The 117,705-nt window shown below is 37.7% G+C and overlaps 3 protein-coding genes across 9 annotated transcripts; 1 reads left to right on the forward strand and 2 right to left on the reverse strand.

Annotated features, from left to right (window-relative positions):
• Positions 1-555: 555 nt before the first annotated feature.
• PEX1 (peroxisomal biogenesis factor 1) lies at positions 556-52,963 on the reverse strand. 5 transcript variants are annotated; one of them, XR_011502980.1, is made up of 24 exons: positions 52,830-52,963; positions 47,087-47,230; positions 44,378-44,461; positions 44,072-44,186; positions 43,207-43,973; positions 41,707-41,826; positions 38,608-38,731; positions 38,271-38,374; positions 37,291-37,373; positions 35,757-35,889; positions 24,970-25,066; positions 23,506-23,676; positions 21,599-21,753; positions 19,078-19,267; positions 18,696-18,862; positions 16,745-16,879; positions 14,045-14,109; positions 10,967-11,109; positions 10,782-10,885; positions 9,786-9,962; positions 5,284-5,452; positions 3,694-3,852; positions 3,227-3,357; positions 556-1,067 (listed from the first exon to the last, which is right to left on the reverse strand). XR_011502980.1 is itself a non-coding variant. In XM_014842949.3 (24 exons), exons 1-24 carry the CDS (start codon positions 52,956-52,958, stop codon positions 983-985), a joined length of 3,813 nt encoding a protein of 1,270 aa, XP_014698435.1. In that variant the 5' UTR covers positions 52,959-52,963; the 3' UTR covers positions 556-982. The 5 variants fall into 5 exon arrangements, 2 of the variants coding, with proteins under 2 accessions (XP_014698435.1, XP_014698434.1); XR_011502979.1 differs by having other exon boundaries at positions 3,655-3,852; XR_011502976.1 differs by having other exon boundaries at positions 3,660-3,852; positions 5,284-5,514.
• Positions 52,964-53,252: 289 nt separating this feature from the next.
• RBM48 (RNA binding motif protein 48) lies at positions 53,253-61,391 on the forward strand. 2 transcript variants are annotated; one of them, XM_014842951.3, is made up of 5 exons: positions 53,253-53,400; positions 53,883-54,073; positions 55,632-55,777; positions 57,253-57,821; positions 60,381-61,391. In XM_014842951.3, the coding sequence occupies exons 1-5, from the start codon at positions 53,290-53,292 to the stop codon at positions 60,465-60,467; spliced, it is 1,104 nt and encodes a 367-aa protein (XP_014698437.2). In that variant the 5' UTR covers positions 53,253-53,289; the 3' UTR covers positions 60,468-61,391. The 2 variants fall into 2 exon arrangements, with proteins under 2 accessions (XP_014698437.2, XP_070364496.1); XM_070508395.1 differs by having other exon boundaries at positions 55,637-55,777.
• Positions 61,392-82,333: 20,942 nt separating this feature from the next.
• On the reverse strand, positions 82,334-105,408 carry FAM133B (family with sequence similarity 133 member B). 2 transcript variants are annotated; one of them, XM_014842954.3, is made up of 11 exons: positions 105,256-105,408; positions 98,508-98,605; positions 96,146-96,224; positions 95,393-95,467; positions 95,220-95,252; positions 94,729-94,791; positions 92,839-92,931; positions 91,475-91,525; positions 87,784-87,876; positions 85,845-85,892; positions 82,334-83,923 (listed from the first exon to the last, which is right to left on the reverse strand). In XM_014842954.3, exons 1-11 carry the CDS (start codon positions 105,277-105,279, stop codon positions 83,837-83,839), a joined length of 744 nt encoding a protein of 247 aa, XP_014698440.1. In that variant the 5' UTR covers positions 105,280-105,408; the 3' UTR covers positions 82,334-83,836. The 2 variants fall into 2 exon arrangements, with proteins under 2 accessions (XP_014698440.1, XP_044623257.1); XM_044767322.2 differs by lacking the exon at positions 95,220-95,252.
• Between the last annotated feature and the right edge of the window lie 12,297 nt (positions 105,409-117,705).

Consider the following 117,705-nt stretch of genomic DNA (forward strand, 5'->3'; position numbering starts at 1 on the left):
GACCAGTATTTCGTTAGTTCGAATCCTGGGCGCGGACATGGCACTGCTCATCAAACCACGCTGAGGCAGCGTCCCACATGCCACAACTAGAAGAACCCACAACGAAGAATACACAACTATGTACCGGGGGGCTTTGGGGAGAAAAAGGAAAAAAATTTAAAAAAAATCTTAAAAAAAAAAAAAAAAAAAAAATACTGGCCATGCCCTCATGATTAGCTGCGGAAAGGGCAGTGGCTGCTGCCTGTACGTTTTTCTTTGTTTTCTCTTTATTTATTTGTATATTTACCTTTCTCCTTTTTCCTTTCCTCTTACTGCATTACTACACATTGTTTGTGTTGATGGTGGCTGACTTTACAATTTTGCTTATAGGTTAGAGACTATGAAGAGAAAGTCATGCTGGAGCTGACGGAGGAATGGACATCCTTCAAGATTCTGACCTTGGAGCTGGATGCAGTATATTAGGGGAATGTGGTCTCATTTCTGGTTGAGGGAATAATTAAGCTTATTTGAATTGTGTTTAAATTCCACATTTTCTGACATAAGAAGAACAGCTAATTGCATCAGTAAACAATAGGATATTTTATTTCCAAAACAGTGAAGAAATTGCTAAGCATAAAATATGTCAAATGCAAGAAAGATGCTGAAAAGCAACTGTCAGCGAGTTTTAAGAAATGGGACTTAATTACATTCTCTATTGTCTTTTCTTCAAAGGAGGAAAAAAATTAGTTACACCATTTGGCCGATATTATTTCATTAAGATTTAACATAGATTTACAGGAAATAAAAGATAATCTGTTAAAAATATCCCAGTTTATTCTACCGTATTAATCTCAAGTAATCCTGATTATTACATAACTACAGGTTTACCAATCTGTGATTTTATAGATTAACTTAATTTGTTAAATTAAAAATAAATTTACAGACATCATTTTTACTGTTACAACATGAGGACAAACCACCAAAAGAAAATCAAAAGCATATTTTATGCTAGAGTTACTTTCTGTCCAGGTCGAAACATTGTTCCACTTTGATTTTTTCTCTTCTTTGGATTCTGAAAGCTTTCATACCTTAAAAAAAGTAAGAGATAATATTTAATACATGTAAAGGCTTAAATTACAAAAGACAATGGATTGTTTGCAAACAGAATGTCTTTTAAGAAACAAAAATAAAATAATAAACTGGAAACAAATTTGTAAAAGAAATTAAAGTTCTTACAAATAATTTTTTTTTTTTTTGAGGAAGATTAGCCCTGAGCTAACATCTGCCACCAATCGTCCTCTTTTTCCTGAGGAAGATTGGCCCTAACATCTGTGCCCATCTTCCTCTACTTTATATGTGGGACATCTGCCACAGCATGGCTTGACAAGTGGTGTGTAGGTCCACACCCGGGGTCCAAACTGGTGAACCCTAGGCTGCCCAAGCAGAGCACGCGAACTTAACCACTGCACCACTGGGCGGGCCCCACAAATAAATTTTTAAAGTTGAACACTCCAGTAGAAAAGGGAGCAAAGGGGATGAGGACACAAATTAGAAAAGATAAAATACAAATGACAATGATTAACATAAAAATATAACCTCTATAGTTTTAATAAAAAAAATTTAAATTTTAAAACAAGATATAATTTTTCTCCAGTCAAACTGGCCAAGTTTAGAGAAATATGACACTCAATGTTAGTGCAGGTGTGGTGAAAGCAGCACTCTCAATATATTACTGTTGGGATGTACACTGTACAGTATTTCTGAAAGGCAATTTGGAAACAGATTTCAAAAGCCTTAAAAAATGTGATGCAATAATTCTACCTCTATCCCAGTGAAATAAGGATATGTGTAAGCATTCAGCTCTGAGAATGTTCATTATCACAGTGCCTATGATAGTGAAAACCTGGAAGCAACTTAAATGTCCAAAAATTGGATATTGTGGCCTAGCTATACTATAAAATGATGTTAAAAACCAAGTAGTAACGTATTTAAAATGTGAAAGAATGTTCTAGATGTATAGATGGATGAAAGGGGGACTGCTGTAAAGCAACATGTGCAGTGTCTTATTTCAGGAGGAAAATATATAAGCATACAAATAAATATGCTTTGGGAGGCAGTGGGATTAAGGGAAATGTCTGTTTTCTTATTTTTCCTTCTCTTTGTTTTCTGATTTTTCTGCATTAAGAAGATATTACTTATGTGTGTTGAAGGGGTGCAGAATATGCCACCTCAAAATGTACCACTTTGGCAGGTGGATTTTTTTGAGTGGAAGGGAATCAAGACTCAGGAAAAGTTCTTGACCTCTCCCTGAACTGCCTAAAAGAACTGAGATAGCGGCCCTGTACCAGAAAGTGAGCTGTCGCCAGAGAGAACTGTTTTCTCTGAAGGACCATCTGCATGTCAGGGCCAACGCGTGACTACCAGACGTCTGCTCTTCCCCTCTTCCTGGGAGTCACCGCCGCCTCTCTGAAGCTCCAGGCCCTGCCCCTTTCCTTAGCTCAGGATGGTATATAAGCCTCAACTGCCTGACTGCCTTTGAGTTGCATATTTTTATGGGGCCCCCATATGTATGAAATTAAATTTATTTTTCTTCTGTTAATCTATATCATGTCAATTTAATTATTAGACCAGCGGAAAAACCTAGAAGGGAAGAAGGGCAACGCGCACAAGCACACACAATCCAAAGTGCTGTGAAATTAAACATGAAAGAGTTGCAACTTCTAAAGACCAGGAATAAACATTTCTTGAGTTAAGGTGAAGCACTGACCTAGAATGGTCCCCACTCTACAGGTTTCAAACTCCTAAGCTGCTTCAGAGACAACTGCAAGAAGCCTATAAATCCAAATGTGTACTAAACATGGTCCATAAGTGAATTTAAATGTATCTAAATGTTCTTGAGATTAATAAAATATATGTAATCTTGAAAGCAAAACAGGTATATTTTTCATAATCTTTGCAAACTATATATTGGAATTATTTTGATTTTATTTAAATTTTCCTTTTATTTCTTCAAAGCTTTTAAATCAGTTTATTATAAATCAAATATAATCAAATGAACTGGTTAATGAAAATTCATTTTTGACTTCTATACTCCTGAAATTTGAGTGTTTGAATGCATAGCCACTCAAATTTTTTGAATTGGCTTTTAAAATATCATTTGTGATTTTAAATAAGAACTTCAACATTTAAGTGAATAACTGTCACCTGTGATAATATCTATACTTCTGAATCAGAGTCTGTTACTTACAGCTCAGCAAAATTCTTCCAGTCATCTTCACTAAGGGATGGCCTCGTGTGACTGAGCGCAGTCATTAAATGTGACTGACTGATAGCCAGACAGGGTTTGACTGGTCCTGGTTGGTTAAGGGTGTCATCCTCCTTAAATTAAAAAGAAAATGACAAAAAGTCAACTTAGGGACGTGATGAAAAAAGAAGCAGTCCAAGTGTTATTTCTTTTTGTCAGTTTTTCAGGAGATTATACATGCCCTTTCTCATAAGATTACTAAAAATTATTTGAAAGTAGGAAGCACAGAACCATTTGACTTATCAATGTGTTTCAGTCCCTTGTTTATAAATATAGCTCAATTACAAATCAAAGAAATACATAGGAAAACAAAAGGAAAAACAATTTTTGAAAAGTTTTCACAATTATAATAGGGGTGACAAAAGCCATACTCCACTTTGGCTCCGGTATCTGCCTTTGATAATACTGACATCTGCCCTCAGTTGATCTCTCTGTTCCTGTGTAAGTTCTTGGTAACCCTCTTGTGACATTGTTCTGAAGACTGGAGGTTGTGAAAACAACTGATCTTTCCCAGGAACTCCAGGAAAATCCTGAGTCATGGAACTTGGTGCAGACAGGCACTGCGAGCTCTGCATGGTAAAGTATAATAATGAAAGAAGGAAGAAAGGAAGAGAGGAAGGGGGGTGGTTGGGAAAAAGAGAGAGGGAGAAAAAAAGTATGTATTTACCAAAGATAAAATTAAAAATTTTAAGCAATAAAACCTTAACATGGACAAGCTTACATTGTAATTAACTGAAATTAAGCAAGTTTAAAATATGTCCATATTCTACAAAGCTTCATTTATATCTATGTTGTTGAGCCACCATAGAGTGGAAACTACTGTAACACAAGGATTCTTAATGCTTTGTTATTAAATCCACCAAACGAATGCCCCAGAGATTGGTTCAAAATGCATCTTCTTAGTTTTCAGCAAATAGTTCTACTAAGGTTCTACATGAGGACATTTCTACATAGAAGTTGAGAAACAGAAAACAGAATTAGGGGCCCGCCCATTGGCACAGTGGTTAAGTTTGCACGTTCTGCTTCGGTGGCCCAGGGTTCGCTGGTTCGGACCCTGGACAGGGACCTAGACACTGCTCGTCAGCCAGCTGTGGCAGTGCTCACATAGAAGAACTAGAAGGACTTACAACTGGGATATACAACTAGGTACTGGGGCTTTGGGGAGGGAAAAAAGAGGAAGATAGGCACAGATGTTAGCTCAGGGCCAATCTTCCTCACCAAAAAGCATACCTTTAAAAAAATAATAATAAAATTTAACTTAATTTAAAAAAAGAAAACAGAATTAAAGACCATAATTAAAACAACAGCTTACTATTCTTAGGAATAAAAATGAGTCACTTTTATATTTTTAAAAACCTGAATTAATAAAGCAAATTTACAAAAAACAAAAAATATAACTAAATATATGTAAAAATGTTGTATCTACCAATACGGTAGCAGTTAAACTGTTATTTTTGGGGAGGACATGTGTTGAATGCTGTTTTAATTTAGAAAAACAATGATTTGCCTACATTTAATCTAAACATTTTCTTTGTTGAAACATTCTTGCTACTAATAACTTTTTCACTGTGCTTATACTTTCCACCAAAAGTATTAAAAATAGGTAACATTTTGTTGTCAGGAATTTTTGACATTATGGTACCAAATTTCTCATTATCCTCAACTGTTCTATGATAACAGAATTTAAGTTTAATATAAAATGGATCTGCTACTAAAGACGCTTTAAACCCCTAACGAAGGGAGAGAAATCTGGAAGAAACCAAAGGGAATCCCAACCACTGGCTACTCTGGCTCCCCTTTCTGCCAGCTCTGTCTTACAGTTCTTAACAAGGAATGAAAACGACTAATTAGTGTATGTAAGAAAACCAAGACTATTTTACTGAAGAACCAACCAACCAGAAAGAACATGTGGGGCTGGTTAGGAGATAAATCACTGTCCAGTTTACACCAACATACGGTTTTACATTTCAGAAGTGTACAATGACGACTGCACAAGGTACCAAATCAGAAGAGGTTCCATTTCCAAGTTCTGATTCATAAGAGCTTCCAAAGTAGAGCCGGTATATATTGAATTTTGATTCATCTGGAAGCATCTCAGACGTCTCGAGAGAAACAAGGGACTGCTCTAGGCCACATTCTCCATCTCCAGCTGAATCATCAGAGCCACTGCTGTGGTTAAGAAGAACCATTGAAGACAGACTTAGGTCACTATCAGAGCTGGAATTGCCATCCTAAAACACACAAAAGGACAACCAGTTGTCAAGATCTAAGTAATCCACAGCTCAGAAAAAAACAACACAGACAGTATTCTAACAGACCAGGACAATGAAACTCGAGGCATTCTTCAAAAAAGCTCTTATTAATTCTCTAATGGTTCTTGGGCATATAATAAAATTTTAACTATTAAAATAAGGAAAGATAAGATGGAATGTGTAATTTGCCAACCACCTCCCCAAAAATTCTGTAACAAAACTAGGACTCAGCCTTCTGGATTTTATTTTTATGTCTGTCTTTCAATTCATATTTTTCTACTCTGAAATGAAGACCCAATCATGTTATAGAGTGCCTTATTTTTATAGAGTGCTTTACAAATAAATACCTTTTCTGGTAGTGAAAGGTGGGGGAGGAAGAACTTTAGGAAAGTGATGTCAGCAACATGGCAGAGTGAGCAGTTTTCTTTGTCTCTCCCCCTTCGAACTACAACTAAATGGACATTCATTGATCAACGGAGGATACTCACACAGCACTGCAGGACGCCTGAGAGACCCACGCTGCCATACATCAGAAGGTGGATAGACTACCCCCGGGGAAGAGGTGGAGATAGGTGAGAACTCCCTGGCCCTCAGACAGCGCAGTACCCACAAGCGACTCTCTCCCGGCTGAAGTGCTCATAGTACTGCTGTGGCCCCAAGGGTGGGTGTGCGCGTCGGCGCAACTGAGGAAACAGGTGACTACAGCCATAAGCTCCCCATGACTGCTCTTTGGACCACTGGGAAAATCCACAGTCCCACTGCAGCCCCAGGGAATGACTTGGGCTCAGACTTGGTAGGGAGGCCCAGCCCACCAAGCACAAAGGCTGGGTGACCTGGGAGCAGAGGCAGTAACCTGCACGAGCTAACCGCCAGCTGCATTAAACACACGTAGCCCTGCTGCAGCCCCAAGGGGGAAAGTGAGATCCATCCAGCAGGACTGTGCAAGTGGGTGGTGACAATCAGTAGCCCCAGCATGATGGCTCCTTGGTCCAGTGGGAAAATCCACAGTCCCACAGTGGCCCCAGGGAGAGTCTCAGCTCAGCCCAGTAGAGAGGCCCTGCCCACCAAGCACAAAGGCTGGGTGGCCTAGGAGCAGACACAGAATGGCTGGGTGAGCTACCTGCCAGGTGCATTAGATGCCCATAGCTCTGCTAAGGCCCTGAGGGTGCAAGCGAGATCCAGTGGGACCAGATGGCAGCAAAGCTGCAAGCCTGGGCAAACAAGCTCTCAGCTGCCTTGAAAGCCCATAACAATGCTGCAGTCCCTAAGGAGGGAGCATTTCTAGGTGGGTTTGTGGGAGCAGGCAGCAGGAACCCAAAGCCCCCATGTGACTGTTCCCACAGTTGACAGGAGACCCCATAGGGCCACTGCCATCCCAAGGAGTGGCCCAGGCTTGGTCAGGAACAGCTGATGGGGATCCTAGTGGGCACAGATTACACAGCTCCCGCCCCCTCCCCCCCAGTGGCAGCAAGTGGAAGCAGTAACCAAACTCTATCTCTATGCAGAGGCACAAATCCATGCCATCAAGCAGTATGAAAAAATATATTAAATCTCCGGAACAGAAGGAAAATGACAAGTACCCAGCAAACAATCCTGAAGACACAGAAATCTATAGACTAAATGACAAAGAATTCAAAATCATTATCATTAAAAAATTCAATGAGTTAAAAGAGAATACAGATAGACAACTCAACAAGTTCAGGAGCTATGTTACAAAAGAGCTTGATACTATAAAGAAGAATCAATTGGAGATGTTGGAGTTAAAAAACACAATGGATGAGATTAAGAAAAATCTGGAATCCCTGAACAGTAGGGCTGATAATATGGAGGACAGAATTAGAAGATTAGAGGACAGGAATATAGAAATGCTTCCGAGAGAGGAGAAGAGAGAACTAAGACTAAAAAGAAATAAAGAAGCTCTCAGAGAAATACATGACTCAATTAGGAAATGCAACATAAGGATTATAGGTATCCCAGAGGAAGAACAGAAGGAGAATGGAGCAGAAAGCTTGTTCAAACAAATAATAGCTGAGAACTTCCCAAACCTGGGGAGGAAGCTGGAAATCCCTGTGAAAGAAGCCAATAGATCTCCAAACTTCATCAATGTAAAAAGACCAACTCCAAGGCATACAGTAGTAAAGCTGGCAAAAGTCAAGGACAAAGAAAATATACTAGGGGCAGCAAGGCAGAAGAAAATAACCTACAAAGGAACCCCTATTAGGCTGTCAGCAGATTTCTCAGCAGAAACCTTACAGGCTAGGAGAGAGTGGAATGATATATTCAAAATCCTGAAAGACAAAAACTTTCAGCCAAGAATACTCTACCCAGCGAAAATATCCTTCAGATATGATGGAGAAATAAAAACTTTCCCAGATAAACAAAAGTTAAGGGAGTTCATTGTCACAAGACCCACCCCCCCCCCCCCCCCGCATACAAGAAATCCTCAGGAAGGCCCTCATACCTGAAAAAAAAAAGGAAAGGGGTTACAAAACCCTGAGCAGGGAGATAAATAGAAAGACAAAATCAGAAAGTTTCAGCTCTCCATCAGAACAGGTTAGCAAATGCTTAAATATAATATTAAAGATAAAGGGAAGAGAAACACCAAGAATAAATATAATCTTCTCATTTTAACCACAAACTTACAACACAAGAAGAGAAAAAGATGTGATAATAACAACCTAGAAAGGGAAAAGGAAAGGGATGGAACCAGCTCAGTCCAAGGAAATAAGAAGCTATCAGGAAATGCACTATCTCATCTATGAGATGTTGTATACAAACCATATGGTAACCACTAAACAAATAATTAGAACAGAGACACAAATTACAAATAAGGAGGAAACTAAGAAAACCAGCATAGAAAACTACCTAACTGAACTGGTAGTCCGAAATACATGGGACGAGAAACAAAGGAAATTCAGGAGAATCAGAAAACGAGCAACAAAATGGCAGCATCAGGCCCCCACATTTCAATAATCACTCTAAATGTAAATAGGTTGAATTCTCCAATCAAAAGACACAGAGTGGCAGCACGGATTAAAAAACAAGACCCAACAATATGCTGCCTCCAGGACACACCTCAGCCCCAAAGACAAAAACAGACTCAGAGTGAAGGGATGGAAGATGATACTCCAAGCTAATAGTGAACAAAAGAAAGCAGGTGTCGCCATACATATACCAGACAAAGTAGACTTCAAGACAAAGCAAGTAAAGAGAGACAAAGAGAGGCAGTATATTATGGTAAAAGGGACACTCCACCAAGAAAACATAACACATATAAATATATATGCACCCAACACGGGAGCACCAAAGTACATAAAGCAACTATTAACAAAACTAAAAGGAGATAACAATACAATAATAGTAGGAGACCTCAACACCCCACTAACACCAATGGACAGACCATCCAGACAGAAAGTCAACAAGGAAATTGTAGAATTAAATGAAAAACTAGACCAGATGGACTTAATACATATATATAGAACATTCCATCCCAAAACAGCAAAAAAAACGAACCTTAATGACTTGCCAAAATAGATAGCAAAAACTTGATAGTTTCTGATTTAGGAACTTTAGGCCCTGCAAGAATCTCCAACAAAATGTAAGGGAGAAGAGTATACAGGAAAATCTTTCCTAGAAAATATGTGGTAAAATCCACAACGTAGTAGAACTCAAATTATCTGCTGCAAAAGTTAAAATCAAAATACTATCCTTAGAGAAAAGGCTGTTTATAGGGCTAAGTACAGAAAGTACAAGATAAACCTGGAAGACCTTCTTGTATCAGGAAATAAGTAAGGGATCAAAGAATTATGAGGACATATCAAAAAGACACAGAAACCATCCCAAAGCAGCTCCTATTGGCTTGATCTGGGACAATTTGAGCTTCAAAATAACTAACTTTGATTATTTTTTAAAAATTAAAGTACAAGACAAACAAAAAAACCACAGTATTTTTCTGTTTATACTGTCTAATTCATGATATCCCAATTTAAATAATATCCTTCCACACACCAAAATATTTTGCCAACAGTAAGGTAATATTAAAGAAATGGACACCAACTCTGCATAATTACAAATTCTCTGCAAAGCCAATATTCCAACTATGGAACATTCGACTAAAGGTAAATTTCTATACAGTTTTACCTGAGTTGTTAAAAAATAGGATCTTTGAAGGTTGAAATTTTGACCTTGAGCTGCTCTTATCACCTCATGCTCGTAAAACACCATAGTAACGATCTCCTGCTATAACTTACTTGGAGTCCACAGGACAACAGCCTTCCATGTAAGGCCTCTAACTGGGCATTATAAAGTAAAGCCTTGAGATCAGCTCCCGTGAAGGAGTCAGTTACTGACGCCACATGCTGAAGGTCCACGTCATCTGCCAGAGGTAGAGAGTCACTGAGAACATTTAAAATTTCAAGACGTGACACCTGAAGGGAGAAAAACTAATTGATTTAACAAATAAAATTAAGTATTATTTTAAACTACGTATCTTATGATTTTTAATAAATTAACTTTATATAATCTAATAAGCTTTACAAGTTAACTTGAGAAATGTACCACTAGTCTGCTATGTATTCTTGGAACATTTCCCCTAACAGAAAGAATATAGGGAGAAAAACAAATGAAAAACAACAATCTTAACTATTCAGTCTAAGTCATTTCTTATTCAGACAGTGCTTATTTTCTAGATTTGGGCAAATGTGCCAAAAAAGTGTTTCAAAAGGAAAATTAGAATAATTTAACTAATAGCTACATATGACATATATGTAGATTATTTTATACCTTTGACTACTCATTTCTCTACTTGTCCTTTCACTCATTTATTCATTAATTTGTAAATTTGGAACAAGAGATGAAACGACACAGGACTTGGAACTGTTAAAAATCCTCTCTCTGTGTAACCTGCTTATATGCTTACTAGCCATATGCTTGATTCTGTACCAGAGTCTTTTGTCAGGATAAGAGGGGTGTGGTCTTGGAACACAGGGAATGTTGACATGAAATACTTTAGTTTCCTTCCTTTTTTTTCCAGTTGGTCAATACTGAAAGATTATAAAGTTCTCAGACTTGCATGGAAATCGCTTGCATCTAGTTCAGAATCTTTTCATGCTGTGAGCAAACAATGACCAAGGCCTTTGCCTAAAGCTGGTCTTCTAAGGATAACTGCCATTACCTGGCATAAGTAAAGTTCACAAGCAAAGAGTGTAGCATTGTTGGGTTTTGGACTCTAAATATGAAATTGTCACCTGATCAGGAGGAGGACAGTATACACATTTATCTAGTCGGCCAGGCCTAAGCAGGGCAGGGTCAATCAAGTCAGGGCGACTAGTAGCAGCCAATACATAAACACCTGGGGAAAAAAAGTAAAAATTCTTCACTAAATCCTGCCGAAATTTTGTTATAATGATATCTCTGTATTTACAGTTATTACCCTGTAAGCCTTCTACTCCATCCAACTGGGTCAGCAACTGGTTAACAACGCGATCTGTAACTCCTGTATTATCATGGCCTCGTCGAGGAGCAATGGATTCAAATTCATCAAAGAAAAGAATGCAGGGTTTTGCAGCCTGTGCTCTGAGAAAAACACAATATTTCATATTTGAATAGAGTTTGCAAGGTAATTTATATATGAATACTTGTAAATAAATATAAATATATATAATATATATTTATTTATACAAATATAAATACATATATCTGTATACACACACATATATATGTATTTACTTAAATCTTCATACCAAATCCTTAAAGAAGGCAAGGCATATATAATTATCCTTGTTTTTAGCAAACTGGCTCTTAGGTCAAGGTGTTTGCCTAAGACTCATGCCTTCTGGACAAGAACTAAAACAAAACCCAGAAACTTATTCAAGAAGCGAAATGTTTCTTTGATTCTTATTACAGTACAAGTAAACATTTTTTTTTAGACAGTCATGCTCCAAGTAATGATGTTTCAGTCACCAACAGACTGCATATACGACAGTGGTCCCATAAGATAAGTACCACATAGCTTAGGTGTGCAGTAGGCTATACCATCTAGGTTTGTGTAAGTGCACTCTATGATGTTCACACAATGACAAAATCACCTGATGACACATTTCAAAAAGCGTATCCCCGTCGTTAAGTGATATATGATTGTATGCCACTTTTACTTCTTTTGTGAAATGCCTATTCATTTCTTTTGTCCATTTAAAATCTGGCAAGCTCATTATTTTCACATCGTTTTGACAGGGCTTTTTATAAAGTATATTTTACTTGCGTATATTACACTTTTTTCTAATTTGAATTGATTTTTAACTTTATTAATTTATTAACTAACTTTGTTTTAATTAAAATAAGAGAATATAAATTCCAGCGCTGGTAAGAGAGTGGACTAGATGTCTGAAGAATCACCCCTATTACAAAACACCTGTCAAGCTGATTGAAAAAAACCAACAAACATCTCATTAAACACACGGCAAGTGAGATAAGTCTTCTGGGGCCAACAACAGACTAGAATTATCTCTTTGAATGTTTGGCAAAACTCTCCTAGAAAACCAGCTGGGTCTCATGTTTGATTTGTGTAAAGATTTTTAACCAGTGACAATTTTTTTCTATAGTTACAGGTCTATTCAGATTTTGTTTCTTCTTTGCTATATTTTGGCCAATTATACTTTTCCTCTATGTCATCCAAGTTTCAAGTGTATCGGCATAAAGTTCATTATATTATTTGAAAATATTCCCTTATTATCTTTTACATTTCTGGTATATCTTTAGTCGTGTCCCCCTTTTTATCCTTAATATTGTTTATTCATGCTTGCTTTGTTCTTGATCAATCTCACTGGAGTTCTATCAATTGTACTAGGCTTTCAAGAAATATTTGGGTTTGTGAACTTTTCTGTTGAATTGTTTTCTATTTCACTAGTTTTTGCTCTTTATTACTTCCCTTTTTATTTATTAAGTTTATATCTATATTTTCTAAATTATATCTATATCTAAATTCATGAGATGGATACCTAGTGATTAACTTTCAACTGAACTTTTTTGATTTCTAAAATTTAACGCTATAAATTTTCCTTAAGTTTTGCAACATCTAAAAGTTTTAATAAACAGCATTCTCGTTATTACTTAGTGCCAAGTGTTTTCCATTATGATCTTTTCTTAAACCCATGAATTATACAGAAGAGTTTGTTTTTTTTAATATCCTCTTGTTTATTTTAACTTATGTGTGTTTTCAGAGAACAGAGTCTGTATGATATTGTTTTTTTGAAACTTACTGCAATTGCTAGGTATGGCCTGAAGTTTGGCCAATTTTCAAAAACGTTCCAGGTGTGCTTGAAAAGAATGCATATTCTCCAGTTGTTGGGGATACGTTGCAAATATGCTTAGATCAATCTTGTTGAATATGTTATTTAAATCTTCTAAATTTTTACTATTTTCTTCACCTTAGTGTAACTAATTACTGAGAAGTGTGTTAAAAACCTTCTACTATGAAGGTGGATTTGTCAATTTCTCTTTGCAGTTCTGTCAATTTTTGCTTAAATATTTTGAAGCTAGAATATCAGATACAATTTTAGAATTGTAGTATCTTCCTGGTAAATTGAACCTTTGGTGAATACACGGTGACTGTCTTTATCTGTAATAACATTTTCCTGATAATGTTCTATTTGTTAAATTGGGTGGTGGATACACAAGAGTTCATTTATTATTATTCTTCTTTAAAATGTACATATACATTATATACATATTCTTCCAATTGCATATTTTATAATAAAATTTTAGAAGAACAGAAAAAAGTAGCTTTTTAATTTAAAAACTCCCTATAATCCCATCACATTTAAATAATTATTTTCATTCTTAAATATTAGCTTCTATATTCTTATATATATTTCATGTATTTTTATATAAATGCCATAATAGTTACACTCTATTACTCTATTTTAATTAAGTTGGCCACATGGAATCTTAATTTATAAAAGAGAGAAACTAGAGTAATTATGTGCTTCATAAAAGGATCTACTTTGAGATTCCTTTGAATAACCACTCATGATTCCACTTTCAGCATTTCAGGAATATTTCTATTATAAAAATATACTGGGGCTGGCCCCGTGGCTGAGTGGTTAAGTTCACGTGCTCCACTGCAGGCGGCCCAGTGTTTTGTTGGTTCGAATCCTGGGCGCGGACATGGCACTACTCATCAGACCACGCTGAGGCAGCGTCCCACATGCCACAACTAGAAGGACCCACAATGAAGAATACACAACTATGTACCAGGGGGCTTTGGGGAGAAAATGGAAAAAAATAAAATCTTTATAAAAAAAAGAAAACCCAAATAATTTCCAAAATTTAATATCAAAATGTTTACCATTTAAGTGGTTTTGGTGAAACAGAATCTTTGTTCTTTAGTTTATTAATGATCCACATAAATCACAAGTTTCAAACATCAGTTATTCAAAAAACAAGACCAAAAAGTATTGACTGATACATAATAATAGTTAGTTACTTAAAAAACCATTCGTAGGGAACCAACCTAATAAAAATATCCCGAACAGCTTTTTCACTTGCTCCAATATATTTGCTGAGTAACTCTGGTCCCTATTAGATAAAATAAAATTAAATTAGAATTAAGATAAAATTATTTAATAACAAAATATAATTTTTGTTTATGACTAAGTCTAAATGCAGTCATGGAAAAAGTTTAATATGATTAAATGGTTATCTCTCAAATACATTTAAAAAATTATATGGCTCGAATAAATATCATACCACAATTTCTTCTCTTGGTGTTTCCTCTACCTAGAATTTGTCCGCAGCTAGTCTCATGGCTCCTTGCTTCATTTCATTTAGATCTCAGGCAAAATGCCGCAGCCTCAGAAAGGTCTTGACTGACAACCCCATCTATGACCACTCCAATTACTGTGTACCTCCTTAACCCGCTTGTCTTCCCACATAGTACCTACCACCACCTGACACCAGATTATATACTGAATGTGGCTGTTTACTGTCTCTCTCCACTAGTAGAATGTAAGCTCCAAAAATGCAGTTTTGTTCACTACTGAATCCCCAGTGCCAAAAACAGTGTTTGCCACATAATAAGTACTGAATAACTGTTTAGTAAAGAGTGGTTTAAAAAGGGAAAATGTGCCATCTATCTCAAAACTTTGGAGACTCCAAAAAATATGTAATGAGACATGAATGACTTTAATTTCCTCAATACAGTCAGAGAGCTATAGAGGATGGAACAAGAAATAACTAAGGCAAATTGTTAGGAACAAAGCAACATAATGGGGTCAGGGAAAGGCCCCCATCTTTGAAGCATGCCTCCTAAGATCCACCCTGACCCATCCAGAGAGAATTACCTCTCTGCTGAAACCTTTCCATTGAGAACTCATCCCAAATTACAATTTGAAGAGTTACTAAAGGGGATAAGACATCCTCCCTAACAGAACAATCTAAAATACAGTAATATTCACAAGTTTCATCTTGAAAAGAAGTTGTTGTGGGGGGAGATGTTTTCCCTTACATTCACTGAGCACCTCCTATGTACCAGGTGCAAGTCACTGTGCAAGGCAGCCTTTACATTTGTCACTTAATCCTTTTTTTAAAATTGAAGTATAGTTGACATACCAAATTGCATAAAGTGTCAGGTGCACAACATAGTGACTTGACATTTATATACATTACCATCACCCTTATAAGACTAGTAACCATCTGTTGCCATACAAAGTTATTACAATATTTTTGTCTATATTCCCTATGCTGTACCTTACATCCCTATTACTTAGAAAATAGTATGTTTTTAAAAAAAATAGTGAAACTATATTCTAGTGACAAGTAAAAAAGAAGAGTATGGTCATAGTTATTTCAGAATCCAGAAAAAACGTTAAGAAAATTTAAAAGTTACGGTGTTTCTCCATCATTGCCAGGGTACCCATGTAACTAGCTCACAAAAAATGTATAAAAAGAGGTGTAGGTAGGCATAACTCAATTGCAAATCACTAAACTGACTTTCAGTTTATAAATCAACTTTGAATAAGGCTATAATATATGATTCCTTTGCCTTGAAATTTAATCACTCTTTGGTAAACTAATATTGTTGGGGTGCTGAAACTGTGCAAATAAGATATCGGACCCTAGACCATAATAGCACACCAGTGGTGGACTGTGAGGCATTACCTGAAATGATCTGTCAGCATGACCTTTAATTACCACACTCACCTTATAGCAGAAAAAACTTTGACCTAGTGTGACACAAGCAAAGGTAAAATACAGCCAACAAATAATAGAACTATAAAAACCCCAGCTTCCTGCCTCAGTGTGGTCTCCAGCCCCTAGTTTTCTAGGTTTTCCTCATCCTTCAAGTATAGTTTGCTCTTTTACCTGAGTATTTATGCAAAATTCTATTTACAATGCATGAAGATTTGCCTTAGGAACATAAAAAGCCCAACAAAAGAGAGGTGGATCATTATTCAATTTCCCACACAGCTTTAACTAACAGATGGATCACTGCTCCTACCGGTTTTCCAAACGTGAGACTAACCCACAGTCAAGAAACATAAATGGTGTTGGCGAGGATATGGAGGAATAGGTACACTTGTACATTGCTGGTAGGGATGTAAAATGGTGCAATCACTGTGAAAAAGAGTTTGGCAATTCCTCAAAAAGTTACACATAGAATTACTACATGACCCAGCATCTACACTCCTAGGTATATATTTTAAAAAAATGAAAACATACGCCCATACAGAAACTTGTAGTACACAAAATGTATATAGCAACATTATTTATGACAGCCAAAAGGTGAAAAACATCCAAATGCTCACCAATTATGAATGGATAAACAAACTGTGGCATATCCAAACAATGAAATATCATTCAGCCATAAAAAGGACTTAAGTACTCACACATGCTACAACTTGAATGAACCTTGAAAACATTATGCTAAGTGAAAGAAACCAGAAATAAAAGGTGACCTATTGCATGATTCCTTTCATATGAAATATCCAGAACAGGCAAATCCAGAGAAACAGAAAGCAGATCAGTGGTTGCCAGGGGATGGGGGTATGGGAAATGGGATGAAAAAGTTTTGAAACCAGAGAGAGGTGGTAGTTACAAACCATTGTGAATACATTAAATACCACTGAATCATACACTTTAAAATAGTTAATTATGTTATGTAAATTTTACCTCGATTAAAAAAAAGAGAAAGAAAGATAAATGCAAAACATACCTTAACACTAATAAAATTCATTCCACTCTCTCGTGCAATTACTCCAGCTAGTAAGGTCTTTCCTGTTCCAGGAGGACCATACAACAGTACCCCTGTTCTCTGTCGTATGGGCAAGTTTGCAAATAATTCTGGGTACTGAAAAATACAAAAATATGATAAAAATGATAAAATGATAAAAATGATAAAATGATAAAAATGATAAAATGATAAAAATACGATAAAAAGCTCAACAAATGACTAAGCAGGAGCCAAAGAGCAAGGTATAGAAAAAAGTATTCAGATACTTTCCTGTTAATAAAGCTGTTAATAAACTGCCACCTTTATTAACAGTACAACAATAGAAAATAAAATTCCTACTCAAAACAATAAATGAATTCAAAGAAACTACCACAGATTTTTCCCAATTGGACCATGGAACACATTCTACACAAAATGCATATAACTGCATTAAGAATATCTTTCCGGGGCTGGCCCACGGCGCAGTGGTTAAGTTCACATGTTCCACTCAACAGCCCGGGGTTCGCTGGTTCAGATCCCGGGCGCTGACTTACACACCGCTTGTTAAGCCATGCTGTAGTAGGCGTCCCACATATAAAGTAGAGGAAGATGGGCACGGATGTTAGCTCAGGGCCAGTCTTCCTCAGCAAAAAGAGGAGGACTGGCACCAGATGTTAGCTCAGGGCTAATCTTCCTCAAAATAAAATTAAATTAAAAAAAAGAATATCTTTCCATTTTTTCCTGTTTATTTTTTTAACCATTATAAAAGTACTACATTAAAAAATAAAAACCAATCTTTTAACAAGTATACCACCTTCTACTTGTATGGTTGACAGAGCAAGTTATGACAGCTATGCATATTCAAATATATTCAATCAAAGAAAGAGAAGAAATAATAGAGAAGCATATGTAGTGATAACAGACAGTAAAATCTCCCAAGTGTCTCCATGCTGAACAAGCAATTCAGTTTCTAAATCACCAACTTCTCAGAGAGCAAGAAAACGTTCTGAACAGGTGAGCCAAACATCAGGCTAGTGTCAGCAATATGCTGGTCTCCTCAATTAGGTATGTTTATTTAGTTCCACCTGTTGACAAAATTCTAACCCCATCTCTGCCTCCATTCTAATCTGAAAAAGGCCCCAAAGTCAGCAGTTATGCAGGTGGCCTCCAAGTATCTGGATGCTAATACGTGGTGCCCAGACCCAGCATTTAGGGTCATGATCCTGCTGCCACATACTTCCGTACCCATGTTCTCTCAAACAGGCTTTAACCCACAGTCCTGGACTGCACTCAGGGTATCGCAGGCCCCACTGGCCACCGTTCCCAGGACTTGCCATCTAGTTACCTGTCACTGAGTCCTTACCCATTTCTTTACCTCTTTGCATGGGTCCCTGATATCATGCAATGATCCTTATCTCTCAGGTTTCTGATTCAAACAAGCTACCTCCTAGACTCTACCTTCTGATCTGAAAAACAATCTACATCTGCCCCCTTTATCCTGCCATCTGCCTGATCAATGCTGTCTTCTAACTCTGCCTTTCCAGGACTGACACCCAGAGTCTAGAAATCTGGCTTAATCTATCAGTTCTGTGGACCTAGATGACTCTTCCACCTCCCATCTTATTCCTGTCTATTTCTGTTCAAATTCCAGCTGACAGTTCATTTGCTATAGTAAAATCTGAATGATTCAAGCAAAACAAAAGAATTGTGAAATTCACATCAAATTGTATTTACTATAAATATCACCCCAGTTTTCTTTGTAAGTTTCTTATGGGCAAGGAGTATATTACATACTTTAAAAATCTATTACAGTACCAAAAATAGTGCTGGACATTTATTTGGTAACTCAGAAAATACTTGTTGAATCAAACTGAGATTGGGCAAGCCAACAAATAAAGCCAAAGCCAATGATTCAGTGGTTCTTCTGGGAGTAAGCACTTTTTTTTTTAAGTACCTTAGCTGGTAACTGGATAGTATCCACGAGTATCTGTCGAACTTCATGTAATCCACCGATCTTATCCCAGCCCAGGTCCCTAGGTTTATGCAGGTTGACATTTCGCAGAGATGCAGGAACAAATCCTTGGAGAGCCTTTTGGAAGTCCAATGTTGTTAAAACTAATTCTGTTTAAAAATAAACAAAAGTTCTTTTGGTAGTCATATTTATATATGAAGTTTCAAAATACAACATCAACTTAGCTGGAAATGCCAATTTTCTACTCAAATAACTACCTATTTGAATACTAAAATGGGGTATATTTAATTCTTGCCTTACTGCAATTACATTCCTCCACAATGGAAGGAAGATTCGAAATTTTGGTTTTAACAGTAAGACATACCTTCCCTGGTGGATATACTCTGATGGGAGAGACGAGAATGAATGGCTCGGTCCACAAGCACTGTAAAATCTCTAGCCACAAACCCTTCAGTTTCTTTAGCTATATGTTGCAGGTCAAGAGCAGTGAATTTGTTTATATCACCGTCCAGTTTATTTTTTATTACATTATACAGAATTTCATATCTTTGCTCCTAAAGAAAAAACACAAAATTCAAATTTCTAATTTTACTCAACTGTAAATTTTAGTACATATATTTTGAGAAAAATCAGGTTGACAGAATCTACAGTGACAGAAAGCAGATTGGTGGTTGTCTACGGATAGAATGGGGCAGGGACAGATTGCCAAGGGGAACTAGGAAACTTCTGGGAGTGATGGAAATGTTTGCTACCTTAATTGTGGTGATGGTTTCATGGTGTGTACATATGCTAAAACTGATCAAACTATACATTTTAAATACTAAGTTTGTGGTCTTCAATTATATCTCAATAAAGTCATAAAAAAAATCACGTTGATAAATGATTGCTATTTCTTTCTTGGGTAAGAAGCCTTCTTAGTAATATCTGGTTCCTTTTAGAGTGTTTTTATTGTTGTTCCTATAAAACTTACTTCTAAAAACATATTCAATGACCAATACCACTACTATTCTGTTATGCTTAGTAACAGGTGTAATACTTTTGTTCTTCAATAACAGTTAATTAGCACAGGATCTGAATATTTAGGGTAGATGCTAGGTAAGAATCTTAAATAAAAAGTTAAAATGTGCTGGCCAGTCCCACAAGAAACTCTTTTGAGCTCACTGCTACTAAAACCATCATGAAGATGAGTCCCCAAAGGGGTGATATTGTGACTTATAATAAGAATTATATATTTGGTCTTTGTCCCCATTTCTGGCAGAGAGCTCCTAAAACCTTAGAATTTCCTAAGTGATAAGAGTGATAAAGGTGTCTTGATAGTCCTAACAAAGCCCTTTCAACCACATCTGAGTTTATATTAATGAGGTGACTTTTGGAAAGCACCTAAGGATGGGGGCTGGCTGCCAGGGGCACCAGGAACTTTTAGTCCCATTCCCTGATTTCCAGGGAGGAAAGAGGGACTAGAGGTTGTATCAACTGCCAATTGCCAATGATTTAATCAATCATGCCTATGTAATGAAGTCTCCATTAAAACCCAAAAGGAGGGAGTTCAGAGAGCTTGATGAACCACGTGCCACCGTGCCGGTCCCCAAACTCCGCAAGGACAGCAGCTCCTTTGTTTGGGACCTCACCCTATATATCTCCCTTCATCTAGCTGATTTGTATCCTTTAATATCCCTTGTAACGAACTGGTAATCTAGTGAGTAAACTACTTTCCTGAGTTCTGTGAGCCGCTCTAGCAAATTAACTGAACTCAAGGAGGGGGTCACAGGAACCTCTGATTTCCAGCCAATGAGTCAGAAGCACAGGTGACAACCTGGACTCGTGATTGGCATCTAGAGTGGAGAGCAGTCTTGTAGGACTGAACTCTTAACCTGTGGGATCTGATGCTATCTCTGGGTAGAGTGTGTCAGAATTGAGCTGACTTGTAACACATCCAGCTGGTGTCTGAAAACTGCTTGGTGGTGGGGAAAACCCACACTTTGGAAATAGGTGCCAGAATTGTAGTAGACACAGAACATTAGTGTAGGTAAAAAAAAGTTCAGTTAACCAAATTTTTAAAAGATGTCTATTTACATTTCTCACTGCTCTTTCTCATTAAAAAGAAATGCTTTTAAAAGGTAACCGTGTGAGGTGACAGATGTGTTAATTAACTTGATTGTGGTAAATATTCCACAATGTATACATATATCAAATTATCACGTTGTACACTTTAAATATATACAATTTTATTTGTCAATTATAGCTCAATAAAGCTGAAAAAAATTCTAATTTCCATGACGTCTTTACAGATTTCATCTATGGGAAATGAGGAAGTTCAGAATTTTTAGGGTTTTTGTTTCTTTTTAAATGAAATAGAAAAAGAAGACTTTAATGGGAGAAAAAAAAATAAGAAATGCTGTTTTCAAAAAAGCCATTTCCAAGACTGGCCCAGTGGTGTAGTGGTTAAGTTCACACGCTCTGCATCCGCAGCCTGGGGTTCACAGGTTCGGATCCCGGACACAGACCTCGCACTGCTCGTCAAATCACACTGTGGTGGCATGCCACACGAAAAATAGAGGAAGACTGGCACACATGTTAGCTCACTGACAATCTTCCTCAAGCATTAAGAGGAGGATTGGCAACACATGTTAGCTCAGGGCCAATCTTCCTCACAAAAAAATTTTTTAAAAAAAAGCCATTTCCTTGGAAAGTATATAGTAACATTTCAGTTGGTTATAAATGAAAATTGTGCATCTAAACAAAACATGTACCAAATGTCAACTTTTAAATATTCTTAAGATCACTAACATGAGCATAAGTGTAAAGCCATAAATCATTAATAAAATTGAAAAATAATTTATATAAAAAGAAACATATTTCAACAATCATCACAAGTAGTATGTTACCTGATCAGGAGGTTGAATATGTTGGATGCACTGAAATATGTGAATGCCTTGAGCAGAAACAAGTAAAGGATGCAGAGAATGGTGAGACTGGCTTGTGGCAATCAGTGCAACCAAACTTCCCATGGAAATAAACTCTTTCATCATATCATTCAAAGCTAGAATTAAGCAATATAGTGTAAAAGCTTAGTAAATATAAACGTGAAATTTTTAAATTATACACTCCTTAAAAATAATGATAACCTAAAGTCAAGGTTTAAGGTGGAGTATGAATGGTATGGCTCCTTCATACTTTTTAAAATTAAATCTTCCATTCACTCACTGGTTTATCTACTGAGGACCTAATATTGGTTAGGCTCTAATCAATCAAATGGAGGCAGCGAAGGAACTGTAAACTCCGTCTGTATAAACAGAACAATGCCTAGCGAGGTTCCTTACTTCTGGATCTTATAAAGTAAATGAAAAGGAGTCTTTGAAATAAATATTATGGAAGGATGATAAATTTCCATATTGTGTTATATTAATTATGCAAAATACAGCTCATATTCCAATGACTCCCTGAACAATCTCTTTCCACCCCAGGTCTTGCAAGGTTTGGTTGGTTCAAGGTTGGAAGTGAAACAGGCAATACTCAAATATATCTCTGTCCTGACCTAGAAATTTGCAGCAATCTTTTAACCACTAGACTAACAAGTCTTGCAGATGCTACAGGATTCAAAATGTCAGATTAACATTAGTTCATAATAACCCAAGCCACTGTGGTTGCATTTTGTATCTATTTCAGCTCTCAAGAATCTTGAGGTAGGGGCCGGCCCAGTTGCACAGCAGTTAAGTTCGCACGTTCTGCTTCTCGGCGGCCCGGAGTTCACCGGTTTGGATCCCAGGTGCGGACATGGTACCACTTGGCAAAAGCCACGCTGTGGTGGGTGTCGCATGTATAGAGTACAGGAGGATGGGCATGGATGTTGGCTCAGGGCCAGTCTTCCTTAGCAAAGAGAGGAGGATTGGCAGTAGTTAGCTCAGGGCCAATCTTCCTCAAAAAAAAAAAAAGAATCTTGAGGTAACTGAATGCTGCCAAAACCTCCAGCCCGCCCACCTCATCCTCTCCTTGAACTCTGAGCTCCAGGCAATGGAACAGGCCCTAAGATGCCAGGATTTCTGGTACCTCTGTGCATTTGCCTGTGAACCACACTTCCTTTGCTTCTTCATTAGCATGAAGCTGCTTCATGCTAATTCCTACTCCTCCATCAAAACTCATCTCAGTTACCAAATCCTCCTAAAATCCTTCCCAGATAACTTCTTACCCCCAACACCACCCCCAATTTAGGGTATGTGCTCCTATTGTACCCTATATATATTTTTAGCAGAGCATATCCTACTACCTTCTAGTTGTGTCACCATGATCAAATTAATTCATCTCTGAATTTTCATTTACTTGTCCGTAAAATCAAGAGATTATTTGCATGTGGAATACAAAGCAATCCGTAGCCCAGAGAGAGCACTCAAGATACAGCAGCTATCATTATTACTATCAGTATTCTGCACTAAAACTGCCTGTGTGCTTTTCCTTCCCTCCAGAATTTGAGACTACAGACTGTGAACAAGCATTCAACAAATATTGGTCAAATGAACAAAAGCAAGAGTAAATCTGTCTAATTAAACAATTTCTCACAAGTATAGGAGAATGAAAAGGCCCCAAAAGACTAACCATGACGTTGCAGAATTTTCACACTGCTCTTAGTCTCCCGACTTTGCTAATATAGGACAGCTGTAGAACGGCAGCAGAGGCCCCCAAAGCACCACAGAACACAGCACATGTTCATTCTCTGAAGGGAGCAGATTTACCATTAAGACTAAAAATGCTGTCTGACAAAAGAAAAAGGCCTGACGTCAGTGAGGAGAAGCGTTACCATGTGCGAGCCGCTGGCTCTGCACGGTGTCAGGACTGTGCTCGTGTTCCGGGAGAGCAGGCAAGCCCACAAGGAGATCGAGGTCATCCAGCAGAACCACCGAAGGCTGCCTCCATGCCGCCTCTGAGAAAGCTGTCTCTAGGGTTTTTCGTATGTTTTCAAGTCTTTTTCCTTCATACAGAACATAAGAAATGGTTTCAATGTTATTTCAGGGCCGGGAAAGTTCAGGCTGCCCTTCTGAAAGCATCAGAAAAGCTCAACATTGATTTAACAAAGAAAATTTGATCCATATTTTGTTAATACACCAATCATGAAATTTTGTTAATCATTAACATGGTTTAATTAATACAGCCTCAAAGCCCTCAATTTTATAAAACTGAAAAAAGGAATATGATATGCTACTATAATTTCTGCATTTAGATATTTATTTATATGTAGCTTCATTCCATAATTTCAGATGGCCTACAACATAATAATAAAACAAAAGCAGGATGTGTGAAAATGTAAAAGAGAGTAGGGGATCGAGATTCAGATAAAATTGAACACAAATGTAGCTGCCTAGAGATCCTAGAATTGTTATATTTGAATCATAAATTTGGCATCGATCTTCCTGGTGAATTACAAAGTTTTAACTTCCAAAGACCAGAAAACATACCAATTCATAAGCCAATGTAAAGAGTTCCTGTTACTTAGCTCTAAAACAAAATTTTCACATGTGGCTTCAAGCAGGACGCTGGGAGATGGACAATGTCTCTAAAACCACCCTTACATCCTATGAAGTAATGGGCTCTCAGAAGCTCTTTCTCAGTTTCTTATTGTATACTAGATATTAAAAAAATGAAAACAATGACTAGTTGGGACTATATGGTAGTGGTAGCCAAGGGAAAAGAAAATTAACTACTTAAGGGGGCCAGCCAAGTTTGGCATGCTCTGCTTCAGCAGCCCGGGTTTGGTTCCCAGGCACAGACCTACACCACTCGTCAGCAGCTATGCTGTGGTGGTGACCCACGTACACAACAGAGGGAGACTGGCCCCGATGTTAGCTCAGAGTGAATCTTCTTCAGCAAAAGAAAAAAAAGAGAAGAAAATTACCCGAAGTAAAATCTTTTCTTTTTAAATTGAATAGATAATAATGTAAATGTTAAAGACTTTTAAAAGTACAAAGTACATATGTAAATTGTAATTCTCCTCTTTGCTGTCCACAGCCACCCACTTTCCCTCCCCTGAGGCAACCACTCTACCAATTTCCCATAGCGATTCAGAGATAATTTATACCTATTAGAGTATATTCTAAATATTAACTTTCTCAGAGTGGTGTAAGTTGGGATTTCCAGGAATACACTTTACAAACAGAAAAGTTAAATAAAGATTAAATTTTTGTATTTACTAGGTTAACAGCATTAAATAACATTATTTCTCTTTCTACCAAAAAAGGGATTTATGTAGAGTGTGCCATATTCATACCTCGTAAAGCTTTACAGTCAACTCTCTCCACATGGGCATCCAATATGTCAAATGCTTCTTTACAGATTGCCTTGGCTAAAGTTGATTTTCCACTCCCCTAGAAAATAATTGCTTCATAAGAACACTCAATATATCCAATCACAGAAATAGCTTCTGTCACTGTAGTAACCAATAAGATTCAGGCTCATCAATCAAGGATATACTACAGAATGTTATTATCAATTATATCTCAATAAAGCTGGGGAAAAAAAACAAGACCCACATCCCTGGAACTCTGGGATCACATTGTGGTGGGTGACATTTAGCATAAAGTAAACTAAAAGGAAAGAGTGAAAACCTGGGTTGAGGAAGTTGTAAGAGAGCACTTCAGAATAAGTGGGAAAGAACTATTTCCTAAATACTCAAGTCTAGCAATGAAAAATACATAATATTTATGAAGAAACCAGAAGGCTCCAGCTTCCTAGCCTTAATGGCAGGATTCAAGAATTATATAAACTTCGGCAAGGGTTAACAGACGATAATACAATCTCAGGAATATAAACACCATAAAAAGAGGCATTTCCCCACTCCAGCTCCAATCTCAATTTTTCTAATATTAACAATAATAAGATAATACTTAAAATAATAATACTTTGCTTTGAGAAAGTAAAAAAAAAAAGAAAGTATATACCAGTTTAGTTGCTGTGTGAGATATGCAGGTGTTACAAAAATATGGTTTTTCTTTTAAGCTGCTAAGAGCTAGCTGTTTCCCATGTTTATTATGATGCATAGATAGAAAATGAACATCTAATTTGTTTTTTACAACTTTTTAGCTAAAACAATCATTACTAATTAAATCTTTTACCTTTAAAAACTAATGTTTCATTAGTTGTTACTGGAGGGGAATAATGTGAACATTAAATAATTTTTCTAGATAAATGAAATTTATTCTCATTTAATTTCAACTATTTTTAATGGAAAAAATTTTTTACCCACTTCCCTATTACCTTAACTGTAATTCTAGTTGACAGTTTCTTGGTTATTTACAGTATTACTGTGATCACCAGCCAGTGTACTGTGCAGGCCTCAGAGACTATTAAGGTGGGTAGAACTGTTTACTTTTATACTAAGTGACTTGAGACTACAAAGGGATTTGATCCAACGTGCACTTTCTTTCTTCAAGTAAATCCTTTATTGTTTTCCCGATTATAACACAATATGCAAAAAAACAAAATAATTATAAAGACTTAGACACTCGTGAATGGTAAAAAATCTGTAATCATCCCACCTCAGAGAAGTAACCACTGTCAATAGTTTTCACATATCATCCTTCTAGACACTACGCATCCATTTTATGTGAATTTATAAAGATGGGATTACAGTATTCATGCGGGTTTATAATAAATAATTGTCCTCTTTATCAACATAGAGCTGTATCAGCTCCCTAGTGCACCACATTAGGGATGTCTTCAACCATAACATGTTTAACAAGCCCCTTCCTAGTGTATATTTACGCTGCTTCCAATTTCTAATTATTAGAAGTAAAGCTAAAATAAATACACATATACATATAAGTTTACTCATTTGTCAGCTTATACTTCTAGGATAAATTTCTAGAAGTGGAATTACTATATCAAAAATTATGCATATTTAATATTAAGAAAAGGTATGCATATTTAAAATTCTGCTAAACTTTGCTATAGTGCCCCATAGAAAGGCTGGACATTGGTATATTTTTATAGTTTGTTTAATATAAGTTTCCACAATCAATCTACTGTTATTTCTTACCACTCTTGTTTAGTCTAGCTTAACAGCCCTGCACCAGTTCTAATATTTGTTTTTCGTTAATGTGGACTGGAAAACCAGCCAAGCTTGTTGTGCAAAGTCTGAAATTTAGAGGTATTCAACAAATACTACCATCATTATAGTTTACAAAATTGCATCTATATTTAAAATCAATGGGCTCCAAAGAAAAAGAAATTAGGGAGCCAGCCTGGTGGCCCAGCGGTTAGGTGTGCATGTTGGGCTTTGGTGGCCTGGGGTTCGCAGTTCGGATCCTGGGTGTGGACATGGCACTACTTGGCAAGCCATGCCGTGGTAGGTGTTCCACATGTAAAGCAGAGGAAGATGGGTACAGATGTTAGCTCAGGGCCAGTCTTCCTCAGCAAAAAGAGGAGGATTGGCAGTAGTTAGCTCAGGGCTAATCTTCCCCCCCGCCACCAAAAAAAAGAAAGAAACAGAAATTAGAGGTGCTGGGGTATAGGCCCTGCTTGTCATAATCATTTTGCCTAGTCAGAGGGCCTTTTCTCTTCACTCAAAGTAGTTCACATTTGTATAGCACTTTTTTTTGTTTGTTTTTGAGGAAGATGAGCCCTGAGCTAACATCTGCCGCCAATCTTCCTTTTTGCTGAGGAAGACTGGCCCTGAGCTAACATCTATGCTCAACTTCCTCTATTTTATATGTGGGACACCTGCCACAGCATGGCTTGACAAGTGGTGCATGGGTCCGCACCTGGAATCCGAACTGGCGAACCCCAGGCCACTGAAGTGGGACGTGCAAACTTAACCACTGTGCCACAGGGCTGGCCCCTGTATAGCATTTTTTAATTTACAATGCTCTTTCACATATATTATTTCCTTAAGTGAGGTTAATCCTAAGAAGGCAGAAACTTAAACTGCCTAAGATCCCAGCCAGTAAGTACATGACCAAGGTGGGACTCAAATCCAGGTCTTCTGCTTTCTCTACCTATTAACCATACTACCTTTATATAAGACCATGGAAGGCTGGTTTCTGAGTCAGCAGGATAGTGGTTTCTCAAAATAAATATTCTACCATGATGATGCATTTTGAAATTTCAGACAGGTAATCTAGAAACCACAGAGAGAAGTTGCTATATTTTACCAGCCTTGTATAGCAGGGATAAATCCCACTTAATCAAGGTGTATAGTTATTTTTATAGATTGGTTGATTTGATTTACTAATATTTTTTGATGACTTTTGCATCTATATTCATGGGAGATAGTGGTCTGTAGTTGTCTTTTCTTATACTGTCTGTCTGGTTTTGGTGTTAGGGTAATGCTGGCCTCACAGAAGGAGTCAGAAGTATTGCCTCTGCTTCTATTTCCCTTTGTAAGAGACTGTACAGAATTGGTATAATTTCTTCCTTAAGTGTTGGACAGAATTCACCTCTGAACCCTTCTGGGCCTAGTGCTTTCTGTTTTGGAAGGTTATTAATTATTGATCCAATTTCTTTAATAAATAGAGGCCTTTCACATTGTCTATTACTTCTTGTGTAAATTTTGGCAGCTTGTGTCTTTTAAAGAATTAGTCCATTCATCTAGGTTATCAAATTTGTGGGCACAGACTATTGTTCGTTACTATTATCATTACTACTTTATTATCCTGTTAATGTCCATGGGAGCTATAGTGATGTCCCCTCTTTCATCTCTGATACTAGCAATTTGTGTCCTCTTTTTTTCTTAGCCTGGCTAGAGGCTTATCAATTTTATTGATCTTTTCAAAGAACTAGCTTTTGGTTTCATTGATTTTTCACTACTGATTTCCCGTTTTCAGGAAATTCTTATTATTTCTTTTATTCTGCTTACACTGGATTTAATTTGCTCCGCTTTTTCTAGTTTCCTAAGGTGGAAACTTAGATTACTGGAGCAGTTCCTATACTTTAAATAAGAACCAGAAGAAAGCAACTGAGCTATTAATGGGGAAACAAGTTATTATACTGAAGTTAAAAGTGAAGGGAAATGAAAAAGCCTTAAAATTTTGATTTGAAAAAAAAGCACAAAGACTACACTGTACCCCTGGAAACAACACATGTGTTGGCAGAGAGTAAAACTGTAAGCTCTTTAAAAGGGCAGGTGATCTTTAGCAAGATTGACAAAGATTAAAAAGAGAAAAGACATAAATCACCAATATCAGGAAACAGGACATCACAGTAGATTCTGAAGCCATTAAAAGATAATAAAAGAATAGTACAAACAACTTTATTCTCATAAAATCAACAACTTAGAAGAAATGGACCAATTCCTCAAAAACTACAAACTACCAAATGTCTGCCAAGATAAAATAGACAACTAAGGAAACTGAATTTATAATTAAAAAGTTAACAATAAAGAAATCTCCAGGCACAGATGGTTTCACTAGAGATTTTACCAAACATTTAAAGAAGAATGAACACCAATTTTATACAATCTCTTCCAGAAAACAGAACAGGAGAGAACAATTCTCAACTCATTTCATGAGGCAAGTATTACCCTGACAGCAAAACCAGACAAAGACAGTATGAAAACGGAACACTATAGGCTAATATCACTCATGAACTTAGATGCAAAAATCCTCAACAGAATATTAGCAAACAAAACGCAGTTCTGTTGAACACATTCTATAAAAAGAATAATACGGAGTGACATAAGCATCACGGAAGAATGAGCTCTTCTCTTAGACTCTCCCTCGTAAGATACAACAAAAAAAGGACATTCATAAACCAACAGAGGACATTCACACAACAAAAAAGACATCTGAGAGACCCATGCATCTGAAGGTGGAGGTGCTGAACCCCCTGGGACGAAGTGGAAGGAGTTAGGGGGATCTCCTCTCCCTCCCCTAATGATAGCAACCCAGGGCACAGCTCTGAGAAAAGAGGAGGCAGGAGCAGCTCTCCAGGGGAACACTTTCACTCTCCAAATTCCTTCACAGACTGAGGGAAAGCCCCACACAGAGGTAGCTAAGCTATTGCAGGAGTGTCTTCACCAAACCAGTACTCCAAGAGAGCAGATAGCGAGGGCAGAGCGAGAATGCCCCTGGGATCACACACATAAAAGAAAGCACCCCTCCCCAAGCACAGCGTGCAGAGAGCCTGCACATAGGTTAGAAAAGCAGCAGCTCTGAGTGAGCTAGCTGGCAATCGCTGATGGGCCCTGTGAACACAGAATCCAAAGGACAGGCACAGATGACAGGGATCAAGGCGGGCTCAGACTACACAGCTCCTGACCCCACTCCCAGGTGGAAGGTGGCAGGTGGAAGCTGTGACCAGATACTATCACTATGCAAAGGCAAAACATCACTTCATATCACTATGAAGGCAAAAAACCATGCCATCAAATAGTAGGAAGAAATATATTAACACTCCAGACCAGAAGGAAAATGACAAGCACCCAGAGACCAATCCTGAAGGCACAGAAATTTAAATTACAGAGAATTCAAAATAGCTATCATAAAAAAACTCAATGAGTTACAAGAAAATACAGATAAAGTTCAATGAAAACAGGAACAAAATTAATGAACAGAGGGGATTCTTCACAAGAGATTGAAACTATAAAGAAAAACCAATCAGAAATGTTGGAGATGAAAACACAATGCTTGAGATAAAGAAAAATCTGGAGTCCCTGAATAACAGAGCTGATATTACGGAGGACAGAATTAGCAGACTGCAGGACAGAAATATAGGAATGCTTTAGATGGAGAGAGAAGTAAGACTAAAAAGAAATGAAGAAATTCTTCGAGAAATATCCAACTCAAATAGGAAACGCAACATAAGGATTATAGGTATTCCAGAGGGAGAAGAGAGGGAGACTAGAGCAGAAAGCTTGTTCAAAGAAATAATAGCTGAGAACTTCCCAAACCTGGGAAAGTTACTGAAAATACAAGTCAAAGAAGAGAACTCCTAATTATATCAATGTAAAAAGACCTTCCCCAAGGCATAGAGTAGTAAAACTGGCAAAAGTCAATGACAAAGCAAAAATACTAAGGGCAGCAAGGCAGAAGAAAATAACTTACAAAGGAGCCCCTATCAGGCTTTCAGTGGATTTATCAGCAGAAATCTTACAGGCTAGGGGAGAGTGGAATGATATATTTAAAATTCTGAAAGACAAAAACTTTCAGCCAATACTACTCTACCTAGCGAAAGTATCCTTCAGATATGATGGAGAAATAAAAATTTTCCCAGATAAACAAAAGCTGAGGGAGTTCATCACCACAAGACCCATAACTACAAGAATTGATCAAGAAGGCCCTCATACCTGAAAAAAAGAGAAAGGGTTTACAAAGCATTGAGCAAAGAGATAAATAGGCAGAAAAAATCAGAAAATTGCAGTTCTCTATCAGAACCAGTTAGCAAACACTTAATTATAACACTAGAGATAAAGGGAATGAAAATATCAAACGTAAACATAATCTCATCATTTTAACCACAAACTCACAACACAAGATGGAACAAGTTGTGACAACAACAACTTAGAAGGGGAAGAGGGAAGGCATGGAATCAGCTTAATCTAAGGAAACAGGTTATCATTAAATGGACTATCTTGTCTATAAGATCTTTTATGAAAACCTTTGGTAAACACTAAACAAATAATTAGAACACAGAGACAAATGATAAATAAAGAGAAAATGGTGAAAACCATCATAGAGAACTAACAAACTGAATTGGTAGTCTGAAATACATAGGACGAGAAACAAGGGAAGTACAGAACAACTGGAAAATGAGTGATAAAATGACAGCATTAAGCCCTCATATAGCAATAATCACCCTAAATGTAAATGGATTGAATTCTCCAATCAAAAGACACAGAGTAGCTGGATGGATTAAAAAACAAGACCCAACAATATGCTGCCTCCAGAAAACACACCTCAGCCCCAAACACAAAAACAGGCTCAGAGTGAAGGGATGGAAGATGACACTTCAAGCTAATAGCAAACAAAAGAAACCTGGCATTGCCATACTTGTATCAGACAAAGTAGACTTCAAGATGAAACGGGCAATGAGAGACAAAGAGGGGCAGTATACAATGATAAAAGGGACACCAAGAAAACATAACACTTATAAATATATATGCACCCAACACAGGAGCACCAAAGTACATAAAGGAACTATTAACAAACCTAAAAGGAGATATTAACAACAACACAATAATAGTAGGGGACCATAACACCCCGCTTATGTCAATGGATAGATCATCCAGACAGAAAGTCAGTAAGGAAATAGTGGATTTAAACAAAAAAGTAGACCAGATGGATTTAATAGATATATATGGAACACTCCATCCAAAATAGCAGAACACACATTCTTCTCAAGTGCACGTGGAACATTCTCAAGGATAGACCATGTGTTGGGAAACAAGGCAAGCCTCTATAAATTTAAGAAGACTGAAATCATATCAAGCTCTTTTCTGACAATAATGTTATGAAACTAGAAATCAATTACAAGAAAAAAAGCTGGGAAAGTGACAAATATGTGGAGACTAAACAAGATGCTACTGAACAACCAATGGATCCTTGAAGAAATTAAAGGAGAAATCAGAAAATATCTGGAGACAAATGAATGAAAATACACCATACCAACTCATATGGACTGCAGCAAAAGCGATCCTAAGAGGGAAATTCATGGCAATACAGGCCCACCTTAACAAACAAGAAAAATCTCAAATAAGCAATCTTAAACTACACCTAGCAGAGTTAGAAAAAGAACAAAGCCCAAAGTCAGCAGAAGGAGGGAAATCATAAAAATTAGAGAGAAATAAATGGAATGGAAACAAAAAATACAGCAGAAAGGATCAATGAAACAAAAAGATGGTTCTTTGAGAAGAGAAAGAATATTGACAAAACCTTAGCCAGACTCACTAAGAAAAAAGAGAGAAGGTACAAATAAATAGAATTAGAAACGAAGAGGAGAAATTCAATGGACACCACAGAAATACAAAGGATTATGTAAAACTATATGCCAATACAAATGACTAAGAAAAACTATATGCCAACAAATTGGACATTCTAAAGAAATGGATAGATTCTTAGACTCATACAACCTCCCAAAACTGAATCAAACAGAAAGAGAGAATCTGAACAGACCAATCACAAGTAAAGAGATTGAAACAGTAATCAAAAACCTCCCAAAAAATAAAAGTCAAGGAACAGATGGCTTCTCTAGAGAATTCTACCAAACATTCAAAGATTTAATGCCTATCCTTCTCAAACTATTCCAAAAAGTTGAAGAAGATGGAATACTTCCTCACACATTTTACGAGACCAACATTGCCCTTATCCCAAAGCCAGACAAGGACAACACAAAAAAGGAAAAATCACAGGCCAATACTGCTGATGAACATAGATGAAAAATCCTCAACAAAATATTGGCAACCCAAATACAGCAATACATTAAAAAGATACACCATGATCTAGTGGGATTTATACCAGCAACGCAGGGATGGTTCAACATCTGTAAATCAATGAATGTGATACAGCACATTAACAAAATGAGGAATAAAAACCACATGACCATCTCAATAGATGCAGAGAAAGCATTTGACAAGATCCAACATCCATTTATGATAAAAAAAAAAAAACTCTCAATAAAATGGGAATAGAATGAAAGTACCTCAACATAATAAAGGCCATATATGACAAACCCACAGCCAACATCATACTCAACAGGGAAAAACTGAGTCATTCTTCTGAGAACAGGAACAAGACAAGAGTGCTCACTCTTGCCACTCTTAATCAACATCATACTAGAGGTTATGGCCAGAGAAATTAGGCAAGAAAAAGAAATGAAAGGAATCCAAATATGCAGTGAAGAAGTGAAACTCTTACTGTTTGCAGACTACTTGATTTTATATATAGAAAATTAAAGAATTCATCAGAACACCATGAGAAATAATCAAGAACCACAGCAAAATTGCAGAGTACAAAATCAACTTACAAAAATCAGTTGCGTTTCTATACTCTAATAACAAACTAAAGAAAGAGAACTCAAGAAGACAATCAATTTACAATCGCAACAAAAAGAATAAAATATCAAGGAACAAATTTAACTAAGGAGGTGAAAGATCTATACAATGAAAACTATAATACATTATTGAAAGAAATTGATGACAACATGAAGAAATGGTAAGATATTCCATGCACATGGATTAGAAAACTAAATATAGTTAAAATGTCCATACCACCTACAGTAATCTACAGATTCAACGCAATCCCAATCAGAATCCCAATGACATTCTTCACAGAAATAGAACAAAGAATACTAAAATTCACCAGGGACAACAAAAGACCCCGAACAACTAAAGCAATCCTGAGAAAAAAGAACAAAGCTGGAGGCACCATAATCCCTGACTTCAAAATATACTAAAAATAACCAAAACAGCATGATACTGGTACAAAAACAGACACAGAGATCAACAGAACAGAACTGAAAGCCCCAAAATTAAACCACACATCTACAAACAGCTAATCTTTGACAAAGGAGCTAAGAACATACAATGGAGAAAAGAAAGTCTCTTCAACAAATGGTGCTGGGAAAACTGGACAGCCACATGCAAAGAAGAAAAAAAAAAACCTTTTGCCATGCACAACAATTAACTCAAGTGGATCAAAGACTTAAAGGTAATTCCTGAAACCACAGAACTCCTGGAAGAAAACAGAGGTAGTACACTTTTGACATCAGTCTTAGAAGGATCTTTTTGAATACCATGTCTACTTGGGCAAGGGAAACAAAAGAAAAAGTTAACAAATGGGACTTCATCAGACTAAAGAGCTTCTGCAAGGCAAAGGAAACGGGATCAAAATGAAAAGACAACCCACCAACTGGGAGAAAATGTTTGCAAATCATATATCTGACAAGGGGTTAATCTCCAAAATACATAAAGAACTAATATAACTCAACAACAAAAACACAAACAACCCAATCAAAAAATGGGCAGAGGATATGAACAGACATTTTTCCAAAGAAGATATACAGATGGTTAACAAGCACATGAAAAGATGTTCAACATCACTAATCATCAGGGAGATGCAAATCAAAACTACACTGAGATATCACCTTATACCTGTTACAATGGTTATAATCACCAAGACAAAAAACAACAAACGTTGGAAAGGATGCAGAGGAAAGGGAACCCTCATACAGTGCTGGTGGGAATGCAAACTGGTGCAGCCACACGGAAAACAGTATGGAAATTCCTCAAAAAACTAAAAATAGAAATACCATATGACCCAGCCATCCCACTACTGGGTATTTACCCAAAGAACTTGAAATCAACAACTCAAAGAGACTTATGTTCACTGCAGCATTTTTCACAATAGCCAAGAAGTGGAAGCAATGCAAGTGCCCATTGACTGATGCTTGGATAAAGAAGACGTGGTATATATATACAATGGAATACTACTCAGCCATAAAAGACAAAATCATCCCATTCGCAACGACATGGATGGATCTTGAGGGTGTCACGTTAAGGAAAATAAGCCAGACAGAGAAAGATAAACACTATATGATTTCACTCATGTGGAAGATAAGCAAATACCTGGACAATGAAGACAGATTAGTGGTTACCAGAGGGGAATCATGTTGGGGGGTGGGCATAGGGGTAAAGGGGCACATATATATGGTGACTAACAAATAATAACGTACAAGTGAAATGTCACAATGTTATAAACTATTATGACCTCAATAAAATTTTTTAAAAAAAGAACAGAACACAACCATGTGGGATCTATTACAGATATGCAAAGGCTGGTTCAACATTTGAAAATCAATCAACCCTATCAATACTGTAAAAAACAAAAATCACAGAATCATATCAATTGTTAGAGAAAAAGGGCAGGGAAAGCATCACCTTATGCATCTTATTCATCACCACTTTCTCAATATGTAATAGCAGGCACTTCCAAATGTTAGTGAATGGATGAATGAAGGCTTTCCACATCAGGTATTAACAACCCTCTATAAGAGATGATCAGAACCCAGAGAGAGAGGGATTAAAAGTTATTAGTTAGTGAAAATGAGCACATTTTAACCATATACCTTTCCTCCTGTGAGTAAAAGGGCTCCATTTCGAAGTCCTGCTACAAGGGACATCAACTGCCGAGACAAAGGGCGTCCCAGGAGGCTATGTGTGATGTGCTCCAAGGAGGACACGCCTAAGGAATTCACCCCTCTGCAAAATACACAAATTGTTGCACGATAAAACACTGAAGCAGGATAAAATCTAGCTACAAAAAATTCTGAAACTTTCCTTCCCAGGCTAGTTAATGATTTTTAAAAGAGTAAAATCTTAGAAATTCTCCCTAACTTTAAATTATTGAATTAATGCCAAATCTGAGTCACAGCTTTTAAAACCAGTTTTATTACTTTCAAACATATGCAGTAACTGAAACTTGTGTCCTAATAGGATTCCTTAAGGAGTTTGTCTTAACATACACAAACACCTCCCTTAAAATGATTTTAGTTTGGTAATCAACATGATCATTACTGGGTGCTTCTGAAGTCTTAGAATAATTGAAGACTTCTTTCGTCTTAAACATCACCTCTGAAACCCACATTTCAAACTGTAGATTATGCAAATGTGAACTTCAACCTACTTCCTGACTCTGACTACCACTTCATCTCTGATAAGTATCGTTAATTCCTAAAATCAGAGTCGGAACTAAAGAGATTTTACTTCATACATGAATATTATGCTATATTAAAACATTGTTACTTTATGGTTTAATCCTTTTACTAAAATATTTACAGATTATACTATTATAGGCAATCAAATCACTACATCTATTAAAAGCATCTGTGAAGAATTCTAAGAGGTAATGTTTATATAAGATTCTCATATTGTAGAAGAGATAAAGAAATTAAGAGGAGTTTCTTTTCAGATTTGTCTTAAAAGTTGAGGTAAACACAAATAATCCCAATTATTACATTAATAAGATAGTGAAGGAATAACTTAATTTGAAATATTTTTAAACATTCATCTAATGTTTTCCGATTTAAATTTTTTTTTTTTTTGAGGAAGATTAGCCCTGAGCTAACATCTGCTGCCAATCCTCTTCTTTTTGCTGAGGAAGCCTGGCCCTGAGCTAACATCTGTGCCCATCTTCCTCTACTTTATATGTGGGACGCCTACCACAGCATGGCTTGCCAAGCGGTGCCATGTCCGCACCTGGGATCCGAACCGGCGAGCCCCGGGCTGAAGAGTGGAACATGCGCACTTAACCACTGTGCCACTGGGCCGGCCCCGTAATTTTTAAAATAAGTTTATTAACTCTAGGAATTATTGTTTTATTCAAGCTCAGATGATCCAGGTCATATCTAGTTACTTTCTTCTCACAAATCAAATCTCAAAGTAAAATTTCTAATAAGCTTCAGACTTTCTTATCTAAGAAGACAAGACAAATTACTAAGCTAGGTGTGAAAACAGAAGCAATCCTTGAAAAAATATCTACTAATGCATTAGTAAGATTATTCAATGACATGAATATCTACTTTAATATTTACACAAAAAAACCCTGCCAGAGATAACGTCAAACATGGCTCTAAACATGCTAGTTTGGCCATAACTTCTTACCCCAAGCAGTTCAGCTTTAAAAAAGGAAGAATAAAGTCAATTTCCTCACTGTTTTCTTCTTTTACCATAGGATCCAGAAGGACCTATAGTAGCAAGGAAAAATCAGTTTTACATTTCAAAGTTACATCTTTTGCCTGTTTTTCTTGGGTCGCAGGAAACTGAATTGCTGATTCTGTCATACCAGAAAGAAAAGATACATTATGCATACAAGATCATTACTTAAAATAGCCTTGATAATAATAATTTACTTATCCAAGGAACATAAATATTTATGGTTAACAAGCTGTAAAGAACATCGTCTCCTTAAGACATTTTACAGATATATCTTTATTTGCAATTTTAATTTATGTCACATTTATTCTTCTCACAATTCTTATATTTGTATCTTCTCTGAATGGTATTCCTTCAAGTATATTTCAAAAGTAGAGAAACAATGTCTAGTTCCAAACCACTGAAATTTTAAATGACTAGAGCATCTTCAATTCTTTAAGGACAAGAGTGCATATCATAATTAAAACATAATATTCTAAAAGACCATTTTAAAATACTTCCGGAAGAAAAGTGATTTGAAAAGTAATTTTGTGAAGAGTTGAAAATTTAAGAATTGCCAAAATAATACAGGTTGTGCAGCAAAACTGCAAGTAAAAATATGAATTTAAAAAATCAAAGCCCTAGAGCTGTTTTTCTTTGTTTCAATACTAGAGGAATTTTAAATGATGACCCATTTGCCAGTTAACACAATCAATTCTATTCTTGAAACTTCATTCTGCTGAGGTATTCATTTTAAATTTAGGATAAATCAATAACTTGTTTGGATAAGTTAAAGAGACTATAGAATAAAATATTTTAAATCAAGTTATTCCTTACTCTTATCATTTGAGTTTCTAGTACACTTTAAGACGTAAGGTCTTACAGGTAAATTCACACTTTGTTATCAATGAAAATACTATTTCATTAAATATTCAATACTATGTAATTACTTGTATCATGGTCTTCTGCAGCAGATTAGCACTCAACAGAAAAATATTGTTTTCTTTTTCTTTTTCCCAGGAATGAACTATATTCAGAGAAAACTCCTTCAACCCTATTGAAAAGAAAGTAATAAATGTAGAGTTAGTACTAAAACTGAAATGAGATAATTTATGATTTTAAATTTCAAATTTATTTAAATTTAAATAAAGACATTCTTTGATATGCAAAATCTACTGTTTATCATTATGATGTTTCCTGTTCACATGTGTCACAAGTTGGAAAAAAATTAAACATTTTATGACTTCTTCAGTAGGAAAAAATATCAAAATAGCCAAATTTACCCACCATCTTTAATTCTCAGCTTAACATACTCTTCTCCTGATATTACCAGAGGAAGCGCGGTAGTAGCAGATTGCTGTAGCCACGAACAGAATGCAGTTCTTATGTCTTCTTCACTCACATCTTCAGGCTGCCAGAGAAAAGGAAAGAACAGTGGTGAGTTATCCTCATACCTGAACTTAACCTTAACATCCTTATTTTAACACTTTATCCTGCTAATAAAATGTAAATCTTATTACAAAACCAGGAAGGATGTTCATATTCTATAGGCACAGATTTGGGATTTGACATTACAGTACAATGAGTACTATGTAGCCGGAAGAAACATTTACACAAGTGGCAAAGTTTTAAATGGTTTTTCCTTTTCTCCATGCCCAGTGATACACATACCATAATTTTGCTCATTCGATAATCATTTCAACCCCATTCTCCTGCCTCTCTCTACTAGAGAAGTGGAAAAGGAAACTGCCTGCTTCCCAGCTTGGAGCTGTGTGTGTGTGTGCGTGCGTGCGTGTAGGCATGCACGTGCCTGCACGTGTGAACTCTGGCCAATGGAGTATAATCAGCAATCCGTGGGAAGGACCTCTCTTCCTAATTAAAAGGTAAAGAAATCTTGCAAGGAGAAGGTTTCTGTTACGTGCCTTTCCTTCTGCTGCCAGGAATGTAGATGTGATGGCTATTAGTACAGCGGATATCTCGCAGCTAAAAGGAGGAAAGTCATAGGCTAAGGATGGCAGAAGAGAATGACCAGAGGAGACAAGAGCCTTGATGACACGATTTAACCACCTATGAGCTTCTCCAAACTTCTCTCCACATGAGAAAAATAAACTCTTTCCATGTTCCAATCACTTTATTTTCTTTTTGTTCTGCCAAGCTGGCCAAAGTGCTGATTTAGTCAATACATAGAGGGTTAATAAATTGTTCAAAAAGTATGAAGGAATTCTGAGAAAAACATCTCTAATTTTTAAATTTTTTAAGTTAAAATTAATCTTTTTAAGCCTATTTGAAATTATAAACGGGAATAACAAAAATCATATAGAAAGATGACTACTATCTGCCTAGGAAAACAAATCTCTATTCCACCATTTATGGGTGGTCCATTTCTGTTCTCTCTCTTCATCCTGAAGTCAAGTTTCGATCTGCTGACTAGCTCTGTTCAGAACTTGATCACTACCAAAAGCAGGCTAAATTAAGAAAAGGCATCACTTTTCCATTCTTAAAAATCAAAGAAATAGTCAGTTACTTCTTTGGTATTATTAGGCAATGGGATTAAAAACCTAAAGGAAGTCATAAAATGAAAATGAAAACTATTTAAAATCAAGACTTTCAGAATCAGAAAGCAACTCACAGTTCCTTTAGAACAAAACATCCTTCTGTCCTAAGTGATATAATCGGCCCAGAGAGAACTGCCAAGGTCATAAAGCTTCCACTAAAATATGCAACTCAGGACAGAAAGGAATTCTGCAGTAATATCCCATTACTGAGACCAAAACAAAATCTAATGACCAGTGGCTAATTATTTTTGTACATGAGACTTAACTTTTGAAAAAATACCAAGATCAATAACCAAAAAGCTAAAACAGAACTACAAATCACTGTGTACTATTCAGCCAATGTGTTAACTGCTCAGCTACATACTGTTACGGAAATGACAATTATTCTATTTGTTTTCCTCTTCTCCAGTCAGATAATATAATCTATCTCGTCTGGGTTTTCATCAACTGGAAAGTTGTTAAAATGGTTCTTCCATGACATAATGACCATCATGATCCTGAGGATCCAAAAGTATCATCTGAATTATCACAGAAGGATTAAGTCATGTTTGGAAGTTTTTAAACATATAATACAATAATTTCCTGTGTTATAATTCTCTGAGAAGTGGTGACCTAAACTGGTACAGATGATAATCCTCCATTAAAAAGATTTTAAAATTGAGTTCAATAACTCATTTCCTGACCATACTAGTTTCTAAAGAATTAAGAGTAGAAAAGTAAAACAGTCTAGCACTCTTTTAGGCTGTAATATTAACACTGAAACAACATAGGAGAAATTTTTTAAAATTACATAGATGTAGCAAAAATATCAATCTTTTAAAAGCCAAATTATCCATATTTTCTTGGTATAATATACATAATATGTCTATCACTATTAAAGACTTCTTGGTTTCTCAAAAAGTTAAACACAGAATGACTGTATGATCCAGCAATTCCACTCCTAAGTACATATGCCCAAAAGAACTGGCAGCAGGGACTGGAAACAGATGCTTGTACATCTACATCAATCGCAGCATCATTCACAAGAGCCAAAAAGATGGAAATAACCCAAGTGTCCATGAACAGATGAATGGATAGACAAAATGTGGTAATGTACATACAATGGAATACTCTTTAGCCATAAATAGGAACGAAGCACTGAAATATGCTACCACATAAATCAACCTTAAAAACATGTTAAATGAAATAAGCCAGATACAAAGGACAAATATTGTCTGATTCCACTTACATGAAATACCTAAAATAAGCAAGTTCACAGAGACAATATAGTTTAGAGGTTACCAGGAACTGGGGGAGGAGAGAACGGTAAATTATTGCTAATGGGCACAGAGTTTCTGTTTGGAGTGATGGAAAAGTTTTGGAAACAGTGATGATAGTTGCATACCATTACGAATGTAAATAATGCCACTGAATTGTACACTTAAAAATGGTTTAGGGACCGGCCCCATGGCCGAGTGGTTAACATCGCGTGCTCCGGTTCAGCAGCCCAGAGTTTCACCAGTTTGGATCCTGGGTGTGGACGTGGCACCACTCATCAAGCCATGCTGAGGTGGCATCCCACATGCCACAACTAGAAGGACCCAGAACTAAAAATACACAACTATGTACCGGGGGACTTTGGGGAGAAAAAGGAAAAATAAAATCTTAAAAAAAAAAAAGGTTTAAAAAGGATTTTATGTTATATATATTTTACCACAATAAAATAGAAAAAAAATACTTTTTTCCCCTTCTAGCAAAAAGGAATACAAATATTCTTATTACTTAGCTAAAGCAACTAGAAATTTCACAACACATGAAAAACAACTGTGACATAACATAAATTTGAACTCACTAAATTTTCTCTAGGTCGTAAATTTAGAGATCTTGGAATTTTAGGAGTAATTTCCACTGGAGTTATTCTGACTACCGCATGCATTTCTATATTTAGTCTCTTTCTCAGGTCATATGGAATCTGAAATTTAAAAATAAACAAAAATATAAGTATGTTCCAAGCTTCACTAAAAATATTCCATACTATAAACTTCTATGAATTCAAGTGAAATTACAGAAACTATCACGATTCATAGGTGCAGGCATTGTTATCACAAGCATTTCAATTTTTCCCCTACATTTCTTTCTTTTTACATCCTCTTCATAATGTGATCAATCAATTTTGATCTCTCCAGTCCAGCTTGAGTATCTTGTGGCAACAACTGCCAGTACTGCCACTCTCCACTGCCCGTGGCGCCCAGCCTTTAAGGCAGAGCAGGAAGTGCAGACTCCTCACTGCTCTCTTCCGTGGTCCCCCGGCCTCCACCATCAGCACTTCCTCACCCCATCCTCACCATACAATTTCAAGGACGTAAAAGGGTATTCTTGTCTAATGGGAGAACCATTAATAGAAACAGATAAATCCTAACAAGTTCAGCATTAGACATTTCAATTTTGAAGAAGTAGTGGGAACTCCTAAACTAAGAGTTTGGAGGTAACAGAAAATGAGCCAATCGTCAGAATTTTAGAAAATGATGTAAGCCAGTGAGATTAAAACTTTATAAGTTGCCTGCATATAGGTCATAAGTAAAACTGTGGAAGTAAAAGAAATCTACAAAGCAGGCCCCTTCCCTTCCTGTTCTTCTTGCCTAACAATTTTTTCCCTTTATCACCACAAAGTCTCATTTCACAATGGTTCAAAACTAAGTTCAAATAAAAGCAGCTGTTGACTCATTTCACATAAAATTTAGCATTAATATTTGAGGTCAGGATGAGAAGGTGGAACACTAGTTGCTCCATCTCTTCTTCCATTTCCACACACAAGTTAAAGAGCTGATACCAGCAGGTTAAGCAGCTTCTGGGCACTCGCCAACCCAGGCGCCAGCACAGGCAGCAGGAAGGTCATCTCATGCCATGGGTCTCTCACTACACCAGGCCTTTCCCCTAGTATATAAAAGTCCTTCCTTTGCTTTCAAGGACTTGAACAAATTCTCAGATACTAAAGACTTGCGGCTCTATAGGGCACTCCATGCTAAGCATGAACTCGAGTCAGTCTGCCTGGTTTTGAATCCTAGTTCTACTCACTAGCTATGTAACCTCAGTCAAGTAATTTTGACCTCTCTGGGCCAGTACCTATCTAGGCTTACACCTGTCCAAGTTTACCTAGCCAGAAAATACACAATCTTTACCCAAACAAGCACTTTACCCTGCAATCAGAAATGTGTCCCCACAGGAACTTAAGACATTATTTCTTATTATACTGGTTTTTAAATTATATATAAAATATTATTCTAATTCATAATTTGAGGAAGTCCAAACAACATGAAATTATTACCTCCCTAATAATGAAATTTATACTAACCCAGACTTTCCCCAGATGGAGAGCTTCTACATTTTTGGTGTATTTTATGGTATTCTTCAATTCCTCAAGTCCATTCCAGACTACCTGTAGCACACAGGCCTTACCAGCTTCTTGACTATGGTCTGAGCTAATTTGTTTTTGATCTAGTGGTTCTGACACCTGCTTCTCTTTCTCAGGTGACAGGACATTCTGCCTTGTTTTACTTTGCTGTTGTTTTGGAGAAAGTAGCTTAACCAGCTTTCCATAGGTCACAGTAAAGTTGGGCTCCAGATCAAAATATTCCTGGTCCCACGGAAACACATGAATGGCATAGTGTTTGTGAAACATAGAAGTTGCCGATGCGTGACATATACTAGGAGGCTGTGATTTGCATACTCTGAAAACATTGTCTAGAGGAACAACTTTGGACTGCATATTTTTGAATGCATTGATTTCAGTTAAACCCCAGGATGTCTCTTGTTTCTTCTCAGACCCAAAAGAAAAAATGCTTCCTATCATAGTCCACAAGCTTGGTGTTGATGATGGGTCAATTGTAACCTCTGAATGTGTTTCATTAGATTCAGTGACTCCTATAGTATTTGATGGAAGTTGCCTGGTTTGAAGTTCTTTTGTCAATCCCTTTTGGTCTCTTCCATAATTATGAAATTTTCCACGTGCGTCATCTGCTTTTGAAAATGTGTTCTCTTTGGCTTGGCGAGTCTTTGGCTGAACAAGGAGTTGGGTGTCAGTTTCCAGCCTTCCATAAGTAGCAGTTGGTATTAGTGCAACTGTGTGAAAAATAAAGCTCATTAGTGCACATTCACTTCTGCTATGGATGCAACGCTATGATGTAGAGGATGAAGGCAAACACTGTAACAGCACCTACCAATCTGGAGAAATACGTAAGTTTGTTGATCAACCCAAACAGGAAAAACGGCTTTTGGAAAAACTATTCGAATTTGATCTAGAAGATGCTGTTCAAGGGAAGCAGCATGCAGCTCCTAGAACCAACAAACAAAAAGATCAATTCCCTTCACATTTCATCTGTTCCATGTCTCGTAAGAAAATCTCAATTCATTCCTATAACTCAAATCAACTCAGAAAATATAATGAAGCTCGAAAATCTAAAGACACTAATATTTTGAAGTAGTTTGACATTAAAATGGTATAGTTCTCATTTTGTTTTCTTTACCAGTATCTCCCAATCATCTGCTGAGACAGGTTCCACCTCAACTTGCTGACAAGACACCACATGGGAACATGGCTTGAGAAACACCTGGAAAAAATTTAAATGTAAAACTACTTTCAAAAGACTTTTTCGTATCGCTAGAAAATAGGTTCTCTCTTTAGGCAAGTAATTAAGAGTGAGTGTGGGTGTTTGTGTTTGTGTGTGTGTGTTTTGTGTCATTCTTCATTTAACAAATATTAAGTACTTATTCTTTGTTAGGCCTTGATATAGTCAACATTTTAGGAAAAATTGTTTCACAACTAATCATAGAATAAAGGAAAATATATCCAAACACAACACGTGGGGGTTTTCTGGTGGTTGTTTTTTTCTTTTGGTGAGGAAGATTGGTGCTGAGCTAAATCTGTGCCAATCTTCTTCTGTTTTGCATGTGGGATGCCACCATGGCAAGACTTGATGAGTGGTGTGTAGGTCCACACCTGGGACCCAAACCTGTAAACCCCACACCACTGAACCAGAGCGCGAGAACTTAACCACTATGCCACCGGCCAACCTTCACAACACATTTTTTAAAAAATTAAATAAATATAACCATTAACAAAAGAAATGTAATTTAAAAAATGCAAGAAGAAACAACGTCATCAAGTCATGGCTTGATCTAGTATTTACATACTCTATTATTTCCAGAAGCTTTGCAACTGTTCATTTTATAACTAACTTCAAGCCACGCTGCTTCGAAAAAAGTAAAAAACACAGTGAAATAAAGATCAGAGCCAATTATTTAGAAGTATAATCATGCACAGCTAACAGTAAAGTAAAACAAGTGTCTCCTCTTCCACTCTACAGGTATATACAAAATGCTGGTGTGTCTCAAGAAGCTGGAATCAACCATCTTGCTTTCTTTCCCCTTCTACAGGCATTTCTGTGGATTAGAGGTACAATCCAAAGCCACCAAGTATTAAATGCTTCAAGTAACCAGCCCGTCCTTCTCTGCTTTTGTGGAGCAGAATTTCACCAAGTGCCTCACCAGGTTCCTCAGTGAATTTCCCTTCAATACCTCCCACAGACCCATTTTGAAAGGCGTGATTCTGAGGAACCACAAAGCAGCTCCCGTCCATCAAGAAGCTAGAGTCGTGGGTGATTCAGTCCACTTTCTGTTCCGTTCCTATCGAAGATTCTTTGGAGACACTCCCTTAGTGGTATTGTTACAATACAGAAGATCTGCAGAAAATCAGGGAAAAGTTCAGTTTGAAGCAAATGGGAATTAACAGCAAGTAGGACTGTTCAGAGAGCTGATGAAGACACGAAGATCAGGAACAGGAAGCTGACGTTTCCCACAGGTAAGTGCCACATACTCAAAGAGAGCAGAACTGTAACTTGCTATGCAGTCCTGGGCAAAATATTCCATCTCCCTAGGTTTGTAGAGCAAGGCACCAAAGTTAGTGATTTCTAAGGTCACTCTGTGGCTAAAGTTTTAAGATTCTAGCAAAAATTTAGGGTAAGCAAAGGACTAGTGCTAGACCTATGCATTTCTCACCAGAGCCATATTCTCATTATCAAAAACATGTTGGGGGCCAGCCCCATGGCGCAGGGTTAAGTTCAGCATGCTCTGCTTCAGTGGCCCAGGTTCGTGGGTTCAGATCATGGGCGTGGACCTACACCACTTGTCAGACATGCTGTGGCAGTGAACCACATATAAAATAGAGGAAGACTGGCACAGACGTTAACTCAGGGCTAATCTTCCTCAAGGAAAAAAAAAAGCATGAACAAAATCAGTCTGTGTTCAAAACAAGTTAAAAAGATGTGATAACTCTTGTGTACTGTTGTGGGGACTGGTAATAGAAAGCAATTTAGCCCTATTTATCAAATTTTTAAATGCATAGCCCTCTAGATTTGGTAATTCAATTTTTTTCATTCCATGTGTGTATATACACACATATATACACACACACACACACACACATGTTCAATTGTTTGTGATATGTTTGCAACGTGTGGAAAGGTATCTCTGATACAGTTTGTGGGGAAAAAATTGCCAAAAATATGTATCATCTCATTCTTCAAATATAAATGTCTATTGAGACCCCAACATATAGTACACACTCATTCTGAGGCTGAGGTTACAGAAAGGGAAAAATATTTTCTACTTTCAACTGTAAAATATTTGTAATGAATATGTATTGCTTCCGTAGTTCAAAATATTTAAAAAGGAATAAATTGGTGAGTATAATAGAATGAAAAAATAGATATGAGACCTCAAGCTTTGGAGTTTGCAATCTAAGTACATTAAATTCATAGGCAAGACAAAAATGGAAAAATAATAACCCTCTGTTGTAGGATAGATTTATTTAAATCAAGTATGACCCTGGCAGGTTAGAAAATCTGTTGCAAACAAATGAAGTTCAACAATACTAAGTAAAATTTAACAATTCATAAAGCAAAAATAATTGCACAAAAACAAAATCAGGGAACCTGAAAAGTGTGTAAAATAGATAGCGGAATACAAAATCAACTAGGGAGCATGGCGGACTACAAGACAACGACTTAACAATGGAGCATGTAGTCGACTTGACTATCCTGGACTGATTATAGCAGCACACAAGTTAGGTATCATCTCACGCCCTAAAAAAAATAAATCTGAACTTTTAATTTTATTTCCATTGCCATATTATGTGACATTAGAAAACAGTTGTTATCATCGCATTTTGTGCTTACCTGTTCTCCATTTGAGAGTCCAAGTTTCTGACCAACTTGTCTGTTGATTTCAGCCACATTTTCACCTTGATCACTGAAATGCCTGCCTTCCACCCAGCTCAAGAATGCAGGCTGGTGACCCCAGGCTACTTCTATAGCTTGATTCTATTTATTCAAGAAATAAGAAAGGGGAGGGGGGAAGAGTTTAAAAGTTTTTACACGCTTTTCTGGATTCACATAAAAGATAAACTCTTACTGCAATCAACACATACAAAGAGAGTTCTATAGATAGCTGATAGCTGTCTGTTATTCACTTTTGTCATAGCATTTAAAAATCATTTCCAACACCCAATGCTGGTCATGCTATGGATAAAACCAATACCCTTATATTCTCATGACAGCATTATAAACTGATTCAACCACTCCAAAATTCAAAATAGCAAAGAGGTAGCCAATGAACTTACACAGCCCCTAAACCATATGTATATATTTGAGTATTTATTCTGAATTAATGATTCAAAGAAGAAGAAAAAAATTACACCAGAACATATCTCTGCAGTATTCTCTATTACAGTGAAAACTCAGGACTCTCTTAAATGTCTATCAATAGGGAAATCATTAAACAAGCTAGAAATTTACTATTTTAGTTTGGGCCAATAAGTAGAAACAAATATCATGATCATTAAAAATGTCACAGTATTTGTTAGGAGAGTAATAAATGCACATGGTAAAAGCCCAGAAAGTACAAAACCATAAAACATGAAGGCAGGTCCCTGTTCCCAGAGGCAGTTACTGCTAATAGCTTCTGACGTACACTTCTAGAAAGTCTATATTATACAGCTTCTTAAATAATAATTTTAAAAGTTCTTAAATAATTTTAAAATTTTAAAATAATTTTAAAAGTATGGAAACATATTTATAACTAAAAAAAGCAAAATATAGTTTATTTACATTATACAAAATATGTAAGTTTGTGGCTAAGGACTAAAAAACAATGTTTTCTTTGATTAAAGAATTACAAACTCATTATAGAAAGCTTGGAAAATATAAAAACTTTGGGGAAAAAAAGGAATTACTGATATTCCCTCCACAAAAAGAAAACCACATGAATAATTTTGTCTATTCCCAGCTAATCCTTTTTTCTATCCGCAAGTTAGTTTTTTACATAGTGGTGTATTATAGTCATGATTTAGTATCCTTTTCCCCCACTTAACATTGTATCATAAGCATTTTCATACATATATCATTTTTTAAACAAAATGTAAGGATTTCATTAATAGCCATCAACATTTACCATCTCAGGAATTTTTAGTATTACTAAATTCATTTATTTATATCAAAATAAGTTAATTAAATTTAAATGATTAAATATTAAATTCATTCATTTACATCAAAACTGGTTAAAGGCTGCTTACTTTGTTTCTTTAAACAGGACAAATTTCAAAGGATGGTGGAGCCACTTCTGAGGCAATATAATGTACTTTAATCATGTTATTAAAATGTTATTAAAACTTTGTATACAAGAAAGTCATCAAAGAGAGTCCAACTGGTCTGGCTGACAAAAATCTTTCCGCAGACAACAGTGTGATACAGTAGAAAGAGCCCTAGGTTTGGAGTCAAAAGCCCTAAGTTACCATGTCAGCTGTAAAGCGTGAGCTGAGGTTACAAGAGTGAAGGTGACCAACCCCTCAGGTGCCTTCCAAGAGGTTTCATCAGTCAGTGATGTACAAGCCAGATCAATTCCCCTATTTCATATGAAGAAACTTTTAAAACCAGAGAAGTTAAATAAGGAAATACGAAATACATTAAGACATATCAGAAAGGAGAATTCCACCCACTCACTGGAAAAATAAAAAATCAACTTTATTAAACAGGAAAAATACTTCAATTATTCATTTGGTCAAAATGTAGTAAGCAGCTCCATAAACTCATAACATATGTTCAGATGGATTTAGTAAACTTTGCAAACTAACGTTCTGAGTTCATTCTTATGTCAAAAACTTCTCACTAGAACCACAAAGCTCCTGGGCACTCAGGCAGAGAGGAGAAACCAACAGACTGGAGAGAAAGGAGTCTCTGTTCCAGGAGACTAACCGACAAATGACTGACTACCTGCTTTTGCCCAAAGCTGTGTGTAGGCCTTGCTTGCTCAGCAATAACCTACATGCCCTATTACAACTATGTGTCCTCCTGATCCTCTTCTGGGCAGGAAACCAACCATCTGGGATGGACTGGCCAATCCGGATCTTAACTTACCTCACTCAAAGAACATCATGTCTTGAAGGAACACAAAGCACTTCCACGTGAGCTGCTGTTCCTGTGAACGCTGGTTATATCAAGGAAAGTCCCTGTTGGCAAGCCTGTAGCCTCTGTCCCCTACCTTTATAAGCAACCCCTCCTCTGCCCATGTAGCAGGTGCACAACTCTGACCAGCCAGCCGTCCCTGGACACTCCCTATATGCAAGGGTCAATAAACCTGTACATCTCGTACGCCATCTCCAGGTCTTGTCTTTTGTCGCTCCACTACTTATCTTGCACTGCTTGCACAACTAGGTGTGCGGCCAGACACTGTGGTACCTGGCCAGATCCTAGGCCTGGATTATCTCTTGCTAACACAAAGGAAGTGACAAATCTATACCTGCCCATTTACGGATGGCGATTTATGTTCATTTGTTTGCATTCAGTGTAGATACGAATCCTTTCCCCCATTTCAGCAATCAGAGCAAGCCCTGAGCCCAAAGTACAAACAAAGTAACCGAGTTAAAGCAGGGGTTCTCAACTGAGGGGGATTTTGATGCCCAGGAGACATGAGCAATGTCTGGAGATATTTTGGGTTGTCATTACTGTGGGGAGGGGTGCTACTTGCATCTAGTGGATAGAGGCCAAGGATGCTGCTAATCATCTTACAATACCCAGGACAGGCCCCCACAACAAAAAATTATCCAGCCTAAAATGTCAATACCACCAAGGTGAAGAAACCCTGAGTTAAAGCATCTACTGGGTACCCACCCAGTCCTGAAACAAAGACTTGGATAAACAAAAGAAGACAATACTTGAAAAACAGAACCACAGAACAGAGTATAACAAGTGAGATGTGTCACATAGAGCACTGAAGTTTTGAAAAGGAGACAAATGTGGGCAAGAGAGAATTTTAAAGTTACGTGGAGGGGATACAGTTACACAGATTTTAAAGGCATGGAGGGGCCACCCCAGTGGCGCAGCGGTTAAGTTCGCACGTTCAGCTTCTCGGCGGCCTGGGGGTCGCCGGTTTGGACCCCAGGTGTGAACACAGCACTGCGTGGCAAAAGCCATGCTGTGGTAGGCGTCCCATGTATAAAGCAGAGGAAGGTGGGCATGGATGTTAGCTCAGGGCCAGTTTTCCTCATCAAAAAGAGGATTGGCAGTAGTTAGCTCAGGGCTAATCTTCCTAAAAAAAAAAAAAAAAGACATGGAATGAGAGAAAATTTTTTAGAGAAGAATAGTGTGAGTATGAGTACAGAAGTGGGAGAGAGCTGGGTGAGAAGTAAGAAGGCTAGTCTGAATGAGTTGTAGACAAGAGGGCAAATTAACTGCACATAAACAGTATTGGCCTGGGAATGCCAGTTTCCTTATGTGTACAGAAATGACCTAGATACCTAAGGTCCCTTTCATCACCAACATTCTATGATTCCAGAACAGTGAGTCTCAACTCTTCTGTGCATCCAAGTAGCCTTAAGATACTTTAAAAATTACAGATGCCTGAAGCCCACTCCCGAAGATGCTGATTCAGTAGGTCTGCCGAAGGGCCAGAACATGTGTATTTTTAAAAGCTTCAAGGTAAATCTGACACAGGCCAGAAAACCACTGTTCTCACCCTCTTCCCATTACGGCAACAGGTGTATTACATACTCAATACTTCAGCCCAAATAACTCAACCCATTAACTCCCAACTCGTGACTTTATGCTTTAATAATTAGCTATCCCCTCTAACCCAATAATTTTGGGAACTATCCTAAATAACCAAAAATGAAAACAATGTTTATAAACAAAGATGTGCTATTTTTAACAATTTATTAAAATGTAATTACAGTATCACTTTTAATGTCTAAAAATTGAATATAAATGTTTACTCACAGTGAACAAATAAATTATGGCAAATTTATGATAGAATATTAATTAATGACTAAAAATGATGATTACCTTTAACTGCATATGTGTATGCGCAGGACTTCATTTCTGCTCAAAGTAATTAAAGATTAGAAACAAAACTGGAAGATTTGACCCAAACTGTTAATATTAATTATCTCTAGGTTTGGGGATTATGAGTAACTTTTATTTTCTTGTTATAATTTTCCATGCTTTCTTAATTTCCTGTAAGATGTACATGTTACTTTTATAATTGGGGATAAAAGTTGGCCTATTCTGCTGATACAGGCTGGACAGAAACAACAATTTGTTCAAGGCTGAAGAGATTTAAGTTTCAAAAAGACATCCATGAATTAATTCTTATGAATACTTATTGAAGGCTCAAAATTTAAAAGAAAGATCAAGACCACTAAATTGTTAAATAGTGATGAATGTAACACAGCATCCAAATCTTAAGATCAAGTTATTAGAGTGACTGTTAAGGAAGTATTCCTATAAACTCATTAGGTTGGAGTCTATTCCTATAAATTCGTTAGGTGGGGATTTAAAGGCAAATTGAAAACCTCCATCAAAGCTGACAGAGCAAAGGGCAGGGTCTACCTGAGACTTGGTGACACTAACTCGTCTCCAGCCATGAAGAATGCTTGTCAAGGCCAAAAGACTGTTTATCTTACGGTAAATGAAATAAGGAAGGATCCGCTGAACTTGGTATGCTTTGAAAGATGAGGGGGAAATCATGTAGAAAAACAGTTACGGTGAAGTAGCTCAACATGGAAAAGCGAGATACTTGAAATTACTGCAAACTCTTAAATATTTCCTGCATGGATTAGCCAGTGGTGGATACCATGCATCCAAGATTTTCGAGGATTTCAAATACTCTATCCTTTCGTCCCCATAAGCGCACTCAAACTTGTAGGCCAGGTGCCTCTACTTTCAATTATGAAAATCGGATGGTGCTACTCCACCAGTGGTTAGAGCTGTGAACCACCACAACCACAACGTCCACAAGGGCGACTGACAGTGGAGGTTCAGGTAATCCTAATTACATACGTCCAAACATACATAATCCCATTGCACATTCCTGGCACACCTCGCAGATGTGAGCGTCGGAGACACGGGAAAGAACCTTCATTTTTTAACCTGTCCCGCTCGTGGGACACCGTGCTCAGTCCCAGTTAACCTCCAGGGGCTCTGCAAACCTATCTGCCCCTCCTCTCTCTGGAGGCCCGGGTCACAGCCTTACAAGCACCTGGAAATCGCTGGCAGGAAAAACATTCAAAACAAAAACAAAAACGACTTCTCAAGAGCTTTTCCAACCTGGAGTGAGGATCTCTGAATGCAGAGGTAGACTATTACGATGTTTGAAAGCCCAGTATCACCGAGTGAAAAGGCTTGGAATGAGGCAAGTTAACTTAAAGGTGCAGGGCCGCCCGAGATGTGGCGGGGGTTGCAGACACTGCCCAGGCCGGCCCTGCCCCCAGTCGGCTTCGGAACAGCTCGGCGGCGCCGGGAAGGCAGCCCGAGCTCGCCGCCGGGAGAGGCCTGAGCGGCCTACCAGACCTCCGCCCCGTCCGACCCCAGAAGCCGACGAGGTGTCCCGAGCAGCCGCTGGGAGCCTCGTCCGGGGCCGGCGTGTTACCTGCAGCAGGTGCAGCTGGGCCACGAGGCGCCGCGGCAAGTGGAGGAAGCAGTCGCGAGCATTGGTGAAGGCCACAGTCACAGCCACGCCACCTCCCCCCGCACCCGCCAGGCGATCGCTACACCACATCACCCACGAGCGCCGAAGCCCGGCCGCCCGCCAGGCCGAGGGCGTCGGGCCCGGGAAGCTCGGTCGCCCCGCCCCTCTCCCCGCGGCGCCGCTCGCGGTGCGCCGGTAGGGGGCGGGGCAAGCAAGCCTCCCGCCGCTCTCCGGGTCTCTCCGCCGCGCCGCTGGGGGGCGGCACCTCTTGCAGCGAATCCTCGCTCGGAGGAAACGATGGCCGACGCTGTCGATTTCTAGCCAATCCCGGCACGCCTTGCCCGAGCCCTCTCTGTTATAGGATGCGCGGGAGTGCAGCGAGGCGGATGTTGTCGTGTTTGCAAGGGCCAAAGCTGGCAAGATGGCGTCGAATGGCAGGGAGCTTGGGGGCGTATTCGACCACCACGTCCAGAGGGCTGTATGCGACACGCGGGCCAAGTATCGGGAGGGGCGACGGCCTCGCGCTGTCAAGGTAAAAGGATTCTGGTTTCTTTCGCTGTCCTCGGTTGCTTTATATGAGCTCTAGCTCCACAAGTCTAGCTTATGTAAATAAAAGCTTGAAAGGGTGCGGTCATATCCATCACTTAGGTACCTAAGATTCTCACGACCGCTTTTTGGTCAACTGCTAGAACGTCAACTTTCCGAGAACAGGCCTTTATGTTAGTCGTTTGATCTTCCGTGTTTACAGTAGTGCTTGGTACATGGTAAGCACCCAGTGAATATGTTAGTTTTTTCCGGGAAACATGTCGATTGAAGATTGTGTATGCTTTAGTTAGAGGCTCTCACACGTGGGGTGAATTATTCTTTATGCAGAGAGAGGGGCAAAATTTTTAATTTTCTGTTTTCTGCAGATCGATTGAACAGAACAGTTCTTTTCAAAGCTTTAAAAAAAAATACCAGATTTGTCCTAGGCTTATTTATGAAATACATTTAATGTGTCTGCATTTCTTTTAGGTATATACAATCAATTTGGAATCTCGATACTTACTAATACAAGGAGTTCCTGCAGTGGGAGCAATGAAGGAATTAGTTGCGCGATTTGCTCTGTATGGAGCGATTGAACAGTATAATGCTCTAGATGAATACCCAGCAGAAGACTTTACAGAAGTTTACCTTATTAAATTTATGAATTTACAAAGTGCAAGGTAATATACAAGTTAAGCAGTGTCTCATTTCCTCCATTCCAATTTTGGCCCCAGGTTTTCCTTATTCATACCTGAATTACCCAATAATCTAATATGGCACTGTTTTATCATCTTCCTCGATTCTTCTTGAAGGTTAGCCTTGCCAAAACACTGTTTTCATCGTGCCATTCCCATGCTTAACAATTTTCTGTCGTGTGTAGATTAAAAACTGGATGTGGAATAATTTTCCCAGTTCTGCTGCTAACATCATGACCTGGGACAAGTTATTTAACTCTGTTAAGCCCGTTTTCCTATTCTGTAAAATCCATATGGTAAAAGGACCTACTTGTCGAGGTTGTGTGGGGATGAAATGAAATAATCCCTCTAAAAGGCTTAGCATAGTGCCTCTGGTTTAGAATGCAGTAAACATTAGCTATTGAGGTTCTTATTGTTATGCGCCTATGTGAATGACCCCATCTCTTCCAGCCTTCTATGTAACATAAACTCTGCTCCAATAAGGCTGAAGTATGAAATGCCTTATCTATTTTTAGGTTGACCCCTATTCTTGTCACTAATTTGCTCCAAGACCATCCTTCCCTGGCTATTACAATTAATATTTTCTTTTCTGTGCTACAAATAGCACTTGTGATCTGCCACAAGAACTTGATTTTATGGGATCATGTATTGTTCTCAGGTTACTCTTATGTGTAATCTCACTTCCCTAACCAGCTTGCCAGCTCCTCATGGTTAAGGAATAATATTTTCTAGAGCTTTTGTATCTCCCACAGCACTAGTACTGCATGCTGTGGAGTTCGACATGTGAATTTGAATCTGAGCTGCACAAACCAATGTGAGCATGGCCAAGTTATAAATCCCCCAGGTCTTCAGTTTCATTATAGGGTTGTTGTGAAACATGAATTCAGTTGAAGCACTTAGGACACTGCCTGGTGCATGGTAAAATCTCAATAAGTATTTCTTATCATTATTCCTGGGCACGTAAGTGCTTAAATATTTATTATAGTAATGCCTGGCCAGTCATAGATGTTTAATAAGTATTTGTTGAATGAATACCATTCTCTCATTTTCTCATTAGTTAGTTGTTATATATTCAGTATTTCCTCAATTATTAAAAGTTTTACAATTACAATATTTTTATTAATTTTTTACATATGAATCCCATTATAGGAACACATTGTGCTCAAAAGGCTAAAATGGGTATAAGCTAACTCTCAAGGGCTATTAACACAGAGAAAATCTCTATTTTGTGACCACAGATTGTGTACCTCAGGCTAACTGCTGGATCTTAAGTTGGTTAAAGGGAGTCTGCATATGTGTGGATGACTTAGCTCAAAACCTATTAACTATTCGGAGAGGGGAGGAGAGGATTAAGAGTATGCAGTGGATCAGTAGGGTCAATGCCATACACAAACAGAGCATCTTAATTCCCAAACCACAGGATGTATATACACATAGCAAAAGCTAGACTTTGCTCTTTAGGTCAATGCATTGTATACTAGTTAAGCTTTCATCCTAAGTAAATCTAGATTAATAAACCATGCTATCATGTGTTTCTGTTTAGAACAGCCAAGAGAAAAATGGATGAACAGAGTTTCTTTGGTGGATTGCTTCATGTGTGTTATGCTCCAGAATTTGAGACTGTTGAAGAAACGAGAAAAAAATTACAAGAAAGAAAGGCTTATATAGCAAGAACTACTAAAAATAAAGGTATGAAAAGCCTGTTTCTAAACACCTCCTATGTGCCTGGCGCTCTGCGAGGTATAGCCTCATGGAGCTCTCAGTCTAGTAGGAAGAGAGGCAAGTAAATGATCACAATATTCAATAACCGTAAACTCCAGTGCTCCACTTCTGTGCAGCACTCCACGTAATCTGGCCTGGGAAAGGAGAGATGGCAGTTCATGAAAGACTTTCTACAGGATGAGAGGATAAAAAGATATGACCCAGAAGGGAAGAGGAGGACATGGAAAGGTTGGCCAGGTAGCGTGTTTAAAGGCCCAAGGAATAAATGAGCATCATACATTTTAAGGAACTGTGAGTGGTACAGGATAACCACAACACAGGGGCTTCACTGAGAGAGAAGATTAGAAAGGTGGACAGGAAGTGAATCATGAAGGGCCTTGTGTCCCATACTGAGGAGTGAAGGCTTTGACCTCAAGGCAGTGAGAGACAATTATGATTTGTAGACCAGTTACCAACTGCTCATCTAAAACTGCTGAAAGTGGAAAAATTCCACTTTTGACCAGCAGCTGGCCAAATGCCCCATATACCCAACTGAGTTTCCCTAGACACAAATTCTAGTTGCCTGAAATAGAGTCGTGGGATCTGGTACATAGATCATAGGACTAGAACAGTCCAAATTGGACTAAGGAAATGTGTGTGGTCTGAAATCCGAATAGTACTAGAGGCTCAAATTACCAGATTTCCACCTTTTTAGTTGAAAGACAAAGTTGGTGTTCATACAGCTGTTGAATATGATGAGTTTATGGCTGACTGGGGAAGGGGCATGTGGCAGAGGTGAAGAGAGGAATACAGTAGGAAGAATCTTGGAAAATGTACCTGAAAATTTGGCAAGAGAGCTGTTGAGAGTCCCTGGTCATTTGTAGACACTGAACTTTAACCTGTGGGGTATGTAAATAGCTAGCTCCAGGAAAACGTGTATGTGTGCATGGCAAAGGAAATTACAAAATACGGCCCAGCATAGTGCCTCCTTTAAAAACTAATAAACACAAACTAAGCAGCATGATACATTCATATAGTAGAATACTCTGGAACTATTAAAAAAAGGAGCTATGTAATGAGGGAAAAACCCTCTAAGACCTACAGTTAAGTGGAAAACGCAAAGGTGCAGAGAAACGGGTATTACAGAGAAAAAGAGGAGTAGGGGGAGGAGGAAAAGTAGGACATATTGGACAGATAAGTAAGAAAGTAAGGAGAGTGGATTACTTCTGGGGGGTGGAAACCAGGCATATGGGGAGCAAGGAGTGAAGCTTGACACTAATACCTGTTATCCTTTTTAGCTTTTAAAGACATGAATGTATTGCCTGCTCAGGAAGTAAATTTTTTAGGGTAGTATTTGTTAACATTTTAAAGTAATGTTTGTTTTTAAAATTTCTGAATGATGAAAACAATAAATGAACCACTTCTGTTTCCCTTTTCCTCACCCTTTAAATTGTAATATAAAGATCATTACATGACACAGAAGAAACTGGTTACAGAGCATAAAGACACAAAAAATTTTAGACAGGATTTCCATTCGGAGACATCTGGATTTTGTGCAGCCGCTGTGAACACTTCTCCTGGGAACTCAGATCCTTGTTTTCCTTATTCTTGTGAATTGCCTCTATGTTATTTCTCCTCAAAATGTACATGTTCATCAGGAGAACATGTGGACAGAGCATCAAACTCCTTTCAGGATGGTAGAAACCATGATGAAACAGGGGAGCATTGTAACCACAAGGACTCTTTGCAGAAAATGCAGATCAAAACTTTAAAAAATTCAGTGGCCTGCCCGGGTGCACAGAAGGCTGTTACTCCTTCAGAGGCAGTTGACAGATTTATGCCTAGGACAACACAACTGCAGGAGCGGAAACGAAGACGACAAGATGATCGTAAACTTGGAACTTTTTTTGAAACAAGCACGAGCAGTAATGAGGTTGTGATTGGGCCTCTGTTGCCAGACATACCTAAAGTGGATATGCACGATGACTCCTTGAATACAACGGCAGATTTAATTCGGAAGAAACTTAAAGAGGTAAGATCACTTAAAACCTGTTTTAAGAGACTATTTGATTATATAACTGACAACTAAATGGAGAATTTTTTGTAGCAACTATGTATAGTATTGTCATTGACTTTTTTTCATTTTTAATTTTTTGATGTGTTTTCCTACAATTCTCTGTTTAATTAACTGAATTTGACTAACAAATTTATTTGCTTTGATACCATTAATCCTTGCTTTAAAGGATGACAGAACATAGTTCATATCACTCTAGATATAAAACCAGTGGTTTCAGTCAGTCAGATCAATCTGTGAGACTGGAGCCCAAGCCTTCCCTTGTTTTAAAACTTCCCAGATCTAATATGAGCCAAAATAGAGAACTTTTCCATTGAAGGAAAATTATTACAATTTATTTCTCTTCAGTCAAAGTTACTACAAATTACATCATATTCAAAAAGCTTATTTTGCCTCTTTGATAAAGATAGCCATAGAAAAAGGTAAGATTTCTAAAGATTAGGCCTTAAGGTCTGCATTTCAAATGTAAACTTCTGGGGCCGCCCGGTGGCACAGTGGTTAAGTGCGCACATTCCACTTCAGCGGCCCAGCATTTGCTGGTTCAGATCCCGGTGTGGACATGGCACTGCTTGGCAAGCCATGCTGTGGTAAGCGTCCCACGTATAAAGTGGAGGAAGATGGGCACGGATGTTAGTTCACGGCCAGTCTTCCTCAGCAAAAAGAAGAGGATTGGCAGCAGATGTTAGCTCAGGGCTACTCTTCCTCAAAAAACAAACAAACAAACAAATGTAAACTTCTTGGGGTCAGTCCTGTGGCTGAGTGGTCAAGTTCACACACTCTGCTTCTGCAGCCCAGGGTTTCGCTGGTTTGGATCCTGGGCGAGAACATGGCACCTCTCATCAAGCCATGCTGAGGTGGCATCCCACATGCCACAACTAGAATATACAACTGTGTACTGGGGGGCTTTGAGGAGAAGAAGAGGAAGGGGAAAAAAAGATTGGCAACAGATGTTAGCTCAGGTGCCAATCTTTAAAAAAAAAAAAAAAAAGAAAAATCAAAAAAATTCAAATATAAACTTCTTAAATAGACTAGAACTAGATTGTGCCACTTAGGTAGTAATTTGTTTTAAGTTATTTACATAATTAGTTTCCATTGTCTAAGCACAAATAAAAGGAAGTTAACATTTGATTAAACTTTTGAAAGATACCTCTTTGTGGGGCAAGCGTTTTAGAAATCATAAACAGAGGGAAAAAAAACATTCTCTTGTACTTCAACCCTGAGGTTCAGAAAGTGCTTTTCACACAGTATACGTATATTTTACAGTGTGATTAAGGGACTAAGGTAGCTTAATTTATTTTATGTACATTTTTTTTTTTTACCTGAAAATTATCTGATTAAGGAATGAGGATTGTTTTCTAATAATAAAAATCCATGGACGCAATATGCGTAAGCCTCCTTTTAAATTCTTTAGTTTGTGCGGGCATTGTGTGTTCCTTCAGATACGGCTGAACCGAGGAATAGATACGGATACATAGCGGTCTCAGCCAGAGCTGACTGCATTTTTTTTTCCTTCTTCTCCCCAAAGCCCCCCGGTACATAGTTGTATATTTTAGTTGTAGGACCTTCTAGTTGTGGCATGTGGGATGCTGCCTCAACGTGGCCTGACGAGCAGTGCCGTGTCTGCGCCCAGGATCCGAACCTGCGAAACCCTGGGCCGCGGAAGCGGAACGCTCAAACTTAACCACTCGGCCATGGGGCCGGCCCCAGCTGACTGTATTTTTAGGAAAAAGTGTTAGGTCCAAATCGTAGATACAGAAATAGTAGAAAAACAAAAAGAAGAAATAATACAATTTACTACAGTTTCTAATAATTTTCCATTTTAAGAGAAGACTGTCTTAACTTTGCTTTAACTTATTGTCCAACTCTTTTTTTTTCTTTTAAAGATTTTATTTTTCTCCTTTTTTCTCCCCAAAGACCCCTGGTACATAGTTGTATATTTTTTTAGTTGTGGGTCCTTCTAGTTGTGGCATGTGGGACGCCACCTCAGCGTGGCTTGATGAGCAGTGCCATGCCCGCACCCAGGATCCGAACTGGCAAAACTCTGGGCTGTTGAAACGGAGCGCGCGAACTTAACCACTCAGCCACGGGGCCAGCCCCGTGTCCACTCTTTTTATGATGATGTGTTTGGTTTCATTTTTCCCTAAAAAATTGAGGATTATGTCATTTTCTGCTTATTTCTCCAAATTTTATGCATAACCAGGATGTCTGTCTGTATCCATAAAATAAGTGACTGCAGATTTATAAAGGAATGTTAAAGTAGAGCATATGTTTACTTTTCTCCCCTCAAATTTGTTTTCTTGTTAAATGACTTTAAAAGTTCTACTCCCATCAATGTTTGGACAGAAGACTTTGTTCTGTGCCCAGATCATAGGCTGTACCTTGAACTTGGGCTAACTCTGCCTCAAGTGTGATGGCAAGGATTGAACTACTAGATGTATATCCTGTCTCTTCTAATAGTTTATTTACTCAGTAAATATAAAAATTAAGTTTTGATTGGTTCTCTTTTTTTTAAACTAGGTAATTTCATCTGTGCCAAAGCCTCCAGAGGACAAGCTGGAAGATATGCATACAAGTCATTCAGTAAAACAAAGAAGAAGAATATAGATTGCCAGCAGCAAATTATTTTCTAAGGGACTATTTATTTTTTATTTTTAACCTGTCATTTTAGTTCTTGAAGAGATTTTACTGGTATTTTTTTAATGCACTCCTCTTTGTAATTTCATTCAAGCCACTTGTCTAAAACAGTTTCATCTTTTGAAATTAGCTTTTCATGCACAAAATACATGCCAGCCAAATATGTCCCTTAAAAAAAATAAAACTTTGGTTACATCTTATTAGCTAGAACTGGCCTCATGGCTGTTCCTAACTGAGGAGTCTGGAATGGTGAATGTTTTATGTTTCCAACCTCTATGGCTGAGAAAGCAAGAGAAAAGAGAGTTGTGATGGCTAATTCACAGTATTTTCCACAGGATCCAAGGTTGATAGCTAACTTAAAAAAAAATAAAGTTAGTTTATCATTACTTATTATAGATGTTATTTTGATCCATACTTAATATTACAGAAACTGTTTTCATAAATTTACCTCTCACATTGCAAGACTACATGTAAATTAATTGAAGCAAATATAGAAACTTTACAATACAAACAAAGATAGGCAACCAGAATCTGTTTCTGATTTTAATACAAATATTGAGTGATTCACATTCAAAACCTAGAAGTCAGGATATGTCTGAATGCCAGGGCTTCAAAATCAAGACAATTCTGTAAAGTAAAAAAGTTAATAAACTATTAGAACAAAGCTGAAATTAGACGCTTACATGCTTTAATTAATTTCTAAGAAGAATTTATTTGATCTGTGGCAAAAGCAGATCAGTATTTGTAAATGCTAGACTTATACCACTACTTGTAGCACACTCACATTTTTTTTTTTCTGTCAGTGGACCATATATTTGCAAAGCCAAGTTTATCTAGGTTGTTTCCTTTTTTTTTTTTTACTGATAAAAATAACTTGAGAAGGTCCATACCAAATGGTGTCAGTTTTTCTTTTCTTCCTATGCTTGAGGCCCTCTTGTCTAATGGATTGAATTGGAATGTATCAGTTAATAAGGTTCATCTTCAGTTGTGACCTACTGATTCAGCTTGCTAGCACGGCACTAAGGAGTGAATGGTGTTAAAAGAAGCTGCATGCAGAGGGTTTGGCCCTGTTCCTAGTAAGGGAATTTGATACATTTTTTGCTGAACTCTCAGGTAAAAGACACCTGAGCATAGAATTGGAAAGAGCAAGTTATCTAGATCGGGCTTCTCAGACTTCAAAGAGCTATGAATCTTCACCTCAGGATCTTATTAAAATGCAAATTCTGGGGGCTGGCCCAGAGGTGCAGTGGTTAAGTTCCCACATTCCGCTTCAGTGGCCTAGGATTCACCAGTTTCAATCCCAGGTGCGGACATGGCACTGCTTGGTAAGCCATGCTGTGGCAGGCATGCCACATATAAAGTAGAGGAAGATGGGCACGGATGTTAGCTCAGGGCCAGTCTTCCTCAGCAAAAAGAGGAGAATTGGTAGCAGATGTTAGCTCAGGGCTAATCTTCCTCAAAAAAAAAAAAATTCTGATAGTGGCAGCCAGTGGCTGGCAGGTGACAGGAATGGGGAGTTGTTTAATGGGCAGAGAGTTTCAGTTTTGCAAGATGAAGAGTTTTGGAGATTGGTTGCACAGTAATGTGAATGTACTTAACACTACTGTACTGTACACTTAAAATTGGTAAAGATGGTAAATTTTGTTAGGTGTATTTTACCACAATTTAAAAAAAATTCTCTGACAGCCCTAAAGGGAGGAGCTGCTAAGTGGGTTCTGTGTTCCTGAACGGAATCCTGACCTGTTCTGTGACTGTCGAGGCCAGTACTCTTCCCCATCCAACACACACAATATTTGACCATAGTGAGAAAGAAAGAAACTTTTGTTTTTGAAACCAAAAAAAAGGATTCTGATTCAGTTGGTTTGGGTCTGGAATTCTGCATTTTTCAGAAGTTCCTAGGTGATACCGTCGTGGCTGGTGCACAGACTATACTTAGAGTAGGAAGGCTCTCGATAGCTGGGCTGCAGATGAACTGTCCAGGAGCATGTTGGTGCTCCAGTCCGTTATTCTATACTGTTTCACCCACTAGTCCCCTAAAACAAGGAGTTTGCCTTTCACACGTTGCTTTTTAACACATGTTGGTAGATAATTACAATGTGGCAATAAACTGCAGTTGGACAAGTTAGACGAGCTGAGATGGCTAAGGGTAGCTTCACATTATGCAAGTTCATTCACAAAATCACCGTCTAAATTACTGCAGAGAATAAAATTTTCTTCGTATATCATGTTCACAAAGCACAGTTGATTAAGAATTAAGAAAGGAAATGAGTCAAATCAATTATTAAGCTGGCTTTTCCAGCTCAGAAAACTTTTGTCAAATTCATACATGAAAAACTTTCAAGAGCATAAGTAAAATTCTATAAAGTAATATATGTGTCCAAAAGGTTAAAAATTTATTCTCATTGTTTGAAAACATTTGTATTGAAAGAGATAGTTTTCTCCCAGCAGTTTATGGTGGGGCGTTGTTGAATCCACTCTTTATTCACTGTTCTATCCCTTAAGCAAGCCGATATACCCTGGTTTTCTTCGGGAAAACATTGTTAACATACAGGAAATTGGGAATTATGTATAGCTAAAGAGGTTATAAACTCAACAAAAGTCTGTGGAATATAATTACTTAAATAGTCACCACTGTCTTGAGTCCCAAAATGCTAGGATGGGGCCAGGGCCTTCATGGTCGCCTGAACTTCAGCAGTGGGCTGAAGCCCCACATAGGTGAGTGTCTAGCAAATAGTATTTTCTGATCCTTTAAGATTTTGCTTCAACCAGTTTGGGCTGTTGGCACTGTACCTTTGCTTCTGGTAAACATGGTCCAAACACCTCCAACAAAAGTCTCTCTTCTTTCACTGCTTTTTCAAAGTCTGCAAAAGATATCTTGCCATCATTGTCATAATCCTAGGGAGGAAGATGATTTCTTGGTAAACGATAGGATAGTTTTTAGTTTTGCATGGAAAATGACTGTCTAGAATAAAAGGTTTTACCAAGTAAAACTGTGAGTACATACTTCTGTAAGCACTACTTACATAAATCAAAAGGTACTTATTTATGGAGGCCACTTATTTTATTCCTATTAATCTAATAGGCATACCTGGTATTATGGACTGAATATTTGTGTCCCCACTCCCGATTCATATGTTAAACTCTAACCGCAATGTGATGGTATTTGGAGGTGGGGGACTTTGGGAGGTAATTAGGTTTAGATGAGGTCATGAAGGTGAGGCCCCTATCATGCAATTAGTGCCATTCTAAGTAGAGAAAGAGAGACCAGAACTTTGTCTCTCTGCCATGTGAGAACACATTGAGGAGGCGGCTGTCTGAAAGCCAGGAAAAGAGCCCCTCCTCAGGGAAGTGAATCTGCTGTCACCTTGACCTTGGACTTTCCTGTCTCCAGAATTGTGAGTAATAAATTTCTGTGGTTTAAGCCACCCAGTCTATGGTATTTTGTTATAGCAGCCCAAGCAGACTAAGACACCTGAGTTACCTTAGCTAGAGAAAATGCAGCCCTGTACGTAAAGGACTTAGACTGTAATTGGGGAAATAAGACAAAAAATCAGAGGAGGCCCATTATTACATTGCCACATTTGTGACAAAATAAGGGCAAAGATTTTCAAGCATAATTTTCAGTAATAGAACTTGTTCCTCAAAAGATCTCGTATTTGGGAGCCCAACATGGAAAAAGGATAAAAGTGAAGTCGTTCAGTTAAGGAGCAAGGTACTGGGAGTTAGGATAGTAACACTTCAAGATGGACCAGGGTCACGAGAAGAAGCTTGCAGACCACTGCTGGGCCTTGAAGGATGGTTGGGATCCAGATAGGTGGAAAGGTGTGAGGAGGAAATGCAGAAGAATGGCCTAACCTGAATTCTGACAGTAAGCAGGAGCGCAAGTCAGGAAGAAGACCTGCCAGGGGTGGAGCATTCATGACAGGGACCATGGAAGGTGAAGTAAATCATGGGGGGAGCATGTGTGCAGATTATGAATGCCTTTAACTATTTAATTGAATTTGGATTGGATTGGATGAGTCCTTGTGTCTTCACTGCTGAGCATAATTAAATAGGGCTGCTGAGGGTCTATTTTGAGAAAGGTTTGAATAATTCTCAGAAAAATGTTCACTCCATAATATCTCCTTTCAAAAAAAGAAGGGGGTGGGGTTGGTACTGTCTCTCAAGAAGTCTACCCTCAGCCCTAGCAGCGGCTAGTGAGAGTATTTCTAATGGAAGAAGATATTCTGGAGTCTGTGTTAGCTGAGTCTGAGACTCGGCAGCCCTATCATCTGCTTCTTTCCTGAACTAAAGAGTAATAGGGGTGAACTGCCCCCAGGCTGCCTTAGAGTCACAAAGCTTCACTGGTAGCCAGTTTAGTGTCATAGTAAGAAAAGGAGAGTTCACCATGTCCATAATAAAGATACATTATTGGTTTTATTGAAAGATGAATTCTGCACCCCATTTTCTAGTGTGACCTTAGGTAAACCCATCTGCACTTCAGTTTTCTGATTTGCAAAATGGAATAACTTACTTAAGAGGGTTGTTTTGAGGATAAAATGAGTTTGTGTATTAAAGTTCTGCGAAGGGCAGGGCATATAGAAAGCATTCTTTAAGGGCCAACTATCATTATTATGTTATTTTGTCATAATGAGCGTTTAGATGGATTGGAGGGTTAAGTTCATGAAGACGAACTACAGTAGCATCAAATTTTACGTGAATCTGCTCCTCCCCTAATTAATGAGATTTTACTTATAGTAAAATATTTTAAAATAAAATTAAATTCATTTTGTATAGTGATCATTTCATCACTCAGCCATTCCGTAAATATTTATTGAGCACCCACAATCAGCCAGGCACAGTATTAGGCAGTGGATAGAGCAGAGAAACTCCTGCTCTCATAAAGTTTACATTCATTACAGAGGGAAAGAAATCATTTCTTCCTCATTAGCTTTAATCCATATCCACTTGATTGGATATAATGAATTATAGTTTTTCATTCTTACCATTTTCTTCAGTGTTATGTCTACCAACTCTTTTATTCCTTCATCAGTCTCTTCTTCAGATGACGGTTGGTGTAGACTGTTCTTCAACATGTCAAATATTTCCTCTCGAGAAATGTAACCATCACCATTCAGATAATAGACTTCAAAACAGACTTTTCAAAGCATAAGAAGTTTAAAGACTTGGTTAAGTTAAAATGTCATCAGTCTTCTCCTTAGTTATTTCAATATATAACAAAAAAAGATAAAAACACAGGGCTGGCCCAGTGGCACAGCGGTGAAGTTCACACGTTCCGCTTCTCGGCGGCCAGGGGTTCACCAGTTCGGATCCTGGGTGCGGACGTGGCAAAAGCCATGCTGTGGTAGGCGTCCCACATATAAAAAAAAGAGGAAGATGGGCATGGATGTTTGCTCAGGGCCAGTCTCCCTCAGCGAAAAGAGAAGGATTGGCAGTAGTTAGCTCAGGGCTAATCTTCCTCAAAAATAAATGAATAAATAAATAAAAACAAATTATACAAGCTACAATTATTGGTCTATATGGTAGAGACAATTTAAAATAAAGCACCCTTTATTATATTTCTTTCCACAAGATTAAGTACCCCTTTGGATGTGAAAAGACAGACTTATAGTTTCTGGATTTTGAAACTGAGGGTTTAAAAATGTTATGAAGCTGCAATAAAGGGGATACATATTTTTTAAACCTTTCATCATACAATTCATATATACACATACATATATATGTGTTTGATTATCTCAGTATTATGATTCTCTTCTTACATAGAGTACAAAAACTAAGTACACACTTGACTATGTCACTGACAAAGAGCATTTTTCAATATATTTGGGTAGTGAGTCTGTCATCTCCTTGGGGCCTGCCCATCTGCACTACCAAAATGCTCTCTCTCTTCCTGGAGAGGGACTTCCATCTCACTGTGTAAGCATTACGACAGTTCACTCATTCATCCCACAAATGACCTTCCTCGGGTCCTGGGAATACAGCAGTGAAAGAGCTCTGGTGGAGCTCTTTGTAATCTAGTTAAACGTTTTAGCAAAAGCACTAGAACCAGGTATAAACCTCCGGAGTATCAGATTAGCTGTATTTTTATTGAGTTTCTCCAGTCTATAGCACACATATGAGTTTGCATCACAACCCTACTAAAAGTAGTATTTTCCCCAAATTAACACATCTTGATATGTCTATGAAACATTTTTAGGAACTGGGATTAGAAGAGGAAAATCTTTTGATAGTGTGATAGTGTGATGCTGTTCAGTAACATGCAGCTGCGTTCAGTGTCATGACCATTTTCACCAAGTATTAGGATTACCATAAGAATTTACATCCATAAAACTGAGCTTTTTAACTTCTCAGTGAGACTTCTGTATAAGAAAGCTGCAACAAACTTAGAGGGCAATGTATTTAAATGTTATCCTGTGAAAAATTAGACCGGAGAAAAGTTAAGGGAAAAACCACATAGTGTATGTCAATGATACCTCAATTTAAAAAAATCAAAGAGAAAAAAACACAAAGAAACAAAGTCACAAATGTCAGAGAAAGTTGGTGATTTTTTAAAATGTTGCTATGGTTTTAAAAACATGTATTTAACTTAGGGATATTCTTTTGAATATCCCAAATCCAAATTCAAGTGGAAGGACAAAAAGGAATTAAAATATGCTTACTTACTCAGAACTCTGCAGTCTTTTCTTAAGCAATTTGACACTTTAAGCAATTTGATCCCTTGAAAACTGCTATTTAAAATTGTTCCTATTCTCTTTCTAGGGTTCCTCACCCCAAATCCTGGCACCAGAGGTGCAAAACATAGAAAATATATATCACACCAATGGTACAGGTGGAGTGAGAGGCCAGAGCTATTTCTAGGCAAAATTGTGACTTGGAAGATTTTTGTCTTTGGAATTCCTAACGTTCCTTTTCTACAGAAAGCTCCCTCTTCAATCCTCCTCCCTTTGGGCCTTCAGTGTCCTCAACCTTCTTCCCTCCTCTACACTAACTCTAACACTACAGTATTGCTGTCTGGTGGTCAATGTGTGTTTTACCTTATTTTGTGTCAATTCCTCACATTTTCTTTGATGAAAAGACAAGGAATGGCCCCAGTGTGACCTAAACGCTGCCCCATATCAAGGCCCATTTCCTGCTGAGCCCAGAGGCAGCCTCAGAAACCTCAGCCTTGCCAGCTGAATAGAGTTGGCACCAGCCCTGATGCTTGGCTGCTGTTCTTAGTCTGGGCCTTAAGCCGAAGACCCACCCTGGTGATATTTGGACATTACAGAAGTAGTGAAGGAGGTATTTGGGGACCGTGGGGCTGGGGACTCGCCTATGAAATAGGCCACCCATTTCTTTTATTTTTTAAGCTGTCACGAACTATTTTTGCAAGGTTGCTGTAGAGAACACTGATTTTATATTTTTAAAAAATATTTAAGCATTCACTAAATACAAAATTGACAATATATATTACTAAGTCAGTAATCACATATAGAAATCTTACACTTCAGCCTTTCTTCAAAAGTCCCTCGAAGAAAAACCGATAATCCTTTAACCCATTCTTTTACATTTATGCAGTTATCATTGTCTTTGTCAAATGCAAAAAATACTGAAAAAAAGAGAAGGTGTAAGTGTATTTTACAGCTATTTTATAATTCAAAAGTATGTATGTAGGAATAGATTTTTTAAAAACCTTTCCTCCCAAATTGAGAGGAAAATAAGGTTTTGGCACGATCTTCCTTGAAAGAGTCAAAATTACTAGAAATACATTTCCCCCAGATTTTCATAGACAGAAAAGAGTCATTCTCCTCTATGATCAATGATGAGCTTCACTTGTGATGTTTGTACAGTTGCTATGAGCCAAGAAGACCAACAGTGGAGCTAATCAATGTGACAATTTTTATTCTAAAAAGAGTGGCAAAATTTTGTTCTAATGAGTTTGTAGGGGCCAGCCCGGTTTGCCGCAGTGGTTAAATCCGCACGTTCTGCTTCGGCGGCCTGAGGTTCATTGTTTCAGATCCCAGGTGTGGACCTACACACCACTTATCAAGCCATGCTGTGGCAGGCATCCCACATGCAAAATAGAGGAAGATGGGCATGGATGTTAGCTCAGGGCTAATCTTCCTCAGCAAAAAGACGAGGATTGGCGGCAGATGTTAGCTCAGGGCTAATCTTCCTCAAAAAAAAAAAAAAGTTTGTACAATATGTAAAGAGAAATTACTAAAGTAACACATTGTTTTAAAAATTACCAATGAAATCTTAGTACTATCCTATAGAAAATATGATATTATTGACTCAGGGGTGATGGATATGTTAATTATTTTGATTATGGCTAAGGTTTCAAGGGTGTATACATATGTCAAAACTTATCAAATTGAACACTAAAAAATCTGTTAGTGAAATTCACTGGATCACATTAAATAATTTCCTATTTTTAAATATATGATCTTCGATTTTTTCAGTACAATGAGTAATTATCATTTTTTGTACTGATACATTCTTCATTTTTTATAAGGAAAAAGATCTAATAATTTAATAATTTACATGTCTACAGCATATGAATCCAAAGACACCATGATTAAAAGCCATATGCTTATCCTTTACAAAAACAATACTGCTAACTTATTTAGTTCATTACTAGTTCTCTCTCAAAGTGGTACAACTATGAGATAGGAAATTCTGAGTGAGTTTATATGAAAAACCATCCTCACAATCAAGTCAACTACTATTTTATATTGATAGCACTACCAGAATTATGTCTTTCTAGTTTGGTATTAAAAAATTCAAAGTCTTTGATGAAAATTGAACATAGACGTACGTATTTGTCATATATTAACATATTTCCCATCTCAGCTTGGCCCATTTCAGCTTCTTATGACTTCTTACCCCTGTTCATTAGTACATCATCAGTCATTCCAAATATGCTGTACAGGATCCCTCGAAACGCATTACGATCTAGTCCAACGTTATCAAGTCTGACATCAGCTCTTCCCACCAACTTGTGAAAAAGTCTTATGAGACACTCTACTTCACTTTTTTTGACTGTAAAATGAAAATACAAATAAATACAACTTAGATTTAATCATTGAGTTCTCCAAACCAATTAAAAATATTTTACTAAGCAGCTATTTTGTTCCTATGATGCTAGATGCTCTAGTGATTAAAAAAAAGTATGATATGTACTTGTTACTTAAGAACTTACACAATTAAGATGGGCCTTACTCAGAAGTCTCATTAGACAATATATAAATGATAAATTATGTACTCACTACTATAGACATGTGAAGAAAGAGAAATCAGTATGGGAAAGAGGAGTTGGGCCATTTTCATGGCAGCAGAGTGAACTGGGCCTTGAAAGATGCACAGTATTTATATAGGAAGGAATGTGTTGGGGGTGGTAAAGAAGTGGAGAATTCCAGGAGGAGGGAATAACATGAGTAAAGGAAAGAGGTAGAAGTGGAAATGAGCACAGCAAGTTGGGAAGAAGTGAAAAACAAGATTGAAGAGAATGGACTGGTGGTAGAGGTCTTGAATGCCTGGTTAGAGGATTAACATTTGTTTTACTAGAACAGTGTTTCTCATGGTGTCATCTATAGACCATCTGTATGAGAACCAAGGCCCTCTCCATTGCTTGTTAAATATGCAGATTACTGGGCCTTGCCCCAGACCTACGAAGTCAGAATTACTAACAGCAGGTCCAGAAATTAGCTTCTAAATAAGAGCTCGGTTGACTCTTCTATGCTCTAAGGGTTGAGAAGTGGTTTAGGAAAATTCATCTGGCAAAGTAGAATTGAAGTAGAAAACTGGAAGCATAGAAGCCGGCTTGGAGTGATAGGACTTTGGCTAGTGAGGTGGAAATGAGATCAGAAAGTGGGAAGGGAGCCTGAGATGCTGCAGAAAAGCAGTAGGACTTTATGACTGATTTTCAAACTGAAACTTTTTAATATTCATATACCTGGATCTCATTCCAGACTTGGTAAATTAATGGTAGTTTTAAGAAGTGCACAGATAATTCCAATGCACCTTGAGGAGTGAGAACTAAGGGATTAGACTTAGTGGGTTGGAGATACTAGACAAACATCTGGGTTTCATTTCTGTTTCTTATCCTATTAAATATCTGAGAGACTTAGACAAGTCATAGAGCTTCTTTATGCCTCAGAGTCCTCACTTATAAAAATTGGGTATTGTCCTAGATGATCTCTGAGATTTTTTCAATGTCTAAAAGTCTAATGCTATGAATCAGAGACTTTTTGAGAGAACTAGAAGAGTCAGGATGGAAAGCTAGTTACTATTTTTCGTTTTCTCTTGCTTTTCTTCATTCACTTTTTTTTTTTTTTAAAGTTTGGCACCTGAGCTAACATCTGTTGCCAATCTCTTTTTCTTCTTCTTCTTCTCCCTAAAGCCCCCCAGTACAGGGGCCAGCCTGGTGGCGCAGCAGTTAAGTGCACACATTCCGCTTCAGCAGCCCCTGGGTTCGCTGATTTGGATCCAAGGTGCGGACATGGTGCCGCTTGACATGCCATGCTGTGGTAGGCATCCCACATATAAAGTGGAGGAAGATAGGCATGGATGTTAGCTCAGGGCCAGTCTTCCTCAGCAAAAAGAGGAGGATTGGCAGCAGTTAGCTCCGGGCTAATCTTCCTCAAAAAAAATAAAATAAAATAAAAATAAAGCCCCTCAGTACATAGTTGTATATTCTAGTTGTAGGCCCTTCTGGCTGTGCTATGTGGGAAGCCACCACAGCATGGCTTGCTGAGCAGTGCCAGGTCTGCAACCAGGATCCAAACTGGTGAAACCCTGGGACATCAAAGTGGAGCCTGCGAACTTAACCACTTGGCCGTGGGGCCGGCCTTTTTTTCGTGTGAGGAAGGTAAGGAGAAAGAAATAATTATAGATGCTGTCTTTGAGGTGATTTCAGGCTCCCAAATGAAATCAATAACAACACATAGCAAATATGCAGGTTACAACATTAGTGTTTCTACTGTGGTCAGAAGAATGATTTGATTTTTAGGGTAATGATTGATAAATCTAAAGAATAAGCAATTACATAGGTATGTAATAATACTATTTTATAAACTGAATTAGATCCTCAGGCTTCACAGTGTAATTATAAGCCATGAAATACAATGTAAAGGTCATTTTTATCTATCCAATAAGCATTTATTAAGGGCCTCTCATGAACCAGGCAATAACTACACCATGGTTCCTGCCCTCAAATTTGTTACACTTTGTTCAAGAGATAAAGAAGTGCAATAAAGTACTACAACCACTATGATTGATAGTGTTTGGCAGTGACCCAAAGGGAGGAATAATGAGTTGGGGGAGGCGCTAAGAGATTAAGAAGGGTCTCAGGGAGAAAGTCCCTAAGGCCTACAAAAGGTGTAAGCATTTGCCAGAGGAAGCAGCTTGAAGGTATAGAAGCATGCTCTGAGAGCTGTAGACAGCTTGGTGTGCCCAGGTGGCAGAAACTGTTTGACTTTCCATTGGGGAGCTTAATGGAAGTTTTGGCTGATAAGTTAACAGGATCAGATTTGCATTTAGGGACAATCACTTTGGCAGTAGATTTTCTTTCTTTTTAAGATTTTTTTTTTCCTTCCCAAAGCCCCTCAGCACACAGTTGCACATTCTTGGTTGTGGGTCCTTCTAGTTGTGGCATGTGGGACGCTGCCTCAGCATGGCCCGATGAGCGGTGCCATGTCTGCGCCCAGGATCTGAACCGGCGAAACCCTGGACCTCAGCAGCCTAGTGTGCGCACTTAACCACTCGGCCACGGGGCCCGCCCCATGGCAGTAGCTTCTTGAAACTACCTTCTGAATGGTGAATCCAGATGCGATAGGTTGTATTTTCCCAAAGATAACTTAACAATTTATCCCATCCCATATGCTCCTTACAACGTGACTTTGATACTCCTCCCTTAGAGAAATGAGGTCTAAGTCTCCTTCTTCTGAAGCTAGGGAGATTTCTGTAACCGTTTCAACCCAAGAGAGTACAGTGGAAATGAAGCGATGCTACTTTTCAAGACTAGGTCACAGAAGGGGATGCAGCTGCTTTGAAGAAAACATCTGCAGTCTTTTTTTGGGATATGAAGAAAAAGGAAGCTCAGGTGTGGACGTGTACGGAATGCATAGTATATTAATGCTTGCCTGATAGTAGTCCAGCTAAACTCTGATGGAGAATTATCATCTGAGTGGAAATGTTAGTACCAACATAGTGTGAAAACGAATCCCTGAACAAAATGAGGTTTTAAGAGTCAGGAGCTGCTCCAAGGCAAATATTGACAAGTCATCCAAAGAAGCAATCGAGGATTTTTGACACAATCTTCAGCAGGTAATAATTTAACTTTTTCTGAGCTTTATCCATGTAACTCAAATTTCATTGTATCTAAAAACCTTACACATGTGGTTAAGGAACCATTGTAAATGATATTTGAGAAATCGTGGGTAATGAGAATGGTGTTGAGATGCTAGAGAATGGCCTATGTTATTAATTAAACTTTTTAGTTTGGAATAATTTTAGATTTACCTAAGAGATGCAATGCTAGTACAGAGTTCCCATAAACTCTTCACTTTCTCTCTAATGTTAGCATCTTACACAACTATGGTACATTTGTTGAAACTAATACACTAACATTGGCACATTATTAACTAAACCACAGATTTTACCAGTTTTTCCATTAATGTCTTTTTTTTTTTCGTTCCAGGATCCAATCCAGGAAACATTTTGTTTCCTTCAATCTGCGATAGTTCTGTTTCCTTGCTTTTCATGACCTTGTTTTTATTTTGCAGAATGTTCCTCAATTTAGGTTTGTCTAACATTTTTCTCTTGATTAGACTGTGACTATGTTTTGGGGAAGAATACCACAGAGAGAAAGTGCTGTTCTCTTCACATATCAGGGGATATATATTAACATGATGTCTCACTGCTGATGATAACCCCAATCCCTTGGTTAAGCTAGTATACAAGTTTCTCCACTGTTGTTAACTATTTTTCCTTTCCACCATCTATCCAGCCTCTCAAGCAAAAGAGAATTAAGTTTGTTGGGAAGGGGTATCTCTACCATTATTTGGAATTCTTCTGTAAAGATTTGTCTCCTTTCCACTTACGTATTCATTTATATCAATATGGAGTCAAATATATTTATTTTATACCAATACTGTTATGTTCTTGCTCAAATTGTTCCAGCTCTGGCCACTGGGAGTTTTCAAGTTGGCTCCTGTATTTTTCACATATCCCCATCATTTGTTTTTTCAACACTTCCCTGCTTTCTTACTTGCCAGACTCACATTGCATTACCCTTGTACAAAATGATAGAAAAAATACAGTAAGGCACTGCTTAATGATGTCTCAATGACAGACTGCACATACAATGGTGGTCCCATAAGATTAGCACCGTATAGCCCAGGTGTGTAGTAGGCTACATCATCTAGATTTGTCTAAGTATACTCTATGATCACGGCAACAAAATTGCCTAATGATGTATTTCTCAGAATATATCCCCATTGTTAAGCGACACATGGCTATATTGGTCTCTGCCTCTGCTTCCTGGCAGAGTGCCTAATACCCTTGCACTTTCCTAAGTGATACAAGCACTTGCAGCATCTTCTGTCCTACTTGGTCTTTGACTCGGTTTCCCAACACTGAGCTCCCAAAATCCCTTAGAAATGTCTTTTGTTCTAACGAGCTGACTGTTGGCGGCTCCCGCATGGTCACCAGAAAGAAAAAGCATCGAACAGCTTGGAACTTTCAGCCCCCCAGCCCCCTATACTCCGGAGAGTGACTGGAAATTGAGTTAATGATCTATCATGCATATGTGATGAAGCCTCCATAAGAACCCCCAAAGTATGGGGTTTGGGGAGCTTTTAGGCTGGTGAACACAAAAAAGTGCTGGGAGAGAGCAGAGAAGCTCCGCGTCTCTTCCCACATAGCTTGCCCTAGGCATCTCTTTGCTCTCTCTGATTATATCCTTTTATACCAAATCAGTAATCCAGTAACTTAACTGTTTTCCTGAGTTCTGTGAGCTGCTCTAGCAAATGAACTGAACCCAAGGAAGGGGTTGTGGGAACCTCTCTCTGATTTATAACCAGTCAGGCAGAAGCACAGGTGACAACCTGGACTCGTGATTGGCATCTGGAGTGGAGGGCAGTCTTGTGGGACTGAACTCTTAACCTGTGGGATCTGATGCCAGACCAAAGTAGTGTCAGAATTGAGTTAAATTGTAGGACACCCAGCTAGTGTCACAGAGAACTGCTTGTTGGGAAAACCTCCACACTGCTGGTGACCAGAAGTGTGTGTGGTAGTACTATCAGAGTAAAAGACACAAACAAGAGTAGAGTAGGTTTTTCCTTTACGTTCTGTTCTGTTCAGCTATTCAAGGACTTCTGGTTCTTTCTGTTGGAGACTGGTATTTAGAAACCAAGATCTAGGCACTGGGGTGTTACTCATTCTAAGCCCCCTTAGCAGACATAGCTGGGAAAATACTAACCTATGTATGCATACATATGAGCCCAGGTTATGTCTCATAAATAAAGTGAAAGCCAAATACTGGACTAGTGGACCTGTAGGTGGTCCTCGGCTAAGTCCCAGAAGAGATTATCAATTGTATTAAAACTTCATTAACACTCAGAGAAGAGGAGCTCATGAATATACAAGGACAAATTAAACTAGATTTAACTTATTTTCTCCTAGTAGGATTGGATCAGAGAAATCCAGTTCAGAAGGTAATTGGATTTTAGCAATGCATCTGACAAAACTCTTATCATTCTTATGTTAATATCTACTCAGTATCCAGTAGTGCCTAACACAATGGCAGGCTCTCAATAAACGTTTGCCAATTAATGATAATCAACCACTTATAAATTGGAGAGGTTAAGAAATATGCTGGATGAGAGTCAGGATCCAAAGTAATCTCTTAATGCCAAAATGATCAGTTGAGTTAACCAAGAAATTATTAGGAATAGTTTTTAAATTCTTCACTTAGCATAAAAAAAGTTTGTTAATCTTATGTAAGTGGAAAAATTATGGCTAAATGACAATGCTTGTGAAATAGACTGGGTCAATTCCCAACTCACTCTCAATAAACCTAGGATTGACATTAGGCTGACAGAACTGAAGTTCCACTTGGAAAAGACAATTTTGGTCAGGAATCTTCAAACTTCAGTGTGTCTAAGAATACATGGAGTGAACAATCTGGATGTTTGTCTCCACTTTCAGCGATTTTTTCTCCCTAAGGTGGGACCCAGGAATCTGTATTTTCAATACAAACTTCTACATGATTCTGAAGATACGTCTACTATACTATGAATAAGAGGTACAGAGCCAGGATCAACTACAGAATTTGTGGGCCCAATGCAAAATGAAAATGTAGGTCCCTTCTCCAAAAAATTAATTTTCAGTCAGTATTAGCAGAGCAGTAAACTAACTATGGCTATGAGAATGCAGAGGTTGCACGTCCGTGAAGCTCTTTATCACATCCTGAGGTAATTCTCTGCCTCCTCCACTAGATTAAAGATTTGGAAAAGGAAAAGATTTGTGTGACTCTAGAGCAGCACTAATACAACTTTCTGAGATGATGGAAATGTTCTATATTTGTGATGTCCAATTTCGTTGTGTAGCCACAACCCACATGTGGTTACTGAGACCTGAAAAGTGGCTAGAGTGACCAAAACTGAATTTTAAGTTTTACTTAATTTTAATTTACATTTAAACAGCCACACGCAGCTAGTGGTTATCACATTGGACAACGCAGCTCTGGAGAGCAGTAAAAACACCAACAGGTAGAAGTTATACTAGCTCTAGAATGTAAAACATTCTAGATCTGTCCGGAAAAAAAGAAAAACAGCTGCTTGGTAAGGTAATGAATTTTCTTTGTGAGGTCATGAGGTAACCAGCTGAGGATCTGAGAGGAGAGTTATGCAGTGGTAGCGGTTTGAACTGAAACAGGCCATGTGTCACATGAGGGTCTAGCAAATTATAAAGGCTCCCTCCCAAGCAGCTCTAAAGCAAAGCCCAGGGAAAACTACTACAACTTTGTTACATGGGACAATTAGAACTTTGCATATGAGGAGAAATAATAAAAAGATAGTCTCTTCTTGAGAAGAAAAGGCCTGGGCCGCACTAGCTGTTAGTCCTCCCCACTCGCACCCATTAACAATCAAATTCCAGTCAAGAGAGGACCAGCGTCTATCCTGCTATCACCTGGAAAGACCCAAGAACCGAGATGAATCCAAAAAATTTTCATTGTGCACTTACTATGGGACAGCATTATACAGAATGACCATGAGGGTCTATAATGCTGATCAGTAGGATTAATTTGAGAAATCAAGATGATGAGAGTGCAGGCTCTGGCATCAGACTACCTGGGTTCTAGCTCTGCTTCTACCAGAAAAGTCTACTAACAGTGTTAACTTTAGACAAATAACTTCATCGAAAGCTTGGTTTCCTTATCTGAAAATATGGAAAATATCCCCTACCTCATACGGTTTGTTCCGAGAATTAAAGATGATGACCATAAACCATGTAGCACAGTGTCTCACCAATGAGACACTAAGCTCAATAAACATCAACTGTTACTAATCTGAGTGTAAAACAGTAACCTGATTACACTGGTGAATAGCTATATCTAAGCATTCAGGGCCTGAACTTTTGACCATAACTTAAGAATTAGTAAGTGTGAATAGCTTTGGGAAAAGAAAAGCATGCAACTCATTCCTTTTTTCAAAAATTACTTTGGGGCCGGCCCGGGGGCGCAGCAGTTAAGTTCGCACATTCCGCTTCCCAGGGTTCGCTGGTTCAGATCCTGGGTGCGGACACGATACTGCTTGGCAAAAGCCATGCTGTGGTAGGCGTCCCACGTATAAAGTAGAGGAAGATGGGCATGGATGTTAGCTCAGGGCCAGTCTTCCTCAGCAAAAAGAGGAGGATTGGCAGTAGTTAGCTCAGGGCTAATCCTCCTCCTCAAAAAAAAATTCTTTTAAGTATCTTCTTGGTAGAAGACTATATGGGATATGGGTCTTTTCAAGTATTACACATTCATACCTACGGAGTATTTCAGAGAACTGCTTTCAAATAAATTATGGTATTATACATATGAGTAACAGACATTGATAAAAATAATCTCACTATGATAGGAATAGAAGTTAGACTTTTAAAGTATGTAAAATTTCCTTTTGAATGTTCTAAAACTAAGGCTGTGTTAAGAAAGTAGCATCACCATCCCTGACTTCAAAACACACTACAAAGCTATAATAATCAAAACAGCATGGTACTGGTACAAAAACAGACACACAGATCAATGGAACAGAACTGAAAGCCCGGAAATAAAACCACACATCTACAGACAGGTAATCTTTGACAAAGGAGCTAAGAACATATATATAATGGAGAAAGGAAAGTTTCTTCAATAAATGGTGTTGAGAAAACTGGACAGCCAAATGCGAAGGAAGGAAAGTAGATCATTCTCTCTCACCATACACAAAGATTAACTCAAAATGGATCAAAGACTTGAAGGTAAGATGTGAAACCTTAAAACTCCTAGAAGAAAACAGAGGTAGTACACTTTTGACATCAGTCTTAGAAGGATCTTTTTGAATACCATGTCTACTCGAGCAAGGGAAATAAAAGAAAAAGTTAACAAATGGGGCTTCATCAGACTAAAGAGCTTCTGCAAGGCAAAGGAAATACGATCAAAACGAAAAGACAACCCACCAACTGGGAGAAAATATTGGCAAATCATATATCTGACAAGGGGTTAATCTCCAAAATATATGAAGAACTCATACAACTCAGCAACAAAACAAATAACTTGATCAAAAAATGGGCAGAGGATATGAACAGACATTTTTCCAAAGAAGATATACAGATGGCCAGAAGGCACATGAAAAGATTTCAACATCACTAATCATCAGGGAGATGCAAATCAAAACTACACTGAGATATCACCTTACACCTGTTACAATGGCTATAATTACCAAGACAAAACCCAACAAATGTTGGAGAGGATGTGGAGAAAAGGGAACCCTCATACACTGCTGGTGGGAATGCCAACTGGTGTAGTCATTATGGAAAACAGTATGGAGATTTCTCAAAAAATTAAAAATAGAAATACCATATAACCCAGCTATCCCACTACTGGGTATTTACCCAAAGAATTTCATATCAATGATTCAAAAAGATTTATGCACCCGTACGTTCACTGCAGCATTATTCTTAATAGTCAAGACGGGGAAGCAACCCAAGTGCCCATCGACTGATCAACAGATAAAGATGTGATGTACATGTATACAAAATACTACTACTCAGCCATAAAAAAGCACAAAATCGTCCCATTTGCAACAACATGGACATAACTTGAGGGTATTATATTAAGTGAAAAAGTGAGACACAGAAAGACAAATACTGTATGATTTCACTCATACATGGAAGATAAATACACAGACAAAGAGAACAGATTAGTGGTTACCAGAGGGGAAGGGAGTTGGGAGGTGGGTGAAAGGAGTAAAGGGGCATGTATATATGGTGACTGACAAATAATAACGTACACCTGAAATTCACATTATAAACTATTATAATATATACAAATATAAATGTTTAGATACATAATATACATATAAGTATATAAAAATATAAATGTTATAAACTATTATGACCTCATTAAAACAAAATAAAAAAGAAAGCAGCAAACGACAGCAAATATTTATTACACTCAACAGTGGCTACACCTGCCAGATGGATTTTAAGGGTCGTATGACAGCAGGATTGGAAAATAGGCCCGAGAAGTGCTTGAGGAGCTTAGATCATTTAAAACCCACCTGAACGAAGAGGAAACTGAATTAAGTCTATAGTGAGATTCTCAAACAGGGTGTGCCTAGCCTAATCTAAACAGGGTGTGCCTAGCCTACCCAGCACACACAAGGAAAAATGTAAGCGCCCAATAATGAAGCCATAAAAGTTACTTCCTCAAACTTGAAAAACAGATTCTCAGAATTATCCATCAGGCTTGCTTGTGGTTATACCTGAGAAACAGGACTACTTTTTACGGTCTGTCAGGGTAAGAAATCCCACAAACTCCGTTAAGTCAGATTACCTTTACTAAACACTTGTCACGTGCAAAGCGCCACGTTATCTTTTCAACATCTAAAATATCTTATGTGTCTCTGTCAACCCCCTGAAGCAGAGCAATCATCCACTGCTATGGGTTTTGCGCCAGAGAACTCAGAGAACTCGTCAAAGCAAACCTTCATGCTTTGAAATCTCTTACTAAATTTTAGACTATAACAACATCAGTTCTTGGTTGGCAGCTAATCCTTTAGCACTTAGGATGTCATGTGTATTCTCAAGCTACTCTTCCCACATATACAAACAGATTTTAGGACACCTGATGACTAAAACAGTTTTAGCGAAAGCGCAGGGATAATCGTTAACTTACTATTTTTTAAAATGGCCAAAATATTAGATAGAAAATAGAGGAACTCTATTTTTGGGATTACAAAGCATCTGTTAAGTCTAACTAGCACGTATACTGATGTTTCTATTTGAGTGAATGAAGATGTTCAGGCAGTGTTGGTTGTCTGGTCAGTACTTACAGCTCTTGACAGTATTACTGATGGATTCCACCAGTTTCTTCAGAGCCTTTGGGTCCATGTTGAGTGTGGCTTCAACAATTGCAGACTTCTCAGAGAGCCCAGATCCAAGCCTGGGCGTCCTGGGTTGCCACTGATTCTACCATTTACTATGCCACAATCAACAAAGAACATGACCATGGCAATATTCCAGTGACCAAACAAAGAAGGTTCTCAGGTACAGTCACATGCTGCATAACAATGTTTCAGTCAAGAACAGACCACATATACAATGGTGGTCATATAAGATCAGTACATACAGCCTAGGTATGCAGGAGGCTCTATCATCTACGTTTGTGTAAGTGCCCTCTACGATGTTTGCACAACACATATCCCTGTCATTAAACAACTCATGACTGTAACTGGCAAAATATGCAACCGACAACAGTTCTTACCACTCAACAGAAATGCAGTGATTTCATCACTCCTATGATCTGAAATACTATAGCAATTCCAACATTTATCTTTTCTTTGCCACTAAACACCACTTAAAGTGGTACTTGATATTACTGCCATTCATATTTCCTCAGCACAAATTCTACAGTTGAAAATGTCTCCCTCCTATTTTTTATAGTTTTTTTTTTTAAGATTTTAATTTTTTTCCTTTCTCTCCCCAAAGCCCCCTGGTACATAGTTGTATATTCTTTGTTGTGGGTCCTTCTAGTTGTGGCATGTGGGACGCTGCCTCAGCGTGGTTTGATGAGCAGTGCCATGTCTGCGCCCAGGATTCGAACCAATGAAACACTGGGCTGCCTGCAATGGAGCGCGCGAACTTAACCACTCGGCCACGGGGCCAGCCCCTAAAATGTCTCCCTCCTATCTGAATACATAATTAACATAAAGACTTTATTCTTTAAGTTGAAATAAAATAATTTCTCAGGCTATAAACAGCTCCTTCAGAGGTTATAATCTCCTTTGAAAGCTCTAACTAAGCACATTCTCATGATAACCAGAAGCTTCAATCTGGGAACTTCTAGAGAAACATAAAACCTCACTTTTATCCCTCCAACTTATATCCGACTGACTGGTAGGAAAACATGGTATGATTATGCCAAAGCTGGCCAAAATGGCAACCATTCTAACTTCTGTCTAGTGTCAAATCCTGTTACAGAGAACAGCTTCTACTCTATGTCTGCCTGCCTTCACTGTGGTAAGGCAAAAAAAGGACACTGATTTTTAGAATTTAGGACACTACATTTTTACTAAATTTTTAATAAAATATAAAAACAAATTTCAAAATAAGGCATAACAACTGGAGAAAAAAAATAACTTTCCCAAAACTTTTCTTAAGGAAAAGTGTGAAACCGGTCACTTAAGTCTGAAGAATAACTGTTCTCAGTTTCTCTGAGGCTAGTCTACTGTTCTCTATACAGTGAAAGAAAACTAGGCAAAGGCTTTTAGCACATTTTGACTGAAGGAATATGGACTTATACTCTGGATGAAATAAATCCAGGATGCTGTTATGGCATTTAAAACACCTAAATATACTAAGGGAAACCAAATGAATCCAAAGCAATTAGAAAGAGGTAGTACTGGTGAAAATTCAATTTTTCTATCCAGACATTCATCAATTTTGTTGCACTTACCTTGGCATCATTATCCAAATAACATGCCTCATATTTATAAAATTGGTGTAAAATTATTCAAGAAAAAGGGTAGTTTGGTGCAAGGGGGAAGTAAGAGATGTTATTAACTTGCACCTAACATCGCCCAGTCAAATCTTCTTCCCTTACCTTATTAGAAGATTGTTAAGGCTACCATCAAAGAAATAATGAAAAAGGTATTGCCCAGTCAAGAGTCTAGAAAGAATACAATTTTTTGCCAAATCACCTTCTTCCCCAGTCTAATAAAATGAACAGTTGCTTCTAGTGGGACATAATCATCATACACTGAACCAGTGTGCAAAGGTCCGCTTTTATGTTCATAGCAAAACTGATCAACAAATAACCTGATAAGCTTACCTTTTAGCATTTTCACAAACAACAAATTCTGAGAAACTTCCTTTTGGATACAAAATGTCCCTCAAACTTGCTGTGTACTCAAGAGCATACAGATATCTTTTATTAGAAAATAGTATGAAGCTTTAAGAATAAAATTTAAGGAAACTTAACAAGAACTGTTATTTTTACAGCTAAAAACTTGGGTACGTGTCTTATCCACCTACCATTTAACACCTAGTAGTGTTTCTGAATCTTTATAACTTTACTTGTGACTCAAAGGGAGCTGATAAGAACACAGCTATTTTTAAGTAAAATAGCTATTTATTCAGCCTCTTGTCATGCCAAAATGTTTTGTGCATATACCACTATAATTAGCACACCCCCTGTAACAGGCAAAATTGTACATCAAATTATATTTCACGTTACCTGATTATATAAAAATGTAAGTGAAAATGACTTATCAATTTCTTTTAGCATTACTAGTAAACAATTCAGCAGGAGATATGAGGCACAAAATCTTAGTAAAATAGGACACAGGAAGAACAATAACGTAATTCTCACTTAAATTTAACTTTGTCATAATTTGTTATGAATATACAAAGACAAACTTTTAAAACATTGTATTTACTAAGATTCTGGCAATAGGTTTATGTAACAAGACACAGCATACCAGGCCTGCCACTCAACTTGTTTATGCTAAGTCTCAGCTTCAATATGAAGCTGTTAAAAAAAAACACAAAAAAACCCCCCTGATTTTTACATGCTAAATATCTTGGCAAGTATGCCATTAAACACAGTAAGGAATTGAAGATAGAAAGAATAAGGAGTTAATAAAAGCTAAACATTACAGCCTAAACAAAATTCATACAAAAAATAAAATAACTATTACTGGTTACATAAAATTTTCCTGACTGGTTAAAACTTAACAGTATAAAACATGCATTTTAGAATCTTTAGCTATCAAGTTCAAAAAGTACCAGTGTCTATTTCAAATGATTCCTCTCCAAAGCCAAAAGTGTAGTCAAAATTAATTCAAATGTTATAACACATTCTAATGCTAAAAAACATTCAGTATTATTGAAGTGGAGGTAAATCCCAGAGCTTTCACGCTTTCTTGTTTTGCAGAAGACTGTTTCTCTGTTTCATTCAAAGCAGCATACGACAGAGTCCAAGGATGTCACTAAGTTCAGTAAAGGGCAAGACTGCTGTACCCAGCTCTGGCCTCCCCATGAAGCATGGCTACTGTGTCCACAAGAATAGGATGTGTGAAGATAAAAGGCACACTATTCTGCTAGCTAAAGAGATAGCAAACCACCCCCCACCCTAAAAGCTCCTTCCCCAGGTAAATAAAAGTATACAAGGGGAAAAAATTAAAATACACTTATCTACAGAGTAAGGATTTTGAATTATCAATGTAATCATTACTTCAAAAATGTTAACTAGAATTATCTGGTCATTTCTGATTACATCTTAATGATGTATCCAGATTCAATTTCTGTTGATTTATCATTAGATACTTCTAGTCAAAAATATTAACTTTATTCCCAAATATCTTAACCACTAGTATGACTGCAGTGCATTATCTCCCAGAGTTATTAAGCACTGGAAGAGGAAAAAAAGATGTTCAAGAAGCAGGCAACAATCATGGCCCTTTCACACAGTGGCATCTTAGTGGCTACTGAATAGTCCAAGAATAATTCTAAAAACAAGAAAATTCATGCATTTCAGTAAATATGTCATAATTTTCACAGTTGAAATTTCCTCAGCATTGCACTTTATAAAGGAATCCTGATTTTTCTTAATGTTACGGTGAGTCAGGACTTGAACTAGCAGCCTTCTTTTTCTTCTTCTTACTGTGTTTCTTATGCTTCTTTTTCTTTTTTGTTTTTTCCTGTAAAGACATCCACATTAGACATTTCTACATGGAAATACACAAATTAAAACCAACTTTACCATGGTACTTTTAAACTTCTACATAGTTATTTCTAACAATCCACACAACCAAGTAAGCTACTCAAAACATTTCTCAAAAAGTCTCAATAATCAATATCATATGATGACTAAGAGAGTGCCTGTCAATTTTCAAAATTGAAAAACTCTAAGTTATTAGCACATTAATGTAGCTTCTAACAAAATTTCCTATGGAAAATAAATTCAATTGAATCATGGTGCCAACTGCTAAATTTCACGTTATATAATTTCTAAAGTCAAAGTCATTGTAGTTACTGCAAAAGAATCCTCACACCAGAGGAAAAAACAGTTGTTTTTGTAAAATGACAGTTTCTAGAGGACAGATATATCTGCTATTTTTAAGTAAACAGGAACACAGATATTATGTACTGCTTGGACTGGTAGCACTACTTTAATTATGAAATTAACAACTACTAATGTATAAAATATTGATGTATAAAGCAGATGCTTGATTTTTAGAGGAAAATGCCACTGAAGCCTAGTAAATGTAGTCAAATTGTGCTGGATAAAGGCAGTTGGAATTTTGCTGAACTCTGACTCTCATGACTGTTTCTGATGTAGAAGAGAAGGCAGAACTTTTAGAAACAGATACTTGGAAAGGTGGTATCAAATGACAGACTATTAGCTGACATTGGGACAAAAATAAAGACCAAGGAAAGAGAAGACATTTAAGAGTAGCAAAAACAAAGTTTTCTATGCATTTCCTTATCTATTAGAACCTTTCACAATCTCCTCAGAGAGGGTTTCCCTCCCCAAAGTCACTCTCTCACATATCATCCTCTTACCTATCTTGTATTCATTGTAACAGCTCTATCAAGACCTAGAACAGTGCCTGCATAGATGCTTAATACATCCTAGCTGAACGCGTGAAACAGTGAAGCAGGCAAATACAAATTACAATTATCCAAAATTAATCTTATGTCTTAAATTAATCAATCAATCTTAACCAAAGACCAAAGCAGTCTTTACCCAAATTATGTTCTCATTCAGAAAAAGTCTCTTAAATGTCACCTCGGTCTTGAAGCATATAAAATGTTAATTCTGAATCACACATTACCAGGTGAACCTTATCAGAGAAGGACCCTCATTTTAAGAGCTAGGAAAATTCTAGGAAGGGGTATTTACCCTCAAGCCTACATATGATACCGTTCTCATTTGTCTTTTACCTCTCCCTGAGAAAATGCCTTCAAAGGCCATAGTCCACACTTATACTGAGTGTGCCTAGGTTACTCTGCTGATGTGGTCTGTGTTACTCTTTGATAATCTGCTATCCATTTCCTCTAGGTTTGTCTGCTTCTCATTTGGATACCACTTCTTTGCTCCTTGTTCTCTTCTTCCTTCTCTCTCCTTTCTTACTTCTCAATCTGCATAATAGCACAGCTGGCTTTGCCACGATCACAAGAATCACCTTTATTAATGAATCATTTATGTTGCCAATCCCTGCTTACTAATCACTGCAGCTTGTGCTTAGAGGTTTTTTCCATTATTACCAGATTTGGTTGATCTGGAAGTAACTCTCAAAGATGGAGGGAATCGCCATACTTGAATCTCATATTTCATATTATAGCTTAAGAAAGTCAACCAGAAGTTTGAGCTTACATTTCTAACAGTAAAATACTGAAATGGAAACAGGAGATATTTGCTACTAGGGTATTGATTCTTCCTTTTTCCTGAGCCTATTTAACTTTCTCCAACCCATTCAGTGAAGCTGCTGAAGACTATCCCTTTTCCAGTAAATACTTACTTGGTCCCAGTAAATGCAATCATGTTTTAGCATGACTCATTTTACATTACACAAAAACAGCTACACTGTTGTCTATAAAAACATAAGTGATACTTGCTGTTGTTTTCTCTCGTTCTTCACTGCTTTTCTTCTTTTTCGCTCGTACCTAAAAAGTTTAAATTTTTGTGGAGAAGACAAATAGGTCACTTGTACTCAAGGCATTTTTTCTCATTCCCTAATATACCTGGCATCTTTAAAATTTATAGGTAAAGAACATTTTAACCATCAAATGACATTTTAAATACTTTATTACACCTCAAATACGTGTTTTATCACAAAGAAGATTCAATGAAAAACATTTAAAGGAAAGGAAATTAAGATTTTAAATCTCTAGAGAGCTTCTTGTATAGTCCTTTTCAGCACCTAAAATTAGCTGTGAGGTACAATGGATAGAAAACATGAGCTCTGAAACAAAACAGACCAAGCTCTGAATCCTACCTCTACTATGCATTACCCTCGTTTCATCATCTGTAAAATGGATAATAACCACACTCAAGGGGAAGTGTCTGGAATAAAGTAGGTATTTCTCTTACTCTCTGGTGTTCAATAAATAGTAGCTATACACAGTGTACTCAGTATAAACCAACCAATTAAAATCCTTTTAAGTAACAATTATCACCCCATTAATATCTTATTTCAATCTTTTAAAGTGTGGTACACAATGAGTATCGATTAAATTGAAAGTTGATAAAGCTCATGTGTATTTAATGTTAAGTCAAAATGTAACATTTCGTATTAAAACAAGCACTCTAGAGAGTACTTAGGAAATTATTGCTTATTGTTGTTATTCTTGTCCTAACAATGACTGTGGGTGGTAGTAGTTTTGTTGCATCCACATTTAACCAGGCCAAGACAGGGGATGCTGTCATGCAATGTCCAGGACAGCCCTGACGTGACTTTTGAACAGCTTGCTAGACATTCATGTAATTAACCCATTTATAATATAGAAGCTAAATTTATTGTAATATGAACACAAAGTATTCTGTATAGGCTTTTAAGATAGAATGAATGTCCCAGAACTGCAAATGTCATATAAATAGGGGGAAGACTGTATTTTATTTCATTCAGAGCCTTACTGAGAATTGTTCACCATTTTGGAAATGTCATTGATGACAACGCTATTGTATGGTTTTTGAAGGGTATGTGTAATGCATCTGTTGTGTCTTAAGAGTTTTTGTCTTCTGGTGTTGGGATGCTCAAGCATTTATGTATTGAAATATAATTTAATAAAATTATACATTGTCTTGTATTTATTTCTTTAGAGGATATTAATATAAAAATGTGTAGGACATATATATACACAACACATATATATAAGTAGGTAATATTAGCTACAAATTTCATTTCACGGGGCATTACAAAATGTTGCTACAAAATGGGGTCTACAGGCTCTATTTTACAAATGAGGAAACCAAGTCCAAGAGAGAAATACTTTACAGATAACTTACAGACCTAAAATTAACTAAGAATGGACTCTAACTCCAACACAGTACAAAATCTCAGAGACGGACAGTAGAGCTGAAAGGACTGTATAGATTACCTAGCCCTACTCCCTCATTGTCTAGATAGGAAAACGGAGATCATGCCCACATTTATGCTCCACCTCATCACCTTTCCACTTCCCTAAATAGCAGTAGTTCCAAACAAAACAAGGGAATGCTGGGTTTCAATACACCCTACACTATACAGCATCTTTCATGTAATCAAAACGGTAGTATAATAAAAAGAAAATATTAGAAGAGTAAAAATATCTCAGATTGGAAAAGTATGTGACAATATGGTTAATTATAAAAATAACAGCCATATAACTATCTTCTGGAAAAATGCAAAACTTAATCTGAAATAGAACAACTTCCATTTCTTTTTCATAGTAAATCCTATTAGAAAAGTGAGTAAATCAAACATTTACAAAGTACTTCTTTTTACTAATTCATATTTATTAAATCAAATAACTAAACATTTTAAAGTGGAGAAAACGGATTTGATCATATACTTACCTCCTCAATATAATCAGATTCTGATAAGGACTCAGATGATAAAGGTTTATCTTCAGGATACATCTTTCTTTTTTTGCTGAGTCCTTTAATGTCCTATGAAAAATACACCTATCTTGACTCAAAAAGATATAATACTATGCCACACAAATTTTGTTTCTAAGTTCTATTTAACAATTCTTCCAATTATTACAAAAATTATCCATTTTCATTTTAGAAATGTCTAAAACTGGTAACATTTACCAGGATTCAGTCTTTAATTCCAATAAAGTAATGCTTTTATTAAAAAATCTGAAAGGAAATAATTACATATCCATTTAGATGTAATATCCTCCTTACTGTCTTTAATTACACATGACAGAATTTTAAAGAGTCACAAGAAACCATATAGTTGGTATAAGATTTGGGTCCCTTGTATTCTAATTCTTTTGTTTCTACCCAGTGTCGACTCAGACAGGCCTAGTGCTGCAGAAAAGAAAATCAGTGGGTAGTTATTTGTGAGAATCTAAAAGGATCTCTACACAGTAATTCCTTTAGTGCATTAAAAGTGTTAAATTCACACAAAAAAAACTTCATCTCCAAGTATTTTTAATGATGAGAAAGGGCAAAACTCTGGAGAAACAGAGGGGAGTGAGACTGGAGGAGTACTTAGGGACTTAAATATATATTTTAAGAAATAAAACATCTCAACAAGATCTGAAGCAAGAATGGCAAAATGTTATTTATTAAGCTTCAGAGTGGATATGCTGGTTGTCATTTTATTATTTTCCATATACTTTTTCTGTATGTCTGAAGTAGTTCATAAATACAAAAACAACAAAACCACATAATGGAAAAATGCTCACCACCTTATCTTACAGAGAAAAAATGATACAAAATTTTATATGGCAAATCCAATTTTAAAGATATAAACAAAAAAAATCATGTAGAAAATAAACTAACAGTGATGTTCTATGTCTTAGGTTATAGGTGGTTTAATTTTGTTTCTGCAAAATAGCTTTACTATTTTGGTAGAAATGATAAATGCTCACTGTAAGAAAATTCACTCAGATCTCATTACCAGGAATTAAACATCAAGATTTTTCGACACATCTCTCTAAGTGTATATTTAGAATTTTACCTAAATACTAGCTGTTTGGAACCTGCTCTTCTCACCCAATAGTATCTTTCCAGGCCAACTACAGTGTCATTATGGCTGCCTTTGACATTCATTGAAAGTATATGCCACAATTTTCTTAACTCATCTCCTTCTGGAGGGCAGGCATATGGGCTCTTTGCTATTAAAAACAAAGTTGAAATAGAGCAAAAGGTATGTGAGTGCAAAATCTTTATCTAGTAATAACGACTAAATCAAAGACCAAAGTACCCTTCACTCAAATGATTTTCTCACTCTCCCACCACCTCACAGTCATTTTTTTTTTTTTTTTAAAGATTTTATTTTTTCCTTTTTCTCCCCAAAGCCCCCCGGTACATAGTTGTCTACTCTTCGTTGTGGGTCCTTCTAGCTGTGGCATGCGGGACGCTGCCTCAGCGTGGTCTGATGAGCAGTGCCATGTCTGCACCCAGGATTCGAACCAACGAAACACTGGGCCGCCTGCAGCGGAGCGCGCGAACTTAACCACTCGGCCATGGGGCCAGCCCCGTCACAGTCATTTTTTTATTTCACTCATTATAAATCACACTTTACCAAGAAACCTCTTTAATTAGGCTCTTTCATCAATCATATCAATCTCTGATTATCAGAATACAGTTTGTATTTTCTTTTAGAATTGCCTAAATATGTATTTTACCAACTTCTTTGTGTATGTGAGGTATTCCTTTTTAATTTTTGAAAATCACTAAGTTTTTGAATTATGTATTTGCAGTAGTTTTTATTAAGTCTGTCCATTATATTTCAACTTTGTTCATGGTTTATTTTTTGTGATCTCTTTTCTGCCATTCAGAATTAGAATTATGTGGTTAAAAGTTTCTGAGTTTTGAGGCATATAAGTGTCTATCACTCTGTACCATATATTATTTTGAAATACTTCAAAATCACAATGCAGTTGTCTTAGTATTTCATGTTAGCATATTACCAGTTTTTAGTTTCATGCAGACATTTTCTTTTAAAACACGAAAATAACCACTTATTCTATAATTGTTTTGAAAATCAGGAATTAATGTTGAATTACATCACACCTTTTTGGCAACTATTAAAATCATCATACGGTTTCTTTCATTTGTCCAGTTAACATGACAAATCATATTAATAAATTTCTTATCTGTGAATTCTTGAAATTGACCCAACTTGGTCATGATGGTTTCTTTTTTCAGTGTCTTAAAGGATTTTTATTTACAAATTGATATAAAAACCACTTCTAGGTATATACCCAAGAGGAATTACAACATACGTCCATACAGAAACTTGTACATGAACGTTTACAGCAGCTTTACTCCCATTAGCAAAAAGGTAGAAACAATTCAAATGTCCATCAACAGATGAATGGATAAACGAATTGTGGTATATACATACAACGGAGTATTATTCATCCATAAAAAGGAATGAAGTACTGCTACATGCTACAACTTGGAGGAACCTCAAAAAATTACACTAAGTGAAAGAAACCAGACACAAAAGGGGACAAACTGTATGACTGCTTTTATATGATATATTCAAAATATGCAAATCCACAGAGACAGAAAGATTAGAGGTTACCAGAGGATGGGGGTAAGGGAGAATGAGAACAGATTACTTAATGGGTATAGGTTGTTTTTAAGTGGGTGATGCACAAGTTTTGAAACTAGAGAGAGGTGGTCATTGCACAAGATTATACGTAGACTAAGTACCACCAAATTGTAATTTTAAGATGGTTAATAGCACACTATGTGAATCTCAATTTTTTTTTTTAAAGATCAGCACCTGAGCTAACATCTGTTGCCAATATTTTCCCCCCCTTGTTCTCCCCAAACCCCCCCAGCACACAGGTGTATATTCTAGTTGTAGGTCCTTCTAGGTGTGCTGTGTGAGACGCCACCTCAGTATAGACTGATGAGTGGTGCCATATCCACGCCCAGGATCCGAACTGGCAAAACCCTGGCCCACCGAAACAGAGCACGTGAACTTAACCACTCGGCCACAGGGCCGTTGCCTCAATTTTTAAAAAATGATATAAAAAGACTGAATAAAATATAGTGACACTGGTATGTAGTTTTCTTTCATTGGTAATTGCTTTCTTTAGGCTTTTATTTTTAATAATCAGAAGATTTTTAAATGCAAATCAGAAACATAAGTAGGCATAAATTTAGCATTAATTATAGTTGTTATAAATGAAGATAAAACATCTACTTACAGTACTAAAAAAGATTTTCCAAAACTTATCTATGGTCACTCATTTGAAACAGAAGTCCATGTTCTTTAATTAAAAGGGCCTCCTTTAAAATGACTTGAGAAAACAAAAGAAATGCTTAATCTCCATTATTTTGAATTTTTAATCTGAGATAATCCATTAATCTACACAAATCCAAACTCTGCAGGAATACTCTTCTGATTGTTTACCTTCAACAATGAATCCAATAAGTAATTTCCTTAAATTAACAGGAAATGCCGTAACAGTAAAAGAAAGAAGTCTCAAGTTAAAAAGGGGAATACATTGTTAATTTCTTGAAGTAAATGAAGATGACAGACTATCCTAAGGCAATGTAAAATGATAATTACCTTTTCTTTCTCAGTCGCATCCTTTGACTTCTTTTTCTTTTTTAAACTATCCTAAACAAACAAACATATATGTTAATCTTAAATGTAAAAGACAGAGCATTCTAAGGACAAAAACACCAAAATGGTGATTTGCTCTATGCCTGAAGAAAGTTTACTTCAATATCGGAATTTTATTCTGAAAACATAGGAGAAATGCATGTTGTGTATATAAGAGCTTGTAAGGAAATGAGGCTTCTTCATTTATCTGGCTGTCTATCAAACCCATGTACACCTAAAATGACAGATATTGTCTGTAATAACCACATGGTTTATTTTAAAATAAGACTTTATGCCATTGCCTATTTTTGCCTGTGGTGGTCACATGCACTGGAGTTCTAATTCACACTGTGCTCAGATATCTACCAATCTGCTTTCCTGAAGGAAAGGAGGCAAGAATTTCTGTTTTTTAATCCCTCAGTTCTAGCTATTAACCTCCCTGGGCCTTCTTTATCCATAAATTGAAATAACAACTACTTCATAAGGTTATTGACAGGATCGAGTTAACACGTCAAGTGCTTAGAACTGTGACTAATCCATAGCAAGCATTCAATAAATGTTAGCTATTCCCATCATTAAACAGGCTCTTCTGCTTTAAAAGACAAAGAGAAGAACCAACATTTCCTGAATACTTTCTAGACAACAGGCATTTTGTCAGAAGAAATCTCACTAGGGCAAGTAGATATCCGCCACAAAACGAGAGAAGTTGCTTTGTTCTCCTAGGACCCTAAGACAGAGTTTGTCAAATTGTGGTCCATGGACACTCCTATATCAGAATACAGAGGACACCTGTTAAAAATGTAGACTTTTGAGTCTACTCAGACTTATTAAAGCAGACTCTGGAGATGAGGCCCACGAATCTACATTTGTATTGCAACCTGCACGTATTTCTTACGACCACTAATGTTTGAGAGCCAAGTGTGTCTGCTAATTAGGAGAGTACAGAACAGATTTAGGTACACTAGAAAGGACACTGGACCAGACAGTGGAAGATACAGATTGAACTTCCAATTCTAAAACTAGCTATATGAATTTAAGCAAGATGTTTTTTCTCTCAACTATGACTTCTTTACAAAAACGGAAAAAATAATGTCTGCCATGCTTATCATAAAGCTGTCATGGAAATGCTGAGACATGGAGACATATATGTGAAAGTACTCAGAGAACAATTAAAAGCAATATGTAAGATATTAAGTGGTACAGAACCCCAAAGTATAAAAAATAGCATCTCATTTCTAAACTGAGAGCAATTAAAGATAGGAAAGAACTAAAAGAAAAACCTAATTACATGTCTTTCCTATCCAAAATATTGCTAATTTAAATATTACCTTACTGTCTGATTCAGTTTCTGATATGGAGCTTTCAGAAGATTTGTGTGAACGGTTCTTCTTTTTCTTTTTCCTTTTTCCTTGTTTCTTATCCTATATGAAACATTGTATTTTTAGAAACATTTGCTTTGTTTCAAAAATTTAATGATGCATCTTATTAATATCAGAACTTTATCAATGAACAAAACTTAATGAAAGAACTAGCTTGTAAATATGTTTTGCTTAATAACTAATGTAAAACATAAATTATATCACTTTCCTGCTTTATAAAGAAAAGTCAAGTTGGTACTGGTACAAAAACAGACACACAGATCAATGGAACAGAACTGAAAGCCCTGAAATAAAACCACAGATCTATGGACAGCTAATCTTCGACAAACAAGCCAAGAACATACGATGGAGAAAAGAAAGTCTCTCCAATAAATGGTGCTGGGAAACAGGACAGCCACATGCAAAAGAATGAAAGAAGACCATTATCTTTCACCATACACAAAAATTAACTCAAAATGAATTAAAGACTTGAAGGAAGACGTGACACCATAAACCTCCTAGAAGAAAATTATAGGCAATATGCCCTTTGACATCGGTATTAGAAGGATCTTTTCAAATACCATGTCTACTCAGGGAGGGAAACAAAAGAAAAAATAAACAAGTGGGACTTCATCAGACTAAAGAGCTTCTGCAAGGCAAAGGAAACCAGGATCAAACCGAAAAGAACGCACCAACTGGGAGAAAATGTTTGCAAATCATCTATCTGACAAGGGGTTAATCTCCAAAATACATGAAGAACTCATACAACTCAACAACAACAAAAGAAACAACCCAATCAAAAAATGGGCAGAGGATATGAACAGACATTTTTCCAAAGAAGATATACAGATGGGCAAGAAGCACATGAAAAGATGTTCAGTATCGCTAATCATCAGGGAGATGCAAATTAAAACTACACTAAGATATTACCCTATACCTGTTAGAGTGGCTATAATTACCAAGACAAAAAACAACAAATATTGGATAGGATGTGGAAAAAAGGGAACTCGCATACACCGCTGGTGGGAATGCAAACTGGCAGTCATTATGGAAAACAGTATAGACATTTCTCAAAAAATTAAAAATAGAAATACTATACGATCTAGCTATCCCACTACTGGGTATTTATCCAAAGAACTTGAAATCAACAATTCAAAGAGACTTATGCACCCCTGTGTTCACTGCAACATTATTCTTAATAGTCAAGACGTGGAAGCAACCCAACTGCCCATCCACTGATGACCACATAAAGATGATGTGGTATATATATACAAGAAAATACTACTCAGCCATAAAAAAAAGACAAAATTGTCCCATTTGCAACATGGATGGACCTTGAGGGTATATGTTAAGCGAAATCAGCCAGACAAACACCAACACCATACAATTTAACTCATATGTGGAAGACAAACAAATACATGGATAAAGAGAATAGATTAGTGGCTGCCAGAGGGGAAGGGGATAAGCGGGTGGGCAAAAGGGGTAAAGGAGCACGTATATATGGTGACTGACAAATAATAACGTACAACTGAAATTTCACAATGCTATAAACTATTATGACCACTAAAAAAAAAAAAAGTCAAGTGAATTGAGTCAAATGTAATCCCTAGCATCTAAGTCAATTTTAGATTTTTCAAGTCCATTTCTTCTACTGATATTTTTAAATGAACACGACAAATTTAGGAGTCTAAAAAATACACATACTAATACTTAAATATCTATTTATTCATGTCAGGACTCTCAATCATGGGTCATTTATCAAAACCAAGAAGTAAATATTTTTAACAGGTATTTCCTAACATTTCCTTTGTCATTAAAGAAATTACAGATATTTCATGAGTTATTACAGGCAAACCTTACCTCATCTTCAGAATCCGAAGAACTGCTGGAAGAATCAGAGCTTGATGAAGAAGAAGATGAATACTTGACCAAGCACAAAACAATTAAAGCTTGTGAGATGCAGGAATTTTTTTTTTTTACTAAGTCTCCCAAACACTTAACAAAATCAATCTACTGTCTGAGAAACAGATGTCATATTCATAAGACTTAAATACTGAAACGTCAAATGTCACATTTCCTCACCACAAAAACAAAAAAATTCAACAAAGTAACACCACCTGTGGCAATAAGAGTCAATTTTCCCTCTTTAACAGCAATAGAGTACGTAGTAGGTTCTAAGCAGATTGGCACCTTTCTTTTGTATCACTAATGAACAAAACCACCATAACTACCACAGCCCTCCAGGTTCCTTGACTCACGTAGAGCTAGCATACAGGTTATATAAATTATTCTTACTTTTTTTGGTAGGATCTTAACTGTAACATTCAGAAAAATGGAAAACTTTTGCTCACCCTACCAGATTTCTTCTTTTCTTTTTTCTTCCTCTAAAAGCAAACATATAAAAGTACAAACCTAAGTAAGGTGATGTGAGTTTTCAAATGTATCTATTAATAGTAGTATGCAGCATCATTATGAAAACTCAACTATGAGATTAAGAATAGCAATAAACTAAAAATGGTATTACCTGTCTTTTTTTGGATGAACTCTCACTTCCACTTAATAATTTCTCCCTGTGTTTTTCTAGTTCTTTCTTCCAGTTCTGCAAAAAGGTTATAAACACCATCAGAGGCTATCTATCCCATTCTACAGTAGCTAGTATTTAGAGAGCCACTACTTCCTTCCATCCATCCTTCCTGCCTCTCACCCATCTCAGCCTCTAATTACAGTCAAAAGATACTCCAGGCGCCAGAATCCTTTACCCTAGCACCAAAGGAGACTCTACTATCTCTTTTCAAAGAGGATACTAAGTGGTGAGAGTTCTCCGCTGTCCATTAAGAGAAGTTATATTACTGAGGCTGAGGACTTTTTTCTTTTTAACAAAGATGGTTAGATTCTCTTTCCAAACAATAAAAGATGAATTAATCTAGACTGTGGCTAAAATACTATACACATGTTTGCAATGAAAACAAGAAAACATCACCATGGAAATCCCAGGGTAAGATAGGGGCATGGGGTAGGGGAAGAGAAGGGGAGAACCTAACATTCAGTAAACTTTAAGATGGTTTAAATTACTATAAGATGGTTTCCCTTTTTTTTTAAAGAAATCATACATTTATATACAAACTTGTATTCAATATAACAAAAACACTTCTAAAATATAGAGCCCCTTAACCTAAAGAGCTATGCCTAAACCTTTGGTTTATTAAAAAATGACTTCATTTTTCTTATTATAAGAAAAAAGATTAGTCTATTTTTTCAAAAGATACCATTTACGAACCTCATTCATTTTTTCTTCAAATTCAGCCAATGCTTTGGAGCCTTTCTTCTTCTTTTCTAGTTGTTCTTTCACTTCTTCCCTTAAAAAAGCAGAATGTACAAATAAGTTTTCGAGCAATTCAAATTAGAGACGGATGCTTACAAACAAGACAACAAAATTCCACAAATAAATTTTTCTTAATATCCTAATAAACCTCCATTCCAGTGTTGAAACATTTCAAATTACTTTGTTCACATCCTTGTAAATCAATCATAATAAAGTCTGTCAGATAACACTAACCACTCCTCTTCGAAACAGGGATTATTAAAGCTAATACACCAAACATACAACAGGCACTGTTTTAAATACATTTTTCTTTAATCCTCACAATACTGTGAAAAAATAGAGTATTATTATCCCCATTTTCCAGATATAGAAGCTGAAGCTTAAGGAAGGTGAGAAATCTGCCCAAGTGCACAGAGCTAGTAGTCTCAGGATTAGGGTGACCTAAGGTCTATTTGGCTGAACTATTATATTCTACTACTAAATCACCCATTTTATAATGTACCTCACGTGTCGTGCAGAAAACAGTTAATACAGCATACCTGACTACTTATTCTTACAAGTATTCACTCTGGCTAGCATCTGGGAACTTGAATTTTGCGAAGGTCCTTACCACTCCCTGATAAGAGTGGCTCACTATGCCTAACTATACTAAGACTAGAGTTTAGGCTGAACACTTGTACTCCTTTTGGGAGTCTGGAATTTTGACACCTGGTAGGCAGAGGCTGACTAGTCCCCAGTAAAAACCCTGGGTACACTGAAAGCCTCTAATGAACTCCCTGGTTGGCAACATCTCACATGTGTTACCAAAAATTAAATATGTCCTGTGTGACTCCACAAGAAAGGAAGCCTTTGAAGCTTGCACCCAGTCTCCCCCGGACTTCGATCCGTATGCCTTTTCCCTTAGCTGATTATGGCTGGTATCCTTTCGTGGTAATAAATCTTACCCACAAGTACAACTATCCGTGAGTCCTTCTAGTGAATTACCCAACCTCAACTCTTGAAGGCTGTCTTGGGGACTCTGACACACATGTAAGATACTTGCTTGTGCAATTCCCCTTTAAAGCTCATTCTTTCCCCCATTTTTAAAGACAAATATACTTTGTTTAGGATATTTTATTTTATGGTATGTTGCAACAGTTAACAACAGCGCTCATGAACACTGTTAAGAGTTGGACATGGCTTACTAATTTAACTCCAAGATTCCCTAACATGTAAGCACAACTTTCAACTATAGTTGTCCAGCTTTCAGGGGCACTTAGAAGGATTCTAAAGCTAACAACCCTGAAGGTTGTCATGTTACCTCAGGAGCAGAGTATTTAATAAGGAAGACAGACAGACTAAAAAATAATAAAGCCAGTGCTATGCTTTATTTACAAAAGATCAGAGCCATTTAACAACAGCAAAATACCCCCAAATCAACAATTTAAAACAAAAATTTTCACAGTGGTAAATTCTAACTCATTGAAAAGCCAGCAGATAAAACCAGAAATAGGGGCCGGCCCCGTGGCCGAGTGGTTAAGTTCTCGCACTCCGCTTTGGCAGCCCAGGGTTTCACCAGTTCAGATCCTGGGCACACACATGGCACGGCTCATCAGGCCATGCTGAGGCAGCGTCCCACATAGCACAAACAGAGGCACTCACAACTAGAATACACAACTATGTACTGGGGGGCTTCGGGGAGAAGAAGAAGAAAAAAAGAAGAGATGCCAATCTTTAAAAAGAAAAACAAAACAAACAAAAAAACTAGAAAATAAAGCCTAACATTACCCTTCCTAACACACAGTTACACCTCAATGGCGGGTGAGACTATTCAAACCTACCTTTTTAAATAGCTTAGGACACTGCAAGGTTAAGGTCTATTTTAGGGGACAGAGAAGAGGTTGGTATGAAAACGTTATTTGGCATTGCTTTAGCTTTATTGGGTGATGGGTTCTCAAATGCTTGTTTTACACGCATGTATTTATTTCATATATTCAAAAGAAAGCACATATCAAATATTACTTCAAAAATTAGGTATCTGGCAATTGCTTGGCAATCAACAAACACTGTAACAGCAACCTTTAAAAAGTTTATGAAAACCAGGGCTGGCCTGGTGGTGCAACAGTTAAGTTTGCACGTTACACTTCGGTGGCCCAGGGTTCACCGGTTCAGATCCTGGGTAAGGACATGGCACCACTTGTCAAGCCATGGTGGTGGGAGGTGCCCCACATATAAAGTAGAGGAAGATAGGCACGGATATTAGCTCAGGGCCAGTCTTCCTCAGCAAAAAAAATAATTTATGAAAACCTTATCAATAGGTAAATTGTTTCACAAATACCAGGTAGGCCTTGGTCGATTCAGATAATCTTGGATCGTTGGTCCTGAAGACTGGATTGGACCCCTTGATCTGGCCATTGCTATTGGGTTCATATAGGCCTTGAGGAAAGAACAGAAATTAACTCCATTAAAATAACCAATAAAAATGCAAAAGCTCACTTATTTATTAAGCAATATTTATTATAAATGCAAACTATGTCCAAAGTATGAACAATGTGACAACCGACTTTTCATTACAAAAAACAAATTTAACGCTCTAATAACCCTCAAAAGTTTGGGAGATGAGTAATAATGCTATTTCACAGAAACTATGTTTTTACCAGAGATTTGATGAAAATAATAACGATACCTCTTTCTTACTGTGAGATGGCTTTATAGTGCTTTCTCCTAAAGCCCAATGAAGATGATAAATATTATGCTCACTGACAAGTAAAGAAACTCAGTTCCAAAGAAGTGAAAGAAGATTTAACTCTAAATCCACTGCTTATTCTACTATATCTTCCACCTCAGGAAATAGTATGCCATACTGATGGCAATTTTATTCACAAGTTGTTAACATTAAAAATTAAATTATGCACAGGCAACAAAAGAAAAAATAGATAAGCTGGACTTCTTCAAAATTAAAAATATTTGTGCATCAAAAGACACTATCAAAAGAGTGAAAAGATAATGCACAGAAAGGGAGAAAAGATTTGCAAATCATATATCTGATAAGGGATTAGTATCCAGAATGCATAAAGAAATCCTCCAACTCATAACAAAAAACCCAAACAACTCAATTAAAACGCGCACAAAGAACTTGAACTGACATTTCTCCAAAGAAGATATACGAATTCCAATAAGCACATGGAAAGATGTTCAACATCACTAGCCATTAGGCAAATGCAAATCAAAACCACAATGAGATGCCACCTCGCACCCACTAGGGAGGCTATTATCAAAAACGAAGAAAAGAACAAATTTTGTCAAAGATGTGAAGAAAATGGAACCCTTATGCATTGCTAGTGGGAATATAAAATGGTGCAGCTGTTGTGGAAAAGTCTGGTGGCTCCTCAGAAAGTTAAACACAGAGTCACCATATGATCCACCACCTCTAAGCGGAATTGAAAAAGAACTGAAAGCAGGGACTCAAACAGATACTTGTACACCACGTTCACAGCAGCATTACTCACAACAGCCAAAAGACAGAAACAAACAAATGTCCACCTACAGGAGAATGGATAAACAAAATGCGGTATATGCATCAACGGAATACTATTCAGCCTTAGAAAGGAACGAAATTCTGATACACGCCATAACATGGATGAAGCTTGGAAACATGCTAACTGAAATAAGCCAGACATAAAAGCACAAACACTGTATGATTTCACCCATATAAGGTGCTTGGAATAAGCAAATTCATAGACAGAGGTAAATAGAGGTTACCAGTGCTGAGGGGAAGAGGTGAGTGGAAGTTACTGTTTAATGGGTCCAGAGCTTCTTGTCCAGGATGATGAAAAAGTTCTGGAAATGAGTAGTGGTGACAGTGACACAACATTGAATGTACTTCATGCCACTGAACTATACACTTAAAAATGGTTAAAATGGTGAAATTTATGTGATGTACATTTTAGCACAATAAAAAAATCTACAAAAAATTAAATTATGCTCTGCATCCTGCACTTAGTAGAGCAGAAAGACACATTTTTAGACATGTTTTTCAAAAACATATTGAGACAAAATAAAGCAGACTTGTTGATGACAGTGTTGAACAAAGAGATGTTTTATTAAAATCATTTTGCTGACAGAAAATCTAGTTTTTAATTCATAGTCAACCTCTTGATCCTCACATTTAATTTTCCAAATTTAATTTAACAAACATTTATAAAAACTCTTATAAAAGTAGTTTTAAGTAAAAAGAATTTTGGTTGAAAACGACTAGTCATGTGTCGCTTAACAATGGGGACATGTTCCGAGAAACGCATTGTTAGGTGATTTCGTTGTTGTGCAAGCATCATAGAGCACACTCACACAAACCTAGATGGTACGGCCTACGCTATATGGTACTAAACTTATGGGACCACTGTCATATATGTGGTCCATTGTTGACTGAAATGTCGTTACACAGCACATGACTGTATTGCCAAGGTTGATTTTAAGGCCATAAACCTAATACTTAACATTCCAAAAGAAGTGAAATGAAACAATGTTATTTGTTATGTTTTACTTAACAAAATCCGTAAAAATGACAAACATTTCCCATCTTCACAATAAATAATAGTCATATATTTTCAGCTCTCTCTGGCAGAGTACACAATGTAAAGTCACTATAAACAACACATACAGAGAACTATTTTCATTCAATTGGTCACTGCCTCATTACTTGAGATGAAAAAGGTAAACCTTTAACACAATTTTCTTACAGGCAGGAATGAATGCTAGAGCTCCTAAGGCTGGAGATGTTTAGAGGATAAGGGCTAGACGTTACACCCTCATATATTTCATTCAACTGACTTTGCTAAGAATTTCAATCAGTTCATGTAGAAATATGACAACGAGAGAGGCTGCAACAGAGGAATTATGGCTCAGCTAATGACACTGACAATCCTAATAACCAGAAGCAAGTACAACGTGCAAGTTAAGATCATCATTTTTAAAAGAGAAGTGTAACATCTATCACCTCATTTCTTTTGTATCATGTCATAATTTTAGCAATACCTAGTGATAAAACATTTTAAGTTTAAAATTGCAAAAACTGTTTACTTCCAAAGAATGCAAATATATTCAGGATCTTCAAAACTAAATTACTAAAATAGGGAAAACTGGACACACTCAACTAGTCATCAAATTGAGATTCATTAAATATATTAAAAGTATACTCTCAAAATGAAATACTGTGTAGTCATTAAAAAGAGTGAGGTAGATGTACTGTTACTGATACGGACAGATGTCCAAGATTTCTCAAGTGAAAAGGAAAAGAAAGGTACCCAAAAATAAGATACTATTTTAATAAATAGCTATAATTACTAAAAATCTAGATCTATGTGCACTAAAATGTAAAGGGAGATGCCTACTTTCATCATTTCATACAGTGGAGAAAAAAATTTTTAAATAACTCATTACCTTTATAAAAGAAAAAAACCCCAAAAAACTACACACAAACTTTATCATACTATTAATGATAAACAAAATAAGAAAAATTCAACCACAATGTTGCTGCTCCGATTCAAGAGCTGAACTGTCTTCAAGTAAAAATTTACAAATAGTACAATGGTAATTTTTTATTCTAATTTTAAAAAAATCACAACACAACATTTAACACGTTTTAGTCTTCAAATTTTGTAGCTTATATCTTAAAAGCATATTAACATTTTTGTGTCAATGTCTACTGTGAAACTGCTTTTCCAAAGTACACACCAGTCTATCTTACTGTTTATCTTTCAGAGAAAAATAAAATAGTGAAGTATATTCCCATGCTAAGACTATTAGTTATACACAATCTATGGTACAATTACAGGAACTATCATTGAGTATGCAACAGGCTTAACTTTCAAGCTTTTGACCATAAACACTGTCCTCAGCCTGCTAAGTACACTCCAAATATCTCCATTATTTATCTCAATTATAACAGCAATGTGCTAGGTTCCCTGCAAAACACTTGGTAGTTTGTGCTCATAATCATTAAGCAACAATGCTTCTTTTTACTAAGGAAAACAGCAAGGTTTTTAAAACAAAAAAAGTACCTTACAAAGGTAAAGCTTTTTCACTTATGCATCAGTGTGAAAAATAATGCTCCTAACATTAAGGGGGTGGGTGGTTAGGTATCAGTAAAAATAAAGAAATTGGGAGCCAGCCCAGTATCGCAGCAGTTAAGTGCACACACGTTCTGCTTGGGCGGCCCGGGGTTTCACTGGTCCAGATCCTGGGTGCAGACACAGCACCACTTGGCAAGTCATGCTGTGGTAGGCGTCCCACATGTAAAGTAGAGGAAGATGGGCACAGACAGTAGCTCAGGGCCAGTCTTCCTCAGCAAAAAGAGGACTGGCAGCAGACATTAGCTCAGGGCTAATCTTCCTCAAAAATAAATAAATAAATAAAAATAAAGAAATTGTGCAGTTTCTTGAAACATCTCACTATGACTTAACTGCTTTAAGTACTGTGACCCTATAAAGTCAAATGCATTCATATGTAACTAGAATTATCTGTGGCTCCAAACCGCTGCATGAGTTTGGGTAACCAAACAATTTGTTTTTGAAACTCAGAATGGCAAACTGAGCTCGAGGGAATACATAAGTGGGCAGGTTGAAAAGAGCAATGCAGTACAACTGCTAAGGACTAAATGTGCAGAACTTCAACTGTTACTTTGATTACCTACTTTTATCTAGAAAGTACATCTGTTTAGAGGGCACAAAGTAACAGAAAAGAACGTGAAGGTAACTTCTGTTAAACAACGGGCACAAAGGATGACCATCATAAACTCAAGAGCCCTTTACAAATCTTGAGTATTAAAATGTTCAGTTAAAAAAAAAAAAACTGTTCAAGAATGCACCATATCAGAGTGAACTCTAAAGTAAACCATGGACTTGGGGTGAAAATGACGTGTTAGTCTAGGTTTACTGGTTGTAACAAATGTACCACTCTGGTGCAGGTGTTGAAGACGGGGGAGGTTGAGCCCAACTATGCGGAGGAAGTAGAGGGGAACTCTCTGTACTTCCTGCTCAACTTTGCTGCGAATCTAAAACTGCTCTAAAAAATAAAGTCCATTTAAAAAAAAAAACTTTCAAACTGAAATTTCATGGCTTTTTAAGAAAGCAATCCTGTCATCTTTAAAACTATGATTTTATCGTCAATGCAAGAAGAAAATGCCAGTATTTTCAGAGGCAAACATTCAAAAAATCAAGAGTAATGATGCACTGAACTAAGTATCAGATGACCCAAATTATAGTCCCAGTTAAACAGATCCTTCACTTCCTCCATGCAACGAGGAGACCGAATTAAACAACCTGTCTTCTACCTCTTAATTTCATGTTTCCATTCTCACATCCTTCGAAGCACAAACAAAATGTTACCAGAACATTGTGCCAAGACAGCATACCAAATAACACGTAGAGCCCAAAGTTATTATCAAAATGCTCTGGTAAATAAAGCTCATTTGAAAAGTTTTTCTAATGCTCTAAAGAGATGTATAAACCAACACTTTTTCCCAGTAAAACAAAACATCTTAGGCCTCTGTATGAAACTGCATCCAAGCTCTGGCAATTTCAAGATTCAAGGCCCAAGGGCATTAAGAGCCCAAACACTCAACACTTCAAACCTAAGGATGCTCCAGCAGAAACCATCTCAACTCCATGAGAATCAGGATATCACAACAAGGTCTGACCTCCGTCCAGCCAGGAAAGCAGGAGAAAAGAACATTCCTCAACCTCGTAATCAAGATTCACTACTGTGGTTCCTGGATATCTTTGATTATCAAGACTATATAAAATTAAAACAAATGTTTATTTTAGATGGGAAATGTCATCATTTCATAAAAGTAAAGCTCTTGTGGCACTTCCCACACACCCAAAAAACTGCAAAGGAAATAATCGTTGAATTAAAAAGCTGGTTCATTAAGTTTTGTACATTAGCTTTACCTCCATTTATTTTTTTCATGTTACTGCAGAGTGGTTAAAACTCTGTCAAAGACAACCCCAAGAACTGTAAGTTTGCAACCTAAACTTATTGCTAATCCCTTATGTTTACTGCCCATCCAAACTGATTCAAACTTGGGCTTTCCAAACCAACCTAGAAGCCATCTAGAACGCCTCCTTCCCATCTCCACCTACCCAAAGTACTTTCTTTCCTGAATGTCCTCAGAACCTGGAATTTCTGTCAGATATCATTTCTTATTCTACTACTTATTTATGTATCTCTTTTACTACAGTAATAACTTTCATGCCAAACATTCCCTGGCCATCTTGCCTTTTGTGGTCTCAATTCTTCTGCAGGGTTGTGGATAACCAGTGATCTCATTTTACAGATGAGGACACTGAGGCTGAGAGAAGAAAAGCAACTTGCCCTAGGTCCCCCAACTCCTGGGGGACCAAAACTGACATTCTAGTCTGCGCCTGACTCCAAAGTCAACTATTTTCACGCCATTCATTCCTTCACAGGGCCAGCCTACGAGGTGCCAGGCGGCGCTGGGCACAAAAAGCCAAACGCTTCCATCCTGGTTCTCAACAGGAGCTCTCCTGCCGCTAGGACTGGGGGGCGCTGCCGGCTCCCGGGTGCAGGGACCGCGTCCGAGGCCTCCGCGCCTCCATACCCCCCGTCCCCCGCACAAGAGGGGCGCGGAGACGGGGTGGGCGACTCAGAGGAGGTGAGTCCTGGCGCCTCCATAGGCCTCAGACTTCGCACTAACGTACTGGAGGAGACAGGTCTCCCTGAGCCCTTGCAGCTCTTAAAAAAAAAAAAACACTGCTGGCCCGAGAGCGGGAGGGAAGGGAGCCAGGGAGCACTGCCAGAGGGTGCGGCGGGGTTGGAGGTGGTAGAGGAAAGATGCGGACCAGAAAGAAGAAGAAAGAGGGAGGAGACGGTGGGGGACTCCAAGGCGCCAACAGCGTGTACGGCGCACGCGCGTCGGGGCCCGGCGGCGGTCGGGGGAGCTGGGTCTCCCGGCTCGAGGTCCGAGCGCCGCCGCTGACCCTTAGGCCAGGCCGGGAAGAGCGAGGGGTCACGCTCTCCAGCTGCCGGGCCCCGCATCGCCCCGTTGTTTCCCCCCAGGTACTCACCACCCGATTGTCCCGCTTCCCCATAGTGGTGGACTGAGCGCACAGTCAGACGCCGAGAGAGACGAGGCCAGCTAGGCGACCGACACGGGCCCGCCGCAGGTCCTTCTGTCGACTCCCCACCCCGCCCAGAGAGCGGCGCCGTGCGGACCGGGTGGCCGCGCCCAGATACAGCGCCACCTACCGCCGCGGAGGAGAGGCCGGCGCCGGCGATCACTCACAGTTCCCAGGGGTCGCCTGGGGGATTCCTGTTCTTTGTCACCCACCTAGCAACAGGGGGGCACTTCTCAGTGCAACAGCCTCACGAGGCATCTCACCTCCGTTTGGCCTTGGGTTGTTTTTCTCCCTTCCATTCCTGATACGCGGAAATACTCATTCTAGGGGATACAAAGATTATTCCAACGCTTATTGTGTGCTTAACATAGTGCTAGTGCTAGTTGTGGGACTAAAGTGAGGACCAGGACAGACGTGGTCCCTCACAGAGTCCATCAAGTAGGGGTGAGGGGGAGGAGACAGTGCTGTCATGGATGTTGCTAACGAAATCGCCCTTTAAGTTCAATTCAATTCGATTCATCACCCATGCATTCATTTCACACTAATTTTTGAAAATCTACTTTGTACAATTCACTAACCGAGTCATTGGAAGCTGGATCTGGGACAGGACACAAAGATGATTAAGATACAATCCCTACCTTCAAGGGGCCTGTTTATAACCTAGTAGGGGAGACAAACATAGACAGGGCTAACTTTACTGCATGGCGTGTCATAATACTGTCAGTACAGTATTAAAACTTCAAGGGAGGTGATCGAGGCTCCAGAGAAAGAGTCATTATATTTATTAAGTATTTATAGACCTGGATAAAGCTGGGCCCATCTTAGTACAGTCATTAGTAAGTCATTGAAAATTAATTTGGATCTTCTCTGGACTCTTGGAAAATGGCAAAATGGGCTTACACTCATTACATGCAAGGAAATTCCTTAAAGTCATCCTTCCCAATCTGTCTCCCTCCCTCCCTTTCTCACACTATGTTGCACAACAGATGCTTCCAACTCCCATTTTCTCTCTCAAAACTTCCCCAAACTCTCTCAAATGCAGCCATTGGTGGTTCTACTCCCCACTAAACGTCCATTTTCCCGAGTAACTCACTTTGCCTTTCACTGTAAATTGGGCCTCCAGTCCTTCATGTCTCTTCCTCCTCCATTACCCCTGACTTAAGCTGGGGACTCTGACCAAAGACAGGCTTCTCTGTATGCACAAGAGGAAGAAGAGGATGTGTGAATATTACAGGTTTTTTTTCGTGGCTCAATTACAGTGTTTTTAATATTCCAGGCTCTTTATAGATATTATTTCTGACACTTCAACATAGTATGATAACACCTGAGGGAGAGTAGAGTTTTTTCCTCCTTAGCTCTTTCTTACCTTTCTCTTCCTTTGACTGATTATACAGGATACAGAGTTTTAAAAAAATATAATAATGCCATAAGTCAACAGAAGGGTTTGTGTTTCCTACAGATGTCTCCCCCTCTGACAGTGTACACAGCCCCTCCCAGGTGGAGCATGGATCTGAGAGGAGAACAGAGAAACAGGAAAATGACAGAGAAGCACGTAGAGATAATGAAGAATGCCAAAGCTATTGAGAGCTCTTCTGAGTGGACTACGTAAAGACGGGATCAGTCTTGGCTTTCTCAGGTTATAGCTCACAGTGACTCAATGAGAAGAATAAGGAAATGCTTTCCACATCCTCTATACATGTGTGATCTTCTAATAAACACATTTACCTTCTAGCTATGACCTACATGCCCTCCCACATGTTCTAGGCATAACCAAGTGATTACATTCCATTTTTCAGACGAGAAAAACTGAGGCTAAGAGAAGCTGAGTAATTTGCCCCAGTTTCCATACCTAGAAAGTGGAGAAGCTCAGGATTCAAATGCGGGTGTGACAAACTTGAAAGCATTTGCTTTCCTTACAGCACCACACTGCTGTGGGACGGGTGAAGGAGGATTGATAAGTGGCATTACAGGTGGACTATGAAGGTGAACAGACTTCCCATAAAGGAGCTGAGATGGAAGGACATTTCAAACAGAGGGAACAGCCTGAGTAAAAAGAAAGGCAATGCGGTCAGGTGTGGCAGCATAGACCACGTGTAGTAGAAGGGAAACCAGGCTGGAAAGGTGTATCGGAGCTGGAGGCAAAGGGCCTTGAATATCAAGGGAAGAAATTTTACTTTATTCTGCAGGCAAACCTTTTTGAACAAGGGAGTAACACGAGCATTGATGAAAGGCAAAGCTTTAAATAGTGAAGGCCTAATAATAATAGTAATTCACTGGGGAGGGATTGTCAACTCAAACAGCATTCAAAGATTTTAACTCGAATAGTATCTTTAACATTAAGTACACTTGGACGAACTTGGGTCTGTATTCAAATTTAATAATATAGTTGAATTTCATATACTTTTCATTGTTGTTGTGTGGAGACTTAAGAATTTCAACAAGGGAGAGAGACACAGAAACCCAATTCACAAACCCAAGTGTCTGTTCTTTGGGTGGGCATATTCCTAGACTGGAGATGGAGGCATAGAGCTTTCATTTTTGAAGACAATAGCCAGTGTGATCATCCAACTATATTAACCAATATATTAACCAACTATATTATTATATATATATAACGTTCCATCCAAAAACAGCAGAATACACATTCTTCTCAAGTGCACATGGAACATGCTCAAGGATAGAGCATATGTTGGGAAACACGGCAAGCCTCAACAAATTTAAGAAGACTGAAATCATATCAAGCATTCTTTCTCACTGTAACACCATGAAACTAGAAATCAGCTACAAGAAAAAAGCTGGGAAAGTGACAAATATGTGGAGACTAAACAGCATGCTACTGAAAAACCAATGGATCCTTGAAGAAATCAAAGGAGAAATTAAAAAATATCTGGAGACAAGTGAAATCACCATAGACAAGAGAAAATACACCATACTAACTCATATGGGATGCAGCAAAAGTGTTCCTAAGGGGAAAATCATAGCAATACAGGCCCACCTTAACAAACAAGAAAAATCTCAAATAAGCAATCTTAAACTACACCTAACAGAATTAGAAAAGGAACAAACAAAGCCCAAAGTCAGCAGAAGGAGAGAAATAATAAAAACGAGAGCAGAAATAAATGAAACCAAAACCAAAAAAATGGCAGGAAGGATCAATGAAACTAAGTGCTAGTTCTTTGAGAATATAAACAAAATCGACAAACCCTCAGCCAGACTCAGTAAGAAAAAGAGAGAAGTCTCAAATACATAAAATTATAAATTAAAGAGGAGAAATTACAACAGATACCACAGAAATACAAAGGATTATAAGAAAATACTATGAAAAACTTTATGCCAATAAATTGGACAATCTAGAAGAAATGGACAAATTCTTAGGCATATACAACATCCCAGAACTGAATCAAGAAGAAAAAGAGAAGCTGAATAGACCAATCATAAGTAAAGAGGTTGAAACAGTAATCAAAAACCTCCCCAGAAATAAAAGCCTAGGACCAGTTGGCTTCTCTGGAGAATTCTACCAAACATTCAAAGAAGATTTAATACCTATCCTTCTCAAACTATTCCAAAAAACTTAAGAAGATGGAACATTTCTTAACACATTTTACAAGGCCAACATCACCCTGATCCGAAAGCCAGACAAGGACAATACCAAGAGGGAAAATTACAGGCCAATATCACTGAGGAACATAGATGAAAAATCCTCAACAAAATATTGGCAAACTGAATACATCAATATATTAAAAGGATCATTCACCATGATCAAGTGGGATTTATACCAGGAACACTGGCGTGGTTCAACATCCACAAGTCAATCAATGTAATACACCATATTAACAAAATGAGGAATAAAACCCACATGATCATCTCAATAGACACAGAGAAAGAATTTGACAAGATCTAAATCCATTTATGATAAAAACTCTCAATAAAATGGGTACAGAAGGAATGTACCTCAACATAATAAAGGCCATATATGACAAACCTACAGCCAACATCATACTCAATGGGGAAAAACTGAAAGCCATCGCTGTGAGAACAGGAACAAGACAAGGGCACCCACTCTTGCCACTCTTATTCAATGCAGTACTGGAGGTTTTGGCCAGAGAAATTAGGCAAGAAAAAGGAATAAAAGGAATCCAAATAGGCAATGAAGTGAAACTCCCACTGTTTGCAGATCACATGATTTTACATATAGAAAACCCTAAAGAATCCATTGGAAGTCTGTTAAAAATAATCAACAACTACAGCAAAGTTTCAGGGTACAAAATCAAATTACAGAAATCAGTTGCATTTCTACACCCTAATAATGAACATAAAAAAAAGACAACTCAAGAATACAATCCCATTTACAATTGGGACAAAAGAATAAAATATCTAGCAATAAATTTAACCAAGGAGGTGAAAGATCTACACAATGAAAACTGTATGACATTATTGAAAGAAATTGATGATGACGTGAAGAAATGGAAGGATATTCCATGCACACGGATTGGAAAAATAAACATAGTTAAAATATCTATACTACCTAAAGCAATCTACAGATTCAATGCAACGCCAATCAGAATGCCAATGATGTTCTTCACGGAAATAGAACAAAGAATCCTAAAATTCATACGGGGCAACAAAAAAGCAATCCTGAGAAAAAAGAACAAAGCTGGAGGCATGACAATCCCTGTCTTCAAAATATGCTACAAAGCTATCGTAATCAGAACAGCATGGTACTGGTACAAAAACAGACACACAGATCAATGGAACAGAACTGAAAGCCCTGAAATAAAACCACACATCTACAGACAGGTAATCTTTGACAAAGGAGCTAAGAACATATATATAATGGAGAAAGGAAAGTTTCTTCAATAAATGGTGTTGAGAAAACTGGACAGCCACATGCAAAGGAATGAAAGTAGATCGTTATCTCTCACCATACACAAAGATTAACTCAAAATGGATCAAAGACTTGAAGGTAAGATGTGAAACCATAAAACTCCTAGAAGAAAATAGAGGCAGTACACTTTTGACATCAGTCTTAGAAGGATGTTTTCAAATACCATGTCTACTCGGGCAAGGGAAACAAAAGAAAAAATAAACAAGTGGGACCATCAGACTAAAGAGCTGCAAGGCAAAGGAAACCAGGATCAAAACGAAAAGACAACCCACCAACTGGGAGAAAATATTGGCAAATCATATATCTGACAAGGGGTTAATCTCCAAAATATTTAAAGAACTCATACAACTCAGCAACAATAAAACAAACAACCCAATCAAAAAATGGGCAGAGGATATGAACAGACGTTTTTCCAAAGAAGATATACAGATGGCCAATAAGCACGTGCAAAGATGTTCAGCATTGCTAATCATCAGCGAAATGCAAATCGAAACTACAATTTGATATCACCTTACACCTGTTAGAATGGTTATAATTACCAAGACAAAAACCAACAAATGTTGGAGAAGATGTGGGGAAAAGGGAACCTTCATACACTGCTGGTGGGAATGCAAATTGGTGCAGTCACTATGGAAGAAAGCATGGAGAGTTCTCAAAAAATTAAAAATAGAAATACCATATGACCCAGCTATCCCACTACTGCATATTTATCCAAAGAACTTGAAATCAACTATTTAGAGACTTATGCACCCCTATGTACATTGCAACATTATTCTTAATAGTCAAGACGTGGAAGCAGCCCAAGTGCCCATTGACTGATGAACAGATAAAGGTGTGGTGTAATATATATACACACACACACACACACACACACACACACACACAATGGAATATTACTCAGCCATAAAAAAGGACAAAATCATCCCATTTGCAACAACATGGATGGAACTCGAGGGTATTATGTTAAGCGAAATAAGCCAGACAAAGACAAACACTGTACAATTTCACTCATATGTGGAAGATAAAGGAACACATGGATAAAGAGAACAGATTAATGGTTACCAGAGGGGAAGGGGGTTTAGGGATAGGCATAAGGGGAAAAAGGGCACATATATATGGTGACTGACAAATAATAATATACACCTGAAATTTCACAGTGTTATAAACTATTATGACCTCCGTGAAATAAAATGAAATAAAATAAAAAAAGAATTTGAGGGTCTGGCGCCATGGCCCGGTGGTTAAATTCATTCACTCCGCTCGGTGGCCCGGGGTTTCACCAGTTCGGATCCCAGGCGTGGATGCGGCACTGCTCATCAGGTCATGCTGAGGCAGCGTCCCACATCCCACAACCAGAGACACTCACAACTAGAATATACAACTATGTATTGGGGAGCCTTGGGGAGAAGGAAAAAAAAAGAATTTGAGTTACGAAAACCAAGTAAGCACTCACTTTAACAAACCCCTGGTTCAATAGTGTTAATGGACAACGGCAGTGGAAGTTACCAAGTTAAATGAGCCAGAAAGGAAAATTCCCGATGTTCATGAGAGCTTCAGCTGAATCAGTGCATTTTTGTTTCACTATAATTCTCCTCTTGTTCCATCCCTACTGAGGTGACTCACAAGCTACAAAAGTTCTTGGCCAATTACGTCAGGTTGGCTTTTGTTAGCCCTGAAAGAGAACACCTTTAATTTAACAAAAGTCAGCTTTATCGCAGTATAATCTACGTATACTAAAATTCACCAGTTTAAAATGTACAGTTTGATAAGTTTTGACAAATATATAGTCATGTGACCGTCGCTACAATCAGGACAGAGAACATTTTCGTTTCTCCGAAAAGTTTCCTTGTGCCTTTTTGGAGTTAATCCCCTTCCCTGTCTCCCAGCCCCTGGAAATCACGCATCTGTTTTCTGTCACTATGGTTTTGCTTTTTCTAGAATTTCATATAAATGGAATCAAATAAGTGGTAGCCTTTTGTGTCTGACTTCTTTCACTTACAATGCTTTTGAGATCACCCATGTTGTATGTATCAACAGTTGTTCCTTTTTATTTCTAAGTAGTATTCCATTGTATTTACAAATCGCTATTTGCTTATCTATTGACCTTTTAATGGACATTTGGATTGTTTCCAGTTTTTGCCTATTATGAATAAAGCTGCTATGAACATTCAGACATAGGTGTTTGTGTGCACATCTGTTTTCATTTCTTTTGAGTAAATACCTAGAATGTATTTACAATACACTGTAAATATGTTGAATTGAATTGTAAGTGTATGTTTAACTTTAACTCCTCAACTCTTTCCAGAGTGGCTGCATCATTTTGCATTAGTGAGATCAACGGCAAAAGTTTCAGTTCCATATCCTCATCTACACTTGGTGTTGTCAAATCTTAAATTTTTAGCCATTTTAGTACGTGTTTAGTGATAGCTTATTGTTATTTTGATTTACATGTCCCTAATCACCAATACAATTGTTCACATTTCAGTGTTTTATCCTCTTTGGTGAAGTGTCCTTTTAAGTCTTTTGCCCATTTAAAAAAGTGGATTATTTTTCTGAATACCAATCCTTTGTCAAAATATTTTTCTCTCAATCTGTGGTTTACCCTCTCATTTTCTTAAGAATGTCTTTCAAAGAGCTAAAGTTTCAAACTTTGATGAAGTGCCATTTATAAACTTTCCATTTGTGTCCTATCAAAGAAATTTTTGCCTAACCCAAAGTCACAAAGATTTCTTTTTATGTCTTCTGCAAGTTTTATAATTTTAGCTCTTATGTTTAGGTCTGTGATGCATTTTGAATGACCTTTTTTTCATGGTGTGAGGTAAAGGTTAAGGTTCATCTGTTTCCCGTATGGATATCCAATTTCTCCAGCACCATTTGTTGAAAAGATTGTCCTTTCCCCATCAAATTACTGTATTATTTTGCTAGGGCTACCACAACAAAGTGCCACGGACGGGTGGATTTAGCAGCAGAAATTCATTTTCTCACAGTTCTGGAGGCTAGAAGCCCTAAATCAAGGTGTCAGCAGAGCCATGATCCCTGTGAAGACTTTATAGAAGAATCTCTCCTTGCTTCTTTTAGCTGCTGGTGGCCCCAGGCATTCTTTGACTTGGGGTTGAATGAATGAGTGAATGAGTTTCTACTGACCATATGACTTAAATCTAATTGTTGACACATGCAGATAGACGCAGGCACAGTACTGCTCTTGAAAGCATTGTTTTATACAGGGAAAACTGGGGGTAGGGTGGGGAGAAATCTCTATCAATAGAGGATTGGCTAAGTAAATTATAGTACATTTACACAAAGTCACCCTATACAGTCATAAGAGATGGTGATGTAGATTTGTATTTATTGAAATGACAAGTTATCCAGGATATCATGTAAAGCAACAAATGACCAAATCCCAAAGCACAACTGATTGAATGGGACCCATCTTCATGGTGTAAAATTGTATTCACATATTTTACATGTATCTATGTAAAGCTAGGTATCTAGAAATTATCAAAATATTAGCAATGATTTCATCTAGGTGGTGAGATTTCAAGTAATTTTTTCTTGGTAGTTTTTGTATTCTTTAGGTATTTTATGGTAAGAACGTAATAATTTTATTTTGGCAGTTACATATAAGTTGTCCCGTCAGGGGAAACTCATTCATTCATTCATTCAATACTAATTGAACTTCTACTGTGTTCCAGGCACCTCTAGACCCCATAGCGTGCAATCATATTTCTTTCTTATGTGTTATATGTAGCCTTATTCCAGAACTATTTGAAGCTGACCACATCATCTACCTCTCACTTGGAGATAAAAATGACTTGATGAAACAAGATACAGTTTGCATGGCATGACCCAGAATGCCTGGCACTTGGGGGTTTTGCTGAATGTTAATTGGCTCCCTTCGCCTCTTGAGAGTGCCATTTTTGCTACACCTACAGTTAACTAACACTGTATCACAATGAAATGCAACAAGTAGGAGTGAGGATTTATTATTACTAACCATCACTATTGAACCAATGCCTCTTGACACTTCTGCTGCTGTATCAGATGCTCTTTGAAAGTTGAGGCCAGTAGCAGATGTTCAGTGAATATGAGTAAACTTGACTTTCCTTTGCAGCTTTCTGAATACACGGTCAAAATAGATGTTTTCCAGTGAGGAATCCTGGAGACCACAGGAGGTACAGCATTTAGAACAATGGGCCCCATTCCAAGTGCTAATGTCTCCTCTCAGCTGTAACAGTGCTTCTCAAAATTTTCCCCAGGGGAGTGAATTGTACCGAGAGGAGCTGGTGGTATAGTGTTACACAGTTATTAAAATCATAAAATGTAGGGGCTGGCCCCGTGGCCGAGTGGTTAAGTTCGCGCGTTCCGCTGCAGGCGGCCCAGTGTTTTGTTGGTCCGAATCCTGGGCGCGGACATGGCACCGCTCATCAAACCACGCTGAGGCAGCGTCCCACGTGCCACAACTAGAAGGACCCACAACGCTGAGGCAGCGTCCCACATGCCACAACTAGAAGGACCCACAATGAAGAATATACAACTACATACCAGGGGGGTTTGGGGAGAAAAAGGAAAAAAAATAAAATCTTTAAAAAAAAATTAAAAAAAATAAATAAAAAATAAATAAAATCATAAAATGTCCTTTAAGTCATCTATATTTGAATTTTGCATCCTATTCCACAATGTCTTTTTTATACAGTTTTAAAATAGCGTCTTTCTTTAACAAAAAATGTTTTTTTCTTCTAAGTAAAAGTGACACTCGAGGAAGGCAGATCTCGTTTATTGGGAGCTTTGTATTCTCCCTTGTATACCCCAGGTTTCTGGGAACCCCAATTTGAAAAATGCAGGCCCTACTATTTTTGCTCTTATGCACGCTTAAATGAGGACACTATTCTTCCACTTTGCTTTTCAATAGCTTGAAACTACAATACAGAGCAGGGGCCGCAAGATGCAGTGCTGATAGCCAGGCGGCCACCGTATTAGGATTTCTGCTGCACAAGGAATAGAAATTTACTTGAGCTACATAAGTGGAGAAACAAACCAACAAACCAACAAACCTGGAGGCAGACTTCCTCATAGGGATATGGGGAGTTTCAGAGACCAGAGAACAGGAGATAAAAGGCTGTCTGGATTCAGTCTCTGCACATTTCCTTCTCTCTCCACAGATCGGCTCCCCACGATTCTCTGTGCACATGAGGAGAAACATGGCTGCCTTCAGCCCTGAACTTACAGATGTGTAAGAGATTGACACACAGTCAGTCTCTTGGTCCCACATCCCATGGCATACTCTGGTTGCTTCATCTGCTATGTCCAGGAAAACGGTGTTTGCAGAACAAATATGACATCCCAGGGCCCATCCCTGCCAAGAGGAGTTCCTTCCTAGAGAACAAGGAAGTGTAAATTAGGCTGACACTCCAAAGGGCAAAACTAGTGGCAACGGCCTATCTGGCTCTTAATGGAATGCGGCTCTAAGCGCACAGCAGAGAGAACCAGAGATAACTAACTGAAGGATCTTTTAGTACACCACTTTGAAGAAAATGGTGCAGTCAAACCCGTTTGTAGATGCCTACAGTTTGTGGAAACATGAATGGCTATGACCGACCTGTTAACAAACTACAAACTTTCAATATCTCAACAAAGTCCAAATTCCTGACTCTTTGTATTATCCCTCCTGAATATTTCGTCTAGATTTTTAAAATTTAGATGCAATTTAGTCCTGTTAAAAAAAATTCAGGCAAGTCCTAATGAGAGCTCCCAGGGAAATCTGGAGGAGTAATTTAAAAATACCTAATATTTTACACAAAGAGAATATATGTATCAGACAGCAACTATGGTCCCACTTTTGGTTTGTCATGTAGTATACCAGGCGCTGCTTCATCTATCATTCCACATCTAGTATATAAGTGGTCAAACAAAAAATGGGCAAACATTACCAGAAGTTATCTCCCTCTTTAAAATCCTTTGGTGGTAGGGCTGGCCCCATGGCCGAGTGGTTGAGTTCGTGCCCTCGGCTTCGGCAGCCCAGGGTTTCGCCGGTTTGGATCCTGGGCACGGATGTGGCACTGCTCATCAGGCCATGCTGAGGCAGCATCCCACATGCCACAACTAGAAGGACCCACAGCTAGAATATACAACTATGTACTGGGGGGATTAGGGGAGAAAAAGCAGAAAAAAAATCCTTCAGTGGTTCCAAACTCCTTTATATGGCACATTAAACCCTTCTTGACATTACCTCCTGTCTCCACATATCCACCCCTGCCCCCCGACTAATTGTTTTCAGACAGTAAGTCACAGCCTATTAGTGGGGTTGTAAAATCACTTTAGTGGATTGTCACCAGTATTTTCAAAGTGTGGAGGATAATAAAATAGTATTGCTCCTTGTAGGACTGGCAAACGTTGACTCTTGTTTTTGAGTCCACTCAAACATCATTTCTGTTGTGAAAACTTTGCTCATCTCTAGGTTATCAGCAAGTGGGCACACAAACCTCTTTCATGGTCTCAGTCTATAAGCTTCGGAAAGGAATGCCTGTGCCTTACTTATTTTTAGGTCTTCAGTGTTTAGCATAGCAACCAATAAGAGCTTACTAAATATTTGTTACTGAAGCTCTAAGCTCGATGAGCTGTTTACTTTTCTTAAACATTTGAAGCCCTGAAAAAGTCTCTTAAAACCAAAGATTAAAACATATTCTGCTAAAACTTGCTATTATACCTTACTGTACTCACTGCAATTATGTTCATTTTACATTAAAGTAAAAAAAAAAGAATAGCAATTCATCTCCAAGAAAGCAGTTTAAAATTGCTGTTTTTATTATTTTTATTTGCTACCAATATTTTTATTGTAAGAAATACAAAAGGTATGACAAATATACAAACCATTTTCTCTTTTTGCTTCAATTTAGCTTGTGCATAAGTGAAAACAATGAACTGGACGTGACATTTCAACACCAATTCTTAAAAAACAATGAATTCCATTATCTGACAATAAATACCTAAATTTGCATTCTAGCACCCAGTAAGACATCCAGTTTCCAAAGGATTATTGAGCTGTAACCCTCTGAATTTTCTGACATGTTCTCTTTGCCATTGCAACAGAGTCACCATTGGCAGTTCTCTCTCCAAAGAAGTCTCAGCAAGGCACACGCCAGAATGGCTACCTCGGGCCCCAGAGACCCTGGGTCACAAAGCCCCCCTTACTTGAGCTACTTTTTAAAACAGATTGCTAGTGATGGGGTATTTAATGTAAGTTTCGGTAGTCATTATATTACATGCTTTACACGACACAAACACCTACTTTTCTATTTTCTGCGTCAGGTGGGAAGAGCCTACATAAACTGACCTGTATTTTCATCCACCTAAAGGGAAGGAAGCAAGATCGTTCAGCTCAGGGCACTATGAAAAGGGTAACTTTACAGGTAAGCCTTCTTTCTTTTCTTTTCTTTTTTTTTTTTCTTTCTCAGGAGGGCTTTGTGTATGGAATGGAGAGATGGTCGTTAGAGTGAGACGGTCCTTCCCATTCTGCT

This window comes from Equus asinus, chromosome 1, assembly GCF_041296235.1.
Source record: "Equus asinus isolate D_3611 breed Donkey chromosome 1, EquAss-T2T_v2, whole genome shotgun sequence".
Lineage (NCBI taxonomy): Eukaryota > Metazoa > Chordata > Mammalia > Perissodactyla > Equidae > Equus > Equus asinus.

Coding starts and splice junctions, on each gene's coding strand:
- PEX1 (XM_014842948.3), bottom strand. CDS start 52,958: ATGTGGTGTAGCGATCGCCTGGCGGGTGCGGGGGGAGGTGGCGTGGCT. Junction 44,187..44,377: donor CAGATGATTGGGAGATACTG/GTAAAGAAAACA, acceptor TGTTGGTTCTAG/GAGCTGCATGCTGCTTCCCT. Junction 37,374..38,270: donor TGCAGAAGACCATGATACAA/GTAATTACATAG, acceptor TTGCTACTATAG/GTCCTTCTGGATCCTATGGT.
- RBM48 (XM_014842951.3), top strand. CDS start 53,290: ATGGCGTCGAATGGCAGGGAGCTTGGGGGCGTATTCGACCACCACGTC. Junction 53,401..53,882: donor GACGGCCTCGCGCTGTCAAG/GTAAAAGGATTC, acceptor CATTTCTTTTAG/GTATATACAATCAATTTGGA. Junction 55,778..57,252: donor AAGAACTACTAAAAATAAAG/GTATGAAAAGCC, acceptor TGTAATATAAAG/ATCATTACATGACACAGAAG.
- FAM133B (XM_014842954.3), bottom strand. CDS start 105,279: ATGGGGAAGCGGGACAATCGGGTG. Junction 94,792..95,219: donor AAAAGAAGAAATCTGGTAGG/GTGAGCAAAAGT, acceptor TGCTTGGTCAAG/TATTCATCTTCTTCTTCATC. Junction 83,924..85,844: donor AAGAACGAGAGAAAACAACA/GCAAGTATCACT, acceptor ATGTCTTTACAG/GAAAAAACAAAAAAGAAAAA.